Consider the following 144,179-nt stretch of genomic DNA (forward strand, 5'->3'; position numbering starts at 1 on the left):
AAAGACACCAACAGGCTGAAGGTAGTAAATACCAAATACAAGTTTCCCACTACGCAACTACTTCATAGAGCAGAATAAATTATACCATGAGAATGTACACATACATGCTGAACAAAAATGGAAGAAAACACAAGGAGAAAGAGTGAGCAGTTGAAGAGTTTAGGGGCTCACAATAGGGGCAGGGACATTGAGGGGACATAATACACTTTAGAATAGCCAAAAGATTATTAGTGTTTGTGTTAGCCAAGGTCTGCTCTACACTAGAAGCACTTTAGTTGGTTTACTCACTCATTTCTTCATTTTTCCATGTATACAAGTGGGAGCAAATTGATCATCCTTAGGTCAGTGCAGTTCTTGTAAGACATTTTCTTGATAAGTTAAGCCCAGAGGAGAAATTCTTCGAGTGTGGTTACCCTGGAAGCATGAAGGATAGCTGTGCTCCCCTCCAAACGTATTGGTTCAGCAGAATCTTGGTCCAGATCTGTCTTTCTGATGAGTCATCACTCATTTAGCGTGAAAAGACCCATCACTCATTTAGTATGAAAAGTCTCATCTCATCAAATTCTATTCACATATTTGTTTCAACAAGAATAATCTGAGCATTTTTCAACAAGGAGTCCATACTTCGTGGTTAAGAAATGTCAAAAAATATGTTTTGCAATTTTTGTGAATGAAATTCTGTATTGTTTCATAAAGACCTTAACAGGAACCAAAGATAATACACTCCTTCTAGTTGTAAATAATACATATCAATTAAAATCAAAGAAAGAGAAGCAGGTAACACACAAAAAATATACATTATAAGACAGATCCTTTGTTTCATCTACCACTGAACATCATCTTTGTTTTAGTATAAAACATACTCTTTATAAACAAACAATAAACAATCTGCTTGGTCTACTGTACAATTCCATTTATAAGCAACTAAATTGACTGTGTTGCAGTGTGAACTAATAGGGCTACACAAAGATTGAAAATTCACTATTTTTTAAAGAATTTTGTACATGTGGATGAATGCATGGGCTCTTAAATTGAAGGATAGCACGAATGTGATAAATGAAAAAAGTCAGAGAATCAAAAAGAAAAGGCATAGTACAACAGTACCATGGGAGACAGAAAGAAAGAAAGAATGAAAGAAAATAGAATTATATTGACCTGGCTGGTTCAATATTACACATACAAAACGGTTTGTGAGAGATGCTTAAGGTCTACCTTTTATTTGACTTTTTTTCACACTAAACTGAGATTTAACTTAGTGGTTTAAGGCAGAATTGAGGGGGTTGGGGACTTTGGTCTTCCTTCATAACTAATTAAATAAAATGCAGAATTTTCTCCTGTCCTCTTGCCTTTTCCCTGCAGGACGATAGCTAAGAACAGATTGGGCTGTGGGTGGTGGTGGTTTTGGGGTGCTGGTTGCAGTAAAAAGAGAGGCATGTGTCTACTAGATGAGGAAACTAATTCCCAGAGGAATGGCCCTGGCCAAGTTGGTATAGAATGTCAAGTGAAATATGAAAGCACAGGAGGTCAAATCATTCAGGAACACAGTAGCCTAGGGATCCAGGAAAGTGGAAAGAACATTGGCCACATACTTGCAACACACACACACACACACACACACACACACACACACACACACACACACACACACACACACACACTGCTAGCAAGCACTTCACATTAAGACTTCACATTCAAAGTGAGAGAGCAAGGAAATAATTCTACAGATGTATTTAGAGAGCAAAGAAATACAATAATCATACAACAACTATGGAAAAGATAACAATATCAATAGAAAAAAAACATTAGCAATTTTATCTCATTGGAATTCATAGACAACTATATACAACAAGGTGGGAATACAGTTGGAAGTGGCTCTCAAGAGCTCGGAATTCTTGCTGATCACAGCAGTCATCTAAGTGCCTGTGGCTGTTTTCTCTGTGCTCTCCATGAAGTGGGCAGAGGAGGAGAAGGAACAGCCTGCCAGTAGTGTGTCATGTGGCAATAACATCTCAGATGTGGACTTGCTCAAAAAGCAGGGACTGAGAGACTGAAGCACTGCCTCACACACACATGCACACACACATACACACGTGATGGAGGATTCGGACTGGTGCTGGATATAGCTGTGCATGGGGGAGTGTGTGTGTGACTCCAGAATCATGGTAGTGGTCAGTAAGCCTGTCCTGTCTCCACTTGCAGCAGCCCCAACACTGCGGAGTGATCGGCCAGCTTCATCCGCCTCTGAGTGGACAGACTCACATTCTTAGCCAGGTAGTCCACTGCACCTGCATATTGTAAACACACACACACACACACACACACACACACATTCACACAACAGTGTTGAGTAGGGAGTAGTGTCTCTGTTCTCAGTGTGCATGGAACAATTGTATAAAATACTACTAAATTTACTCTATGCACTGCTTTCATCAGTTTAACCATTTGTAGTGTGTTGCATTACATGAACAATTAAATATAAATCAATAAAACTGTGCATGTAGTTTTGTTCAGAGCTTGTTGCAAGGATGATCCTAGTGCAGAACAGAAAAGCAGGGTGTCATGAAATGTGTCTTTGTGTGTGTGTGTGTGTGTGTGTGTGTGTGTGTGTGTGTGTGTGTGTGTGTGCCACTCTTTATTACTCTTGGCATCTCAGATTTCATGCCTCACACACTCCTTACCCCCACCCCTCATTTTCCTCATCAAGCTCCTCTCATTCATCCTGCAGTCATTAAGCAGCCTGCGTCGCTCAATCTCTCTGATTATTAACCTGACACCCACACATGAGCTCAGCCACGTCAGGCCCTGCACCTTCATATTGATCCAACATTAACTCCTACACACACACACACACACATACACTGTTGTACACATAACTGAGGTAATGGATAAAAGTGCTGCAGTTTGCCCCATGACAACATCAGCCACTGATTATGCTAATTCAATCAATCAGTCCTTTCCTGCCCTGCAGTACACAGACCTGTGTGTGTGTGTGTGTGTGTGTGTGTGTGTGTGTGTCTTTGTGCTTTGTGTATGAGAGAGACAGACAGAGAGAGAGAGAGAGAGAGAGAGAGAGAGAAAGTGAGAAAGGTGGTTAAGAGGACAAGGGCACCCTTGGGGTGTGAGGGCTGGCTTTGAAGTGGCCCGGTGCCCATTTACCCAGTTCGGCATTGCTGGGTGTGACTAACCAGGAGGCCCTGGGCCATGGGCGAGCTCTTTATCATGAGCATGTGTCTACTTTGCAGGCCACAGGGGTCATGTCAGGAGGGGGGTCTTACACACAGCCACCGGTCACCCTAAACTCGTCACCTTTACTGTTGCTAAAGGAGGTGACTAGATCTGATGTTGGCCTAAACCTGCTATGGGCTTCACCAGGTGAAAGGGCACCAAATTAAAACCCTTTGCTGACTGATTCACCCAAAAAGAATAACCACATATGGAAGGAGATGCATCTGACAGGTAACCACAGAAATGTCCTCTGTCCGCTACCTTTAGAGTGTAATAAGAACTCATGATTTAGGAAATGGCTAATATCTATATTATTTGAGAATGTCTAAGTGTTTACTGCAAAGGTTACTAAGGCCACTTGTCAGAGTATAGGCTGCTTAAAAAAGATCTATCTACAAGCTAGATCTTTTGGCATCCAAGTCAGGTTACACTTCTAATCTCTATTTTGCCATCAAACCTGCGTTAATGGATTTCCCTTTAAATTAAAAAAAAGTACAAAGAGGAGCATGGCTAGAGCTAGACCTACTCTGGCCATACTGGCTGTACTGGTAACCAGCAGCAACAGGGTCCACGCTATAGCTGGTGGCGCTGTAGGTAGGGGGGCAGTAGGACTGGGATGAGGCCAGGCTATCAGCACTCTTGATGGGGTCAGATCGCTGGCTGCAGCTGGCCGAGATGGGGTTGGAGGTGTCGAGGCCGCCATGAAGTGGCGAGATGGAGAAGTCGTGCTGAGGCTGGGAGGGCACAGCGCTTGGGTTACTCAGTATGCTCATCACCTGCAGATGGGTGGAGAAAGAGAGAGGAGTAGGAGAGAGAGAAAGAGAGGAGGGGGAAGAGTGTGAGAGAGGCATAGAGAAATCGGAGGGATGAGAGAGAGGCAGAGAGAGGAGGATAAGGGAAGCAGGAGGGAGAATGAGGCATAGAGGGAGAGCGAGAAAAAGTGAGAGAAAGATAGTGAGAAAAAGAGTGAGAGCCACATGGAAAGAGAAAGTGAAACAGATAGAAGGGGAAGGAGAAAGAGAAAGAGCAAGAAAGAGATGGTTAGGGCATAACTCTCTATTGATTTGAGTGACCTGATCATATGGCATGTGCCAGAAATATACTGGACCTAACAACCGGGATTATTCTTCCTTTGTTTTCAGTGTCCTGTCGGTGTTCAGTGAGAGAGAGAGCCAAGTGAGAGGGAAAGAGAGAGAGTCCCAGGCAGAGAGCATGACTAGAGCAGTGTGGACCTCTGGACTGACTAAGAGGGCCTGAGGGAGGAGAGAAGGAGAGCAAATGAGAGAAAAAAAGAAGGTGTAGGCCAGGCCCCTCACACCCCATCAGTGGTTGTCAGATGGCCCCCTGTCCCAAGGGCTCCAGTAGAACACGCACTGAGGGAGACCCTAATCCCGCCTGTCAGGCCTCCCACAAGCCCTGCACTCATGAATAATAATCAGGCAGGAGTGCAAGCACAGGCCCAGACGTGTGTAACTGGTACATGCCTCTCCAGTCCCAACCTAGGCCAAAGCACTTTACATATCCCATCCCAATGCAAAACCTCCTCAGCTCAATTTCCCGTTTATCCTGGTTTGTTAGACGAATAATTTGAATGTGATGGGGACATGGATGTTTTGGATTATCTCCCTGAACTTCATTGACTTTACACAATCATTTATTTAAATATTTTTATCTAAGGAGCATGTCATACATCACTAATGGTGAAAGTGTATAAAAGAGGTTCCAATGCTAAAACTCTGAGGTTGTATGATGGAGGTGAGTACTAAGGTTGAATAATGCCAGATGAGAGGAAGTGCTGAAATGTGGGGAAAGTGTTTAGTGAGGCTGATAACACTGGAACTGTTCTATAAAAGACAATAAATCTTTAACCTGCATTAAACATCTGAGCATATTTCAATGTTTTACAGGACTGGCCTTTACAGCATCCTGGGACATGAGGTATAGTGAGGGTGAGAGAGAGATCAGTAAGGAAGGAAGAGGCCCAGGATGCAGAGACGCATCTCACATGATCCCCCCACCCGCGTTCTCTCTCCACATCAGGTTTACATCAGGTCTCTCGCTATGCTATGCTGACCTCACTGGCTGCTAAACTAGTTACTCCATCATGCTGCTGGTTAAACATACCCTCACAAAGACCCAACTCACTCCCCTCACTCAGCCGGTCCAAGTGAATTTAAGCACAAATCAGCACACTGACTATGCCATGCAAAATTGCCTGGAGGCATGAAGAAATACTACTAAATATACTCTATGCACTGCTTTCATCAGTTTATCCATTTGTAGTGTATTGCATTACATGAACAATTAAATATAAATCAATAAACTTGTGCGTGTACATGTTTGTTCAGAGCTTGTTTCAAGGATGATCCTAGTGCAGAACAGAAAAGAGAAGCTGCTCAAACTGCATTTGTGGTGGTGTATGCAGGCCACCATGAGAAACAGCAGGACTGCACCAGAGGAGCAGAATGAATCACATTAATATTTGACAAATGCTTCTCCCAGGAAATATGAAGCATCAGAGCTGGTTAGCCATTTCCTCATGTTAATTCTATCAGTATCGAGGCCCCCTCAGCTCCCTACTCACTCAGACACAGACACACACACACACACACACACAGACACACACACACACACATACACACACACACAAACAAACCCACACACATATAAGTTGGAGTTTCATAGCTCTCGTTTCAGTCAAACCACACATGATGTGCCCATATGGAAGAGAGATTCATACATTTCCTGTTTAAAGTCGTGGGGTGGAGGAGATAGTGAGGTTGGAGGAGGTGGCGAGGGAGGGGGAGGTGATGGGTTGGAGGAGATGATGAGGGTGGAGGAGGTGGTGAGGTTGGAGAGGTGGTGGGGGTGATTTTGGTGGCTTGTCGTAGGGCCAGGGGACAGCAGCTGGAGGGATGCGACAGATTTAGTCATCAGTTAATTGAAGCTTGATTACACTGCCTCCTTTTTTCATATGCACATGAAATTAAAAAGTGGCAGACAATCAGGAGCCCATGCCTCTATCAGCACTTCTAATTATAAAGCAAAGATTTGTCTCAGAGTTCCTCAACAGGAGGGAGAAAGAAATTGAGATCCTTTTGCAGCTTTGCTCAACCGGCTTTTGGTACACAGGTAGACAGAGCGTAACGTCATAATTTACATTTTGAAACCCCTTAGCAAGTCATCATTAATGATTTCTTATTCCAAATTATGTCGTTCTCATATAGCACGTAATAAATTACTTAAAGAATTTTAGCTTCTCAGTGAAAAGAAAGACAGAGAAAGCAACAACTCAAGTTCATTCTATGCCCAGAAAGTCAATACTTCTAATTCTTCAGTCCTTGAGACCTGAGTCCTTGAGGCAATGTGCACTTCAGATTTGGTGGTGAGGGTTTCAGCATTTAGGAGAGGAGGGGAGTTGGCTTAACCTTGGCATACCTTTGTCAAAAACACATAACGGCTGAACTCTTGCTGCAGGCAGGAGATTAGACCCTTAAACTGAGCCGAGATCCTATTACAAATCTGCCCACCTAACGGTACGCTAGTGTGGCTAAATGAACAAAAATCAATAGCGTTCCCACTCTTAATCTGATACGAGTGTTGAGCATAATCTGAGATATCTCCCAGCTGGAGTGGGAAAGCAAGTACCTCGGCCTGCCGGCAGCTACCACTACCCTGACACTGATAAAAGCTCGGCAGAGATGACAGATGAGCCCCACTCTGTGAGATAGTTCTCAGCAGGGCTGTACTGCTCCTGCCCATGTCAGAGCCCCCTCTGCGCTCCTCTCTCTCTTCTCGCTACCTCTCTTTATCCAGCTCCATCATCTTAAGAGTTCCTCATTTTGCTGCCTGACTCTGCATGGGCCGTGTGCAGCAGAGATAACCAGTGCCAGGACTCCAGTGTTGAAAGGACAGCACCTCAGGGCATTCCCTGCCTCTCGCCTGTCTCGCTCCCAATAGACTGCTCAATAAATAGTAATAATAATAATAAGAAAAAACCTAATTAATTCTCCCAACTTCTGAGACCGCCCAGCCTGCGGCTCCTCAAATGCAGAGCTGCAAATTGATACAATGTGCATCCTTTCAGATAAACAAACAGTTCATTCGTAGTGCGCAAAAAGGATTTCTTTCATACCCTCCTAATTTGCCTAACAGTCAAGTTGTATATGTTTTTGTGTGCTTCGATGTTTGACGAGGGGCTCAGGACCAGAAAACACCCTGATGGCTAACAGGCTAAAAAGGAATCTGTATAACATGGATGAGAAGGTTTCAAAAGGCAATTTTACCACAAGGCAAATGCTAAGCCTTTGTTACAAGTAGCTGCTAGGATACATTTTCTCAACTGAAGGTGAAGGAACATTGTTGGGTTGTGAAAATTATATGTACACTTAAGAACATATACTTTAAACCTCACAAAGTTTATAGTAAAACATTGTGAACATGCCAGAATTTGAAAAGAGCTATTAGTCACAATGCCTCAAATGTAACCATAAAGTGTATATAACCCCTAAACAATAGTGACAGAGATGAAAATTGGAACTCATATAACACATAAACACATAACATATGAAAAGGCTTTGTGAAATGTAAAATAAACAAGTGCAATATAATGTAACAAAAAATGTTAAGAGATGTGAAGTAGGGGGAGGGGAGGCAAGAGGAAGAGATGCAGTGAGTGGAGGCAATGTGCAGCTAGAGGGGGTACTGGCGTGGGTGGAGAGTACAAAGGCTTCTGCAGGACTGAGTTAGCCTAAGGGCCTGCCTGCCTGCAGAGAAGATAGCAGAGACCTTAGTTCCCAATACCAGCCTGTGTGCCAAAACAGACACACACACACACACACACACACACACACACACACACACACACACACACACACACACACACCCTTCTAATCTGGCCCACAGTGGATTATGGAGACCTTGTCACTGCTAGCTCCCCCATCTCACAGTGCCCTCCGGTGATACCTTCAAGTTTAGCGTTGGTCAGGGAGGCAAATGGCAGAGAATGTGCCCTCCAAGTGTATGTGAGCTGGAGAAGGTGTTTGTGTGTGTGAATGTGTGCATTTGTGTGTGAATTATTGAAGATGAGCAAAATAGCATCTCACACCCTCACTGATCTGCCAGACTGATTACCATCTTAGCTGGAAATTGCAAAAGAATGTTTTTCATAGTTGCTATCTCAGGCTATAGCGGGTTGATGTTAGAAAGTCCTGAGGGGCTGATTACAGCCAGGTGGGTGGGGGTTATTATGCTAATTTAATTCCATTAATTTACAAACCTGGATAACCAAAGCTCATCCTTCAGAGTTTAGCTTTTTGTTTAAACAATATTTGTTTCAGAACATATGACATATTTATATATACTTTGTAATTAACAACTAGATTTACAACATAATGGGATTGTAATAATAAGCCTGTCTGTTAAATATCACAAATATATCACAACATTCATACCACAATGACCTGGCACTGCCCTGACATTGTCCTTTTATCAACTGGTGATCAGGCATTTTGTAAGAAATCTGCCATGCAGAAGTCTCAACTCCCCCTCCACCCCCACGTGGGCTGGCTTTCCTAGCTCAGCCCCCCCATCTGAGGAGACAAAATGACTATTTAAAAATAACAGTAGTCGCATAAATTCAATTAGGGGGCTTTTGGTCACGGTGGAAGGCAAGTGCAGGGCAATTAGCCAGGCCGGGAGCACTGAGCCAAGCCGGCTGGTGGCAGGGAGCAGATGACGGGGGCCACGTCGGGTGTCACCATCTTAATTGGCCGCAGCACATTAATCAAAAGTGAAAAGAAGCTTCCGTCTAGGGAAGACAAATGGAAAGAGGTAGGATAGGTGGATAAAGGAATAGAGGTATGAGGGGAGGGAAGAAAGGGAGAGATGGAGAGGGAGAGAAGGGCAGGAAGATGAGCCAATAGTAGAGAGAGGGGATAGAAAGAACATGAAATAGAGAGAGCATGAGGGGGAGAGAGGTATGGAGAAATGAGGTAATGAAATAGAGACTGATCTGGAAGGTGCTGAAGGGATGAAGGGAAGGTGTGATAATTGTGTTCAATTAGGACTCTGATTGGCACTGACAGAATCTGGGCACTGACAAGTCCTGCACAGATGAGAACGATTATCAGGCACTGGAACAAGCTGTCACTCCTCACAGCCAGGTAACTGCATGAATCAGAGCACATATGGCTCCCCCTGAGCAGGGCTGTCTCTCTTTCTAGCCCTCTCTACCTTGCTCCCCCTACCACCCTCCCCTCGGCTCAATCAAACCAATCTCCTACACTAACAAAAGCTGAGAAACACAGGTAACCCAATCCCCATCATGCTGTCACCCTCAGTCATTTGTCTCCACATCATTTTGCTCCTAAATCTTTTAACTGTTGCCTACAGTAACATACAAGGTCAAAGGCTGTGTCCTGGAACTGACAAAGCCCTTGCTGGTTTGATCAAAGTGCACAAGTTCCTGTTTTCTTTTTTGGGGTCTTTGGGAATGCAGTGAACTGCACTAGCTGTGAACAGTAGCTGAGCTGCAGGAGTGCAAGAGATTAATGTGTCTGATATTGCAGTACCACCACAGAACGTGTGTGGGACAGAGTCCACTATTCTCTGCTAGGGATATGCTTGAATGACGAAGGGAAGGATTCAGCCACTAGAAAGAAGAGAAGCCTCTTGCCTCAAAGAAGCACACACACAGGCACACACACTCACACGTACAAGTGTGCATGCACGCACATGCGCATTTACACACACATATATCCACACAACCTTTACTTTGCACCAGTGCCTCAGCCAAATTAAATGGCACGTTTTATTATTTCAGAAGAGTGTGTAAGCAAGCAGGGGAGAGAGAGAGAATAGGGGTGAGATATATAAAGAGTGGGATATATCAAGAGAGCTGGGGTTGAGCTGGAGTCAGGGTTTTGTTTGCTAAAAACAGCAGGGGAGCATCTCAGTGAAAAATGTCAGGTCAAATTGTTCTTGACAGTGCTAATATCTGCACCTCATAGCAATAATTACATGTAAATAAATAGTGAAATAGCTCTCAGCTGGGGGGCGGAAAGCAGAGGGCTACTTCCAGGAACCAACCAGCTGGGTAACTAACAAACGCACACACACAGACACAGACACAGACACAGACACACACACACACACACACATGCATACATACATTTTTTTATATATAGAAGAGAAAGGAAGAGCAAGAGCAAACAAGGGAAAGTGGAAGAGAGAAGAGAACATAATATTGAGATTTGAACATTGAGATTTGATGATAAAATATGCAAGTTAAATAATCAAACGCAACTGGATAATCGTTATCTTGCACTTGGCCACTTATAATAGAAGTAGGTCTAATATTAATATCAGCCATTTATAAAATGGCCTGGTATCCTAATGTACCCTGCTAAATTTGTAAAGAGCATCTTTAGAGAGAGCTATTTACCAGAGTACATATTAAATATCACATAATGCTAGAATTTAAGATGTTGGTATATTGCTCAAATTGCGAATTCATCTCACTGCAGCAAAAGGGTGTAGGCCCTGTAGACTTCTAACAATAAGGCATCACTGTGTGTGTGTGTGTGTGTGTGTGTGTGTGTGTGTGTGTGTGTGTGTGTGTGTGTGTGCGTGTGAGAGAGAGAGAGAAGACAGAGAGAGAGCGAGAGAGAGAGAACTCATTGCAATATTAATCATGTCCATGCACCTGTCAGAGTGGCATGTGGAACTAACAGGAAGCACATTGAAGAGGGACGCTGTCCAAGCGGCTGAAGCTACCGGGGCAGGTTCATTCACGGGTGCTCCAACCCACGGCGACCCTGCGACCCGATGACCCTCTGAACCCACGACTCTGAGGGCAAGGCCGGACCTTCCGACCTTCACCTGCCGGAACTTCACCGGAACATTAGAGTTCCACCACAGGCAAATTATGTACAAACCCATATGATTATACCATTGAGTGGTAATGCTAATTCATGCTCCGATAGGCTAAATATGTCCGCTGAAGCTACAATCGCGAACAATACTGCAATTGTAAATGAATCGGCCTTCCCTGAAGAAATCATCACGTCATATTTGGTCCAAACTGAGACTCAGACCTGTAAATCTCACCAACATAACTTCTGCTGTATGTCACATAGCATTCATGATACGATCTACACTTTCCTGCAATTCTCTAGGCATTTCCAGTTGCGCAGGACACACACTGTATGAATTGGTCTCAACCGTTTCCTACTATAAATCCCCGTCTTCTAGGATTTGCTGAAATTTATATTGGCTGCTTCTGCAAGATAAATGTAAATCGCATTCCCTTATATTTGCTATTTATCAGAATGCAGCAGCTGACTTTCGGCGAGGGAAAATATCTCTCACCCGCATACAAACAGCCCTGCATTTAAATAGCATTTTTATTGTCCGCCATATCCTTTCATCCGAGCGGCGGGAAAAGCGCTTCCTCCTCTCCAGAGAGAGAGAGAGAGAGAGAGAGAGAGAGAGAGAGAGAGAGAGAGAGAGAGAGAGAGAGAGAGAGAGAGAGAGAGAGAGAGAGAGAGAGAGAGAGAGAGAGAGAGAGAGAGAGAGAGAGAGAGAGAGAGAGAGAGAGAGAGAGAGAGAGAGAGAGAACACCGAAAAAGCACACCAAAAATGGCAAAAAACTTTGGACTGAAAGGTAACTGCACTTGCCTGTAACTGTAGCCGCTTGGATCGGAAAGACTACGTTGCTCAACAAATAATGCGCTGGCATTTATAATACACACTGGTGGTTTAGTATTGTCCGGCGTGGCGCAGCTTGTGGCCTTCATATCAGTCAAAACATTTAGAGCTTTAGATTTTTTTATTGAGCTCTTAAACTACTAAAATCTTTGAATAATACTAGGTGAAACAGAAGAAATAGAACTTTCACCCTGTTTACACATTTATACTTACCAGGACCACAAAGAGAAATCAAGACTACAAATAGAAAAACCTAATGTCAAACATGCAGTATGTCTCGCTCATGGGTACGATTTTGGCTAACCAAATTTCGTGCCAACTATGCCCCACCTCTCCGCCAAAAGCCTCTTACGCCTCTTTTTTCTATTATAGCCAAATATAAACAATATCAGCTTTAATGTGCCTTCTAATTATTAAGTATCTATTCCCCCTCTCGCTTTGAAAGTGTACAGGGGGTTATAGATATGTACTGCGCGCTCATCCGCTTTGATTCGTTGTCAGTAGAGCTTGCCAGCTGACACCGTGCCCAGTCTACAGCTTAATGCACAAGTTTGTAATAATGCGGGGGACTACACGCGTCTCCCACACTCATTGATATTCACAAGAATAATGTCTCGTCAGAACTCAGTGAGGAAGACGGGAAAAAGCTAGTGCTCAAAATTGTTTGTTAGGTTCCCCTCCATTTTATGGCAACACCAGCACTGACTTCTTAAACGTAATTTATCCTGTTTTTTTAAAGAAGGGGTTGCTCGGCTAAAGGGAGTGGGGAGAACGGTTGGAGTCTCTACTCCCTTATCTCTGTCAGACAGTTGCGAAGAGTGGCTGGCAAGGGTTGGTGTTAGCGCGTAGCGCCACGCAGCGCGGCGCAGGAAGGCAGGCCCGGGGACAGGGATCAAAGAGAAGCACGGGGGAGCACCGCTTCTTCCTCTGATCCCCCCGGTGTCGGCCCAACCTCGCTCACGCAGCCCCACGCGCCCATCCAACCATCCCTTCATCCCTTACAGCGGTCCTTATTCCCCTGCACGCACGCAGGCACACGCGCACACTTTAACCAAATAGTTATGTTACTGCATTATACATATCACTGCCATGCTATTTTTTTCACGAAGAACTTCAATTTTTATTATTATTTATTTATTTATTTATTTTTTACATTTCTGAGTATTTAAAAAAAATGTAAACCCTTTCAGGAAATGGGTAATATTTCATATTCATATTTGAAGTTAAAAATGTGGGAATTGTCATGTCTGCTTTCATCCGGCCAATGATCTTTGCTTTGAGTGATCAAATACCAGCTAACGATAAAAACAGTAATTAAACTGCTTTCTTTACAAGAGTATACACACACACGAACGCGCGCGCGCACACACACACACACACACACACACACACACACACACACACACACACACACACACACACACTACATTGCCGCTTGTACACATTTGAATGAGAGCGCCATGAAGAGCGACGCTAAGCTGTTGTTTTTTCACTCTCCCCCAGAAGGTGTCCCCGTCATACAGTACAGAGGAATTCGCAGCAACTGCTTTGCCAAGCAACACAGCTCCCGTGAGTAGAGTTTTAAAATCCCATTTAAAGGGACTTAATGGTGAGCGAGGGTGCCCTATTACTTAACTCCTGTGCTGCGAAGCAAAGGAGGAGGGAAGTTTCCAGCATGGTTTTAGCACCATGGCTTTACTATGTTCTTAGCTGCTGGAACCCCACCTGTGCATATCTTCAGCTTCAATTACCGATTTTCTGCTTATACAGGATTTTGAACTATATTACGTCCATTGCAATGGATATCTGAAAGGTCTTGTATAGGAAAGGAACACTGTTGGATATCTTGCTCATAGAACTTTTATCCCCCAAGGAAAAATGCCAGCTACTACAAGGAAGGAACAAGAGAAAATAATGTTTTCCTTGTTATTTTTTCTGAAACATGCTTTCACTTTTGAGCACTAGCCCTACCTCCCATTCTCCCATCTAACACCTGCTGTGCTACAAAATGAAAAGGGGCTAAAAAAAGAGAGATAGAAAGAAATAGGGCCATACCTCTGACCCAGCCAAGCATGCCCTAATGGATGGCATTCTGACATCGCACCTCCTAGTCTGCCCCAAACACGCAACAACAACAACTGCCGGGCGTCAGACGTGGATGACTTTTCCACCAGAGTGTAATGAGAAAATGCGCAGTGTCTGGATGGGTTAGGGAAGGGGACAGCAAGAACCATCCTGGGATCAGCAGGGATCCATTACCACCAGCCACTGGGCCACCACAGCCCATTTGCTGGGAATCGTTGCATTTTGGTCAATCTTTACCGGCAACCACTAGCCCATCAAAAGCAGACACAAGCAGAAATGGCTCGTTTGCTTGCCTATCACCACTGAACAGATGTTGTCTGAAGAGGCTCAGTATAACAAGGATGATTTTTTTTTTTATCATGAAGAGTAGAGATGCACAACTTCTTTTTGAATTGGATTCTTTAGCTCAGGTTATAGGCTAGTGGAAGGGAGGGAGAGAGAGAAAGGGAGAGAGAGGCCAAGACCCACATCTGAAGACATCTCATATAGGCCAAAGCTTTTACTGAGTCACAGGGCAAATGCATGGGACTTTCTCTTGGAGCAAACTACCTTAATTGGCGAACAGGAATGCCAGGCATCTCTTAAGTTATTGTGCAGGCCAGGCATTGCAGTTCTTCACAGGTTGAGACCTCAGCATCAGTAGAAAGGAAGGATGCAAAGTTCAGTGGTAAGTGACTGCAGCAGATGCTCCTTTGCCCTGCGTGTGTGGTAGGGCACTGCGAAGCGAGCCCTGAGCCACACGTTTCATGTGAGTGCACTAGTAGGGAGTGGGACAGTCTGAGCTGGGACTGAACTATGGCTCTGCTGTCAGGAAGGACATATATCTCCAGCCCAATGCGAGTCTGATGGCTCCTCCACATGTCCAAGAGAGAGACAGGGGGAAGAAAGAGAGAGAGAAAATGGGAGAAAGGGAGAGAGAGAGAGAAGGAGAGAGAGGAAAACAGATTAACCCCTTACCCTCATCACCATTTCCCAGCATTCTTAATCTGAGATGTAAGAATGCGCACAAGGCTGAAAACCCATCCTCCATACCAAAGAGTACATTAGTATTTAATTTGGTTATAGCATTAGCCTTTAAAAATATTGATGTAATAAAACAAACAACACTGTTCCAATGTTATTAACCAATTTACTCCACAGTGATCTAAGATTCTCTGATTTTTTGACTTGATAGAATTTTTCTCTTTGATGTGAACCCCAAAGCCACAAAACCACAGTGTTAAAATCAGAAAAAAATAGGTGCTGTTGTTTTAAATATTACATACATGTTCCCAAAATTATTAACCAAAAAGTCTCGTCATAAGAATTACCATCACAATGAATATGAGAAATTAATTTCCGCTTTCTTCTCTATCCTAAAGGCTGATGTCTTTATCCTGTGTTTTTTAGATGTATTTTAAAATGGCAGTGAAAAACTTGTGCTTGTAGAGCTGGTATTAAAGAGGCACATTACCAGGGAAAAAAGCTCTTGGTGTTCCATGGCATTTACACAGGTTGAGCAGGAGAGCATTAGTGCTTAAAACCTCCGTGCCATGATTAACAATCACGCACACATGCACGCACACATACACGCACACACACACGCACACACACACACACACACACACACACACACACACACACACACACACACACACACACACACACACACACACACACACAATGCAAGGAGCCCATGTTATCCTTCTCACGCTGGAGCAATGAGAGGAAAAGCTCTTTTTGTTATCAAATCCTTAATTCTTTCTTCTCTGAGAAAAAAGAGGGGTAATACCAAGAATGTTTCCCAATCTGCTTTGAGAAACGGGAGAAAAGGAAAGAGAAAAAGAGAGATAGAGAGAAAAAGTCCCAATAAAACACATGTGAACGAGGGGGTAATTGTGGACAAATGCAGCATTGAAATTCATTTTCAACTCTTTACACACCATTTCAATCTTATTTTCTGCTTGTTAGCCACATCTTGTTGGTGAGGGTGGGCAAGACTGCCCAGTATAGATGGATAATTGTGTATAATTCACTCTTCACATGCGATTTGCATCAATATGCATCATTTTTCAAGACCCAGCATTTTAGAGAGAACCCACAGAGAGCCTCCATAAACCTTTAATAAGGCAGCCAAAGAAGATAAGATGGGAGAATTCACATCCAATCCAAAAGTGCCTCTTTTAGCAACACACATTATCCACGTGCAAACAGAAAAACAGATGACAAAGACAAACACACACAACAACCAAACAATCCACTTTTATACTGAATACATAAACACACACACACACACACACACACACACACACACACACAAATGCACAGTAAAAGGCTAATCTAATGTTGTCTATTGACTCAGACAGCAATTAGGACACTGAAGCACCAAATCACTTTCAGTAATTCGCTGCTGTGGTAAGTCCATTCATAGAGAAGGGTAGGTGATGACAAAGAAATGTAAAATAAAAGTACTGTACTTTCACACCCACAATTACCATCTTCAACACCGACGTATGCGATTTACCAAAATTAAAAGATATCTAAAAGATATCTTTCATTTCAGCAGTGTCAGTACTGGCTCTAGAATAAGATGCTCATCCTATCGGCTTTGTACAATATAAGACAACTATGCTGTGGTAGTCTGAAATGGGACATTTGTAGACTAACCACTAGTTAGACTTGTTTTATTTTTAACTGTTACAATAAATATCGTGAACAAGCTCAGAATTGTCATGGTTAATGAAGCATTGTGTACTGTGAATTAGAAATGAATTCAGATTCTTATACTGGTCCCACATTCAGACAGAAGGAAAAACCCTCACACTGGTACTATGGCAGTAGTACTAACCTGGGGGGAAAGGCCATTGCTGACTGCGTTCATGTGGTTGCTTGAAGCCGATGGGCTCATGAAAGTGTCTGAGTAGCTGGAGAAAGTGTGGCGATTGGATGAGAGGCCATAGGCGGAGCTACTGTCAGCTGAGAGTCCGCCCTGGTGCATTGAGGAGGGCGGGAGGGGCTGGGGCCGATGCAATGTGCTACTGCCATCTAAAACACAAGTGTTTATTATGTTAGAAGGACCCTAACTCTAACCCTACATGAGTAAAACCCATTTGAAAATGCAATCATAGAGACACTGTAGGTGATTGCCTCTCACCCTGAGAGAGGGAGGTGCCAGGGTAGGTGGTCTCTGGAAGTTGATAGGTTGGTAGAGTTGGCATTCCAGTGGGAGGAAAGCCTCCAGGTAACAAGTGGTTGAATGCTGCCAGTTGATTGGCTCCTGCCTGCTTGCGCCATCGGGCTCTTCGATTGCTAAACCACACCTAGGAGCAAAAAATAAATAAAGAACTGACACTGACAAACACTCAGAGAAAAAAAAGAATGGCTGGTTGAAGCAAAGAATAGGCAATACAAAAGGATTGCCCTCTTTGCCATTAACAATTCTGTTAAATAAACTAAAAAAACCAAAGAAATAGTCCACAATAACATTAGTGCCTGTAACAAATTGTTTGATATATAGCATTTCTAAAATCAATATAACAATGACATTTTTCCAGTGACTTTGATGTATACACAGTGTTTGCATGAGTGTGGGACTGAGGTGTGTCCCTGAGGGACAACAGTGTTTATGTGCACAGCCAGTACCCTGATGTCCTTGCTAAGTGGCTGAAGTTGACATCTGTATAAAAAAGCCGCCCCATGAGGTTGAGGTAGGCCGCATCTTTGCCCAGGACACGTCACTGCTGTTTATTAGTCTACCAGATAATCTCGACAGATAGAAGCAATATTCTTACACATGCACACACTTTTGCTCTCTCTCTCTCTCTCTCTCTCGCTCTCTCACACACACACACACACACACACACACACACACACACACACTAAATTCAGGCTTTTTAAAAATTATTTTTGGGTTGTACACTCCTATGAACATGAGTTCATAGTAAAAAAATACTGAATTAATTTTTGTGTTCCTAATTGATCAGTCATCACCAGCCAAATCCTCTTTCCTTCATCTTATTGTCGTCAAACTACAAAATAAGCTCCCACAGAAGCCCAGGTGACTCTAGATGCTCTTTTTCAGCTGGGCATAATTTACACATAGTAAAAAAAGCTTCTGTTTCTTCAAAACATGAATATAATTAGAGGTTATGAAAAGGCTTGGCTGGCTCAGACGGCAGCCTGCTCTGTTTCCCCAGGACACGGCCGGGGCCCTGTGTGCGCCAAAGGTTGTGCCACACTGATCTACGCCATGCACAGCCAATTCAGCCGCGCTTAATGCACTGTCAGCGCAGTTCATCTACTGTTGTGTTTCAAACGGGCCGGTCCATTGTGAGGCCAGATGAAAGGGGGGTGGGTGGAGTGGGGGCTGGGGGGCGGGACAAAGGCCTCTCAATACGGCAGACCGAACACTGGCCACAAAGAGTGGGTGTCCCTTTTTAAACAGGCCTTTAAGCGTTCCACTTTCATGGTATGAACACAAGGACGCGCTCTATTTGGAGGCAACGACACTGCAGACACACTCGACAAAACACACATGCACACAGATACTCACACACACACACCCTTGGCAAGCCCCCCCTTCACAAAGCGGTATTTATATTGTCTGTGTGCAAAACTGTCAGGCTGCTAGCAGCTAGCATCTCATTCAGAACAGCTTCAATGGATCTTTAACATTTGATGCGACTAAAGATGACTCTTACCCATCTGTCAAGTGTTGGGTTCAAACCCCTTTTTTCTTTACTTTCAGAAAGCAACAACCCCACCCCCACTCCCCCAATTTCAGTGCTTTTCCTAAAGCTTCTGAGGGGGGCTCATTCCCCCGAACCTGTTTCAAGCCTTAATCCAAGTGACTCTGGTGGGGAAAGGGGAGCAAAAGATTGTTTCACATCTCTGGGTGGCTCCATAAGGGCTCGTTGGAGCGGGTGGCTAAGCTTGAGTTGCCCTCCTGCTGGGGATGGACAAACAGTTTGCCCGGCCCCAAGGCTGGGAGGCCAGGATGCGCCACTTCCTTCCCCCATCGGCAGCCAACGTGGCTGTGCCACCTGATCTTTGACCCTAGAACCTTACTCTTGACCCTGCCAGCCTTTGATCTCCACAGCAATTGTCTTCCTCCTTCTACATCTGAGAAGGAGAGTCATCATGCTTCTGAACTGGCAGGCTCACATAAACCTTAATGCACCCTATAAAAGGTTTTGCTTTTCACTTTTTTCCCCTCTTCCTGCTATTTCTTCACTCTTTAGGCATTCTCAGTCTTTCTCACAAGTACTTACACTTCCTGCTTCTTGCAGATGTACACCCACACACAGGCAAAAACAACCCAGAGTAAGACCACACAATCTGTAACAGGCACAAGACACAGCAACCGTCGTCCATAATTCTATAAAGAGATTTGAAATCCTCTTCTCTCGCTCTCAGACGGGACACGTTATCCTTGCAGGCTGCGGGCTGAGACGACGTCTCTGGATCTTGTGCCCCGGCCATGAGCATAGCGTGGACAGCCCTCTCCCATAATCATAAGAGGAGCCTGGGAAGCCAATCCGTCTAAGTGAATTTGTTGTGAGCCCTTTGAATTGCAAGTGGTGTCACTGAGGTGCACAAGTTAGCCTGATCGCCAGCCACCCACCACTCTATCGAGTTAATGCTGCCAAACATTGATGCCTATGTACCCATATAAAAACCTCTCTGTTTATTGTGGATGGTGGGCGGGTGGTAAGCAAGGGGTGCATCACCAAATTCCTCTGTGTATGTATATGTGAGGATGCTGGCTGGGTAAAGACCACTTCAGCTGTTGTCTCTGAGCTGGATTTGGGGCTCTGCGTTGGATCCTGATCCCAATGTCACCTTGGATGGGCCCAGACTCCCCCGTCCCCCATTGCACACACTCTGCAATCCGGCCTAATTCTGCCACAGAGGCACATCTCATCCCTGCCCCCACAGAGGCTGTATGTGGAAGGGCTTCAGTGTTGCCACCTAGCCTCCCTCAGCACTCCCTGTCTACTGAGACTAGTGCACTGCCTCCATAGGAGGATACAAGCTTTGGTGAGAACCACACTGTCACAGGGATGTTACACTACTGTAGAGGCATCATGTACCAGCACCACCAATAATAGCTAATGGAAATGACTGCACTGTTACAACAGCTGAATCTCCACAGTAGAACAGACAATGAATTGGTGTTGATGATTCTTGTGCAGAGACTACACTAATCCTTGCTGTAATTTGAACAAAGAAGACAGATATGTCTTAGTTGCCCTTCAGGAGGAGCTAGCTTTGTGAGTAAAAGTAATTTTGCATGAATGTCTGTGTCTTTGTATGTGTATATTTGCATGTGAAAATCTGTGTGTGTGTGTGTGTGTGTGTGTGTGTGTGTGTGTGTACACATCACTACCTGGAGGAACCTGAACCTGTCCACCTCTGTCCGCTGAAGGCGTCTTTATGGAAATTTGTGTTTGCAGCATGCCTGAGTGACAGATAAATTGGATAATATTGCACCCACACACAACGCTTTTTCTATTCCATCTTTGATGTGCTGTTTACAGTAGTCTTGTATGTGGGAGGAGTGGTAGTTTGGTCCAGCAACTCTGCACATACATACACAGCTCAGTCTTTTCAGCAAACCTGGTTTCACTGTAAACAGGTCCCATGAAATTCAGAAGGGTTTTGAATCCCATTTTGTTTACTCAGATCCTGAGGCAGTGTGTTTACATTATAAATGAAGCAGGTTTCCTTTAACCAAAAGACATCAATTGTATTGTTTTTAAATGTAGAATTTAGCCATCAATCTAACTTGCAGTGTGCAAGGAGACTAAATCAAACAAACATTAATAATAATTCCTTCTCTATGTGTTCCTTCTCTCTCTCTCTCTCTCTCTCTCTCTCTCTCTTCCTGTGAGCCTGGCACTATGCTAATTAATGTAGCTGGGAGTGCAAATTGAAGAGAGGAGAGTAGGATTAGCTAGATAAGTATCAAAGAATACAGAGCGACTGAAAGAAAGTCATTTATATTCTAATAAAAAGAAACTGTTCGTACATTCAAACTGATGCATTGCAACAATTTTGCTCTCCTTCAATCTACATAAATCCTGATTATCCTTTTATAGTGCATAAGCCCAGACTCCCAGGAATGGTGCTTGCCTGTTGGGCTGGGTGGAATTCCTGTCATGATGCCTCCCTGCTCAAAGTTCAAGCAATCACAATACAATTCAGCATGTTTTTCATTAATCTGAACATTATTGAAACACTGCTTCTTAAGTGCTTTACTGGAAATAAACTTACCACTGGTGCTAGTACAAATTTTAAATAATTAGATCAAAAATCTCTTGAAGGAACATCAATATATTTCAATATGGTAGATCAATAATTTTTATCAACCTATTACTTAAATATAGCACAACAAGTTAATACATGCTGTCATGCAAAATTTGTTTTACAATGTTAATGATATAACTAAATACAGTGCATCCAGAAAGTATTCACAGCGCTTCACTTTTTCCACATTTTATGTTACAGCCTTATTCCAAAATGGAATAAATTCTTTTTTTCCCCCTCAAAATTCTACACACAATGCCCCATAATGACAAAGTGAATAAAGTTTGTTTGGAATTTTTGTTAATTTATTAAAAATAAAAAAAATCAAAAAAAATCACATGTACATAAGAATTCACAGCCTTTGCTCAATACTTTGTTGAAGTACCTTTGGAAGCAATTACAGCCTCAAGTCTTTTTGAGTATGATGCTACAAGCTTGGCACACCTATTTTTGGGCAGTTTCTCCCATTCTTCTTTGCAGAACCTCTCAAGCTCCATCAGGTTGGATGGGGAGCGTCGGGGCACAGCCATTTTCAGATCTGTCCAGAGATGTTCAATCTGGTTCAAGCCAGCTCTAGGAAGTGTCCTGGTGGTTCCAAACTTCTTCCATTTATGGATGATGGAGGCCACTGTGCTCATTGGGACCTTCAATGCTGCAGAAATGTTTCCGTACCCCGATACAATCCTGTCTCGGAGGACTACAAACAATTTCTTGGACTTCATGGCTTGGTTGTGCTCTGACATGTACTGTCAACTATGGGACCTTATACAGACAGGTCTGTGCCTTTCCAAATTATGTCTAATCAACTGGATTTAGCACAGGTGGACTCCAATCAAGTTGTCGAAACAACTGAAGGATGATCAGTGGAAACAAGACGCATCTGAGCTCAATTTTGAGTGTCATGGCAAAGGCTGTGAATACTTATGTATTTGATTTTTTGGGTTTTTTAGTTTTAATAAATTTGCAAAAATTCCAAATAAACTTTTTTCACTTTGTCATTATGGAGTATTGTGTGCAGAATTTTGAGGGACAAAACTAATTTAATCAATTTTGGAATAAGGCTGTAACATAAAATGTGGAAAAAGTGAAGCCCTGTGAATACTTTCTGGATCCACTGTATATGGGATGACAACAAGTGAACAAAGATAAGGTCCTCTCAACTCCTGTCTACTGCTAGCATAAAGATGCTAGCACAACTCCCAGATAAAGGAAGGCTACCTTTTGCCAATTCAATTTTTACGGTTCATAAAAGGTCATGTTTATAACTTAATGAGTTTCCTCTGTCTATAAGAGCTTAATTAAAATGTTCAGTGTACTGAATGGGGATCTATGTGGCAGATGCAGAGAACAAACTGGTTCAATGCCTCTCTGAGTGCTAACTCTGAGTGCTCACTCTGAAGTGGTTTGCCCAGTCTCCTAAATACTTCAGTCTAAATAAGTCTTATCAGTGTAATTCACTTTAAGTAGGTAAGGGACTAATTTACAGCAGTCACAAGTCTCCCCCTCTCCTTCAAAACACCTCACATTTTTTATGTTTAGCAGGCTAAGGTTTCAAAGAAAAGGCAACTTGCCTATGCCTTTTCTCTCCTATTTCTATTTCTCTCTCTCTCTCTCTCTCTCTCTCTCTCTCTCTCTCTCTCTCTCTCTCTCTCTCTTTTACTCATTCAGGGCACTTTCTTGGCTGTTGTAGCTTTGGTTCAGCTTGACTGTAGGAAGAATAGGCAAGGCCAGGCCGACATCTCTGACACCGTACTAGCGTTTCAGTCTCCCAGCTCCCCAGCACACAAGCCTAGAAATGACATGAATCTGATCTAGCAAATCACCAGCAGAGGCAATAAAGCTGCAGGTGCTCACAGGGAGGAGTTCTGGGGTCATGGTGGGGTCTTGATTAAGACAGATTGGAAGAGGACCAGAACCGACACTGAAGACAATGCTCCATAGTGAGCAAGGGCCTATAGAGTTATCAGAACAGTCATCTATGATTGCAGAGTGTCTCTATGGATATGGAGTACAGATATGGAGCTACATACCAATCTGGGGAATACACTAATCTTATATGTTGAGCTGAGATACAGTTACACACTGACCTTTGTTTAACATATAATTGATCCTTGATGTGTAATAAACTAATATGTTAAGAAAGCTGTGTATCTAAGTAGGAATCCCTACAGAAGTCTAAAAAAAATCTTAGTTTGGAACATGTACAAACTAACTTTATTACTCTACAGACCACCAAACACCATGAATGTCTGGAAAACAAAGCTACAAGCATGTTTTTGGAATGAGATTATGCCACAGTTGCCCACCCATGTGGCTGAGGATTCCCAATCTAATGCTGAGGGGGTACTGCAGGAGCCTTGCCCTGATATGCTCCGAGCCTGGAGCAAATGAACCAGGGGTAGAGAGGCCCCTCTCTTGACCTCTCCCTCACCCTGCTGCCTTCTCCTCCAGTCCCACAAAACTGACATCTGCAGGACAGGTCTGCACAGCTGTGGAGGAGCAGCTCTGCAGCCTGGCCAAGGTCTGTCCAAAAAGCCCGGCTGGGGAGAGCCGAATACGTAAGAAATACATAAGAAACACTCAAGCTTTGTGTTTTGAGCCAGATCAGCAAGATCCAGAAATCCTGCACTGCCTCTTGCTGTGCAAAGGCATGTATGAGAATATTCTCCTAACGGTTGAAGGACTTGTTATTTGGCTTGTGCAAGCCTTAGGAGACGTCTGTAATTCTTACAGCAATAATAAGCTACCCTTTTGAATTTAGCCCCAGGAAGCAATAAGACACTTAACCCAATACGGCGTGCAACAGCTTGAATGAAGTTAATGTGTCTCTCTGGTGATTCCTTCAGATGCTCAGATTCACAGAGGGAGTGAAACAAACCCAGTGAAGAAAAAGCGCTGATGACACGAGCAAGGAGTAAAAGGAGGGGACCTCCATAAAAGACTTCATGTTCCCTAGCCAGGCACTTTCACAATCCTCAGACCACTAATTCAGCAGTACTGCAAACTTATGGCCATTATTTATTTTAGCTAATTTTTAGAATGATGTTTTAGGAAAAACATCATTTTTTCAAAGTTTTTTCAAATTAAGAAATTTTCAAATTGTCCCTGAATTAGATTATGAGGAAATCTGCATTAACAAATTAGATCCATGAAAAGAATGCTTCAGTTTTTCACATGACATCTTTTAGCTTTTATCTTGTTATCCATAAGGAAAGGGAGGGGAAAGAACCTTGTCCTTTCAGCCCCTTGCCTTGTCCAGTCATTGCTTCATGTCCTGTCTTCTCTCATTTGTATCACTGGCCATAAACACACATACACAACCAACCCACATTCTTTTCATGCGGCACCTGAAATGCTTATCTGACCTACAAATTGCATATTTCTTATCAAACAAGTAGGAACAGAAGAGCAGCATGGCTTTCCACTAACCACTTGCCAGATCAGTAACAGTGTGTTTGATGGAACAAAAAAGCAAACCTGTACATGACAGTGTTAATAATGACATATGCTAAAGGATTTAGATTTATGCAGGATAGGGGAATGGCAGTCCTGGTGACAAGTCACACATAAACATTAAAATACTGTCTACATTTTCTCCCATAATTCAAAATCATGGTGGTAATTTAGTCCCCTTGAGCTTTTTTTCACATGCAGTGTTGCGCCCTGTCTACAACATACTGGTGACCATTTCTTGTAACAGATGCAGCAGATTAATTCAGGGCCAATGCACCCCTCATCCCTGTGTTCACATTTGTCTAGGAGGACATCCTAAAGTATAGAGTATTGTGAAAAATAAACAAAGGATAAATCTCTTTTCATCCTTCCATGACTGGGGGAATACAACTATTTAGACACATATGTCTTCTTTGCTGACTACTGGGAGACAAAGAGAGACATATGTGGAATCTGTTAGCCTGCCTGTGTGTCTATTTTGATGGGAACTGTGAGTACATGGAACAGGGTCTGCTCAGGGATGAGAGGAAGCGAGAGAGCAAGTGAGAGAGAGGGTGAGAGAATGAGAGTGAGCGAGAGAGAGAGTGAAAGACTACTTGGAGCGTACAGAGAACAGCACCCCTGACTACCCTTGTTATTTATTTATTTACTAATTTTTACAAACAATTGATTGAATAATGTTATTGTGGGGGTCTACCGTGAGCAAGAGAAATTGCTTTTACAAGCAGCAGATGGCTTTTAAGAACTAGAAAGAGATTCTGGCCAAATGGAGAAATGAGAAACCCATCAGGAATGCATTTTGTTTCTCTTTCTATTTACCTCTGTCCGTTTGCTCCCCTCACACCCCAACAGCCAACCCTCTCACAGAGAATAGCTGCTGCTATAACTCTACTGTATATGCCTCTCTCTGTCCCGTGGAATTAGAAAAGCTGTCAATAAACATTTCAGATGCTCAGGGTGTGAAAACGTTGGGCAAAACTTGCTCCCAGAGCAATATATGTGTTACAGAGGGCAATGTTTTCCTGTAGGTAACAGAACAGTCAAAACAACCAGTCTCATGCAGATCAACATGTAACATACACACACATAAGTGTGCAGTGTGATGAGAAAAATCAGAAAGCATGTCAAAAAGAAGGTATGAAAGTCAAATGTGTCTGTATAGACACATCTAAATGTTTGTACCCATTAATGCAAATACACTTGGGATATGGTAAGAACAACCTGACTGTTTCAGTTCAAGGAAAATAAGCAAGTAAAAACATTATACACCACTGAAGGCAGACTGAGCTACATAAAGTACAGATGAAGAAGGTTCAAGTCTATTTTTTAATTTGCTTCCTAATTATTAGACATTATTAGTGCAAATCTACTTAAAACTTTGCTATCATGGCAAAGTGGAAATGAAACCACACCATAAACTGCATTATGTTACAATAGTACAGAGTTTGATAAAGGCACCTTCACTTCTGATAATCAGGAAAAAAAGCACTGTATTGATAATGCTGAGTCAACATTGATAATGCTGAGTCAACAAAAACCCCCACATGGAATGAAAAATTTAATTTACTGGGAGTGTTTTCAGAGTGTTCAGTCTTTGTGTGACTGATGTACATATATTTGCTTCTAAACACCCACATGACAAAGAGCATTAACTTAATAAGGCAGTGAATTTTAATTCTACTGCTAGTTGGTTAAAGTGCACCTATGGATCTAACAGGCTTAAAAGCTTGTAATATAGATTTGCAGACTTGTGAGCCTCACTCTTGCAGTCTACTTGGTCTTTTAGAAAGAGGAAGAGTAGAAGTGTGAATAATTACCAGCTCAACAGCTGCACAAACCTGGGGACCTTTCCTAGGGGCCTTTCAGTTAAACACTAACTTGCTCTACACAGGCGCTGTTTGTGTTGTATGGAATACAACAGTGTGTATGGAACATCATTGTGGGTTTTGAAGCATGTCCAAATGGGCGCAGATAATTGTGTGTGTGTGTGTGTGTGTGTGTGTGTGTGTGTTTATAACTAACCTGCACACGGGCCTCAGTGAGCTTGGTCCTCTGGGCAAGTTCTTCTCTGGTGTAGATGTCTGGGTAGTGTGTCCTCTCGAAGGCTTTCTCCAGCTCCTCGAGCTGCTCGGCAGTGAACGTTGTTCGGCTACGTCGCTGTTTTCTCTTCAATGGCAGGTCCGGCTCTGACTCCACATCCGAGCCTTCGTCTGTACGGTGACCTGTCGTTTGGACAGAAACATCAGCAAAAACTACATGGCAATGTAAATGTTAAACACACATAAACACATATACTTGACATGGCACAGAATTTATACAAAAAAGCAAAAAATATAAACATTTTTAGTAAATAGCACATGAAAGTTATCTGATCACCAAAGTCAATCAACAATCAACACTGAGACACAAAGATTTTAGAAGGAAAATCAGGGACTGCTATCACAGCAGTATTAATACTCTGTTATCTTCAAATAGAGCCCAGGACTTGGTTTGTATGGTTCTTATTCACATGTGTGGGGCCTTCATGAGTCTAATCCCTCCACTGAGCTCTCGAAGCCTGGGGAAGTCACTGGGGGGTTAGGGTAATCTACACAGGACACCTTACCATTCTGCATCCCCACAATTCTCCCCACACTGGCCTGAGGCTAGCAGCTAAGAGGCACCCACTTGAAATAAGTAAGTATGATACTATATTACTCCTGGGCCATTGAATTCCCCACTCTTTGTGTTTGTAGCTATGGTTCAATACATATTACAACAAATTGTACATTGGGTCCCCCTTCCCCACTCCTCAAGGCACCCCCCCCCTCCCAAACACTCTGTCAAACATGAGTGCAGACTGCAGTTGGCGGTTTGCATGTTAGCCTAGGATGTATTTGACTGTGCAAAGCCAGGCTCCATTACAGTTCAGGCCAAGAGGAGCATTTGTGAGCAGAGATACGACATGTGCTTGGTTATACTACTGCAACATATTACCATGATAATTGAGTCTAAAATTGCATCATGCGGTACTTGGGAGCCATGTCTGTATACCTATTCATGGAGGCAACAAGGCTTTTTGAAAGGTCCTGTCATAAAAAATAACATAAAAATTGCACTTGCACATTTGCCTGCTGTAAACAGCGAAGTGTTGACAAGCAGCAGAACATTGAAGCATTGCTCCGAGCCCTGCAGTCTTGCATCATCCACAAGGAGTGAGAGAAAGGCAGAACGAAGAAAGAGAAGAGAGGAGAGAAAGTGAAAGAGAGAGAGGTAGAGAGAGGGAGAGAGAGAGATGGAGGGGCTCAGCGCATCTTTGCACCTTCCCCCGCAATGCCATAGCTGCCACGAAGATAGGAAATCTTCTTTGAGCTGGCGTGTGTACTCCCTACCCATTACTGTATGGCAGCTTCAAGCCTGGACCATGTCACAGCAATGTTTCAGTTTACCCAGTGCCCTCCAGCCAGAGCATGGAGCAGAACAGCTCACTGCCCCCCATACTCCCAGGCTACCAAGACCTCCAGGAGTACTGAAACAGCCACAGTCACAAATAAGACAAAGAAGGCCTATGTGTGTGCGTGTGTGTGTGTGTGTGTGTGTGTGTGTGTGTGTGTGTGTGTGTGTGTGTGGGTGTGGGTGTGTTTGTGTGTGTCAATCTGTCCATTAGTCTGTGCAAGCATGTTTTGAACATGTCCCAAAAATCACAGTAGGAAACCAAAGGAAAAAAAAACTAAACAAATGTTAATAAAAAGAACAACTGAACTGGCTTGGTCTCAATGCTGGCTCTGGAGTTTAATTAAACAAGGAATTAGGGGATTATATGGAGACTATCATTACAGGCCACTCGAGGAGTCTTCACAGACCGTCTTTTTTGTCTCCCTGAGCTCAGGCTCAATGATTCTCAACGGATTACATGCAGCCGCAGGACATGAGTCCGCATTCATTAAATCATTTCCTTCGTCTTCCGATCTTTTAATAAAGATTGATTTTTTTTCACCAGCAGCTCTTCAGCAAAAATATACCCTTGAACATACAAACTTGAATATGTACATATCTGGGAATATCCTTTTGTTGTTTTTCATGAGGATGCGGCACAGCAATTTGCCACTAACATGCCATGACCACACTTGAGACCAGTGCAGTGGTCTATACAGACCACTTTCCAAAGTCACCTCGGCCTCCTGAGGAGGAAGGGAACAGCAACCTCCCCTCCGCCCCACACTGCCCCAAGACACCAAACCCTGTTCTGTGTGACGCTAGATTCTGTTAGCTCAAGTGGTTAGCACATCAGTTTGTTTTCAGTCTTTTTCAGAAGCGTGTAAACTCATCTGGACCTTGTTTGTGTTAAACAATGAAGGTAACTACATCAAGTCCCACATTCCACTTTTTTTGCCTTCTACCTCCAGACCTATGGCAACATATTCATGTTCATCTATGGTTGAAAACTACACCAGATATATGGTGTGAGTTATGCTTATGGTGTTGCTCAGAAATTTGGACAATATGCCCAGGATGGAAGGTCAACATTCCCTGTCCTGCCCCAGCCATGACATTGACCAAAGGATTATGGTAATGAAACAGATGCTGGCAGTGTCAGAACAGAAGGAATAGAGTGATACAAGCCTCATCTCTGTCTCAACCAGATCCTATGATTGGGGTGCTGGGCTTTTATTCTGGTTATAGGAGTTCATGATAGTCTAGATTGGATTATGACACATGGGTAATATGGCTGAAGCCTTAGATCTAGCTAACATGTGAGTAGGACATTGGTCTGTATAGCTGCCCACTTTGTGAATAAATAACTAAAGATTTAACCTGGATTTGTATTAAGACTATTCATAATATTATAAGGTCGGCTTCTAGATCTGTTCGTGGGAACAGCAGGACAAGTACACCCACTGATGCAAATAGCTATCTAGGAATCTGCAGATCCTGATCCACTTCTTTGAAATCTAAAGTTTCTAAATAAACTGTATAAAACATGCTATTTTGGGGCAAATTGTTTGTGATTTATGTCTCCCCTGTATGATGACAGACATATCCCAATAAGACAAAATAGTGAATAATTATTACCTTCAGTGAAGCCAAATCCCTGTGGAAGCTGAGGTCAATTTGCAAACAGTTTGGCCTGTTTTTAAAACAATAAGGTACATCCTGATTAATCCTCCACATAATGACTGTGCTGTAATTCCATTTAAAGGTTCTGGGAATATTGATAAAGACCTCAAGCTGATGCCTGCTCACTTATCAGGCAATTAAAGCCTAATTATGTTCCTTTCAGTCTGTGGTATAGTCAGAATATGTTTTCCTTCAGGGTCCAAGTGTAATCTTTAACTAAATATTGACATTGGGCAAAATTTAATTGGGGATAAATCAGGTGCAAAGCAGATGTTCTGTCGAGATCACGCCTCATTGGAAACAAACCCTTATGGACCAATAAGAGGTGGTGATAGATAAACTTGTGCCAAAAACAAAGAACTGTTCTATTGAATTGGATCATTTCATTAATTAACAGCAGGCCATTGGCTCCCCTGTGGGAATGTTTAGGCTGCTAACGATGCATGAATCATGTAAAATGAATCCGTTTCAATTAGAGCAAAACTATGAGAAAATACTGCTGACAAAAAGAAAGAAATAATCATGTGCCCTTTTAAAGGGAACAGTCTTTTAAAAGGAAATCTAATAAATGTCTAAGATTTGTCCTTCTGTGTATACCTATTTTAATTCTAGATAGAATCCTTTCACACAATTTCTGATGGGAAGTCACCAAGGATTCCTTCACCTTGTTAGTAGGTTCCACTAAATCATAACAACTGTGTCAGAACTTATATAATTGTACATTAAAACTATAATATAACAGAATGTTATGAATTTCAGAAACTTGTGAGTCTCTGATGTATAAGTTTTTTTAACATAAAAGACAAAACTCATGAAAATTATGCAGGACTATCAAATTAGCACACTGAACATGTTTTATTCATTTATTACCAGGATTGTAGCAGTCATCTAAGAGCATACACTATTTATAGTTGTATTTATGGATATCTAGCTCCAAGAGTTCAGAAGCAATATGAACCTCACCATCATTGCTTTGTGTCCATTATTGAGGATCCTTTGCTCAGAAATGACAGTCAGAGATCTTGGCAACTGAAAGCATCTCCTTAGCTAAAGAAAAAACAACATTCAGTCCTATTTAAGTCTGTTAAATTAGTCTAATAACTTGGTTAGCCAATGGTACTCATGTGCATATGTTCTGCACTGACATCAGACAGATGGGATATCCATCACACCTTGAGCACTGCTCCTCTCTCTGGTCCACCCCTCCCCATTGTCTTTTTGTGCTCCTTCTCTCACTCCTTCGCTCCCATCCTGTGTCTCTGGGGGCTTTTCAACAGAGGCCCTGAGCAAAGCATGAAGCAATATGGCCTTGACTGACTCCACCTTGCAGCCGGGCAGTTCATAAAAAGACCTGCCAGCAGTGTAGTTTGCCTCCATGGATGTTTTTATGTACTTTGGCTATCTTGCAAAGAGCAAGCGCTGGTGCTTCGGTCATCATGAGCCTAGTGCACATTATCAGTACAGAAGATAATGCTGTGGTTGCTGAGGTTACTTACACATAAAAAAAGGAAGCAGAGGCGAAAACTCTTGTAAAACAAAGATCAACCTCATCTGCAGAGGTCTAATTCACATAGCTTCTTGGAGAATGGGATTAATATAAAATTGTAGCCACCACATACCAAAAAAGGGGCGTTAATGATCTATCTCTAAAGAGAGACAATTGAATAGAACATGGGAACTGGAACTAAAAGTGAGATATTTTGACATCACCCAGAATCCTCTATATTACTCAGGGATAAAGGATGACAAAAAGCTTCCATGGCATGGTGAGAGGGAAGTAAGAGCGGTCTGAACCTTGTCAGCTACGACTGCCTTTGAATCAGCATTAGCTCAAAATTACGGTAAGATTCCATGGAGCCTTTTTTAATACCGTGACCAATGGTCTCGATATCAGCTGTACCTTGCAAACTACCCAAGACAGAGGGACAAAAACAGTCGGGGCTTTCGCACTGCAGCATTAGCTCATAATGGCTCATTTTGAAAAGCATATTAGTTCCAGCATAATTACAATCAGGCCCTCACGCTCGCTATTTTACAACCATTCAAAAGGACCAGTCTTGGAGGAGCAAATGACACCAGTTGAGCATTAATGGCAAAAGCCCCCACCCCCCAGCCCCCACATCTTATATACTTATATAAGACAAAAATAACAGCACATCTCTTCCCATCTTTATTTTTATTCACGTTTACTTTATGTGTGCCTTTTGTCTGAGTTGCTATAATTACTTATTTTGTCAGTCAGAGTGGAACAAGGGGTGGGGGTGGGTATAGGCCATCATTATACAAACAGTCCCCAAACCAAGGTGCAGTCTTGCCAAATGATCTAAATGATAGCGCTGAGGATATCACTGACATCAATCTGCCTCTCGCAGCAATCTCCCTCGCTCGCGGCCTGAATACAAAAACCTATTGCTCTTTCGATCTCTGCAGGTTTGTTTGGGGGATTGAATCTCGGATACTGGTGTTCCTACGGAGGAAGAGGAAGGAGGAGGAAGGTCTGGGGGGATACTGCAGTGAGATCAACTAACTGAGAGGGAAAGAATTTGCACTTTTTGTTAGATTGCTCTCAAATCCAGTACCTAAAGTGTTTGTGCTAAAACTCATGAGATACTGTCTCTTAAAGTCTTCTGCAAAAAATGTCTATATAGTTTACAAAGAAGAAATTTACATCCTATAAGCCAAAATCATGCTTTGGCAATGTAATTTTCTTTCAAAAGAAAGAAAGAACGCTAACCTCCTTATTACAGAAGACTTCTACAGTATGGAAGAGGACAGTTCAAATGCATCCAGGTGCTGGCACTTTCCATGGTTACATACTTGATACCCCAACACAACCCTTTTCAACCCCATGCTTATTCATCCATTCAACAGCTTTACTGCCGTTCAGTTGACCAGATGCTCACACACTCAACGGCTCAATGGACAAATCCTATGTTCTTCTTTGAATGCTAGCACTTCGTATTGATTCAGTAGTAGTTTAGGGAGTACTGCCTTCAAACAAGTGCTTTGGAGAAGACATGCTTTGGAGCAGGTACTAAAGTAAACAGGTTATTTGGAAAACTGAAAATGGTTATTTGGAAATGGTTATTTGGAAAACTAATGTTTATTGCAATTAAACTATTCCATAAAAGGTTTCTGCTGGCCACAAACAAAATAAGTGTACCTCTGCCCTCCTCAGGACAGCTGCCTCAAACTCTTCCTATGAGTGGCATTGTCAAAATCACTCCAACCCTCATCTGCCTCCATTCCTGAAGGAAATTCCTACACTTTTTTCTGCACTATTGATCCTTATTTTGAACCTTATTACAAGTGAGATCAGAGAGTCCTGAGGAAAAATAAACAGAAAAAAAGAGCAAAAGAGGAGAAAAAGGGCAAAAAGATGGGAGGGTCTATAACGTTTGGCTCCCACAACAAACAATTAGACCTTTTTTTTCAGTGAAGAAAAAATGGTTTCTAAGGGGGGAGAAAGAGAAACAGAGAGGGAGAGAGAGGGTGAGAGGAAGAGAGGGAGATTGAACAGTGGAGGCGATAGCCTTTCATGGCTCCTGTCATGTGCATGGGGGCACGGCGTCACTGTGGGAGCACACGCCTCGCCTTCAACAGTGGAGCGGGGCCCAGGGCCTCCCAGCTCCCTGAGCCCCTCATAGATGCTGCACCTCAGGGGGCCATTAGGACCTGAATGGGGCTGTGACAGGGCCGCGCAGCTCGGCGGGGTATCGATAAACTCTGACATATTGCCTCCCCATGCCCAAGCACCAGGGGGACAGGCATGTGTGAATATGACAGCGTGAAGGGCTCAGAGGGCAAGATTATCCTCTGTCTGCAGTCTCCAACAGTCCAACATCACGTTTCTGAAGGAGAAATTAAGGAGTTTTATTTGTTGTGAAAACTGGACTTTAAAGAGTGAAAATATCTATAATAACTAAAGCTTGAGTATTTTGGGCCATGTTAAGCTACGTTCCAGTCAGACAAAACAAGACTTCCATTCCAGTATAACGATACACCAGGCCTCCAACTTCGGTTAAAAAAATTTTTTTTGAAGGGTATGGGCCTATGCTAATTAAGGTCGTGGGTAAACCAACAAAGTGAAGTGGCCTGAAGAGAGAAGCAGCTCAGGAAATCAAACACCAACACCAAGGCTCTGACTCAGTGCCACAAGGTGGCCAGTTTATTTTTGCCTCAAGAATGCGCAGGACAGAGTTTACCAAGGAAGAGGAATGCACTGACAAAAGGCACCTGTATAAGTACCTGAAGAACATTTCTCCTTCTGCAGAGTGCAAGAAAGGAAGCATTATCATAATGAAACAGATGTATGGTGTCAATGAAATTATCCTAAATATGTAGAGGTGTAGAGGTGGATATGATCAATTTTAAAACCAAAAGTTGACGTTTTATAACATAAAGGCTTGTACTCCGTATAATAACACGTATATTCCTAATTTATTGTTAATGAAAAGAGTCTATTTTAATCAGAAAAAACATCTGCATCATTATGAATAAACGGTGTTACATTCTTTGTTGCTGCACAACAGTGGAATAAACTTTTTGGAGCGTCAGCTGAAATAAGTGTTCAAAGAAATTCGTAGCCGTAATTTCGTTGCGTCTTAATGGCAATTTGGTGCAAGCGGGCTACGTTTGGTAGCCTACTTGAACTTCTCCAGCCATTCCTCGTGACTCATGGAAAGCTCATTTAAATGTCTGGCTTTCAGGGTTACAGTAACCCGTCCTAGTGCTTGATATTAGTGTCAGAGATCAATGTTGTACATTGTAGCTTTAAAATGTAAGTGGAAAATGAAATGTATTTCAGAATAAGAGCGCGCATTCCCCGAGGAGAGAGCGACAGACGATGCATAAATAAGCCCATTAGTTAAATAAGGGAGGCGAGCACTTTTCCGTTTGAAGTTACAGGACTCGCGCTAGCTGCTTTGGCCTCTAACGCTCGCGGTCTCTAAGCACACTGCCCACCGCCTGTGCATTTTTTTTTTAACTTGGTGGAAAGGAAAAAAAAAAACACATTTCTGATTAGTAACACTTTAGGAACATGTTTATTGTCTTGGGGGTCGCCCCCTAAAAATGGCCACTTGTTAAATGAAAATAATGAAGATTCCACTTGTGAAGGAGATCAAAAGCATAAAATGGGCGATGTTATGGCCCTAAGTAGCATGCGCTAATGGTGATTTTAAAGCAGCCGAGCATGGTGTGAATGACTCGCGCACGGCTCCAAACTTAATTAGTGTTGCACATTATGTGGGGCATTTTCTCCATTGTAATGAAATTAGGGAGAAATGCCTGTTGTCTTTTCCAGTGCGCCTTGGTGGTAACGAGCGGGGCGCAATAATCCGGTACAGTGTCGCCATCCGTGCCAGCTGTCAAAACGTTGACATCTTTGGCAGGCAGCGAAAATCGAAGGCGACAAAGTTTTAAATGATTTACAGGACTTTACAAGCACATTGCGAGCTATTACGAATGAGTACTTTGTTAAGACCGTTAATAAGAGAAATAACGCATGCATCAGAATTTACTGAAAGACACTGCAAAGCGAAGAAAAGAGCATAAAAGCTGATCTGTTAAATATTTTTTATCTCTACCACATACACAATTTGCATAATTGAAACTACGACTCTAAGACAACAGTGCCGTTTAAAACGGCATTTTCATTGTCTTCTGTATTTGATATGTCCATTTTATTCTTTATATTACTAACTTTATGATTTAAATTCCACAATCCATGCATATGAATTTGTGTATTGGGGAAGAAATATACAAAAATCTGGTCAGAAATATAGTCTACCCAGATATAAAGTAAAATAAATAAATCCCACAAAACAAGCAAAAATGTCTATTTTAAAACAGTTTTATTTTGATATTCTTTCGGATATAATTATCAAAATTATCGACAGCATGAGATAGCATTTCTGGCTAAAACTAGTTGTGTTTTTTTCTATTTTGGGGTATGTATCTATATGGAGAGTCTGCACGGAATAACAGAACAGGGAAAAAAAAAGTGTATTTATCAGTTTTGTGGGAAATGTATGCAGATGGATTCCTAACTGACAAACCCATCATGAGACTAGGCAGATTTGTGCTTATGAAATTAGAGACATGGGTATTATACATATTACCTTTAACTGCCGTAGTTTATATTTGTAATAAACGAAAAAGGGCAGGAAAGCAAAAAATCAAGAAATTACAACACAAATATTTCAGCTTCAGCAAATGTATTTCCATGTAGGAGCAAGCCCATGTAAAGGATAATTACTACAAACGTAAGCATCAACAAAAAAGCAGTTTTCTCAGATTTCTCTGTACTCTTTTCAGCACAGAAGAGGAATGGGGGGACACTTCATTAAGGGACACTTTTCCAAGCCTGGAAAAACAAGTGTCCCTTAAAGAAGGTGTATTGAAAATTGGGTTTTTGTCATAATTTCTTGAAAATCCACACAGTGAAATCACATGAGATCATTTCTTATATCATGACTATGGGTATTTGCAACAACAGACTAGTAAGTATAATCTATTTGAATGTAAAGCAAAAAAAGTATCAATATTTTTGATTTATGGTGGCAGTACTGACAAGCCTTTACCCTGAAAATGTAACAAACACATCTGTCATGAGCATGCAATACAATAAAAACACTCATTTTATGAGATGTGCTTCACACAAGAAAAGAGCCAAAGGGCCCTTTACTTTCTGTTTGTTTTCTAAGAGATATTTTGAGTGGGTGACAAGAAAGCAGCTCTAAAACATCCAATTAAATCAGAATTGCCTTCCACTCTAGCAACAAATACAGCTTGGAGTTAAAACCCCTTAGGGACCTAATCGGCATCATTGACAACCCTTGTCCTGTCCGAAAGCATGGTCCAGAATTATCAAGAGAGATGGCTAGACAGAGAAATGGCCTTTGGAGACATTGTTTTCTCTTGTCAGGACAAACACCTACTTGAAAATGACAAAAGCCAGCAACCCCAATGTCATTTCATCCCCTTCCTATCCCCCCCCCCCCCCCCCAAAACACACACACACACTCTTCAGTGAAAGATCTGTCTAATGAAAGCAAAGACCTGTAATCCCATGAACATATTGACCTAGCCCCTATCCAGCATTGCACTGTCCCCCGAGAGTTTGGTCCCATCACAAAGTTTTAAAAGCACAGATCTGAAGTCTTTAGTCGACAAGTCCCATAATCTGTAGGCAGCTTGTTGAGCTGACCTTATTGTACACAAATCATCAGCCGAATATCGGACCATGCCTGCAATGACTCCAGCATAAATTGGATCACCAATACCAACAAGACCAGAAGAAACACCTCACAATATTAAAGAAGAAAACAACAATAAATAAGAAAAATACAGCTCAGAAGGCCACAGCCATCAGAGCTCTGTTTCATCAAGTAACACATTATTGATCTTTTCATCATCTTGTCTTTTTTTATTCTATTTGTTTGTGTAGAAGAGCCTCATCCCTGCTAATCGGGTGTATGCCACCCGAGTCTACACCCCCCCCCACACACACCTTTTTTTCACTACACCACAGTTGAAGTTAATCAAGGCGCTAATGCTAAGACTCTAGGAGCCAATTGTGTTGCTAATGTTGACACCTGCCAGATTGAGGCAGGGGTTGTTCATGGCTCACCATGGCCAGCAACAGATCACCTCTCCACTGGGGTCCCTCTTTAGGGAGATTAAGAGTGGGTTAGCAGGGTCACAAATCAAATACCTCCCTCTGATGGTTAGAGGCAGAGAGCCAGACCGAGGAAGAAACAGAGAGGATATGGATGAGTGTAGCTTTTATATCCAAGAACACATTTTGCATTTAATGCTAAGGTGAAATTCCAGTTTGAGTGTTATGGTAGTGTTTATGTTATTAGGCTTAAATCTTGTCAGTAACCGGGTAAAATTCATCAACAGCAATTGTACTAATAATACATATCACCCTCATGAACAGAAAAAAAAATAGTAGAATCTAGAATTTTCTCTAATTTGCCAAAACAATAAATTCATTAATGCAGACAGACAGAAATATGCCAGTGGTTATTTCATACACCTTTTGGCTAAACCTTTTTACAGACTATACAGGTTTTTAAAGTCTATTACAACCAGTTCACAAAGGCAAGTGTTACGTTGCCATTGTCAAAATGCTATAATAGATATTCATGTACAAAGGATGTACAAAACAATATACATATATGCAAAAGGATATGCAAAACTCAGCCCAACCCCAACAGCAAGAATAAATGGCCATGATGACAAATACACTGTCTAAACCAGATTGGTTAGTTCTAACTGTGTAGATTTGACATGTTTGCATTGTTTCTTGTACCGAAGTAATGATGCTGAAAGTTTGGATTCACCACTGGTCTCTGGCCATGTACACTAAGGCAAATAACACTGACACACTCTGCACTCTCTCGCCTCTCTCTGCCTCTATTTTCAACTATCTCTCTCCTTTTAACATGTTGCTGTCCAGCCTGATCGTGTCAATTTGAAGCCCCCATTCACAAGTATTCATGCATCTGCCTCTGATGGACAATGGACGCTAGTTTATAAACTGTCTGCTCGCTAGCCCAGAGGCTTTAGTCCTCATTGTCTTCCTAGCCTTAATAAACTTTTTGAAGGAGTTCATCAACTCCCCTGAATAGCCTGTGCGCAGAATCTCAAGACACAAAATAACAGAGGGTCCTTTTTTCTCCCTCCTCTCTTCTTTCATTCTCTTTTCTCTTTTTTCAGAAGCAGTTTGTCTGACAATGGAGAGAGGAGCCTGTCAGACTTCAGAGGGGTCTTAGGACCAATACAAGAAAAAGAAGGCAGCATTCAATTAAAGAACAAAATGCTTTTCATAAAAAAGAAGACAATTGAATTTTCTCTCCATTCAAGCACTATGGAGGATGGTTCAAGCAGTCCCCGATATCTTATTCAAAGAGGCAAAAACACACATTTAGACCCACACAAAGTGCAAAAAAAGGAGAGTGCAAATAATGAAATACACACAATGTCCATCCAAAGCACAGTCTTCCTTAAATATTCACAACAGTGTATGCTGTTAAAAAAAGAACCTAGTGATTTGTTATAGGAGAGAATGATATAAAATTATTTATAGCAATGCACTATATAAAATCATGATGTATTTACTTTTTTATGTTTATTTTAAGATGCCTGCTAGAGAGGCAGTATTACAAATTTTAAGCATCAATGAATTTTAATATTGACTATAAGCCACTAATCTACCGTTAGACCTTTAAATGTGTGAAAAAAGCTGAGGTCTTAAAGGGACGCCTACCCTAATTAATTTCATACCCAATTAGAAGGGATCGACACATGATGGTTTCTGCTTTTTGCCCTATAACCGCCACCAATTTCTGAACAAACCTTCCCCAGTCATAAACTCAACACTGCAATTCTTTTTAAGTCCCTCAACACTACGACCGGGAGGATGCGGGGGGAAGACAAAATCGAACGCCTTGCCGTCGCTTTCCAACGCCTACTGTTTCTGAAGGGTGCATTTATGCGTTTAACCGCCCTAATTAGATCTGACAGGTTCAATGCGTTCGTTTCAGCAAAAAGAAGGCTGGTCAAGTTATGAGTTCCGAGTCGCTGGATGAAACTCTCTGGATGGCGAATCCGTGTCACCTTCAAATTCTCCGCCTAATTGAGCGTTTAGTGAGCTACATGCCACAAAGACCGACTGATGAACTCAGATGAAAGCAGTCTGAATTACTCTTTTGAAAGTAATGCGCTTCGTTAATAACAAATATTCATATCAACAGCAAATTAGTTATCTTTTGCTGTTTAGTTAAGTGTGCTAAAGTGTCACAAATGTGTAATTAAATTTTTTTGGGCTCACTGTTAAATGTAGGCTAGGACCTGATTTTGTTATATGTTGTTATATATAGTTTGTTATATTTTCAAGGGTTAAGATTCTTACTAACTACTTTAGCTACTTGATGCTAAAATAACTTTTTCACCGAAGATATGAGCTTCTTAGGGGTTGGTGGAGCGAGATGATCTGTTCAAGTGAGAGTCATTTTGGACTTCTTTTGGCAATTCTGCCGCTACTCGGGATATACTATTGTTCTTTAATAGCCACTTGAACTAATCTTTCACTGGTGGCCAACGGGACTAAAATGATATCCACTCGCCTGAAGCAGGCCTATGGGAAATAATTCTGAAGAGAAAAATAATGATAATTGAAGGCGCGTGCGCGTTTTCTGTGCAAATAGCCGACATGATCGCGCAAAACAAATAAAAACGTTTCTACAAAGTATTGACTCAGTAGCGATGAATTTGTATGCTCATAGCTCAAATATGAATCTTCTAATACATAGAGAAAATACAGATAATATTTTAGGCTGCGATCAGACTGACAAGATAGGTTCATTCTGCATGTGTTAAATCTTCCAGTTCATCTTTAAACGCAGATGTTCTGAATTTTGTAAATATCATTTGTATACATTATACATATTAATTCAGACTGACTGCGTTTAATTAGTTTGATAAAGTATAACATACACGCTGGCTAATAAAGTTTATCTATCTATCTATCTATCTATCTATCTATCTATCTATCTATCTATCTATCTATCTATCTATCTATCTATCTATCTATCTATCTATCTATCTATCTATCTATCTATCTATCTATCTATCTATCTATCTATCAGTGCTATCACTCACTGAATTCATATCAAAGTGCAGGCCTATTCAAATTGTGTTTTACTCCGGTCATACCAGCATGCACCCCCATCCCCACCCCCCACAACACACACACACACACACACACACACACACACACACACACACACACACACACACACACACACACACACGCCGATTAACGAGGCCAGAGCCAACGGCGTCGCTGCTTTTCGGTGTCAAGTGTGACCCACCCTCATAAATCAAATAGATAGAAGAGGAGAGAGGCTAAAGCGGAAATCTATGCATGTCAAAATCAATTGTGTACACTGGCCTTCTGGAGCCATTAACAAAATATGAACGGGCTAAACATATTGGCAATACCCTACTTGTTCATAAAGGAATTACGTTATTTTACTCTAAAACATCTCAAGCAAAATGTATCACGATATGTGACATTTTAAAGGACGTTAAGTCTGATACATTATTAACATATATTTATACAATTTTCAGATAAACTGGAAATTAGAATACAATCCAAGAGAGGATTATCAACTCGCTTCTGTGCGTGAAAAATATTTCCAAATCAGTGAACAATTCCTATTAACGGGTGGAATTATTTATTTTCTAAAATAGAAATCATTGAACGATTCTCTTTAACATTTCTGCGCAGGTACAGGCTGTGTTTGTCTGTTACAGTAAGTCGCGATTAATTCATTGACAGCCTTGAAAATATTATTGTAATTCTGTAATACAAAGAACTTCCATCGTATTTTTGCCATTACAAATGGATCTGATAAGATCAAAGACTATGAGTGTCCCTATTTACTTTAACTGCCCTTACAACCTCACCTCCCCTGTATTTTACTGCTTATTCATTAAGTACTCTGAAACGACACAAAAATCATCGTCTTGTCAATTTAACCAGCCTTTATTCTCAAAGTATTCAATGGCAAAGACTTTGATTCGAAATTTAATTTCGATTTATGTTATTATGGCTATATAGACTACATGCAAGTGTAGTAATAATGTAAATGTTTTATATTTCAATATTTTATATTCACATTTCAATAACAAGACATAATTCGAAAGCTGGTTAGTACGTCACTTATTTTCTTTCAGATCCTAGACAAGTCATGTAAAAATGTAGTCAACTGACTGAAATCTTCAAATTCATGAGCTTTTCAAATATGTTTCTTATCAAAGAAAAAAAAATACGACAAAGATTTGCACAATTAGAATCTAGGCTGCAACCTACAGATGTGAAGCTTGTGCTTAAAGCTCTTATTTAAACATTTTATTATCTTAAACAATTGTTTTATACTACCCTTCCAGTTTGAAAAAAGCAATTGCTTAGTAAATTGATTTGTTTGATTGATACCTGGAATGACAACCATCTTTATACCGGCTAAAAATGGATACTTTTCCTATTTACCACAATTGATTCTAATGTAGTTTTACTGTGCTCGTATATCTGTCCGACTTATTCAAACCTCCTGTAAAAATCTTTAAGATAGTATTAAGTGGGCCTTGGCACCTTGTTCACGAGCATTTAGGTAGTTCAGACTTAACAACAACAACAACAACAACAACAACAACAATAACGCTTAAAATAACATAGTTTATAGGCTTATTTTGTATACGCTCGTAAATAAACACTGCGATATAAATTCCAGCGAAGAGTGGTGAGAGACGGTGATGGGAAAGGGGAGGTTAATCCGAGTTTAATGCAGTGATGCACAGTGCAGGGTCCAGGCTGTGATGGTTGTGTTATCTCTACCCAACATTTGGGTCTTCTTCAATTTCAACCCTGCCAAATAGCTGCGAGAAAGTGCAGATGAAGTGACTCTGTGCCTGGGGAAAATTATATTAATAGCTAAATAACTTCCTTATACTTTCACTAAATCTCTCTCTCTCGTTCGCACATACTATTTTAGATGGATTTGTTTGAAGTTTTCTGCCGCTTCACTCCCCTGTCCTTCTCTTTCGGAGAGGCTTTCGAAGTAGGATAACCATTTTATTTTAATATAAACGTGGACCAAGAAGGACGGTATACCTTAAGGTATTGGCGAAGATGGCTATTTTTTACTTACAATCGCAATTTTGCATTTTTTAGAAAACAATGGCAAGCGTTTTTTGTTATGCTTAAAATATAACCGAGTGCCAAGGCAGTCTATCCTTGTTCTCCATGACAGTGATGTCTGATTATTCAAACAGTCTTTTGTCTCCTTTTTGTTCGAAATATCTTTAGGTTTCACCGCGACACCCTCTGTTTAATTGAATATGCACGTTGAAACCGAGCCTGAAGCGTCTGACTGCCTGACACCGCACCATCTCTCCCCTGGCCTTCTATTATTACCCACTCACAACACGACTAAATCCCGTCTGGCCGCTGTTTGATTAGATTGAGAACCTCAGGTAATCCTCCGATTTGCTGAAGTGTCCATCGCCTTTCTCCATGACACGTCCTCACATACACTGGTTTGCCTGTGTAGCCGGTGCAGATGGTTCCCGATAAACGGACGGACACATCGGATCCCCCCCACCACACACACACGCACGCACGCACGCACGCACAAAACGCCTCCTTCGATAGGTTCTCACAAACAAAAGGAGGACCAGGTGAGCTGTCAGACCGAGCTACCCGCCTCGGCATAACCTATTAGATACTAATTAGGCTTGACAGATTTTAGCAAACTCCCGACGCTCATAATTTGTGGGCTTCCGTAACGATGACATCAGGTGAAGCCCACCGGGTGACTGAATTGTAATGGCCCTGTGACCATAAAATGTAAATATTTACAAATTTCTTAATGTATAAATGAAGTGTACATTTTCAGAGACTGCATAAGATTATGCCCATATTTATAACCCTTGTTTTTCTTCAAATGTTAAATAGAAAATATAAGAGTTTGTGTAGAACGTAAATAAATAAATAAATAAATGCATACATACATACATACATACATACATACATACATACATACATGCATGCATAAAAATAAATAAATAAATAATATGTTCTATAAAATAAACTAACACCTCATGAATGTATGCCCCGGGCAAGCAACAGTACGTCGTTTAGAGATGAAAGTGAAAAGAAAAGGCTCAGTTTAATCGGGCTTAAAACCTTTCAACATTTTAGGTTTGTGCCCGAAACCCGATCGAGTCAGGCATGATTGAGGATAAATGCGTTTCCTACCGTACCCGCGAGCTATTACACCATTCTCAAACACAGCAGCCCATTCAACAGAAAGTGTTTTCGCCACCAACTCTAATAGGTCTTAACATTGTTAAGCGCTATCCGGATGGGAAACTTAAGCGGGGGAATATGAACCTTCTCGAGAATTTTACAGCACATTTAATGATGCGCTGTAGACACGATGCTATTAAGACGGTTATGAGGGAATCGTTAACACGTTTAACCTGCAATATTCGCCTCTGACGCCAAAGCACAGAACACAATCGAACAGCCAAGTAGATGATACGTTGTCTATTTGCACGATGATATGATAACTTAAAATAATTTTCCCATAAAAACCTACCATAATTAATACACACCAACATCTCAATTATACCGCAGTTTATCCTTCATATTAACTGTATAATTGTATCTCAGTCTTAACACCAGCCAGAACAACTACGTTCTACTTTCATAGTCACAATAATCGGTTGAGTTGCCTTTTGATATATTATTTACTTGAAGTAAGTAGAATATGATAGTAATCAAATGTTTTAAAATATCCTTGCAGTTGCACATGATTTGCAATGTATTAGTTAGGAATACTTATGAATACAAAATACCATGCAATACAGGCTGAAGTACAAAAAAGCGATTGCCCACAAATGTCTTATTCATAACAGTACAGTTTTCAAGGGAAAAAAACGGTCATAAAATGATTTCCCCATATATTTTGTCTCGGTGTCCGAAGTACATTACCACAAACCATAAAAACACTGTACAGACCCAGTCACGTTTCACTGCCCTGCTTTCGAAGATTTTGCTATTGTATCTCGTTGTCCTGCAAAATCTTAAACGAAGATCGTGTTTTTATGCTGAAGTGCAGGAGACGGCGTAATGAAGTTTTGGGTGGACTGCTATTTCCACTTCACTTATTTCAGTTGTACGGGAAATACTACAAATGCTCTAACGGCCTCTCTGTTTAAGGACTAAATTAGATGATTAAATGATAAAGCTAGGCTACTATAGGCTACAACAATAATAATAATAACAACAGCAACAACAATAATAATATTGTCAACTAATTACAAACTGTCATTAGTATTAAACCCTTACTGTACAACACTCGTTAAATCAACAGAAAATTATACTAACTGATCTATATTATTATTATTATTATTATTATTATTATTATTATTATTATTATGTAGAAAATTGTTTAATTAATTTGCCTATATTCAATTACAAACTTTTCGTAAATTAAAGTGATAGCCTTGCTGGTATATTCTACAATACATCTGCTGGATGCTAGGACGAACTAGCATATGATAAATTTCAGGGGTTAAATGTTTTGCACATGCCCACGCCCATGATTTTAAATGTTAAAATGATAGGCTTGCTGATATAAATTATTTGTTAACTGACAGCTGTCGAGATTAGCTGTTAAATATACGATAAGGAATAATGTGCTACCAAATTAATTTACGGCGTCTAAACACCTTATGTCACATAAATAATTTAATAAGGACTGAATAGCTAAGAGCATGAATAATCAGTGCTATTTTCTTTAAAGTCATTATACTTTTACCGAGGGGGTACACGAATTCCCATGAAGAGAACTGTAACTTAGAAACTATATTATGCGAAATACAATTCACTTCTTTCAATAACCAGCGGAATAGTAAAAACAACAAAGACTCCAAGCCTGGTAGACAAGCAACCTGTTATTCTTTCGCGTTCGTCTTTTGTTAAAGCAAGCACTATGATAGATGCTGATTATTGTTTTAATTTCAGCACATTTCACCACATCAAATTTTCGGCGTATCGACTTACCTTTATCCCCAAGAATTCCGTCAATGCTGTGTTTCGTTTTCTTCTCCCCATCTTCATCTTTCTTGTCACATTCGTCATCGTCATCCTTCTTGCCAAAACGTGCTCTCAAAACCCGGCTAATGGAACTCACTGAGATATATATATATATATATATATATATATATATATATATAAAAAATATTTATATATATATATAAGTTTTCAAACATATTTGCAAGTTTTCAACAGCTGTTAAATATCTTTCCCTATAATATCCACATATTTACTATGAACAAACGCAAAAGCAAAAGCAAAGCAAGATTTAAACTCGGAATCGGGTGAAGTTAAATTTGCTGCATTCTGCAGTGTGCAGTCTCAGTAGAAAGGAAAGGGTGCTTACCGGATGAGGCCTCACCTGAAGGAACCGTGCTTCTGTCGCACACTCCGTCCTTCAGCAGTTTGTCCCGAATCTCCCAACTGAACATTCCTGGATTCTCGCGTTTGTATTCCTCAATTCTCTTTTCAACGTCAGGCGTTGCTACCTGCTTTAGTTTTAAACCATTATTTTCAACGCCCCCCCCCCCCCCCAAAAAAAATGAAAACATGACAAAGAAGAGGAAAATACATTTTAATTTTAGTTCGACTTTTTTGTATATATATGTCAGCAATATAACTATGCTACAATGGTTCTGTTGTACGTTACACATATACGGCTACGTCGTATATGATAAGTGTCAGAGTTTAAAAGTTTGCACAGGCCCAAGTCTGTGTTTTAAGTGTTTCAAGATTATTCAATACTCACCCTGGGTTTACTTCCGCCTATCGCTCCAGGACGAATCGAACCCGTCTCCTGGTACCGACAAAGAATTTTAGACACGCAACCGTGGGAAACTCGCAGCTGTCGCGAGATTACGCAGGGTCGGATGCCGTGGTGTGCCATCTCGACTATCTTGTGTCGAATATGATTCGGAAGAGGCCTTCCATTGATGAACACTCCACCGAGCTGGTTGACTCGACCTTGGCCCAGGGGGGTTGATACTGTTCCATGACAAACATATTCAGGCCGATCCCAATTATAAAGTTGTAATTACATGAAACAAAAGTGGTCTGTACATTTGCGCTGGAATTGCCAAAAACATCTGCACCTTATTAACACAGATTTTGTCACAGAATAAGTTACTGTCAATTTGACTAGACCTATATATCACTTATCAAATATTTTTTATACCATACCCTACCATAATTAACGACAATAATAACATTTAATGCAATAGTCAGGATTTGGAACTGTACAAAGACAAATACTACCCTTTGACAAGAAGAGCATTTTCCCCAACTAGAGTCTTGTTAGACTCTCTCTATTTGTCCTGTAACGTGTACAACACTTCAGTGCTCTGTTTGTTATTCAAGAGCCTCTGAGGATGTTACATTGTACACCTCGATTATTCCTAGTCACGCAGGACAAATATTGGCGTGATCCGTTGAGCCATCTCTTAGCTGTGTGTTTTAGTTCCATTTGCTGCAGTAAGACACTTGAGTAAATCTCACATCTTGCGTATAGTTGAAAGATTCATGAGTTTGAACACTTTCGTCAACGGCCCTTAAGCACGAATCTTCTCGGTCTGGAAAGAGATCCCATTCTGTGTTCTAGCTGAGCAAACAAGTGTAAATGTATACTTTTGCGTGTGAATTTTTAAGAATTCTTTTGCATGTATTTGCAAAAGAAATAGCTCTCGAAAGGGATATTTTTACAAGTGATTTAAATGAATAACACTTTAATGTGATTAGGTTAAAATGTTATCTCGCACCAAAGTTTTTATACGCTAGTAAATGTTTGCACATTCAGTCGAAATCTATTTTTTTTGGTTAAAATGTGCATCTGTCATTGTACTAGTTAGTATCCAGTTTTATCCACTGACAATTTGAGGCTGTTACATTTTGGGTTATTTTCAGTTATTACATTTCATCCAGTGTCGGCGTCTTGTTATTTCAATATTTGCTACCATCTCCTACGCTTGGCATTTTATTTATTTTTAGTTTTTGTGGTCTTTAAAATAGTTGAATTAATTCAAAAGATTCCTGGAACTACAGACTGACGTAGAGGGGCTTCGTTTGGTAGGCTACATCCACCCCCCCCCCCCCCCCCAACCCTCAAAAAATGTCATGAAAATCTTTGCAAAAACAGTCATAAAAGTAGCATACCTTCCAAAGGAAATCCAGTGCGGGGATAGTTCTGGCCTGGTGCTGGCCGAACCATTCGAGGAACTGTTCCTGGTAAAGTAGCCATTCCAGCTACTCAAAATAATAATAATAATAATAATAATAATAATAAATAAATAAATAAAATAAACAGAACCTACTCAATCAAAGATACCAGTCACACAAATAGGTCCAGTCTTGCCTTCGCCGAGGAAACTACAACAGGTCCAGTGTTTTAACAAGCCATGCAGAATACGAGCAGAAAACGAAATTCCAACAATACACCAATGGATATTATGCCCATAAAACTGAAGAAATAGTCAGACAGCTATACGTTCAGTTGCCTAGTGCTTTGGGATTAAAAAGTCAAGAAAGCAGAATGCAAGTTCTTTAAAACGAAGTGTGCGAAATGAAAGGGATTGTAGCACTCATTAATCGAAGGTAAATTATGTTTGTTTGCTTTGAATCAGTCAGAGGTCTGCTAGTTTTGATAAAATCCTCTGCTGGAGACTGAGAGTAGTTTAAGTGGCCAACTTTGGCGCACGTTATGGGAGGGGGCAGGCGCGCGCAACGATAGGCTCTCCGGCCTTTCTTTTATTCCTGTTGGGAAGACGAGGTAAAGTCTAGGACCTGCCGACCAATAGGAGTGAACAGTGAAGACCGCAGACAGACATTTTGCTTTGAGCCTATATAACCGCTACCCTCCCTCCCTATTATAAGTCAAGACACAGGAAATGTTAAATGGAATTTTCATTCATCACTGATTTGAGATGTATGCTAAACGTTCGTTCTAATCAAGTGTTCTGTGAGCGCTCTCTCTGCTTTGCGCTCTCTCTCTCTCTCTCTCTCTCTCTCTCTCTCTCTCTCTCTCTCTCTCTCTCTCTCTCTCTCTCTCGGACACAGTGCAATAATTCATCATTTTTCTCTCCGTATTGATACCACGCTTCCTTTTTTTCTGTAGTTGTGAAATGTATATGGACGTCATGAACATGAACGTTGTTAGCGAATAGCATTTAATTAGGCGATGTAAAGATATGAAAGTTTTGTCCTACAGCTGCTTAGAAAAACTACTACTGCTTTAAAGATATTTAGCAATAATTGCTTGAATATGATCAAACGCCATATTGTCTATATTTTTTGTATTATTAGGATATCTAACTTGTTGGTTAAGCTGTCTCAGAAAACATTGGCACCAATGTCACGGTGCACTTTTGATCTATTTTTACCCACCGCACCAGCACATATAAACCTAAACATCAGAACATGCATGTAAGTATAGAAATATCTGTAGTAATATATATATATATATATATATATATATATATATATATATATATATATATATATATATATATATATATATATATATATATATATATATATGAGACACATTTGAGGACGCTCACGTCGTCCTGCAGCGGAATACTCTTACCCGGGAATCGTCGCGCATAAGCCCAGAAATCTATCACATGCTATGCACACGAATGACTGACTAGTCATGGAATTTCTAATTCATGTTATGAACGGACAGTACAAATGTTCCAACAATAAAGCATAACATTTAATGCGCAAGCTCTGATCCACAGTTAATTGAATAGGCCTGTTAAACTGATCCTGTCATTGGTGGTCCGGGACAAGCATTATTAATACAGCATATTTTAAAGAAACACCGTGTGGACAAGACGGTTATCAGCATTATTTTGCCCGAAATGTAAGATTTAGAATTTCAGTATATCAGTTTAGCACTTTTTCTATAGACGCCAAAGTCCAATAATACTCCCGTTTGGGAGGCTACTTGGAAGCATTGACTATATAAAAAATATTCAATGTTACAAGATACCTTTCATTTGTCGTTAATAACATATAATATCAAATAAAACGAAACCAAACAATATAAAATAAAATAAATCCTTGTTCTTGAAATTGGAAGGAGCAAATATGTTGAATGGCCTGGCCGCGTGTGTCAACTCTGTGGGACCGCCGTGCATAGAAAATTACGTGACAATTGCCGTGGAGAACACTCCTGGTGGAAAGCAATTTCACAAATAATTTTTACAACAATTAGGGAGTGTGCAAGGGTGAAATGGCGATTTCACATGCAGATGCGCCGGTGGGGAAGACCTGGTATCCAACCGCAAAGCTCTGACCCTCACTCTCCCGCTTTGGTTAGCTTCGCGTGGGTTAGAGAAACACAAAGAGGCAGCTTCACCCTCCTGGGAAGATTCGCCAAGCTATGGATTAAGTCAAGCATCAATCAAGTGAAACCCTACTAGAGTAGACTACTGCGGCTTTGATGGGAACCGTGCCTTTTTCTGCCGGTTTATGAAACTCTCCAAAGGAATCTCTCTCTCTCTCTCTCTCTCTCTCTCTCTCTCTCTCTCTCTCTCTCTCTCTCTCTCTCTCTCTCTCTCTCTCTCTCTCTAACCATTTTCGTTAAAAGATTCATGCGGGCAAATAACGTGTTGAATTAACGCTGGAAATCTCAAAAGCAGCCAGCTACGTATTTTGAAAAGCGCAGATCATAATTCAGACTATTGTTACTGCTAGCACCTAACTTTCTCTTAGCAACAACAGAAACATTATTACATTATTATTATCAGCATTATTTGTATTATTATTATAATGGTCACAATTGTCATAACAAAACAAACAAACAAACAAACAACAACAATAATGTCTCTGCAATCAGTGAGCTGCGGTTGTTATTTAGCTAGAACTGTGGATGATAATGTTATTGGATTACAATATCGACACAAGAAACAAACTGTATAGTAACACAAAATGTTTCATTATTTTCAACTTATTAGAACCGGGGTACAATATCATCACGTACGTCCACGCTCTCGGCTTCATGTTCATGTTTTAAAAAGGAGAATATGTGTAGGCCTTCTATGACGACACGACAACTATTTTCTAAGGACGATGAAAAAGTGTATGTGGAAAGAATTCTGTCCCAGCGCATAGGCTATATTATTATGATGACCCATAGAGGGCGTTTGTGTAACTGTGTTGCTTTGTTTTTGTTTGTTAATATTGTCCTAGCCCACAAAGACACTTTTCTTAAATAAATTTGTGTTTTTTTTTTATCGTTGAATAGAATAGAAAATCGAATTGCTGTATATTTCTTAGTGACACTTAGACAACAAGTTATCATAGCCACATTGCAGCGATCACTACATGCATAAAAGAAATGGGAAGTCCTGAGATCGCATAAACGTAAGATCACCTTCCCTAGAGTATAAAATCTAGTTATACTTATGAACTACAGTGTCGAGACATCTCTGCAGGAGCTCGGTAGGTCTGACTCGCAACATCACTGTGTCCTGAGACAAGAGGGCTCTTCATGGATTCTCAGTTGAACTGCTGGCAAGTCTCCACAGCTGAGTACAACCGTCATCGGCGTGAATCGCTATAGCGACCGCTGTTCCCGGTGGACTCTAGTTAGCTTGCGGAGGCACGCTTACATCTGCTGAGAATTATGTCGATGTGTTATTGCTTCCTCACTAGAATGATTTGATTCTGACGACCAGCGTGGGACTGTATATCATGTAGCCTATAACAGAACCTCGCTGCTTGTTAGGATTGGTGGTTTCATTAGTAGCAGAGAATGGGACAGCGCGAATTGGGCAACAATGACAATGTTATCAAAGTGAGGCTTGTCTTGGAATTGGCTATAAGTACGAAGAGCAGAGAGGTTATTCGGGAATAAAAGGACTAAACAGTGCATCGGGCAGTTCTGTGCAGTGAGAAAGTTAAGCTTTTAACCTAAACAGATTCCAACATGTGAAGTCACACTGCAAAAAATCTCTTGTTTTATGTTGTTGCAGTGATCTTGTAACTGCTACATGAGCAAATGTATGAAGGATTTTGATGGCGTGAACAAATCAAACAGAGTTTCAAACATTTATGGTCTATCTGGATGGGGTAGTTGGTCTTATGACAGCATAACTTCAAAAATGATTTGAGACCATCTCAATAATGGTGGTGGTTTTGATAGCCCACTTGTTTAATATAATTTAATATTATCTGACAGGTCATGGCAGAGGAACATAATGAATATCCTCAAAGTTGTAGTCCGAAGACCAAGAACTTTAATAATGTAAAGGCAATCCAAAACGTAGTCAGAAAACAGGCAGGGTAAATATCCAATGACAATCCAGTATGATTGCATAATTTTGCACATCATCTTTTTTTGTTTGTTTAAAACCTTCATGCCCTGTTTAATGAGGTCACTATGGATAAGGACAAGTCTCCAGTACAATATATATATATATATAAATATAAAGATTCTAGGTGAGTAACTGCAATATACTGTGGTAAGAGATGTATGATGGTAAGAGATATTGATATTGATAGAGACAGAGATATTGTAGATGTAGAGAAGCACTTTGCTCACACAGCTAATAAAGGACCTCTGTCCAAAACGTTGTTTCTCTGGAAACTGTGTACTTTACTACAATTTTGAATATATCTCTCTCAGAGCACTAGGGCTGTGACCCCCAAACTGGGAGATTGGCTTAAGCAGATCCCAGCTAAGATACTACACAGAATCCTCAAGCTCCTAGGCCTCTGGTAGACCTAGTCTTGAAGGAGAAAGGACCACCCAGAGGAAAATTGGGGAATTTTTAAAATATATTATATATTTGAGGTGTAAATATATGTGTAATATATGCATTCTTCAAAATGAAAATGTTAAGAATTCTGCTTTTCAATATTACATCTTTTTACTTATTTATGATATTGCATTATGATTGCTATTGTAAAGTGAAAAAACAAGATAATTAATATAATAAAAATGTATTACATATATATAGTTTATATACATAATATATAGTGTCCAAAAAACATCTAATATCTAATAAAATAACCAAAAATATAACAAACATACATACATGTCATGGTAAACAAAACCAATGTAAAATAGTTCCTCACTGAAATATGATGAAAATTCAAGCCAGATAAAACCCAAGCCTGCACTATGAAGCAGACAATTTCCCTGAAAATAAGTAATTTCTCTGACCAGTATTGCATGGAAATTAAACTAGTTTCAAGATCCATTGACCCGCATTAAAGCCCTGCTGGGTTCCTGATTACCCCTTTTGAAGTCCTTGCAGGGGGTTTAAATGGTCATTTTCACAGAAATGAACCAATTCTTCAAACTCCCCCAATCAGATAAGAACTGTTTTTCCTCACTAAATTATATCACACAATCTGAAAATGCTGATATTCCTTTATAATGGATATAAGGCCAGCCCATGGTTACCTCAATTACAGAGTCCTAAGCCATATGAATATACATTATAACACATCCTTTTGTCTTCTGTAGTTCTACCTATTGTTCTAATGGTCATGTGTCTTTAGAAGCAAATAATAGTAGCACTACTATGCACAGTCATTTCAACAAAAGGTGTTCTCTGGACAACCATCAAACACACTGCAGCCCCCTTCCCTGGTGTACATGCTGGTTGTGGGCCACTTGCCCTTTCCGCCTGATCTTCTGACCCCCTCCTCCATGCACAAGGCTCAGACACTGCTGGGCACAAGCAGGTCATGACCTGGTGAGAAGGTTACACTGAGTTAGGTGTCCACCTCACAAACAGGGGCTGAAGGCTCTTAACTCTAATTGAGTATGACTATCCTCTGCTGCTGATGTGTAGCCTGGGTGTCCTGGCAGCTCAAGGCATAGGTCTCAGAAGAAAGCATTTAGATCTCATCCAATCTGGCCAGTTCAAAAAGGCCTTTTATGTGCAGACGCTTTTTAAAGTGAACAAGGGTGATTTGTCCCATGCACCTCCGGGGCACGTCTACATACATAAGCCTTGGACTTGATCTGGGCTTCTTTGGGGCAAAAATGGCTCTGCTTTTTGATTGAGGCCAGGTGCATATGGAGTAAAGTGACAAGGTTATGGGGCATGTTAAACAATTTAGGACATGTTAAAGAACACAGGCTAGAAATTACTACATGTCTTGGACTTATGCACCGAGTGAATAACTGCATCTTAATCAATAGGGGTTAATAAAAGTATTCATCAAAATTTAAATCAGAATGGATCATTTTGTCCTGTCAGAGCTTGTTTGTAGTCATATTCTATGCAATTCAGTAGCAACATTTAAAAGAGAAAATTCTTGTTTTTCCATTATCTTCTATTAAAATGCAATGACATTTGCTTGCCTTTACCACCCAAGTTCCCTGTGTCACTCAGAAATATGTAATGTTATGGAAAGAAAAAGCATTATAATTTCTGTGGTAGAGGGGTAAGGCCCAGTTTCATCTGTGGGGCACAGAGGCAGTTCAGGTGAACCAGCGGGTAATTAAAATGGATTTATCCCTGTGTATAGTTAATAACAGTGCACTTATAATCCAATTTCTTATTCAGTAGGTTGTTGAAGACTGTACGAAAAAAGTTTGCCATGGAGCACAGAGCCCCTGAAGCAACACTGAAAAGCAAAAGTGTTTTTTTTCCTTTGTTTGATTAATTAAACAAAGCCCTGCATTCTAGCCCTGCTTTCCACATTCTGTTTCTGTGTCCACACCAGGAATATACCACAGTATCCTTTCACTGTCTTTAAAATTACCCTATGAAAACTGTAATAACCGAATCTGCTGTCGTAATATAAATGTTTATAATGGCATGCCAAAGACGTGCTAAGGCCGTAAACAGACCAATAACCTACAATGTGCACTTTGCCACATTTGAGTGGGTTTATTTTTTGATTAAAAAACAAACAAACAAAAAAAGTTTTAATACTGCACAGGAAGTCAAAGAATCAGATCGCTTGATTCTTGCCATGTGAGAGGTCTATGTATGAGAATAATTCCAGATATTCAAAATCTGGTTTTCTCCTGAGTTTAGATAAACCACATTTCCTGACTTAAAGCCTGCTTTGCCCAACTGGTTCAAATCTTCATGCAGATATTCAATAGATCCATGGGAAGTTTAGTCACCCTTCAAATGCTGCACCATTTTCCCACCCAAACAATGGACACCTGCTGGACCCCCTGTGGTTTTCCTACTGGGCAAACAGGACAGCACTACATCTTGCAACACTTTGATTGCCATATGCAAGCATCCTGTTTTTGTACTTCAGCTTGTTGTTCAACATCATCACTCCAGAAATTCTCTCCTCCAAACTGTCCCAGCCCACTGTGTCCCCTACCATCTTTCAGTGGATCATTAGCTTCCTGACAAGTAGGAAACAGCACGTAAGGCTGGGGGAAGTCACTTCTGGTAAACAGTATGCTTTTAAGTAAATATATTTGTTCAACACTGGCATTCCCTAGGGATGTATCCACTCCCTACTGCTCTTCTCCCTCTACACTAATGACTAAACCTCCAAGGAACCAGCTGTTAAACTCCTGAAGTTTGCAGACAATCATTAGAGTCATCCAAAATGGCAATGCAGGATTTTGAATAGCTGGTTCTCTGGTGCAGTCAGAACATACTGGAGCTGAACACACTCAAGACTGTGAAGATGACAGTGGGCTTTGGAAGACACTTCTCAGCACTGCTCCCCCTCACAATATCCACCTTCTCTGTGTCAACGACAGCGACCTTCAAGTTTCTGGGAAACCAACATCAATTCCATCCTCAAAAAAAAAGTAAAATACGTCTCTGCCAATAAACATGACGATAGATCGCTTCAGTAGAATTCAACAGTCTCATGTAGTTAGCGAACTAGCTACTTGGTCAGTTAACCTTCCGTAAAATAGCCGGACTGCATGAGCTTCTGATTCATGCACCAGCATCATGCTGTGCGAACCTCTTCTGTCTCTGCGGTTACAACACAAGCATGATGGCACAGACTGCTCGACGTCTGGCTTGGGCTGCTTTTAAGTAAACATATTTGTCTATAGTTTTCACGAGAACACACTCGACCTTACTGTTTTGAAGATACTGGATTCTGGGAGCTTATTGATAGCTTCTCCCTTGCTAGCTAAGTATTCAAGATAATACGTAAAAATACTTCAAAATGTTACTTTTGGTTTCTTCATATTATTTTCCCGCCCTTCTATGGTAGAAGTAATATTATATCAACTAGCTTTAACATTGTCGAGGTATGCTCCCATGTTTATTTTTAGCAGGCTTAGTATTTAGCTACTGAGCTGGTTTTGATGGATGTTATGTACATATTTCGAGCAAGGCAGGATGGGTCGTAGGAATACCGCTGATATAGTTACGTGGATTAAAGAAGCTTCGAAGCTTTCATGAGAGCGTCAGGCACAAGCGGAGTCAGTGGTAGAGTAAAAGTGGGCAATGGCTTTCAGTGGATCTTCCTCACGCAATTCATCATGATGCATTTGGTTTTCTAATTCTAATCATTCTTAGTGTACTGGAATTCTTAAGATAAAATAAAGAATTATATTTTAATATAAAGAAAGAAAGAAAGAAAGAAAGAAAGAAAGAAAGAAAGAAAGAAGTAAGCACAATTTAACTTTAGTGTAATAGTGGACCTTGAAAAGATAATGCACCATCTCCACCTAGTGGACAATGTTTAGAACTACAATCTAGCTGATGTTTCTAACTTGAATTTCCGGTCCAAAGAAAAATGGCTGCGCCCTTGTAAATGTCACATTGTTGATGTCTGTGGTATTTCTCTGATACCAGAGAAAATCCCTCACCTTTTATGATTTTTTTATTGCATGCAGTGTCCAGATTTCTGAGGTATGTTTATTGAGAGATTGAATTTAGTGAAAAATAGCTAGCTACTGCCAGTTCATATGAAGTGTGCAAGATTTGTCGATAGTAACGCTATGCTTATAGCTAATATCCTTTAGGATATTGTCTATATCTTACGTATAACATATTGTATACTTGTCACTCTCAAAAACTTTCTAAAATAATTTCTTTCTTCTTTTTTCCTCAGATAAAACAGACTATGGTGCATCTATGTGAGTAGCTATTTAGAGTTCGATTTCCTCGAGAGAAAGCATATTAGCTTGCTCGTTACTAGATATGTTTAGTAGCTTGTGACCTGTTCATAACTAAGTTACAGCCAACTCAGCTACGTGAGGGGAGGTAAAGTGGCTACGTTTGATAGCTAGGTAGCTCTTCCAACACTTTTTTTGTCCCTGGACCAGACAAACAGTCGTATTTCATTGTAGCTTTACTCGGTTTTAGTAATTTTATCTGACTTTATTTTTTAATATTGTAACACTGAAATTGTGTGTGCTTGTATATGTATGTGTACTCATGCATGCTTTTCTGAATCCAACAGCATCATTACTTAAGAAGTACCACGGAGGTCATGTTGTTATCCGTATGGCACTCGGTGGCGCCACTAACAGGCCATTTTACCGCATAGTGGCGGCTTACAATAAACGGTCACGGGATGGCAAATGCATTGAGCAGCTGGGATCGTATGACCCTCTCCCAAACATCTACAACGAGAAACTTGTCGGTTTCAACTACGACCGAATCAAGTACTGGATGGGTTGTGGGGCTCATCCAACAAAGCCTGTGGCCAAACTCTTAGGTCTTAAACTCTTAACTCTTAAAATACAAATGTATTTTCAAATAACTATTTGTTTTATAGGGTCTTGGTGAGCATTCATATGCATGAGTGTATGGTTTATCCATTTAAGATAGTTGCTGTATTTCTTTTCCAAGTGTGAATCAGGAGTATGTTTGTGTGTTTCTGAACATTATAAATTCCAGGCCTGGCTGGATTCTTCCCCCTGCATCCCATGACAGTAACGGAGGCAGAGCGCCGAAGAAAAGCAGCATTGACAGAATCAAAAGCAGAGAGTGAAGACCAAGAAGAACAAGGAGCAGAGTAGTAAACTATTAACTGGCACTGTCTGAGCACCATATTTTCTTTTGGTTGTCAGTTCAAACAAACTCCTTACACCAAATTCATGTAAGCTTATGATTTGCATTGTCTTTCTGAATTTCCATACATTTTCGGTTGTCCATGTGCTTTATTTAGTAGCGGTCAGAAGATCTATGCATTTCGTGCTGTTTTTTGTATAAGAGAATAAAATTGTCACCAGTAATCTTTAGCATTTCAGGTTATTTTTTAATCATTAAACAATACATAAACATAAAAAACCTCATTTTTTCAGGGCAAGTTTTATTTTTAGTCACATCAAGCAGCTAGCTGCATCCGTAGTTCCACTGGGCACATGTTTTATGTCACATGTGGTTTATAAATATATTGTACAAATACATGCAGAATTTGTGTTTGCTTTTGTTGTACCTGAAACAGTGTTGCATCCCCCCACTGTCTTTCACAACACAGTCACACTTCTCTCCATTCACACTGCCTGGCTCGCCTCATGCTACTGGTTGTTATATATTTAAAGCTGGGTTTCCTAGTGTCCTGGACTAAAAGTGCAAATGTTGAAATAGGAGGAGGAATGTGGTCATTGGGGATTTATTGTCAAAAAAATAAATGACTAATGTCTTCTGATACTGTTTTAGCAGTTATTCAGACATGAAAGCTTAAAGGTTTGGCTAGAGATGTGTGTGTTTTCTGTCTCAATATCCGGTCACATTCACTTGTGTTTAGATAAGACGTTTTTAAATTGTAAAATGTCACATTCCCATGGTAATGAAAGGTCATAAATCCAAATCATAATTTTTAAAATATATTTTTGTCATTCTCATTAAACTAAAACCTTCAACAAATGTATTAGTAATTTAAAGGAGTTTACTGCACCCTGGAAGTCTAGAGATCAGGATGAGGTTAAAGACTCATATCTGTCAATAGAGAGCCCTGACCTTTAGACATCAAAGGCTGATGTTTAAGAAATGTTGACATTTTATAATATGATAGGAAAGGAGTAGTAGTTTCACCCCAGTTGTTCCCATCCATTTCCTCACTTTCTACACACCTTGATGACATCTATCACTTTTCTTATGAGTAAAACAGTAAGATTTTATACTCTTGATAGTATTTTAAGGAAGCGTGTTTACTCATGCAGATTCTCTCTAAGGTAACTACAATACACTTGATATTTGTGGTGTCTTTTCACTGGTAGCATCTTGTGCCTGTAAAGTGCAACATTTTATTGTGAACTGCACTGCCTGGTCAAAAATGGTTTGATTCAGGAAAACACTTCTGTTGCATCTGTCTTTAAAATGTTTTTCTCCTCTCACATATATACATTTTTTAATATGATTTGGATTGTTAACAGAATATTTGAGTTGCCTCTCTTTGTAAATGGTATCTGTTTTCTTCCAGCAAAACTTTATATTCAGTGTCTTTTTAAAAAAAGGAATACAGTATTATTAAAGTTCAATTCAAGGAAACGGTGAGCTCAGTTTAGCAGAGAAAATTGCTATAATGTTCATCACTGTATTCATCACTGGACAAATTTCAAGTTTCAAGTTCAAGTTTGGTTTATTCGTCACATACATAGTCATACACAGTATAACTCGCAGTGAAATGGTGGAGAGTGCTCTGTCCAAACTGAGGAAAAGAAAACAGGGGTGCATAGAAATTTGCTTGAGACTTGCCTAAGTAAAAGTAAAAGAAGTCAAATTGAAAGTACAAATTATGAAGAAGGAATATATACTAGTTAAAAATGATCAGTAGAAGTGCTCTAGGCACAGCATTGTTGCTGGGCATTTTACAGTGTCACTGCTGGGTTGAGAGTGGACTGCCACCCAATAAATAAATGTACAAACAATTCAGCCAACAATGGTTTCTGTGGTCAGAAGCTGATCAATAGGCAGCAGGGGACTGCAGAATCTAACTACACAAGGTGCATTTACAAATTACTGGTTATGACAAAACAAGTGTACTCCCACTAGAGCTTGCATTGAACAGGACCCAAGGAAGATGTATCCCAGGGGGCTCCACCAGTGATGCATGACTTCTGAGCATGTCATGGTGTTGAGCATGGATGGTGATCTTTATCAAGTCCATGCCACTTTGATTTTCAAAGCATATTTCAGAAGCAAACCATTGTGTTTACATAATATATTGTTGGGCAAGCCTGCATCTTTTGGAATGACCAGAAACACTCCTTAAGGCCTATCTAATCAAGGGAGTAAAATATATAAATTGATCTCACAATCTGGCTAGTGTCTAGGCTTCAGTTTCATATAATTAAAATGAAGCAAACGGATCCAGAAGGGTCAAAGCAAGTCAGCCCAAAGGTGTCCTGCAGCTTTGAGTATTGATTCAGAAGAGCTGGCTGAATGAGATTTGTTAACCAAATGAAGAGCTATTATTAATGGTGACTATTTTTAGGAATCTGTGAACATGTGGACACTATTTCCTCGAGAGAAAGCATATTAGCTTGCTCGTTACTAGATATGTTTAGTAGCTTGTGACCTGTTCATAACTAAGTTACAGCCAACTCAGCTACGTGAGGGGAGGTAAAGTGGCTACGTTTGATAGCTAGGTAGCTCTTCCAACACTTTTTTTGTCCCTGGACCAGACAAACAGTCGTATTTCATTGTAGCTTTACTCGGTTTTAGTAATTTTATCTGACTTTATTTTTTAATATTGTAACACTGAAATTGTGTGTGCTTGTATATGTATGTGTACTCATGCATGCTTTTCTGAATCCAACAGCATCATTACTTAAGAAGTACCACGGAGGTCATGTTGTTATCCGTATGGCACTCGGTGGCGCCACTAACAGGCCATTTTACCGCATAGTGGCGGCTTACAATAAACGGTCACGGGATGGCAAATGCATTGAGCAGCTGGGATCGTATGACCCTCTCCCAAACATCTACAACGAGAAACTTGTCGGTTTCAACTACGACCGAATCAAGTACTGGATGGGTTGTGGGGCTCATCCAACAAAGCCTGTGGCCAAACTCTTAGGTCTTAAACTCTTAACTCTTAAAATACAAATGTATTTTCAAATAACTATTTGTTTTATAGGGTCTTGGTGAGCATTCATATGCATGAGTGTATGGTTTATCCATTTAAGATAGTTGCTGTATTTCTTTTCCAAGTGTGAATCAGGAGTATGTTTGTGTGTTTCTGAACATTATAAATTCCAGGCCTGGCTGGATTCTTCCCCCTGCATCCCATGACAGTAACGGAGGCAGAGCGCCGAAGAAAAGCAGCATTGACAGAATCAAAAGCAGAGAGTGAAGACCAAGAAGAACAAGGAGCAGAGTAGTAAACTATTAACTGGCACTGTCTGAGCACCATATTTTCTTTTGGTTGTCAGTTCAAACAAACTCCTTACACCAAATTCATGTAAGCTTATGATTTGCATTGTCTTTCTGAATTTCCATACATTTTCGGTTGTCCATGTGCTTTATTTAGTAGCGGTCAGAAGATCTATGCATTTCGTGCTGTTTTTTGTATAAGAGAATAAAATTGTCACCAGTAATCTTTAGCATTTCAGGTTATTTTTTAATCATTAAACAATACATAAACATAAAAAACCTCATTTTTTCAGGGCAAGTTTTATTTTTAGTCACATCAAGCAGCTAGCTGCATCCGTAGTTCCACTGGGCACATGTTTTATGTCACATGTGGTTTATAAATATATTGTACAAATACATGCAGAATTTGTGTTTGCTTTTGTTGTACCTGAAACAGTGTTGCATCCCCCCACTGTCTTTCACAACACAGTCACACTTCTCTCCATTCACACTGCCTGGCTCGCCTCATGCTACTGGTTGTTATATATTTAAAGCTGGGTTTCCTAGTGTCCTGGACTAAAAGTGCAAATGTTGAAATAGGAGGAGGAATGTGGTCATTGGGGATTTATTGTCAAAAAAATAAATGACTAATGTCTTCTGATACTGTTTTAGCAGTTATTCAGACATGAAAGCTTAAAGGTTTGGCTAGAGATGTGTGTGTTTTCTGTCTCAATATCCGGTCACATTCACTTGTGTTTAGATAAGACGTTTTTAAATTGTAAAATGTCACATTCCCATGGTAATGAAAGGTCATAAATCCAAATCATAATTTTTAAAATATATTTTTGTCATTCTCATTAAACTAAAACCTTCAACAAATGTATTAGTAATTTAAAGGAGTTTACTGCACCCTGGAAGTCTAGAGATCAGGATGAGGTTAAAGACTCATATCTGTCAATAGAGAGCCCTGACCTTTAGACATCAAAGGCTGATGTTTAAGAAATGTTGACATTTTATAATATGATAGGAAAGGAGTAGTAGTTTCACCCCAGTTGTTCCCATCCATTTCCTCACTTTCTACACACCTTGATGACATCTATCACTTTTCTTATGAGTAAAACAGTAAGATTTTATACTCTTGATAGTATTTTAAGGAAGCGTGTTTACTCATGCAGATTCTCTCTAAGGTAACTACAATACACTTGATATTTGTGGTGTCTTTTCACTGGTAGCATCTTGTGCCTGTAAAGTGCAACATTTTATTGTGAACTGCACTGCCTGGTCAAAAATGGTTTGATTCAGGAAAACACTTCTGTTGCATCTGTCTTTAAAATGTTTTTCTCCTCTCACATATATACATTTTTTAATATGATTTGGATTGTTAACAGAATATTTGAGTTGCCTCTCTTTGTAAATGGTATCTGTTTTCTTCCAGCAAAACTTTATATTCAGTGTCTTTTTAAAAAAAGGAATACAGTATTATTAAAGTTCAATTCAAGGAAACGGTGAGCTCAGTTTAGCAGAGAAAATTGCTATAATGTTCATCACTGTATTCATCACTGGACAAATTTCAAGTTTCAAGTTCAAGTTTGGTTTATTCGTCACATACATAGTCATACACAGTATAACTCGCAGTGAAATGGTGGAGAGTGCTCTGTCCAAACTGAGGAAAAGAAAACAGGGGTGCATAGAAATTTGCTTGAGACTTGCCTAAGTAAAAGTAAAAGAAGTCAAATTGAAAGTACAAATTATGAAGAAGGAATATATACTAGTTAAAAATGATCAGTAGAAGTGCTCTAGGCACAGCATTGTTGCTGGGCATTTTACAGTGTCACTGCTGGGTTGAGAGTGGACTGCCACCCAATAAATAAATGTACAAACAATTCAGCCAACAATGGTTTCTGTGGTCAGAAGCTGATCAATAGGCAGCAGGGGACTGCAGAATCTAACTACACAAGGTGCATTTACAAATTACTGGTTATGACAAAACAAGTGTACTCCCACTAGAGCTTGCATTGAACAGGACCCAAGGAAGATGTATCCCAGGGGGCTCCACCAGTGATGCATGACTTCTGAGCATGTCATGGTGTTGAGCATGGATGGTGATCTTTATCAAGTCCATGCCACTTTGATTTTCAAAGCATATTTCAGAAGCAAACCATTGTGTTTACATAATATATTGTTGGGCAAGCCTGCATCTTTTGGAATGACCAGAAACACTCCTTAAGGCCTATCTAATCAAGGGAGTAAAATATATAAATTGATCTCACAATCTGGCTAGTGTCTAGGCTTCAGTTTCATATAATTAAAATGAAGCAAACGGATCCAGAAGGGTCAAAGCAAGTCAGCCCAAAGGTGTCCTGCAGCTTTGAGTATTGATTCAGAAGAGCTGGCTGAATGAGATTTGTTAACCAAATGAAGAGCTATTATTAATGGTGACTATTTTTAGGAATCTGTGAACATGTGGACACTATTTCCTCGAGAGAAAGCATATTAGCTTGCTCGTTACTAGATATGTTTAGTAGCTTGTGACCTGTTCATAACTAAGTTACAGCCAACTCAGCTACGTGAGGGGAGGTAAAGTGGCTACGTTTGATAGCTAGGTAGCTCTTCCAACACTTTTTTTGTCCCTGGACCAGACAAACAGTCGTATTTCATTGTAGCTTTACTCGGTTTTAGTAATTTTATCTGACTTTATTTTTTAATATTGTAACACTGAAATTGTGTGTGCTTGTATATGTATGTGTACTCATGCATGCTTTTCTGAATCCAACAGCATCATTATTACTTAAGAAGTACCACGGAGGTCATGTTGTTATCCGTATGGCACTCGGTGGCGCCACTAACAGGCCATTTTACCGCATAGTGGCGGCTTACAATAAACGGTCACGGGATGGCAAATGCATTGAGCAGCTGGGATCGTATGACCCTCTCCCAAACATCTACAACGAGAAACTTGTCGGTTTCAACTACGACCGAATCAAGTACTGGATGGGTTGTGGGGCTCATCCAACAAAGCCTGTGGCCAAACTCTTAGGTCTTAAACTCTTAACTCTTAAAATACAAATGTATTTTCAAATAACTATTTGTTTTATAGGGTCTTGGTGAGCATTCATATGCATGAGTGTATGGTTTATCCATTTAAGATAGTTGCTGTATTTCTTTTCCAAGTGTGAATCAGGAGTATGTTTGTGTGTTTCTGAACATTATAAATTCCAGGCCTGGCTGGATTCTTCCCCCTGCATCCCATGACAGTAACGGAGGCAGAGCGCCGAAGAAAAGCAGCATTGACAGAATCAAAAGCAGAGAGTGAAGACCAAGAAGAACAAGGAGCAGAGTAGTAAACTATTAACTGGCACTGTCTGAGCACCATATTTTCTTTTGGTTGTCAGTTCAAACAAACTCCTTACACCAAATTCATGTAAGCTTATGATTTGCATTGTCTTTCTGAATTTCCATACATTTTCGGTTGTCCATGTGCTTTATTTAGTAGCGGTCAGAAGATCTATGCATTTCGTGCTGTTTTTTGTATAAGAGAATAAAATTGTCACCAGTAATCTTTAGCATTTCAGGTTATTTTTTAATCATTAAACAATACATAAACATAAAAAACCTCATTTTTTCAGGGCAAGTTTTATTTTTAGTCACATCAAGCAGCTAGCTGCATCCGTAGTTCCACTGGGCACATGTTTTATGTCACATGTGGTTTATAAATATATTGTACAAATACATGCAGAATTTGTGTTTGCTTTTGTTGTACCTGAAACAGTGTTGCATCCCCCCACTGTCTTTCACAACACAGTCACACTTCTCTCCATTCACACTGCCTGGCTCGCCTCATGCTACTGGTTGTTATATATTTAAAGCTGGGTTTCCTAGTGTCCTGGACTAAAAGTGCAAATGTTGAAATAGGAGGAGGAATGTGGTCATTGGGGATTTATTGTCAAAAAAATAAATGACTAATGTCTTCTGATACTGTTTTAGCAGTTATTCAGACATGAAAGCTTAAAGGTTTGGCTAGAGATGTGTGTGTTTTCTGTCTCAATATCCGGTCACATTCACTTGTGTTTAGATAAGACGTTTTTAAATTGTAAAATGTCACATTCCCATGGTAATGAAAGGTCATAAATCCAAATCATAATTTTTAAAATATATTTTTGTCATTCTCATTAAACTAAAACCTTCAACAAATGTATTAGTAATTTAAAGGAGTTTACTGCACCCTGGAAGTCTAGAGATCAGGATGAGGTTAAAGACTCATATCTGTCAATAGAGAGCCCTGACCTTTAGACATCAAAGGCTGATGTTTAAGAAATGTTGACATTTTATAATATGATAGGAAAGGAGTAGTAGTTTCACCCCAGTTGTTCCCATCCATTTCCTCACTTTCTACACACCTTGATGACATCTATCACTTTTCTTATGAGTAAAACAGTAAGATTTTATACTCTTGATAGTATTTTAAGGAAGCGTGTTTACTCATGCAGATTCTCTCTAAGGTAACTACAATACACTTGATATTTGTGGTGTCTTTTCACTGGTAGCATCTTGTGCCTGTAAAGTGCAACATTTTATTGTGAACTGCACTGCCTGGTCAAAAATGGTTTGATTCAGGAAAACACTTCTGTTGCATCTGTCTTTAAAATGTTTTTCTCCTCTCACATATATACATTTTTTAATATGATTTGGATTGTTAACAGAATATTTGAGTTGCCTCTCTTTGTAAATGGTATCTGTTTTCTTCCAGCAAAACTTTATATTCAGTGTCTTTTTAAAAAAAGGAATACAGTATTATTAAAGTTCAATTCAAGGAAACGGTGAGCTCAGTTTAGCAGAGAAAATTGCTATAATGTTCATCACTGTATTCATCACTGGACAAATTTCAAGTTTCAAGTTCAAGTTTGGTTTATTCGTCACATACATAGTCATACACAGTATAACTCGCAGTGAAATGGTGGAGAGTGCTCTGTCCAAACTGAGGAAAAGAAAACAGGGGTGCATAGAAATTTGCTTGAGACTTGCCTAAGTAAAAGTAAAAGAAGTCAAATTGAAAGTACAAATTATGAAGAAGGAATATATACTAGTTAAAAATGATCAGTAGAAGTGCTCTAGGCACAGCATTGTTGCTGGGCATTTTACAGTGTCACTGCTGGGTTGAGAGTGGACTGCCACCCAATAAATAAATGTACAAACAATTCAGCCAACAATGGTTTCTGTGGTCAGAAGCTGATCAATAGGCAGCAGGGGACTGCAGAATCTAACTACACAAGGTGCATTTACAAATTACTGGTTATGACAAAACAAGTGTACTCCCACTAGAGCTTGCATTGAACAGGACCCAAGGAAGATGTATCCCAGGGGGCTCCACCAGTGATGCATGACTTCTGAGCATGTCATGGTGTTGAGCATGGATGGTGATCTTTATCAAGTCCATGCCACTTTGATTTTCAAAGCATATTTCAGAAGCAAACCATTGTGTTTACATAATATATTGTTGGGCAAGCCTGCATCTTTTGGAATGACCAGAAACACTCCTTAAGGCCTATCTAATCAAGGGAGTAAAATATATAAATTGATCTCACAATCTGGCTAGTGTCTAGGCTTCAGTTTCATATAATTAAAATGAAGCAAACGGATCCAGAAGGGTCAAAGCAAGTCAGCCCAAAGGTGTCCTGCAGCTTTGAGTATTGATTCAGAAGAGCTGGCTGAATGAGATTTGTTAACCAAATGAAGAGCTATTATTAATGGTGACTATTTTTAGGAATCTGTGAACATGTGGACACTATTTCCTCGAGAGAAAGCATATTAGCTTGCTCGTTACTAGATATGTTTAGTAGCTTGTGACCTGTTCATAACTAAGTTACAGCCAACTCAGCTACGTGAGGGGAGGTAAAGTGGCTACGTTTGATAGCTAGGTAGCTCTTCCAACACTTTTTTTGTCCCTGGACCAGACAAACAGTCGTATTTCATTGTAGCTTTACTCGGTTTTAGTAATTTTATCTGACTTTATTTTTTAATATTGTAACACTGAAATTGTGTGTGCTTGTATATGTATGTGTACTCATGCATGCTTTTCTGAATCCAACAGCATCATTATTACTTAAGAAGTACCACGGAGGTCATGTTGTTATCCGTATGGCACTCGGTGGCGCCACTAACAGGCCATTTTACCGCATAGTGGCGGCTTACAATAAACGGTCACGGGATGGCAAATGCATTGAGCAGCTGGGATCGTATGACCCTCTCCCAAACATCTACAACGAGAAACTTGTCGGTTTCAACTACGACCGAATCAAGTACTGGATGGGTTGTGGGGCTCATCCAACAAAGCCTGTGGCCAAACTCTTAGGTCTTAAACTCTTAACTCTTAAAATACAAATGTATTTTCAAATAACTATTTGTTTTATAGGGTCTTGGTGAGCATTCATATGCATGAGTGTATGGTTTATCCATTTAAGATAGTTGCTGTATTTCTTTTCCAAGTGTGAATCAGGAGTATGTTTGTGTGTTTCTGAACATTATAAATTCCAGGCCTGGCTGGATTCTTCCCCCTGCATCCCATGACAGTAACGGAGGCAGAGCGCCGAAGAAAAGCAGCATTGACAGAATCAAAAGCAGAGAGTGAAGACCAAGAAGAACAAGGAGCAGAGTAGTAAACTATTAACTGGCACTGTCTGAGCACCATATTTTCTTTTGGTTGTCAGTTCAAACAAACTCCTTACACCAAATTCATGTAAGCTTATGATTTGCATTGTCTTTCTGAATTTCCATACATTTTCGGTTGTCCATGTGCTTTATTTAGTAGCGGTCAGAAGATCTATGCATTTCGTGCTGTTTTTTGTATAAGAGAATAAAATTGTCACCAGTAATCTTTAGCATTTCAGGTTATTTTTTAATCATTAAACAATACATAAACATAAAAAACCTCATTTTTTCAGGGCAAGTTTTATTTTTAGTCACATCAAGCAGCTAGCTGCATCCGTAGTTCCACTGGGCACATGTTTTATGTCACATGTGGTTTATAAATATATTGTACAAATACATGCAGAATTTGTGTTTGCTTTTGTTGTACCTGAAACAGTGTTGCATCCCCCCACTGTCTTTCACAACAGTCACACTTCTCTCCATTCACACTGCCTGGCTCGCCTCATGCTACTGGTTGTTATATATTTAAAGCTGGGTTTCCTAGTATCCTGGACTAAAAGTGCAAATGTTGAAATAGGAGGAGGAATGTGGTCATTGGGGATTTATTGTCAAAAAAATAAATGACTAATGTCTTCTGATACTGTTTTAGCAGTTATTCAGACATGAAAGCTTAAAGGTTTGGCTAGAGATGTGAGAAAAATGGCTGCGCCCTTGTAAATGTCACATTGTTGATGTCTGGTATTTCTCTGATACCAGAGAAAATCCCTCACCTTTTATGATTTTTTTTATTGCATGCAGTGTCCAGATTTCTGAGGTATGTTTATTGAGAGATTGAATTTAGTGAAAAATAGCTAGCTACTGCCAGTTCATATGAAGTGTGCAAGATTTGTCGATAGTAACGCTATGCTTATAGCTAATATCCTTTAGGATATTGTCTATATCTTACGTATAACATATTGTATACTTGTCACTCTCAGAAACTTTCTAAAATAATTTCTTTCTTCTTTTTTTCCTCAGATAAAACAGACTATGGTGCATCTATGTGAGTAGCTATTTAGAGTTCGATTTCCTCGAGAGAAAGCATATTAGCTTGCTCGTTACTAGATATGTTTAGTAGCTTGTGACCTGTTCATAACTAAGTTACAGCCAACTCAGCTACGTGAGGGGAGGTAAAGTGGCTACGTTTGATAGCTAGGTAGCGCTTCCAACACTTTTTTTGTCCCTGGACCAGACAAACAGTCATATTTCATTGTAGCTTTACTCGGTTTTAGTAATTTTATCTGACTTTATTTTTTAATATTGTAACACTGAAATTGTGTGTGCTTGTATATGTATGTGTACTCATGCATGCTTTTCTGAATCCAACAGCATCATTATTACTTAAGAAGTACCACGGAGGTCATGTTGTTATCCGTATGGCACTCGGTGACTCGGTAATGGTGACTATTTTTAGGAATCTGTGAACATGTGGACACTATTTTAAATTCATTATTTTTGAAATTCAATTTTGCAGTATACAGCACTGTTTACTAAATATTTAAATGTTTTTAAATATTTAGGGGAACTTATATAATATGAAACACTGTCAGTTAAGGAAAGTATGGTTTTCTATGGCTGTATTCAGACTTTAACTGGTGCTGTGTGTTTTACTTGCCAGAGAATTCCAACATAGAATTTAATTTGATATTCAAAGTTCATTATAGCAATTTAAATGTAGATTGGATTTTTGAAACCCTTTTTGTTCATACCACTGCTGTGATAAAGTATACCAATGGAAAACTCATAAAGTATTGCTAAGTAAATTACCAGAGGAATTCCTGCATTATGGTTCATGACTCAAGCAATTAATTTGCTTAGTGTTTTTTAGTAGGCATGCAAGTTTTTACATGTTACAGTCAAGGATATGGTAGTTAATAAATCGATGATCTAACAAAGGCTTTGAGAGAGTCACGAAGAACGTCAACATTGCAAGTCAACAAGTTAGCAGCAAAAACAAAGCCCATCCTTCCTCATTGCATAAAAGTATGGCACTCAGATTACATGAGGCTTTTACCAGTCTATACAGAAAATATACTATTAATACAGTATATCACTGCCTTATGTATACAATATGAATTCAAACAATTTTAAACTGGGGGGAGGGGGGGGAGATCCAATTTAACTACTGATTCACTAAACTATTTCAGTAAAGTGTTACCTTTTTGCATTTTTGTTAATATTAAAATCATTCTGGCTTCAAGGTGCAATAAATTGAAATGTTGACTTAAGTATTGAAGAATATTTCAAGGCATGCTGCCATGAATTGTTCAACATACACAGATTTGTTTATTTAGATTTTTATTGAGAAGTACAAATGATAGTCAGTGTGGAATGTTTTCAGAAGCGGCTTTGTTTTTGTCACCTGGCAAATAGCCCAGATTTGTTTGTGATTGTGTGTGAGTGGGGTTCTTTTGTGGATTAATATCAGATGCAGCTGTGAGTCTGTGAGAACAGACAACGCCTTCAATAGTGACTGGAACTGAGATGACTGTGTGACTGTGAGAACATTGGTTTTGAGTTTTCGGTGAACTCTGTAGTTGGAAGAAGCTGTTTCCACGTTTGCCTGTGCTCTGATGATTCCATTTTGGGAATAGAAAATGCAAATTATTCCATACACCCCTGTTGCTTTCTCCTGCCTCAGAATAATGATATCATGTCAAATACTATGACAAGCATAACCAATCTCAGATGTAGACTTTAAACCAGAGTATCTGTTTTAGCAGGTTAGTGGGAACTGTAGGAATTGTGGTTCAGTCCTGATAACATATGTTGGTGTTCTATAGATATATGATAAGATTCCCATTTCATGTATACATATGTAATTTGTTCATGAAAAGATTCTTAATGACTCAAAAGACTTTGGGTATACTAAAGCTGTTTCAGATAACATAAAATATTTAAATGTTTTGTTTTTACCATGGTTCATGGGAGATGAGTCCTAATCAATGCCTATCATTCTTTTTCATATTTGTCACTGTTAAATATTTGGAAGATGTTTCTAACTTAGGAGGTCTGGATGCACCCACTTTGTGACCCTCAGGCACCTGGCGAGAAATTCTGAGCAACACAGAAGACACATAGTCAGTATGGGTCAGAAGTGCTCTTGTTTATTGTGAAGTAACATTTATAGACAGTGTATATGTGACAAAAGGGGGAAGTATAGAGGTGTCAAGAAGGGACAGAAACTGTGAAAGCAAAATATTATTGGAATCTAGTCAATATTTTCATATTCTCAGAAGCTACAGGAATGGCAGAAGGCAGATGTGAGTGCATCTGCATGCACAGTGAGGTGAAGGCATGGTGTCAAGAAGGGCAGCAAAGAAGCAATTTCTCTCCAAGAAAAACATCAAGGGCAGACTAACATTCTGACAAGTATAGGGATTGAACTAAAGAGGACTGGGTTAAAGTTATTTTCTCTGATGAAACCCCCTTTAGACTGTTTGGGACTTCTGGACAAATTATTGTGTGGAGCAGAAAAGTGCTGCCATCAGTCCAGTGTCATGCCAGCAGTGAGGTAGCCTGAGACCATTCATGTGTGGGGATGCTTCTCATCCAAGGGAGGGGGTTTGCTCAAAATTTTGCCTAAGAACACTGCCATAAATAATCAATGGTATCAAAACATCCTCCAAGAGCAACTTGTCCCAACAATCCAGGCTCAATTTGATGATGAACAATGCTTTTTTTCCAGCATGAGCACCATGTCACAAGGGAAAAGTGATAACTAAGTGGCTCAGTGAACAAAAGATGAAACTTTTGGGTCCATGGCCAGGAAATTCCCCAGATCTCAATCCCATTAAGAAAATGTGGTCAATCCTCAAAAAGAGGGTGGACAAACAAAAACACAGAAACAGTGATTAACTCCAAGCACTGATTAGGCAAGAATGGGTTGCCATTCAAGATTTTGTCAAGAAGCAGGGTAAGTTCAATACCATATTTTTAAATATCAGAAGATGAAGTTTGAGGATGGAGATATCAATATTAGATACTGTAATTTTTCCCTTTTATATGATTTATTGCATTCCATGTTCAGTTATAACACAAGGTATAGATATGGGGAAATGAATGGCCAAATGCAAATAGAATGGCATGCTAAATGCTGAAAGAAGGAACAATATAAGATGTATCCTCCTATATTAAATAAACATAGTTACTGCATTGTGTTGTAATGGAATAGTAGGTAATGGAGGTAGGCTACGCATTCTGAATACAAAAATGAAGTGGATTCCATGTTATTCCATGTAAGTGGATTCCATGTTAAAAAGGTTTTTCTTCAAATCAGGTAACTGTAAAATGACTATTTTAAACCAAAATACTGACAGCCATCTATCAGTCACACTAAATGATCACAAGATCATATTCAAGGCATACAATTGCTAACATTTGCATACAATCTTTAGCACACAATGGCTAACATTTTTAAAATCCCCAGAAAGTTTAATTAATATTCACTGATGTGAATAGAACTCAGGTTTCCTTTTGTCTGTGTAAAGGAGGAACAAGTCACCCACTCTAGTCTAGTCTAATGCAAGTGACAGTAAAAAAAAAAAATCAATCAGAAATAACATTACTGGTGACGTACTGGCAAATTATTAAGACTCCATTTGTTAACTTATTAACTAATTAACTAATTACTAATGGTGGTAAATAATTAAGTGGTAAATAATTAAGTCATAAGGAATAAGGAGACATTAACTATGGCAGTAAAAATCTTGACCACTTATATATAAAGTAAAAAAAATCCCTTCTCAACTTTCCATTGAGTGGTTATGCAAAATATGAAAGAGCCCTGTTAGTGGGAGTATAAGGGTGAGACTTCAGAGTGAGAAATTTCAAGTGAGACAAGTCACTAATCAGCAATATCTACTCACATAAAATAATCTACCCATGTTCCAAAGGGGAAATTCAGCAGGACAGCAGTAGAGACAACTGAATGTCTAGACCAAATTATTCTGATAATTTTACCACAAATTCAATTGAAACAAACCAATGAGTAGACATATGGTCATTGAACAAGAATGAAAGTAACATTATCATACTTCACAGCTCATATTTCCGTCAGGTCTCAGGTACTGTCAGCTGATTATCAATATTCCTGTCACCAGCACATAAAGTCAAGTCAGATTTATTTATAAAGTGCTTTTTACAATTCAAGTTGTCACAAAACAGATAGGGTCCAGATGCCTAACGAGCAAGCCAGGGGTGACACTGGCAAGGAACAACTAAATAAGTAAGTCTTCAGCCTAGATTTAAAAACTGTGAGTGTGTCTGAGTCTCAGATTGATGCTGGAAGGCTGTTCCATAACTGAGGTGCTTTATAGGAGAAGGCTCTAACCCTGGCTGTATTCTTACTAATTTTAGGAGAAACCCTGCATTTTGAAAGCACAGTAGGAAAGGTGGGTTACAGTATGCAATTATTTCACTACAATACTGTGCGGACAGACCATTTACTGCTTTATATGTCAACAGAAGAATTTTAAAATAAAAAATCTGAGCCAGTGCAGAGCTGAAAGAATTTTCTAGTCCATGTTAGGACTATGATTGCTGCATTCTGCATGAGCTTGGAATTTAATTAATACATTTTAAGAGCATTAAAATTAGAAGACCAATTAGAAGACCAAAACAGTAGTCCAATCTAAATGAGAAAAAAGTGTGGTCCAATTTCTCTGCATCTGATAAGGAAAGTAAATGTCTCAGTTTAACAATATTACATAAATGCAAAAAGGTAGTTTTAGTAACATTACATATGTGTCAAATGAAAGGTCAGAGTCCATAGAATTACTTAAGGTTTATACAACAGATTTGGGTGTTAATTTCATCATAACAGCAGTGAAAACCACAGCAACAAGGAAGCCAGGCCAAACGATTCTGACAATTTCAACAACAGAAGAGTCCACACTGACCACTCTGATCTCTTCAACAAAAGAAGGGTATTTGACATCAACCAACATGTCACCATCAACAAGCTTGACACATCCTGCATTTTTCATATTTCCTTCTTAACTGAACAGCGGCCTTCAACATCATCTTCAAACTTGGCATTTACTTCAGTAACACCTCAATCAATCTTCAATCAATACTGAATCTTTTTCTAGCAGCACATCAGAATTCACACCAACTGGCATGACTTCACAATCCTCAGAATTAACAGAATCTACACATCTGACTATATTAACAACAGATGAGTCCACACTGACCACTCTGCTCTCTTCAATCAAAGAAGGTCATTTGATATCAACCACCCTGTCACCATCAACAAGCTTGAGGCATCCTACATCATTTGGTCCTGAATCTCACATGCCTGGCTGTTTAGGCACAACAGAATAAATATCCACAGAAGTAAACAGGTAATCTCCTGAAACTTTACAACCATCAAGTGCAGCAACTCGTCAATCACCAATTTCACCTGCCACACATGAAATTACTTCATTGACCAAGACTGCAATTGCATCAACACCAGTGCTAACAAAGGATACGAGACAGACAACTGAAAGCAATCAAATCAACATTCTTTCAGAGGCATCTACTCTGACAAGTATTTTCTTCTCAACTGAACAGCGGCCTTCCATATCATCTTCAAACTTGGTATTTACTTCAGTAACACTTCTTAGTTCAATCAATACTGTATCTTATTTTTCTACCCAAAAGAATTCTGGCACATCAAAAAGCTTGACACATCTTATGTCCACACAGTCCACTATGCTCTCTTCAAGTCAATTTCCACCCAGTCATTATCTGAATTTACAGTCTTTTCCAATTAAGACAAATCACAAATAACCAGTTATGTACAGCACAGGTGAAATAGTTAGTACAACTAAATCACAATTTGCCTCATGCATCTACAACAATCTCTGTTTTACCTTAAACTAATGATAGAATTCCACCATTTTCACATATTTCAAGTGAGACCATGTCACCTTTTTCAACAGTTAATGACCAAAACGTCACAATAATAATGACAATGTTTACAGATTGTAAGTTAATAATTCAGTCACTTTAGGACCTTCACAAGCTATTTTTTCCTCTACCACCAAAGAGTTCCATTCAACCCATCCACTTCATACCACCATCTCACTTACCTTCCACTTCATCATTTTAATCTGTCATTGCCAATATTTAGCATCTTCTACAAAAGAAAATTTACCTTCAACATATTTTGCCTTCCAGACATCTACCATCAATATAATATCATTTTCAAGATCTACTGCTGCAATGCTGACATCTACTCAGAATACAAATACCAATACAACCTCTTCATTAACAAATCAGCCATCTTTTCAACTTACTAGTGAGACTTCAATATCTCCTACTTCTTTTACCACATTATATTTTTAGGGGTTGTGTGCTAGTCTTGTAGTACTCCATATGCAAATGGTGGAACTGAGCATGCATAAATCTTTTCAGTGGTTCTGGGAACTGCCTTAGTCACCAGGGATGGCAGTGTGGCTTTATGCTTATAAGCTTGGCTTAAAAGCAAGCTTGGAGGAGGGTGAGGCTGGGATGCTGGGATGCTTTTTGGAGGTGTTGTTGGCTTATCCAGAGCCCCCTGTGGCGTGCTAATGGATTATTTTAGGATATTTTTACATTTTATCCTGTGTATAAATACATATACAAATTAAACCTTGACTCGATAAACATTGTTTTCTTCTCAAGACGAAAGGTCCACAATATGCTTTTCTACTAATTCTCATACCTCTGTACCATCAACTGAACTTCCTCTATAAACAGATATCACTTCTGTCACAGTCCACAGTTGTATGGGTACTGAATGCCAATGCAATGGATCAAAATGTTTTTTTAAATGTAACTATGGTGTAAGTATATCAAAAATGTAACAGTTAACAGAAAATTGAGCATTAATATGCATTATACATAAATAAAATGCACCTAAACTTAAAAAAATGTACTATAGCTGAAGGCAGGCCCAATAGGAAGGCAAATATTTCTCTGAGAATCATGAAAGTTTATATTTCTGACTTTCAAAATGTAACTCTCAGGCATCCAACTACTTGATTGCCATCTTAACCCATAAGGTATGTAAGTTTGCTTCTATTCCATCTATAAATTTTTAAGCTTGTTAACTATTAACTGTTTTATAACCATCTTTATGTCTTGGTTATGCTTTTTGCAACTTTCATTAGTAAAGGAGCAGATCCACAACACTGACGAGATGTGAATATCATGAATTTAGTGTAAATTATGCTTTTTAAAATTAGTTATAATTGAACTTATACTGTAAGGATGTATGTTTACTACTTCATTAATATGATATTCTTCCCATAAATGGAACCATCATTGTCAAAAGCACTGCAAGATACACCTACCCAAACAATTAATCACAAATTGATTTTCTCAACAATGATTTGGAACCCTTATTAAAAACAATTTTTAATAATACTGATTTGCTTAAGAATCTCATTGAAGCACTTGAAATGTTTCCATTCAGGATATTGAAGTTATAATGCAAAAAACTGAAATAGTAAGTAAGTATTAGTTCACATGGTAAATTGCCAATTTTATAATATTTCCCCCGAAAAATTATACTTATTCCACCATGGTCAACAATACATTTAACAGTGCGACTTTTAGAAATTCTTATAAGACTTGTATAGCTGTCACGGTACAGCCCCTCCTCCCAGACTCATGCGTCTTCATTTTTATGGCCACGCCCTCCCCATGCCTCACACCTGTTCCTAGTTTTCCGTCGTTAATGTGCATGTATTTAAGGTCTCGTCTAAGCGTTAGTGTTTGACTTTGTGTTAGACTGTGTGCCCCTGCCCGCCACGTTAGCGTTTGTTTTGTGTCAATAAATGTCACTTTGTCGTACAAGGCACGTTCCTGGGTCCTGCCTAGTCTCCAATATAGCTGTTTGAGAGCAGAACATTAATTAGGCCTCTTTTTTTTCTCCTCAAAATATGTTTCAGACTTAAAACCATTCTTAAACTGCAGTTTGGATTTTGCCAACTTTACACTGAAACTTGAAGATGCCTGGGTATGTGAAGGGCCATTTAAAAGTAATCTATTGCAATCTAAACACCACGGACTTCTCCAAGTCCCACTGGTCACGTGGTACGGCCCGCCGCGTGCAGTGAGGCTTCACTTCGTCTGATTTGTAACGAACCTCCCTTGTTTACACAAACTTGCACATGCTTTAATGTGATTGTATGAATTTAAACTGGTGTGTGCATCTTTGTCGGTCATTGCCTTTGTTCATGTCTTGTACCGTGTGTTTACATCGTTGATGTTAAACGTGTCAGTGCCCGCGTTTGTGTTTCTCGTTGACGTCAAGCTCCTTAAACTGTTACATTTAGTCGTTATATATTTGATCAATTAGGTATTACTAACTAAGCAATAAACATTTTTTTCTTGCGTGTACTTAATAAAAGGTCATTTTGGAACATATATTCAACATCAACATTCATATGTGGCAAAGGAGGCATCTACTGACAATTTCAGACCATATTTCAAGACTCAATATTAAACGTGCGTAAACACCATAGATAAGTCACATCGGTCTCCTATCCACCTTTGACATATCCATTTGTGTTAAGAGATGACGGTGACATGCTCCATGTGGAAATAAAAAGATGAGCTCCAGCCTTCACTGGTGGTTTTATGCTAATAAAATAAGACTATTAAAAATAGTTACATTTGGTGTTTAAAAAGGCTAATTATTTTTAAAATTATTATATGAAAAGACTGCTATTCTACTTTCTTTTCTCAATTTTTTTTTGGTATAATTTTTTTTTTTTTTGGGGGGGGGTCTGTGAGCAGCACTGTATATCTATCACTTCCTCTCTGTTGAATACTGAAACCTATTTTTTTCCAGGTATAGTCATTCCGGAATCAGATTTGCACCTTCATGTGTGGTTGTTTCATATAATTTATTTTTGTTTTAATGTGTAAACAGTTGTGTAACTGTCTGTCATATGGAGCTGTCACTGATTTAGAGCTGTTGGTTATGTCAAGGCACAGCCACCTCCTCCTAGATGCCTGTGTGCGTGCGTGCGTGTTCATATGCATGGCCACATCCCTCCCGTGTATCACACCTGTTCCTTGTTTTATGTTGTTTCCATGTATATATAAAGTCCTGTTTAGTCATTGGTCTTTGTCAGTGTTTGACCCATGTATGATGTGACTCAGCTAACCATAGTCACTTGCTTTGTTTTTGTGGCTCAAGTTCAGTGTTTATCTTCCGTCTTGTGTGTTAATAAACGATTAGCATGTCCCGTCTCGTCTCGGTATCCTGCCTGCCCTGCCTTGTAGCACTGCTCCAAACCAACCTATAAAAGAAAAGTCTCCATACTGTTGGGCACACTCCCTGCCATCACATCAGGGGAGAGTGTCCCTGGAGGATTTGGAGGGGGGCATGGTGGTATTCTAGGGTCAGACTCTGCAGAGTCCTATCTACCGTCGCTGGGCTACTGGTCCCAGTACAGTCATGAATAGCAGTATCCAGGGTTGGACTCAGCAGGGTCCTACCTGCTGTCTTCAGCCTCAGGTTGGGCACAGAAGCCAACAGCTTTGGGGATCCACCACTGGAAATAGAGCAGCCCCTCCGAGAGGATCCTCCCTCGGGTTCAGAGACCGGGACAGCGGACTCAGAAAGTGACGAGCCTCCGGCGCCTAAAGCTCCGCCCAAGGCCTGCTATTCTAGAGCCAGCAAGCTGCCCCATGTTACCTTCATAGAGACTTCATCATCATTGGATGCTCCCTCACCTAAGGCACAGAGCCCTAAAGCCCATGTGCCTACACGTGTGTCTCGACAAGGCTAAAAGGAAGCATCACCAGTACCTACTACAGAGACAGGCAAATCATCTGGTGCTCTTCCTGGCTTATCCACCCAAGAAACGGAGGAGTTATCACCACCCAAGTTGGTGTAGGCTGCTCCCACCTGGACTCGTTGGATTTCTATTCAGTCGATGACAGGGGAACTCGCTGGGGCTCCTTTCAACCTCCCCAGACTCTTTCCCCCTCTAAATTGTGCTTTGTCTCATGTACTTGTGCCCGTCACTGTTCATGTTCCCATTACTGTTACCATGCCAGTCCCTTCCTCTCCCTTTATGTCTGTTTGCCTTCCTGTTAGTGTGTTTGTCCCTGTGTCTGTCATTGTCATGGTCCCTGTCTTCCTCCCCTTTGTCCTGCTTGCGCTGGCCTGTGTCTGTTCGCTCAGTCCTCCAGCCTCACCATTTGGTGTTGGTCTGGGGGCCGTAGCTTGCTAGGCTGGCGTGCCGGGAGTCATGCCATTGGGGTGGGGGGGTGGGATGTGCGACTCCTAGACACTTGCTCCTAGATGCCTCCTCTGTTATATAACTCAGTATTACATCTAACTTATTTCTTAGACAGCTTGTTTAGATACTAAATGCAGACTTTAAGATCATAATTAATTTGCAACACATCCAGATACTCAAAGAGTAGCTGACAAATGGCTACATGAGATTACAAATGTATTTGTTTGAATAACAGTCATCTTGTTAGTATTCTGTAAAATGGATTAGATTTACTGTAGTCAACACAACCCCTTCTTCGTGTATTTTTTTGTACCTGTTCCTACTGAAATTGGACTTTATAAACATTTTGAAGTAAGCGACATTGATACTCCTTTGTCACTAGAGGGCACTACAAGCGCATGGGTTTATTTTTAATATACCCACATAATGAAAAGTGTAACATTTTTGAAAATCAAATGCACGCATTAATAAGGCTTAACATTTTAATAACATTTACACTTATATTGATAATTTGCTGCTAGGTTTTATCTTATGTCTTCTCTGTGTTCATGGATTATGTAGACACCACTGCATGTGCTGGTCGTACATTACAAAATATCTCTATTAATTTTTGAAATAAACATCTTCTGTTAATTCGTGCATCATCAATTTTAATTCAGTATCACCGGGCCCTATGTATTTTTGTTTACTATCTAAGTCGGTCCTCCCTGAGATGCTCCTTTGCTTTCAAGTTTAACAGCAGAGATCAAGCATCAGAGTCCATTATTCAAGCAGTTTAAATGATGGTTATCAATGACGTTATACCCACCCAGGCAGCATTAATTAAATGGGCCTAAGGCAAGATGCAGTATGAATTAGTGTGACTGTGGCTGTCATTCACAGGGATTACTGAACTGCAGCAGTAGCAAAGCCCGGAAGCTGGGTGGGACTGATTTGTCACCTTGACAACCATACCACACACACCACATGGCAGAACTCCATACTAGATTTCATAACCTCAAACAAAATAGAAATGTAGAAGTGTACATCATGGTTTAAAGATTCATATTTGTGTGTTTAAGAATATAGTTGCCTGTGTATTTTTTAAAATGCATTTCATAGGGGAATTTTACTATACAACACTGCTTTCAATCATGTTGTGATTAAGATAGACATATATTTGTTAAGTACTGAATACATCACCAGTCAGTTTACGTATGAGATTAGTGCAACATTGACTGTCAGTGTCCAGGGAAATGCTTTGTACTGTGAATGAAGGAAGCAGTCATCATATGTGAAGTTCTCTGCGCATAATGCACTTTAGAATTTAAATTATTCAATCAAAATCAGCATTTACATAAATAAAGGGTGTCTCAAAAGTAAGGAAACACCCACATACTCTATGAAGATAGGGAATGTTGTTCATATTATAGACAGAATTGTTGGTTATGCTGGAGTTCAGCCAGATATTTTGGCTAAAGTTCATCAGGAATGGGAGAAAAGTATAGCCTTAACTATACTATGTTTATTTATGTCCAAGACACCCTGTCTATATACAGAGATATTAAAATATTTATAATTCCCCCACATGTCCTCGTCTCTTTTTCCTTTGAGCCCAGGTCTTTTACCAGAAGCCTTGGGAGCTTGAGGGTCCTATGTAGAATCTGTTTCCAGGACTGCAGTTTTATGGATGGAGATCTCAGATGTTGTTCCTGGGATCTATTTGAACCATTCTCTCTTTGGTGGTCACAAAACAAGTGTTCTGATTACTACTGGAAACAATGTTGTCTTCATCTTCCACATATTTTCCAGCTCTTCTTTCAACCCTTGGTATTTATCGAGATTTTTTTTGTGTTCTTTGTTTCTGATGTTATCGCTTCGGATGCTACATCTCTTCTGCTGTTTATTATTTATTGATTTAATTATGAGGGAAGGTTAACAGTAAGGATGTCCCAGGGTGGTAGGGGCATTTGAGTGGTTCTAACAGATCCCTAGAAAAACATCATCAGTCTCAGTCTAGAAGAGTGTAATCCTAGGAACAGCAAAAATACTGTGCCACACCCTCAAACCTCCAAGCCTGTTAGACACCATACACATTTTGGCCAATTCACATTTTGGGTAAGTGGAAACTAGGTAAGTTAGGTTTTTTGCTCAATCCTTTAACATCAGCTCTTTATCAGACAACAGGAAGAAGTGTTCACTCTGTAAGATATCAAACCCGATGAGATGCCAGGTAACTGATTGGAAATCAGAAGCAGCATAAACATATCAGTTTAAAATGCTTAAAGTTAGTACACTAATGAGAAACAAAGATGTCTGTACTAAACATTATTAGTATTATTGTTGTTGTTATTAATGTGTTTGCCATGGTAACAACCAGTGTTTCCATTCAAATAGATCATCTTTTGGAACCACAGGTCTGCTGCCATCGCCATCAATGAAAAACTCCAGAACAGAGAGTCTTTATACTCTAAAGGTTAATGACTATTAAATCACAAAACAATTAACAATTAAAATATCCTTGAGACTGCTAAAACTATGCACATTTTAAAAGGGGGCTTGCATGACCTGGGAAATATAGTTATACAGGTTGGTCTCACTGGCTTGAATAGTCCACACTAAGGTCATGCATAAAAAAATAAACACCCAAAGAAAACCAGATCAGACCAGATTGTCCCTTTCACCCGCCAGCTAATCAAGAGGGCAAAATGTCATAATGAAAAACAGGAAACAGAGGCGTTAATGTACCTGTCGAAGTGTGTGATTCATGCTTTTAGCATGGTTGCTCAGTAAAACTGATCCAAGTCTAACAACCCTATCTAAAAATCAAGCTCAAGCCATTATGTGAGAAACTAGAAAACTGACCTGAGATCAGAAGAAAAGCCACACCACAAAATCACCTTCCTCCTGTCTGGAGTGAGGCCAACAGAAATGAAGCAGAGCATGAGGGCGTGGGCGGGATAAAACAGGCAAAACAGCAATATCTTTGTGTTCCGGGGAGATAGGCCATTTTTTACACAATGAAATAGAACAGGACATCAGACTAAGACCAAACTCAATTCATAAATAAGTCTGTTTATTTCTTTCCTTTAAAGGCTATACTACACATTGCACTATTATGTGTAGTTAGGAGGACTATGTTAAATACTTTTACACATCACAATATACTGTTCTCTCAGTGCATTTAGCTTTTACTATACCACAGCAGAGAATGTCTTATTTCTTCTTGAACTTGCCTTCATTTTTTTTCAGATAATACACAGGAAACAGGTCAAAGATTAAATAATACAACGCACAATGTAAACATTTTCTGATAAATGAAGTTGTAAAAGGATAAAAGAACCATACAAAACAAAAACAAAGTGGCATCAGTGTTGTTTGTATCCCATTGCCCATGTGAACTCAAAAAACATAAACTCTCAAGTTTGACAACATATTGACCTTTGAGCTCAGCAAGTTCATTCATTTTTTTTTCTTTTTTATTATCAGGGTTACTTTGATGCACTTGCTACATTTACTGAGTAATCATAGTGTTGGAACAATCTATAACAATAAAACATCTCATTTACCCGCTGCCAGCAGCCAAAGTCTTCAGGGGCCCACACCCACAGCAATCACGTCTGACAGGTCTCCATGTACAGGAACAGGAAAGTCTGTTTGAGTTAGGTCAGCCAAATGTACTACACATGGACAAACTACATATTCATGTCTAAAACTTTAAGGGGGTTGGAAAACACATTCTTTGCTGGAGCAAAGGTTTATATCTAGCCAAGCAGAAAGAAAAACAATGTAATCAAAAATGGAGATTAGAGTTAATGGTTTTCTTGGTCTGAAGTACATTAGAGGGAAACTGGCATCAGACAGTAAATGCTTTGTCCGCTTAGTCCATACACAAATCATTATCCTTCTGGGATATTTGAAGAATTTTTCATTCCTGTCATGGGAGGTAGTTCTGGGGACAGTTCTTTTCACAACTTTGACTCACAGCTTGGTTATCAATATTCAAAGACAATGGCTAAAGAGCAAGACCAGCGCACTTTCACAGGTTTCAAACCAGTTGACTTTTGCGCAATAAACTCTATAGGTTACACTTTGGAAAGCAGCTAAAATTGGGGTACTCTTCATTTCCCTTTCAACATGGAAAATGAGAGTAAGAAAAATGCTGTTATGATGGCTGCAAGCTATGCTTTTGTACATGATCTTGTAGCATCTAGCAAACAGATTTTTGACTGTTACCATTAACTCTGATATTAACTTAAAATTCACTAACATTCCACTTTTGAAATCTCAAAAATCATGTTGGAGGTAGTCAAACAGTCTGACAGAGCACAAACAGGAACACAGTGTAGGAGTACCTGTTTATGCAAGCCAGGTTTGAGTACTATCACTGTATTTGTTATTATAATTCATCATTGTTTACAAATTTTATCAAGCTTTTAGCATCTTAGAAAACCTCTGCTTTAACAGAAGCTAAGTTTCATAAGTTTAGAATGTATCTGATTAGCAACTTCCAGCTTGTATTACACGGTTTCCTGACTAAATCTATTGTTGTACATTTCTCCACTTGTATCCTGTATGTAAAGCTTTGCAGCATCTCAAATATTATCCATGTATAACAATGAACATAAAAGCTACATTTAGATCATTCCTATGTAACAAGCACATTTTCATCAGAACTTCTGATTGCAGTTTTTCACAATCAAAATCACAAATATACAACACAGATGGGTCTCTCACACATGCACGCACACACACGTACACACAACACCTCTAGACAGCCACCAAGAGCATTAGTAATCCAGGAGGATAAACAGCATATATTTCCAACTTTGTGCCTATTTATTCACAATGGAATATTCAGATTTAGATCCTATCCTTCACTTGCAATATGGCCACAATGCAATTTGGCCTTTTCATACTTCATATTTAGTGTGCAACACAAACAGGTGCAGATACTGACTCACCGTCCCTCAGCTCACACACATAGCTCTGCAGCACTCGCTTAGCCACAGAAGCAGCAATCCTCAAAGCAATACAAAGCATGACTACTATAAGACAAAAAAAGAAAAAGGAACTGAACAATGGTGAGGTACCAGACCAGCTCATACCTAATAACTGCACCACAATGGTATCATTTAAAACACTTACATTTCACATAATGAGCAATGAGTTAACAAAGCATATAAAACATTATTCGGAGACAACATCCGTCGTTGTCCATAGTGCTTTTTAAGCAGCACTTTCAGGAGCTGTGTTTCCATTTTGAGAAAACAAAAATCTCAGTATCTGCTACTGGTTTGTAACTTACCCTACTTTTTCAAAAACTAGGATAAAACTAACAATAAAAACTGCTTGACAGCAGTACAAGAGTCCTCGAGATGCACAGACAGCAATTGCCAGGATAATGATTCTCTCGAAAAATGGAAGTGAAGCTCTGTCCATATCATACAAATGTAACCCTATACAAAGTCTGAGTGTATTTTCTTCTTGCTTTGGCCAGCCAAATCTAGGCCGGAGCTTGTGGCATCAGTGCTTCGAATTGTGTCGTCCAGAAAATACTTCTCGTGCTTGTCTAGGTATGCAGGTCGTTGTGGCAACAAGAAATAGTGTGTGGTGCTGGCCTTCCTGCCATTCTCCATGACAGGTAAAATGCATGGGGAGCCCTCACTGTTTTGCCGTTGTAGACCTCGGCTCACATATTTAGGGTCCGGGGCGAAGCTCTGTGTTGGTGGCATGATCCCGTTGAGGTAAATGGGGAGGCTCTTGGGGCTAGGTGTCCGGGGCACACTGCTGGACAAAGGTTCTCTCGGGGGTACTTTGGGGGGTCTGTCTTCATCACTGTAAGGCCCAGAAGACACCTCTGCTGACCAGCGACGGCAGTCTGGGGTCTTAGCTGGCCGCGGTGGAATAGGGATTCTGGGAGGGACTTCAGGTTTGTCTAGGCCATGGGTGTTCCGCTGCTGACAGCACAGGCGAAGGGCGGAGGGTTTATTAAAGGAGCCTGCAGGGCCGGAATGGGAGCGACGCAGCTTGCGCTGGGCACGATCCTGCTGCCGGAGGCATGCAACCTGCAGCATGTGCTGCTGTTCATGAAGCTCCTGTTCATGCTGCTGGGGAAAAATGCTTCCCTGGACCTCGTGATCCTGCTTTTTCTTGGACTGCTGCTGTTGCTTCTTTTGCTGGGATACCGGCCCCTCCAAATAGGCATAGTTGATCTGGCCACCATCCCTAAAACTCCTTCGACTGTGCATGCTATAGCGGAAGGGAGATGGTTTCGGACAAGGGTCAGGAACCAGACAGCGGCTGTCATCCCCAGTAAAGAATTCCACCTCGATGTCTGTTGCTTGGTCAGCTGATAGCTCTGCTGAGCCGGGGATTGGGGGAAGAGGCTTGGCTACACGACTAGGTGTCTGAGGTGGGGAGGCACGCTCAGAAACACATAGACGCTGGAATCCAGGGACCACCTGGTCGTCCTCAATGGGGCTAGGGTTAAAGGGATCAACCGTGGATGATAATGAAAGCTGTGTGGGTCGCGACTTTTTAGGAGGCAATGGCTGGGTCCCAGTACAGTTTTGGGAATGGGAATGGAATCTCTGTTCTGTGCAAAGGAGAAAGAAGAAAAAAATACACCTGAACCTTTCATTATTCTGCTAAACAAAATATAGCTGGCTAGGTCACCAAAAGCTTTTTCCTGGCAGCTACATCATGAAAAAATGAAAATAAATCATTAGAAAATTTCCCATCAAATGTACATAGGAAAGGAAAATGTTTTGGATCTCTTTATTGACAGTTATATGAATACTTCTGTTATGCAGTAGAAATAGAAATTTGACTTACTGACTTCAGCTAAGAATGATGGCTCATGCTTATGGGGTTGAAGGTTACAACTCACAGCTGGATCAATGCTTAGGTACAAGCTAAAGGAGAAAAAAAAAAAAAAGAAGAATCTCTCACTTTCATATGAGCTACAGCATCCAGAAACTGTTCATGAAGCATTTTGGACAAGCATACCCCTTGTTTTGTCAGAGGTCTTCAGAGAAGATTCACAGTCTCATAAAACTAATCCATCTTCACTGCTCACCTTACCATAACATGTCAACAGGTCATGGTATCAGTACTGAGGAACTCACTTCTCGCAATCATGGTTGTATTTCCAGGAAGGCTTGGTTCCATCCATGCTAGGGCAACAGCTGCCCCGCAGGAAGAGGCTTTGTGTGGGTAGACAAATCTCCTGGGCCGTCAAGCCTGCAGTGGACATGCTCCAGATGCAATCGTATCACATTCAAGCCAGAAAACAATCTGTTCCTGAACCTGTCAAATGCTGCGCTGTACCTGCAACACAGCCACAGGGGAAAGAACATGACTAATTTGCATTAAGAAAAATAAATTAAGTTTGAAGGTATCAGCAATGCATTGTATCCTTTTGCATGTTTTATTTTAATGGTTATAGTCCTTTTTACACTGCTCTGTGAGAGTCTTTCTGAATGCTACTGTGCCTGTAGTATAGCGCAATAGAGTGTTTTATACCATCTATGGCGAGAATTGCAGCATTCTCTCTGCAGGATTTAAGACTGATCAGTCTGGGGCCTTCAGCAAGGATGCCAGAGCTGCACCCCACAACCCCCCTTATACCCCATTCTTTTACTTTTTGCAATGCAGCCTGCATTCTCTGACACTAATGAGACACTATTATTGTCTTGTGTAGCAGACCCTTTTTGAGATCTTTTCAGAAGAGAACACTGTGCAACATTCTCCTCGACCACACCATCAGAGGTTTGACAAATGATAGGTTTGATGGGACTCTGAGACAACTACATCTCCATGAGCCCTGAGGACATGTAGCATCCAAACTAATTTGCTAACTGCTGTTAGACACACAATAGCATGTTTTAAACACTGAACAACCACCTGTTACTTTTACTGCATGTCAGCAAAGATTCATTATCAATGATGTTTGCACTGTAGTATCAGATGAGACATTTTCTGAATGATGCTTTTAATTTTTTCATTCTTTAATCCACTGCTGCATGCCTCCAGCATGATGGAATGAGGTTCTGAAGAAGTCTGATGGACTTCCCATAAGACCAAATACAATTTCCATTGAGCACAGCAGCTTACAGCTTTAGGAAATTTAATGAAAACCAGTTTTTCCACTAATTCGTCTGTGCATAGACCTACCTTTATGGATGACTACAAGAGAGATTATAGATCCTAAAACAACAGACATCTGATCGTACCCTGAACTCCATTCTACGGCAGCCATGGCCAAATTAAGATATGCCATTTCAATTTTAATTGCTTTCAAACAATGGGAAAAAATTTAAACCTAGGAAACCAAATTATTTAACACATGGGGTGTATTCCAGTCTATTTAAAACAACAACAAAAAAAAAGCACTGTCAAGCCTTCTAAAGTATTTCTTGAGACATTTATGCAAATAACTTGCATAAGCCTTTTCTGCCAAATGGACAGTGTTTTGCAGCACAGTTTGTTTTAAAAAAAGAATCAAGTACATGCTCCAAGGCAATCTATAGGGGAACCATAGCTAATACACCCTTCACGCTATGCCAGACAGGTTTTGAACTTGCAACACAATTAACTGGAAAACCTGAAATGCCTACATTATGTTTTTGCATGTGCTCTACAAAGACTATCATTAGAAGGGCACTGCAGACATGTCATATTCAAGAAGCATTTATGAAGCACAAAAACTGCATGCGACTCCGATGCTTTGGGACTGCCATTTTGAGATATAAGGGCTCAGGAAGGGCACTTCCGCTGAATACCCAGCTCTGGTGGTCCTATATTGCAGAATTATTACCAAAGCTTGCGTGAGTAGCACACTGCCCATTAAATGACACTGAATCTGAACTCCAGCTGAACTTGAAGTGCTGAGAGACAAGAGAGCCAACTACAAAGATAACAGAACATGTCAGCTGTTCTAAAATGACAGCACAGCATGCAAGTGGGCTGTCATTTTGATCTGGAAAAAAAGACATGGGGAAAGAAAAGAAAAACACAACCAGATCTCCCCTGCATCCTGCATGCTATGAGCTTCGGATAGAGTCACTCTGCACAGCGCAACCTGATCCATGATAATGAAGGCAAGCGCTTCCTCTCAGAACAGGTGCAAGGCATACAGTGCTAGCAGTGGTCAGTAAAGACATTTCTCTGCAGTATTTATGGTTGCCGGAAGCAAATGCTAACAGGTTCTACTGTTATGAGACAAAGAGGCTGTGGTCTGATAACGATTACATTGACAGAGGTTTGGAAAGCAGACAGCTACCCTAAAAGCTTAATGTGGCACCTAAACTCCAAATAATCAACTAGTTTAACTGGAATCTGATAACCATATTTTCAAACTATACTAAAATGTCAGGCTGTACTTCCTTGTAGGTATACGCTGCTAAACATAATAATCAGGGCTAATAATGCAGTAGTCTGAAGTGTTTCAAACACTTCAAAATAAGTAAGCTATCTCTCTACAGTGTTAAGTGTAGTAACATGAAAATGTAGAACTGTACCATGGAGATCTCCCAAATCATAGAGGGCTTTAGTTCATATATTACATTTGACTAATGAATATCGTATGGTATAGAGTACCTATAACATAAATTAAATTAGCAATTTCAATGACGAAATATCTGACAAACTTCTGTTCTGTTAAAGGAAAGACACCAGTTCACACCCCACTCTGTACACCTTTGCCGCGGTAACCGAGCAACCATACCCGCTCTGCTTGCGCGGCAAGGCAGCGATCTATGCGCACGCCCCCCTCGCCAGTCCGCCGGCTAGAACTCTTACGTGTGCGTAATGGCTTCCGCCAAACGTCCAGATGACTCATCTGAGGAGTGCATTCTTGTAATTTGACTGGATGTTGCCTGATGAAATAACGTTTCTTAAGCATGGATTGGCTGCTGTTTAAACAGTAGTATTACAACGAGATGTCAGATTGGCACCGGTCTGACATGCATTTCCAAAATTCGTTAGTCTGTCAAATACTAAATTCATTTATTCACCATTGTTAAATCACTTTTCTAACAGCAATAAAAATAATACAAAATTAAGCCAGGCTATCCTGTTGTCTTAGGTTACATAGAGTATTATTATATTTAGTCTGTCACCACGATAAACATTTTGCAATTGCTGTGATACGTGGGTAAAATCTGATTTTATAGTCCAGTCAATGCGTAGGACGCGAATTAAAGTCTAACTTAAATTTTGTTTAGTAACACGCTTGTTCTTTCCACATGTCTTGTCAAACAATCATTACATGCGTTTGTCATTAGCACACAAATATGCGCATCAAAAATAAGAGAGAAAAACATGTCAATGATGCATTTAAAACTCACCTTAACCTCCGATTAGTCTGTATCCGCACTCACTATTCCAAAATTACGTACAAACAGTTAAGTGCATATTGTCATAAAGATCCAGTTTTGTGAGTATGTAAACTTAAGTTAACTCGCTTACAATACTATAGATAAGTGTGTGCATTCGCTATTTTTGTTATAGCGCTTACAATGAATCCTTAACAACGATTCTTCTGTGTGCGATGTTCTTTTAAGCGTTATCAGTGCTAGGACATTCTGACTCCGCCTTAGCCAGTTCTTAAAGCCGCAGTACACAATTTACTGCACGCACATGCCCTGGTTAAGTTCATCAACAAGAGTGCGCATTACTCAGAGCTTCAGTTTTCAGAATGGGAAATCTATAGTTCTTCTAGAACTGAGTAGTGGAATTATTTGACCCAACCGCCTAGCAAAATATTAACCCTTTTTTTGAAAAAGATGAAAGGCTACTGTATAATTCTCTTTCTCTGTGCATTCTGCAAAAAGATGGCTTTAAAAAAATAATAAAATAATAAAATCCACAAAAATCTGCATCTACAGCATACTCCTCTGCATCTGGATGAAGTATGATTAAAACAAATACTTGGAGTTCCTTCTAATTAAATATTACCCTCCCTTCCATTAGATTGTCTTTAATAACCCTGTGTTCAGAGCAACATGTGGTGCCAGAGTGACTAACCACACCAAGCTTTGGTTAGAACAGGCATCCTGAACAGAGGAAAGGATCTGTCTGAACACCCTGTATAAAAACTCCTGTGCATGCAAAATGTTGGGAGGGGGATGACACAGACACAGAGAGAGAAGTTGTTTGAAGCTATAATGATGTTCCAGGGCTTTAGCTACATCTATACAAAAAGAGGACCTGTCTGAAGAGCCTGAGGAAAAGAGAATAGAGACTGGGAGTGGGAGGCAGACATGGAGATGGCTCCAGGACTGATAAGAGAATGTAAACATGCAGGGACACAGTATCATCAGTCTGTTGGCTGGAGCCCATATAAGATGGTAACTTCTTGTCAGATATACACAGGTGATGTAACTTAAGCAGTGTTTTTGTACATAAGGCATACTTTGAATGTAATGTGTAACATCTCTCTCAGGCCTGGGACTCAGATCTTTTTCAAGACATAATAATCAATTAGCATAGTGATAACAAGAAAATTCAAACAAGATAAATGTTCAAACAAGAGATAATTCTACCAGAGGATACATTAAGGTTCAATCCTCAACAAAATACTGTAAAAGGTCTGTCCTGTTTTGTTCACAAATTAAATTAAATAAAATTGCTTTTATTGTCACATCACTTTAAGACAGGTGTGAAGGTGAGAGAAAAGCTTGGGGGCGTAGTCCCTCGCCCCAGTGCGATGGCTGACAACTTACAGAGTCAAAACATTTTTAAAAAGCAGGTACATGAGGTGACTTCCAAACAAGGATACAGTCACAATGGCCCACATAAAAGCTATTAAGTGCTAAAGCAAACAGGGACCAAGAAAGCGAAAACAGGGATAACAAAATGTAGTTGGGTTGCAGTGTTGCAAATCCTTGCCTTGGCCCCTCAGACCTAACAGGCTTTATCATGAGATATTTGGATGCGGATGGGACAGGCCTCTTTCTAATCCCCTTTTATAATTTTCAGGCACATTTTTCACATTCCATCAGGCTAGTTGTGGTCAGCAGGAGAATAGAGTGCCTGTCATGGCGCTGGCTGTTGTGTTTGTGGAGCTGGGGAGGTTGAGGTGAACTCATACATATGTTTAAGAACTTTTTTTCAAGGGACTGTGCATATAAACAAGTGAGGTATGCAAGTATGTTCAGGGCATGTATGGTTGTGCATGTGCTTGTGTTTCCAAGCATGCATGAATCTGTTTTCATGTGAGCAGGCACTCATGCATGTATTTGTAGGTTTTATCTTGAGAATGTCTTTGCATGGAATCTTTTAACTATATTTTAAAAATACACTCCAATATCATTCCAAGACATCAATCAACTTTTGATAGTTTCCACATGTAGAATTCAAATTATCTTTATCTGCTTTTCTTATAAAAGTTAGCAAAGACGCCTTTAGTTTGCACCACTCTCAATACTCTAGAATCGGGTGTAGAAAAAAATATGAGTGCTGCTGCTACCACAGATTGCCTCTTGTTGATAGAAACCCGGTCACGAACTTTCCTCCCATGCTAGATCCCTCCCTCCCTGGCCTCCAGCCTCTCATACACACACACACACACACACACACACATACACACACACACACACACACACACACACACACACACACACACACACACACACACACACACCTACACACCTACACCCCCACCGTGGGTGATGTGATGTCATTCCCTAAACACACAGGCACGCAGAAGGAAGTGCCTTATAAAGTCAAACAGGCTAAACAGAACACACATATGGTTGTGAGGAAGGCAGCAGGGCACACTGCTCCCAAAGCTGCCTGCCAGAATGGGGAGAGCCCCATACCCGCAGCAAAGCCTGCCTTTCCAATCATACCACAAAACTTTACAGTGCAACTAAAGCTTTTGGCATGAGCAGCAGAAATGCTGTCTTTTCTTTTTTCTTTCTTTTTTTTTTTGGACCATATAAATCAGGCTGCTGCAGAGCTAACTGACTGTTCCCCATGACCCATTTCTTCTAGATAATTATTGTTCATTAATATTGGTGCTTAAATACAAATCTAAATACAAAATCTTTGTTATAAAACCTTGAGCTGGACTTAATTTTCCCCCCACATCTGTTTCACAGTCTTTCATAACAGAGGTACAGGGGGGAAAGAATCCAAATGTAATCTAGTTTCTGCTGATTTTCTCTCCTATTTGATCAACCCAGCCAAAGCAGAACCTGCCTAAGCATGCATATACTTGGGCTTCACCTTCCACTATACAAGAATTCACTACTGCTGATTTCTAGAACTCTGAACCCAAGGGAATTTCTCAACCCCAGGGGCACACTTCACAAAACGGCAAGACACATGTGTGACTCACTGGCACAAGGCGTCCAGATTCCAGGAGGACGGGCGTGCCCACAGTGACGAAACGGAGTGAATCACCAGTGGAGGTCAACAGGTCAGCAACCTCCACCTGCTGATGTAATCTGGCTGTAGCCGTTACTAAGGAAGCTCAAGGTTCCTGCCTTAAGATAACGCCAGCACGTATCAGAAGTGTTTCCTCATCCAAAGGATGAAAAAACACTGTCTAGCATCAAAGTGGAGGAAGACAAAGCTTCTGGTCAGACCTTTACAAAATAGACCATAATTTCCCTCGCTCACGTGTTCATTGATGAAACACTACAGGACAATCTCTGGAACAGGCATCTACTTACAAAAAAACAACAACAACAGCCTGATCACAGTTAGGGCACACATTTGGGATGCGGAATGTATAAAGCATCCTGTATAAAACTTGCATTGCATAAACTTAGCCAATATGTTTACATTTGCCTCTATATTTATTTAGTCTGGTGTACTAAATCTGTTCTTAATGCTATATGGCCAGAACTAACAGCTGTGGAAAGAATGATGACAAATCAGGTCAACAAGCCAAGCATGTTCATATTCCTGTGTTTAGTCAATACTGTGGGGGGACTGAGAATGTCTGAGAGCCAGCCATATGGTTTGAGGCAAAACACACACACACACACACACACACACACACACACACACACACACACACACACACACACACACACACACTCTCTCTCTCTCTCTCTCTCTGCCTCTCTCTCTCTTTCTCAGCCAGAGACATGACTCAAATCCAAGAGCCACAGGCTGTCATTGCTCATGAAAATATAAATATTACCTTATTACAACATTTGGAATGATTACACAACCTTTACTCAGCCTCCTCTTTCATCCCCCTCTATTATTATTCATTTCCTCAGTTGCTATTATGATGGTTGATTTCCTGGAAATCACTGGAAATTAAATAGATACCTGAACCCTGAACCTTAGTTACTAATGACAGAGCATAAGAGATGAAGTGGCACAAGTGCCAGCCAATAAACCATGATAATGAGATCCTGATTAACAACATATTTGGTAAATTCAACACAGAACAAGGACTAGGACCTCTAGAGACCTACATTATATTTTTTTTTATGTCACCGTTATGTCTCCTAAATAGAGCTGTCACTCATGTAATTATAGAAATCTTGTTGCATTCTCCCTTTCTTTCTCACAGCCTCTCCAATCCTTCAGTTGTCTTGTAGGATTCATAATTTTATGTGCAAAGTACATAAAACAATATGCCAACCTAATCACGCAGCACGTTTAGAATCCTGGACAAAAGGAAAAATTGAGAAATAGGTAAAGGTGGTTGGATATCCTTCCAACTAGTTTTGCCCCAGAAGAGAAAAGTCACTGGAGGCAAACATATGCATGTGGCCAACCTACTCACTGAGAAACATCAAAAAAAAAAAAAAAAAAAAAAGTACAGATCTGGCAGTTTTTCAATCCATCTTAATAACCTAAAATAAATGTGAACTCTTTTTTTTCTCAGCATGAGGTTGGTTTAGAAACAGTTAATGTCCGGCATTATGGCATGTCTGTGATGACTATTCCAGGTTTTTCTGCATTTTCATGTTTTCAAGGCAAGGTCAAGGATTTTTCTGTGTAGCAATCAATTTGTCTGACATGTCAGTTGATAGCTGAGGGACATGCTGCTTTCCTGGTTTCCTGCACCAGTGTTCCTTGGGGAATGACTACAGAAACACTCCCCATACCCACTGTTAAAGATTTCATCTGTGTTGTTGAGAGGATTTTGCTATATAGCAGTAGCCAGAAGTGGATATATAAAAACTGTTTATTGCTACCATTAACCAATTTCACTGTATCAAATATTGTCAGCAAGTTTAAAGTAAGGTTTAATTAAATCACATTTTAAGTTGCACTTGAATGTGGCATGATCATTGAAGTGTGATGTCATTCTGGGATGAATCTAGATCCCTGAGATGCTAAACCACTTCAACTTTAGGTATTCTAATATAATAGCAGTGTGTATGCACAATATATCCAGATCTCTGGCACTCCTAGGGTGTGTGAGTACATAAACTCATGCTTGTAACGTAAAGTCCATGTCCGATTCACTGGAGTGATAACTGCATACTTTATCAAAGGGTACCGTTTTCTTTTCTGGACTTCCAGTTAAAATGGCCATACATTAATCCACAGAGGTTACTGCCTCTATGTTTAAACCACAGCCAGACAATTACATTAATTCTAGACAACGCTTGCCGCATTGTAGGAACTTAATGCACCCTAGCAACTGGTATAAGACCATGCCAAACTCACTTTTTCCATCCTTTACAAGTGGACAACCCATGTAGATGCATTCATCTGAAGGTTAAATGATATGCTCAATAGTGTTTTATTGAAGTGTGTGTGAATGCACAGTCTTAAAGTGCCCCTTATCACAAGGACAGGCTGAACTGAAAACCAGGTCTGAATGCATTACTGAATAGGCTGCAGCTACAATGGTTCTTGTGTTTCGGCACATATTTCCATAGCATGTATGACCAAATCTGTGTTGGGGCACTCACAGCCACCACAGAACTATTCAATATTTTCACTGTTCCTAGGATTGTGTTCTTCTGGACTGAGAGCCATTCAATGTAATTTAAATGCTATATAATAACTGTGATTGGTTATGTTGACAGGCTGTGCAATGTTATTTTAAGTTTGTTTTTTTTTTGAATGTGTATGTATGTAAATGTGTATGTGTATGTGCATGTGAATGTCAATAAATAAATATATATATATATATATATATATATATATATATGATTGAAATGTTTGTACACTCATATATTATCACTACTGTAGCTATGCTGGTTCCACACATATCACACACACACACAAACACACTTGTGCATTTTTACTACCTCAACAACTTATACTAAATTACACTGCAGTTACTGTCTGGAATCTTCTTACAAATTATATAATTTTATATACAGCTGTATTTTGGCTGTCTCTAGGATTGTGCTCTTCTGAAATAAAATTGATGTTGTCATTCCTGGGATCTGTTGGCATCCCTCCTCCATCTTAATGGTCACAGCTCCATTGCCCCTATCATCACTGGGATAATCTTGGTGTTAACTTTCCAAATTGTCATTCTCTTTCAGTCCCTGGTATTTTTCCAACTTTTCTTATTCCTGATGTTTCCATCACTTTTGACTGCTGCATCTATTAAAGCTGCAGTTGGTAAGATTCAGATGAGAATGGACCTGAAAAAATTACCAGGCCCCTCCCACTCCCCCTCCCCTGCCCTCCAGCCCCAGCTCCAAAGCCCCTCCCTGCAGCAAAGGCTGGTATGCATATTGTAAAATATCAACATTGCTGGCCAACAAACAAGCAGAATTAAGTCTTTTAGATATGAAAAGTAATCTACTGCAATATCTGTTCATGATGATATATATTGTTGTGAATAGTGCTAAATAAGCAGTACACCACATATAAGAACATTTAGCTGTGAGAGCACAAGCACACATAAATATCAGGAGGAACACCAAACTGATACAACGGACAATGCTATTTTCAGCAACATACAAATACAATGCTTTTTCTTTAGCACTGGAAACAAATGTATGTTAGCCCATCTGCTACATCACAGTAAAATGAGAAATTTTACTACAGAGTTTTACTGTAATCATTACTATCTTAGCTTTTATTTATTTGGGGGGTGGGGGGGGTGGAAAGTAACACAAGAATAAATCAAGTACAGGCAATTTACAAGTAGAAATGTAACTAAATCAGCATAGATTTTGTATCCTTTCAGGTCCTGTAGGTAGCTAGCTCTTTCCAACTCTGAAAAGCCACTCCAGTGTTTATCCTTGTTTTATCTCGGGCTCTGTCTAATTATTTATTTTTAGCTTGCTTTTATTCATTAGACAACTGACCCTTCACTAAGCCCCTCCCTAGAACAACCACTATCCAATCGCATGTTAGCAACTAGGTGTGACTAGGTGTGGGTGACCTGTCAAGCTTTCAGAAAAGAGAAAATACTGAAATGATGTGCATATAGAAACAACAAGTCTGATAGTAGATATTGTCAAAGTTTAGAGAATGTTTTGTTTTTATGAATCAAAAAAGAGATGTTGGATGTGGTAGACCTCACTGAGAGCTAAACCCAGTGAAGATAAAAAAAACTGTTATGATAAGATGTTAACTTTGCAAGCTTAGCACACAGTTGTTAGCAAACAAAAATTGTTGAATATACAAGTTAGTTACTTATGTTTTAACATTAATTTAGGTAGCTAGCTAGTTGTGTACCATTTGAGGTTGGTTTATACCACATAAAAGAAACACTAATAGAATGACAGACACATTCTAACATATGATATCTTTAAGCTTTTTGTGAATAAGTGGCTTATTCCCAAGCTTCCCAGTCCCGTAGCTGCTCTCCCTGTCCAAAGGAGGATACATCATTGCAGCTACAGAAAACCTCCAACAAAATGGTTGGCATATAAATCACAACATAGTGGTTCCATAATTAACTAACTAAATTCATACAAATCACAGTAACATTATTCAGTTTGAATGGAGCATTCCTATCATTCCTAGCACTATCAGCAGTACTAACTACCATACAGACCAGTGAGCTTTTCTCTCAATTCCAATGTCCTTTTCATTTACATCTAATTGTACACTGATTGAAACATGTAAATTACCATAATGTGAATTTAGCAGATGCTCTTATCTAGAGAAACTTACAAAAGTGTGTGTGTGCAATGGATACATTTCTGTTGACCTCTCTTTGTCATGTAACTTGTTGTTGGCAAAGGAGGGGCATACAGTTTTTCACTGATAGTTCCAAAACCACTGTTCTCGTGAAGTTCCTGAAGAAGCTCATTAATTGCGCTTGAATGAGTGAAAGTATGCATGTACACTAACAGTAACTGACACTCTATCAGATAGTCCTCTTGGCTCTGAATGGTTGTTCTTATTCATTCTGGACCATGGATCTTATTCTTTGTAGGATCCTACGCCCTCCTTCCGACTGGCATGATCTTGGTTGGAGTGCTCCATGCGTTGTGAAGTCTTTTCTGGTCTTGATGTTGGCAGGCTTCCAGTTCTTTTCTTAGTCAGTTTATTGTGTCTGCAGGGTATTTGATGACTTCCAGGGAATATGTATTTATGGCTTTGATGTTCAACTGGGTCTTGAGGACCTGCCTTAACCGTGATAATGCTTCTTGTTTCTTCCTTATGATTCTTGTTTGATTGGAGAATCCCCAGGTATTTGTAGCTGTCCTCCAGGTCTGTTATATAGCCTTATAAAAGTTATATTCCTTCTGCCCTGATCACTTTTCATCTTTTTACTATTCCTTACTTGACCACACTTCTCCAGCCTGAATGACATACAAGGTGTTTTCACACTTCTACCAAATACTAATGTTTGCACCCAGGACCGATTCTGGGCTGGTTTGATGAAAGGGCTCATTATCAATTGGTTAGCTTTCATATACGACAACTCTATCCAAACCATAGATCAATTGAACATTTCCATATGTCACTTTGCTCTATGTAGGATCACAAAACAGAAGGAAGAGTTTTCATCCATTTGCTGTTTTATTATTTTGCTTGTTTACAAATACTCAGGTGGCGAGGAACAGAACTTTTTGGATGCATGGAATTTCACCATTACAAAATTCACTACAAAATGAACCAATCACACAGCCCTACACATGGTGCTTGGAGCAGATAGCGTCCACACCTGCTGCGGCCCACTCCAGAATTTGCTTGGCGTGAACCCCAGACCACTGATTTCAGAAAGACCAGAGATTGGTAGTCTGGACAAGCCCTGAGTTCAAAAACAGCTTTCACACTTGACCATACGTACCAAACTTGCAGAGCAAGCAGACCCGGGCCCAGTAAAAAAAATCGGGTGTGAAAAACTCCATAAGAGCCTTCATCAAGTATTCAATGGGGTTGTGGAAGATAACCCTAGAGGCCAATTTCAGACCAATTGCATGAATCATCATCACCAACAAGAGTTACACTGACTTGGATGTCACCCGGGTCAAAAATGTTCCAATGCTGGGGGACCAGGGTAAACATGAATAGTGGGCTACTGGAACAAATACAAGATGCTCATGGGCAAATGTGGAGAATAGAGAATGGTTGCTACTACACAAGCAACCCCTGTGTGAGAGGGTATATGCAGAAGATATGGGAACTATGGATGCTTCGAAAACCAACAGCTAGTCTTGCACCTAAAGGACTAGTAACTCAGCGTTCCAACATCTGCAAGCCGCAACTGCTATCACAATTCAAGATAGACCAGGTGAAACATGAATGCTATAGCAAGGGGGAGCCAGAACAACAGGTCATAAACCCCACACCATTCCCAACATTGTGATCCAAGACCCAATGGACCCATGGACTAAGCTCAACACCAGAGTTACTGACCTGAGATTGAAGATCATGGCTAAGATGAGTACCAGCTGTAGTAGACTACCATGAGCAAGTGAAGCACCTGAAGAAGTACTGGAAGATGTGAATGCAGCACTATGAACAATCAATACTGTGACCATCACTGAGACCAACCATGTGATATATGCCATAGCAACAGTGAAACTTGAGATGCATTACTACAAGATGAACAGCATCAAGGAGCAGTATCCTCCATGGAGAATGAGGTTGGAAGCCAAGATAAGGGCAACACGAAGAGAAGTTAGCTAGCTATCAGAACTGCAGAAAGACATGATGAAAATGATGAATATACCTGAGAAGTACGACAAGCTGTCCATACCTGAGGCCTTGGAGACTGCCAAGCAAGAGCCTGAAGAGGTACACAAGAGAAGAAGCCAGGAGAATAAACAGGTTGCTCTCCCATGAGCCATCCAAAGTGTACTCTGCCACCGAGAGTGAATGAACCGGCTGCTAATCAATGGAACCCACCCTGAATGGTTAACTGAAGATCAAACAGTCCTGATCCTGAAGGACCCCTGAAAGGGCAGCTTCATTCAATTAGTGGCCGAAAACATGCCTCTGCACAACATGGAATGCTTTAGGCTGTATAACATCACCAAAACTCTTAATAGCCTTCATCAAGAGGTCAAGTGGGACTGTGGAAGATGACCCTAGAGGCTGACTTCATCAAGTGCAAGATTTACCACTGCTGTTCTGCATAGGCCTGAACCCTCTCAGTGAAATCATCTCCAAGAGTGGCTAGTTACCGGCTGCAAAATGGAGCAACCATCAGCCACCTCCTCTACATGGATGACATCAAGCTGTATGCCAGAAGTTAACAATACAATGACTCACTAATCCATCTCACCAGGATAGAGTGTTGCCTTAGAATTTCATTCGGACTGGAAAAATGTGGTCAGAGTTGAGGACACTGTACTACCTGAAGACAACATAGCAGATGTTGCACAGCTACAAGAACTTTGGAATCCTACAGGCAAATGGGAAGTCACAAGGAAGTCAGCCACAGCCAAATATCAACAAAGAGTAAGGCAAGGTCCTGAGGAGTCAGCTGAATGGGCACAAGAAGATCTGGGCTATCAACACCTATGCTCTACCAGTCATCAGATTGCATAATCTGGCATAATTAGATGGCAAAATGTGGAAATAGAAACCACTGACATCAAGACAAGGAAAAGCCTCAAAATGCATGGATGGTTTCCTTCTGAATCCAGCACTTTGAGACTACGTTCTAAGCAGAAGGAGGGGGGCGAGGATTAGGAAGCATCAATGCCACTATCCAGGATAAAACATCAAAGACCCAGGAGTATGTCAGGAAGATGGCCACAAGTGATGTGCTTAGTGAGTACCCCAGACAACTGAAACCTGAGGAGGATGGGAATGAGGAGAAGTGAGAATCATCATAGGAGGATAAACCCCTGCACCAGCAAAGAGTGGAAATGGCTGATATGGGGAAACCTTACCATTGGCTGGAAAAGCCTGGATTGAAAGACAGCACAGAGGCATTTACATTTCTAGCATTTAGCTGACACTTTTATCCAAAGCTTACAATTATGACTGAGTACAATTTGAGCAATTGAGGGTTAAGGGCCTTGCTCAGGGGCCCAACAGTGGCAACTTGGCAGTGGTGTGGCTTGCACTGGCAACCTTCCAATTACAAGTCAAGTACCTTAACCACTGAGCTATCACTGCCTCTAATCACTAATCATGGCAGCACAGGAACAAGTTCTGAATAAAACATGAATAGAGGCTGTAATCTAGCACACCAGGCAGGACCTCAGATGCAGGCTGTGCAAAGATGCCCCTGAGACAATCGAGCACATAACAGTAGGAAAGCAAGATGCTAACAGACAGAGCATACATGGAGTGTCACAATCAAGTGGCTGGCATAGTATACAGAAACATCTGTGCCGAGTACGTACTGGAAGTTCACACCCCCAAAAGTGGTGTAGAATAACCGAGCTAAGATCTTATGTGACTTCCAGATCCAGACTGACAAAATGGTAATGGCTAACCAACCGGACAGAGTAGTGATGGTCCAAGAGCAAAAGAGGGCTGTCATGATAGATGTAGCAATCCCAAGTGATTGTGACACCGGGACCAAGGAACATGAACAGCTCAAACAATTCCAAGGGAGATGAGCTGGAAAAGATGCGGAAAGTGAAGGCAACAGTGAATCCTGTGATAATCGGAGCACTAGTGATAAGTGCTAGGCCAAAGCACTCAAACTGAGAGAGTGGCTTCCGCAAATCCAAGGAACAAAATACGAGATCTCCATCCAGAACAGTCCAGGGAGCAGCTAAGATTTTAAACAGGACCCTCAGGTTCTCAGGTTCTCAGCAAAACAACTTCTATAGGCTACAATGGCAAGTATTTAGTATATCTTCACCTTACACTTGAGCAATAGCAGGAACCTGGCTCTCTTAAACCTGAACGGAACCTGAATGGACTTGTACCAGATGATTACTTAAAATTGAAAGAAGTCACATTACTGAGTCAAGAAGAAAAAAATATCTGCTAAAATATAGTTTCCTTCTGTTGCTGTGAGTCACCCGGAAAAGCATGAAATATTAATTAAGTCTGACCTGTCAAGTCAGATTTGGCAGGAGTTTTTTGGACCATGTCAGATGTCTTTAAGTATAAAGATCACCTACATACTTAGAAAACATTTCCATCACCAAGTTCAACTGATTGAGTTGTCTTTGAATATTCCTTCAATGCCAATGCAGTCATCACACAAATCTGCTCGCGGACATGGAATGCAGGTCAACCAATTTTACAAATGTTCTCCCACATATTTCAAGCAATTCCCTAAACTTATATAGTGCAGCTTTTCTCTGTAGTAAGGTTTAGTCTTGTTCTGTAGCTTTAAAAAACCCATGAAAATGTTTAAAAAATCACCTTATCACTATAGATGTTTCATCATAGGATTAGTGCTCATTCTAAAGTGTTACTTGTTCTCTCTGAATTCAAAACCAACACAGTCATTGCTTTACCAGCACCAAGATACTTAAACTGAAAGCTAAGATAACACTGGCTGCATATTCTGTGCTCTAGGTTAGGAGCGAAAACAGGGTGCAGTTACCCGCCACAGAGTGCTGGTATTATGTAACACCAGCTTCATTGCGAGCTGTTATAGAACCGGCCCTGCAACACAGCTAGGCACATTCAGACTTTCATGCATAGGAGTCCAAGCACAGACATCATAAATGCCTCAAGATGTGCAATGATTATTAAATGTATCTTGTCCTACCTATTAAAAATGAAGGTGAACATCTACATTAAAAATAAAAACCATGCAACAACTGTCCTAATAACCTATGTTAACTAAAAATCAGTGTACAGTTCAGCCTGGATTTTGTGAAACTATGACCTGGTTTTCTAAAAACAAATTATGTCATTGAATCTCATCTAATGCACAGAGACAACTTCAAAAGACATTTGTGTGTAGGTAGGTGTGAACTAGAGACATCTGGGCTTTTCTTTCAGTGAAGGTGGACATCTGCATTCTCAGTGGACAAGGAGCGAAAAATTGATGTGGGTTTAAGGGCCCATAAATTCCACCCAGGCTGAGTTTATTTAAGCTTGCTTTCCAGGCTCCTGCAAACCAGGGATGCATTAACCATACAACATGCCTAGCAGCGTGCAGCAGGATGTGTGGCTGGTGGGGGAGGGATGCACCCTGACTTGAGTCTTTACTGTAAATACAGGGTTGTCTGAAGGTGTGGGTATGGGGGAGGTTTTAAGTTCACAATGAATAGAGATCACCAACCCTTAGCTTAAAGCCAAATAGCAAACACAGACAAGGAAGAAAAAAAAATGTTAACAGACATGTCATGGTATAGCCACTAGCTTTGTTTTTTTTCCTTTTAAGTTACTGATATTTCTGTCCATTTTTATATGTCAGCGTTATTTAAACTCAAAGCTCATTTTCTGAAGTGTCACTGTCTTTATTTTGTACCACAAATGTGTGTAGAATTTAGGAATGCTCCAATAAAAGTTTAAATGTAGTACTGTTCTATTAGAATAATAAAAATGTCATCATGTAAGTCAAAATATTAACTGGCAAATAACCCTTGATGGGCCTCACAACCAGCAGGCCGAGGAAAAGCTCTTGGCTGTTCACAGGACAGAAACAGGAGGTGGTGAGGACTCCTGACCTCAAACTGTCGTTTTTTTTGGCTCATCAAATGTCAGCAACTGCAGTGGTGGTTGATGAGATAATTGCATTTACACATGACTCAATTCCTAAATTACCAACCCTTACACTCATCACTCACTCACACACACACACACACACACACACACACACACACACACACACACACACACATACTGGGGTGCCTTAAAACTCACATAGGTAAAACTACTAAATCCACATATGAATACATGATGCATAATGACTTGTTCACCTGAGGCATATTTCAGTTTGGCTTCACAATTCTTTTTTAAAAACTCTTCTAGTTCTTCTAGAAAGTTTTAAAAATTTGCCTTTCTTCTGATGTTGCTTTTTTCTTTTTTTTATTTTAGCTATTTTTCTCTCTCAGGAGCTCAAACACACCAGACTTCAAGAAAAATTTATAAAGCGTACTTGTTTAAAATGCTCTTGTCCACAACAAACACTGCATACTAATTAACTCCCTTAACCTTATAATTAAACCCTAAGATCTGTTTTCACTATACTGCCACTACCTGATTCAGAACATAGATCTATCGTAGTATAGGTTTCAAACAGAGACACCTAATAATATGGATGTTTAACGCAGTCATGTTTTAGTGGTTGTGTATCACACCTATATGCATGTGTATTCAAGGGTATATTCAACAGTATAGGAGATGGAATGTGGGAGAATCTAAGTGCATTAATGTCTCCAACACACCAAATAAGTGACAAGCAGAGTGGAAGTTACTGGTGCAGAAGGAAGGTAATCCTGATAGGTCTAAAGGTCAAACACAAGTATTCACATGCCTGACACCTCAGCGGTTCGAATAACAGGGAAGGGAGTGAGCAGAGAGCAGCTTGGAGCAGCATGGGCCACTTCCTAGCTGGCTTTCCCAGTTAGGCTTCCTCAAAGGCCCATAGGCTTCACTCAGGTATGCACAAACTTCAAACATCTGCTTATCACCAAAAGGAGAGTCATTACGAGCTCAGAGATGGCTGTGCTTTACATTTGGAGTGGAGTTCCAGCAAAAGTGATGGAAAAAAAATTTGTTTGCTGCATTAAACACGCCAGGCCAGAAAGTTAAAATGTTTACAGAAAAAAAAAATTGTGCCTATGTTTGAGGGCAATTTTAGAGAAGCATCTTCACTTGAGTGAACCTTTGAAAACTGTACTTCCAATTATGTTCTTATATTCTTATATTTTAGAATCTCAACCTTTTAATCCATAATTATGCTCTTTCTAATGTTTTTATGCTTGGTGTGAAAACCAAGCCATATCTAGCATAAAGACTTATGTGAGCACAAAACTTGCTGTAATGACTAAATAAGCATTTGCTGCTTCAGTTTTTGTAGTGCATTCCTACAGACCTCTGATGACATTATGCTTAAGCATTGCACAAACGTTGGGGCCAGCCTATTTGCCTATTACAGAAAATACCTCTGGAATCATCAGTACATAATACATTTGGAGATTACATTAATTAGCAACTGAAGGCCCCAAGCACTGTCAATGAACTGTTCCAAGAATGATTAAGATCTACATTGCTATTTGACTTGAAAGACATGCTGTACAAACTAAACCATGCTATTTTATGAGCATGTTTACTTCTACCATTTAGTACATATTTTCATACTTTAGATTAAATAATGAAAGGATAACTTTTATTTATGATTTTAATTATATGTTAAAGAGTATTTGTTGTATTTCCTAGGAATGACTTTGTAACAAACGTTACATAAAAAAACATGCACCTTGCCCTATGTATTAGTAACTTGTTACCTGATAGGGGAGAATTCAAATTTGTGCAAAATGTACTGCTGTCAGATCCTGCCCATCTCCACTTGTGTACCTGTAAATACACAAAAACTATCCTGTGGGGTGCTGTGAACACACAACATGTTTCTTTTGGAGCAACTGGGCAACAGATCATGATAAAACCATCTGTGTCATATCTCACTAAGCAAGGACAATTGCACTTATCAACCAGGCAGCAAGTCTGGACAGACAGAGGATGTGGTGAGTGTTTACATCTGCTCTGCTAGTGAGATAAAGTTCCAATTTCCCATGGGGAAGAAATACAGGAGGTTCTTCATGGCCTAATAGCTTGCTGCATAAGACAGCTCTTGAGTCATCAGGATGTGCCAGGATCATTTTAATTTACAGATACAGTGTAGAATTACCAACAGTATATTTTGCTGTCTTTTATATTTATTTAAATTAGAAAGCAGATTTATCCCATTTAATAACACCCTACAGCATACAAAGAGAAGTAGAAAACTACCTCATGCTATTTTATAACATATTATAGCTTGCCCAGACTGCACAGTATATCACTGAAAGAGGATTTGAAAGTGGCAGAAAGGGTCTTTCTCACTTTTTTTTTTCTATTTTTATCAGTGGTTAGTCTGAAGCAGACAAACCTGGCTAAGGACAATATGTGTGGGAAGACATTACACATTCATAAAAGAGTGGCTCATCCCAGTGACTTTGTCTAGACGTTATTAGGCTGCTGAATGAAGATCGTTCTAAAAGTAGAATCCAAAAAGAATAATTAAGCTGTCTAAAGTCCTACGCAGTCTTTCCCTCATACACTCTGTTCTTCTCATTCGCAAGTGTACAATTAAGAGTATATTCTTTATTTGGTTCTCCCTCTTTTGTTGAAACATGTTTAACATTTGAGGTGTCTTGGTTTTCACTGATTGTTTCATTCCAAATTTTATTTTACATGGTTTAACAAACTGTACAAAAAATAAATAAATTCCTGCTGCTTTGCTTAGGCTCATGACAAATAACCTTAATGAGTGACAAGAAGTGAACACAATGCCAATGCAATAAGACAGTATGCTGTTGGCATGTACCATTTTGCGTGCAGGGAAGGGCACACAGCTCTAATCCCATTTCACACTTTCTGCTGATGCCTGAGCAAACGCATACTAAACTCTGATCAGCTAAGATAGAGACCCAGGCACAGTGTGGAGCACTCCATGGAGGGCTATCTGCATCTGGTTGTATCAGCACAGGAAGCACCCAGACAGCATTGTAAAAAAGTGTCAATTCCCTTCCATCTGCTCCCTGAAGCCTGGATGGTCGTGACAGAAATCAGAAGAGCTTGCAGGTGCATCTACTTTGTGATTGGTCAATGTGTGTGTGAAGCAAGAAAATGGATGCCAGATTAATTAGTTGGGCAGTCCCAACAATATAACAAACCCAGTCTAGGATACCTGTTATTACCCTAAGTAATTGGACAATTTATTATTATTAATAATAATAATAATAATAATAATAATAATAATAATAATAATAGTGGTTGCTAATACAAAAAAATATGAACAACAAATGTCACCTTCTGTCTTCATTTTCAGGAAGTATTGTATCTAAGGGCATAATTTCCTATACAACAATGGTAAACAGTGTTATGTTGTTATTCTGCCCTTAAAATTTGCAGACAGATCAAATTAATGTTTACTTTGCCTATGTAGTGGCGCCTGCATCCACAGTGACTCACCGGGCAGCCTTGTGTGACCAGGCTTCAGGGTTTCTGTGGACATTGTGGGTGAAAAAGATTGCAATGCTTCTGATGAGTCACAGAACAAAAGCAATAAACAGGAAGATGATCCCACATACTGTCAAGGACTATTGTTGGTCAGGGTCAGTCAGCCTCTCTGAACAGAGGAAATTGCTAAATTGCACTGGCTAAAGAGAAGAAAAGCTGAATCATCAAATTTGGCCAATTTACAGTCGTTTTTGTCAATCGAATATACCACAGTAGTATCTGATGTACCCGATGTACCTACAGTCTTTTTGTATAAATGTTATTGTTTCTCTTGTCTTTTAAATATTTTTCTCTTGTCTCTTAAATCTGCTCATATTTTTGGATTACTCTTTTACCCTGCCTGTTTCTTGGACTAGGTTTTGGATTGCCCTTTATTATTAAATATCTCAGTATTCCTGCACTCAACTCTATGTTCTCCAAACATTACAATTCCATTTAATGTATTCATATATTAGTCATATTATTTCCAGTAAGTATATATAAAATTACTAAGTCCTCAAACTCACCTAAAAGGTTGACCTCCAATTTGTTCATTTCAGTTGTAGACTGATTCCAAAAGTCCCATTTGCAACTTGCAGTCAACAGTCTGAACCCCATCACGTCCATTACAACAGACAATATGTGCGTTTGCCATTCTAAGACCTATTTCAGCTTTCATAACATGTAAACTCAAGCACTTGTGTGGAAATATAATTACATTCACAGTTACTTTTTATAAACAGTAAATTATTAGAAATACCTTGTAGATGTGAAGTTATTTATTATAAATAATACCTTGTATATGTATAGCTCACAGAGCTTTAACTCTAGATTTTGAACCCAATTTTATAATTCATTTTATTTTAACTTCTTTGGTAGATAAATTGTAATATCTTGTAGTTTACTGAATAGTTAACGTTCATACAGTTTTTTATTTATAATTTAACACTGCCTGCTTTGTTGTCACATCTGACTCTCATCTTAAGGAATAGTGAAAAATGTACAATACCTGTAACTAGAGGGCTGGGATTTAAACACTCAGCACCATTTCTCTACTCATATAGAGTACTCCATATAGAGGCACAAAATTATAAACATGAAATATGTCAGCACGTGAGAGATGGAATTAACTACCATTGACTATGAAATTCAGGACCAAATTTTGGATTCAAGTTCCTGAGTTCAAGACCTCTGCTTTATCACCTCTGTTACCATGGACCATTTGACTTAATCACATCATGCTCCATCTCAAATCTTTTCATCAATATGAAGATTATGGCCACATGACCTTTACTGACAGGAAACTGTATACTGATATAATGTCTCAATCCAGCAGTAATGGGATGTGTCTAAAAAGTCCAGCAGCTCTGCTGAGCCTGTGAACACATAATACCCATTATCATGCTACCACCTTGTCAGTGTCCATCCACTACCATGCCACCACCATGTTAATGTCAATGCTGTGTTGAAATTGTTCTGTACTTATAAATAATATACTCAACAGTGGTTAGAAATTGACCTGTAATGAATACAGGGTGACTACTAATATAGAGGCAATATATAGGTTATAGTGAATAATTGTACACCTATAAAATGCACCTATTAGGTAGGAATCCCTAATAAAGTGGCTAGTGAATATAAATGCAAAGTACAGGTCTTTAATAGACTGTTCGTGTATATGGAAATGCCAAGTTCCAAATGATTGTAAAGTAAGGAAAATAACTTGCATAGATAAATGGTAACAATTCTGATTACAGTTTCCAAGTGATGATCAGCAAATTATCACAATCACTTTGAAATTATTTTCCCAAACTGTGAGTGATTGTGTTTATTTTACATGGATCTTTCAGTCTCTATGTCTGCACCCAGCAGCCTTTTAGAGAGTTATTTGCTAAATTCTGGTGGTTTGACCAGAGTACTGTACTTACAGTTGAGCAGGACTGGGAAAATGTGAATATTATGGACAGAGTGATGTTCTTGCTGTGTATTATGTCCTGAGTCCTGTTTTTGTGTGTATTATGTATGTATTATGACTGGAATGCTGTTCTTGTATCTATTATGGGTGTGTTATGACCAGAGTGCTGTTCTTGTGTGTATTATGTGTGTATCATTACCAGAGTACTGTTCTTGTGTGTATTATGTGTATATTGTGACCTGAATGCTGTTTGTGTGTGTATTACAACAGCAGCAACATGAGCACAGTGAACTTATTAGACTTAGGTCCTCCTGTGCCTTCAGGCACATGAGCCAGCAAGCCGATGCCATCTTTCCATATTGACTGCAACTCCTTTGGTGTCTTGGTGATGTTAATTTACTTCTGAGCATCACAGAACGTTCTGTGCCATATGAGCTTTGGCTTTCCTAGTTTCAGCGGGAACCATGTCTTCAAGTGACAATGTTCAGTGAGACATAGGATGTGGATAGTCAACCTGATATGCTGTTCCATAGCAATCTCAGACATTGGACATGTCTTTAGACCTCTTCTTCAGACCTCTTCCTTCGTAATGCCAGCTTATCTTCAAGGTCTGTCTCAGATATCTTTTGTAGAACACATTTAGCTTATTATCAGTTCTACCTGTTCTCTTACATGTTTTGCTGACATAGACATCTGTTGGTAAAACACTGCTGTTTTAGACCTGAAACTTCATGTCAGTGTTGATGGTGGTAGCAGATCAATTGGAGCTCATTCATTGAAAAACCATTGCTGCTTTGCTGCATCCGCTTCATTATGACCATCATTGCCAACTGTGCTGCCTATGTAAGTCAAATCAAATCAAATAAAATGTAATTATATAGCGCTTTTTACAACAGATGTTGTCACAAAGCAGCTTTAAGTCCAAGCCCTCAGTGAGCAAGCCAAGGGTGACAGTGGCAAGGAAAAACTCCCTAGAGCATGAGGAAGAAACCTTGAGAGGAATTAAGATTCAAAGGGAGGCCCATCCTCCTCTGGCAGACAGTGGTTATCACAATAATAACAATTTTAAGAGAAAAATAAATAAATAAACAATTAACGTCTAGTCCGGTTTTCTAGAAGTCCTAATCTGGTCCCAATGGTGTGCGCATGTCTGAAACCCATCCTGCACAAGAAAATCCATCAAGGGCAATGGAGAAGTAGTTGACTGAGGTGGAGGTGTTGTGGACTACAACAGAGACATCGGGGGGTGGTGGGAGTAGACATAGCAGCTGAGACCATTTGAGGCTCAGTAACATCATGACATTAGGGGTAGGTGTACCTCGGCAGAAAAAGAAAATAGATTATTAGCCGTGTCCACGTATAGGGCGTGTAAATTAGGGAACTATAATATGCAAAGATGGACTCCGACAGATCTAGCTATGGCAGCATAGCTAAAAGTATAGAGCCAGAAGGATCCACAGGTGTCACGTCCACAGACCTGCACGTTCCCCGTTGTCATGGCAACCGAGTCACTTCTGCGTTTTCATCCGTCTCCATGGTTCCCTGTCTCCTTCCCTTTCACGCCAGCTGATTATCATTTAGTCTAGATTAGTGTGTTCACTTAAACCCTGTCTCTTTTGCTTCTTGTTGGTCGGTCCTTTTTGGTCTCTCATTGTTTTTGGTTAGTTCTCGTTTGTCCTCACTCCTTGTGTTTCTGATGCATTCTTACTGCCCTCTCCGTCTCCTTTGCCATCCCAGTATATGTTCATCTAGCTTAGTCTGCTCTCCTGTACACTGTTTTCTCAGTGCATTAGTTTTAATTTGCTTTCATTTTCCTTTATCGCCAGTCTTCGTTTTAGTTTTATGCTTCATTACAAGACTGGGATCCATAATAACTTCCTAATAAGTTCCTCAACATCCAGTGTGTGATGTCCTTTATGCATTCGTTCAATAAAACTAAGCTGATATGTTCTCTGGTTTGGCTGAGACAAAGGATGGTTTGGCTGGTAGCAACCGACTTGGTAAGATTTAAGCCAGGAAAGGGCTATTTCCATAATCCAAACATCATTTTTCAGTCTATCTAGTAAAATGTTGTGATCTATGGTGTCAAATACTGAACTCACATCAAGCAATATAAAAAGACATAACCCTGGTCAGACACCAACAACCAGTCATCAGTGCTATCTCCGTACTATAATGAGGCCTAAACCCTCACTGAAAGACTTTATGTATCTGCTTCTGATTCAGGTATGAGCTGAGCTGAGCTGAGCTGAGCTACAGCTTTTTTTCTAGGATCTTGGAAATAAATGTAAGGTTTGAGATCAGCCTGTAGTTTGACAACTGACATGGGTTCAGGTTAGATTTTTTGATAAGTTGTCTGATTACTGCTAATTTGAATGAATGTAGCCAATGTTCAAAGATGAGTTTATTAAATTTAGTAAAGGCTTAATTACCTTTGGTAGGATTTCCTTAATAAAGTGTGTGGGCAGTAAATCTAGTGAGCAAGTAGAAGATTTTGAGTGGGATCAGAGATGTAAGTTCTGGCTCTTGGATAGGTGTAAAGGATTCTAGAGTCCTTTTGGGATTGGTTGATCTGATCTCTAAGTAGCTGCCCGATGTCACGTTAGTACTCAATGTTATAGCTAATGTACTTAATTATCTCACTGAAGAAATTTATGAACTCATTACTACTATGTGATGTAATTTGAGCATTGGTGTCAGTTTTATTCCTAATTAGATGTGCAATTGTACTAAATAAATATCTTGGATTATTTTTGTTATTTTCTATTAGTCGAGAGATACGCTATTTGAGCAGTAATAAGTGCCATTCTATACATGAGAAGGCTCTCCTTCCATGCAAGCTGGAAGGCTACATGTTTAGTGTGGCACCATTTCACATTTTATTTTTAGAGTGTTTTGTTATAAATCACGAATATGATCATTATATCAAGGAACTACTTTTGTCTCTAGATTTCTATCACTACCTTCATGAAATCCACTGGTCTTCCAGGTCATTTCCTGCTTCCTGTAATTGGTGGAAACTGTTAAACATAATTATCTAATACTGCTGTGTCATGACTGGGTCCTTCAATTTATCAGTTGCATAAGGTTTGATGAATTGCTGTTTAGTGAGCTTTTTTCCAATGCAGCTTCACTTTGGCTCATAAAAGAAGGTGGTCTGAGCCCACATTTACGCCTCTGCACACTCTGATATCAACTAGTGCTGATCTCCAATGCTGGTTAATGCAGATGTAGCAAATCTCAATGTGTGATCTCCAGGTCTTTTTTTGGATATCTTTGTGCCAGAAATAAGTGTTGCCAGTGACGGGCTGCATTTTATTAACATGTTAATGCGTTCTTCCTCCAGGCTAAGGACTGGCAGCGGAGTTAGTGCACTGTACTGCACTATTCATATTATATAATGCAGTCTGTTCCCTTCCTGCGGGAGCTACTCAAAAAGCGCGCGCGCGTGTGTGTGTGTGTGTTAGTTAGTTAGAGAGAGCTTTGTAGCAATCAAAACACTGACATGTGTTCTGATTACACTCTCACCTCCAGATGATTCCAATGCACATTAAATACAAGAATAAAATGAATGTTATGGGTCTGTTGGTATGCATGCATGCATGTGCACACACACAGGGTAAGCTGCTTGACTGAACTAACAGACAAATAACACAACATGAATAAGAACTGTTTGTTTTCAGTAATATATATAGATGGATTTTTTTTTTCCCCATATTTTGATATCTATTTAAATTAGGAGACAGTTTAAATCAGGCGCTGTTTAAATTAGGAGAGATGTTTTGGGTCAGACATGGTGGCTGATCTATACTGCAGTAAAATTATGGTTGGTGGCCCTCTAAGGAAACAAAACAACATTTTAATTAATTGTATATGTAGATGTAAAGTCATGAAAACTACTAATCATCAAAACTTAAAAAAAATAGAAACTGGAATATGTATTCAAAGTCTTTTTAAATTAATAGTTGAACATGCATATATACATACGAAAATTCAAATACAATATGTTTGTTTTTCACTTGCAGAGATCCAGACCTAAATTACAGGGAGCTAAACAATGAAAGCATGGCTCTATAGTCTTACAAATGTCCACTATCCGTCAGAGAAATGTTTGAATAATGTGGCAGCCTGGGCTCTATTTACAGAATGTAGCATTTGGTAAACAATAAAAAGCCTTTTGTGTGGAATCCAAACAGTCATTACCAAGCCATCATACCAATATGCTCATGAGAGATTAGTGGATTTGTTTTGGAGTGTGTTGACTATTCTTAAAAGAGCTACTATTCCAACAACTGAACAGTGTTTTGATTGATAAAGTGTTGTGGTTCTACTTTATCATTCGCCAAGCATCGCATTGTTTGTTTTAGTCGTTGCTAAGGTGAACATGTAGAAACGCTATGGTGAGCTATGTCAGAACATCATCACTATTAAAGGAGGAAAGACACACATGTGTGTGTGCCAGCAAAAGAAAATACCACTCAATGAAATAAAAACGTAATGAGATAAAAAATAAATAATAACTACCACCTCTTTAGAAAAATTAAGACTACATATTAATGTCCTGTTTATTTTACTCCCTTTATATACAATATGACCATTTTGGAGTCTGTGGGACATCCTGAAGGTCTCATGATTACCTTCACATTCAATCAGGTGTCAGATGAGAGCACCTTAGATTTTTTGGCAGAGAATGCACATGGTGTACTAGATCAAGACTGGTAGAGGTTCACTGAGGTAGAGTGTCGGAAGCTGAGTGTAATCACAGACTTGTCCTTGCTGACTTGCAGAACGAGCTCTGTGGGTTGTCAGTATCCTTTCTCCTGTAACTGTGGGTGAGGTCTGACTCAAGTCTTGACTATTGTTGCAAAAATGATTTATACTGTAGATACAGTAGGTGTTTATATCACCATGTGCAATACAATAGAAATAACATCCTTTATGAAAACAAAAGGCTCTCTTTGAAAATCTAGGTAAATTTGCAAGTATATTGGAAACAAACTTTGGTCAGTTATTTTGCATATACATAATCATTGCAACATTTAGGTAAATTAAACAAATACCTCAGATTTGATTCTAAGCTTTTATTAAACACTTTTACTGTGCTTAATCTTTTGCTGGACATTTATGTTTTACAACAAATGTTTCTGCGAGCACCTACTCCAGAGGTATGTAGCACCAAGCAGGCCAACTTATTGGGTAACATTGGCATTGTGCTAACCCATGTCTGTCTGAGTGCGTGTGGGATGGGGGCTGTGTGTGTGTGTGTGTGTAAGCACGTTTGTGTCTATCACATAAATAATGTATTCTATTTTCCACTACCACATGTGTATGTTTGGAAGGGCTTATACCCTCGTTCCCCAATTTTTGTACATGAGGTCATTCTTAAGCCTATGCATCTTCAATACACTACATGTGTTCATGTATTGAAAAAAAAAAAAAGAAAGAAACGAAAAAAGGTAAAACTGGAAAGTCAGGCTTTATGAAAACAGAAAGAATGCATTACTGCAAGGATCTGATGAGAGATGTTCAAGACATACCCTTCCTGTGCGCTGAGTAATTGGTATGATCATTTTACAATTTGTTATGCCAATCCTTTACTATTGGTAGAAATGTCTTTTTTTTTTTTTTCTGTTCGCATTAGTTTACTCTTTCACTATGTTAAATGCATAAAGACTTATATATCATACATCTGTCTCAGAAATAATTAATTGTGGTGAAAGAGATTCTAGTTTCAGTGAGTAAATGTAAGAAAACTCTGATTCCAGCAAGTAATTGGCAATGGGCTATTAAGTGAAGGTTTGTCAGTTGCATTAGCCATCATAGACACAATGCAAAACTACAAAACTGAAGTGAATATGTTGAAGCCCACAACACTTTGGGGAAATGGATACTCATGTGAATTATATGAATGTAGCAACAGCAGGCAGCAGCAGCAGTGCATGTGGAGCATTGTACCAGGGTGATTCATAGCTCTTACATTTGAGTTAAAAAGTACAACTTTTCAAGGTCAACTTTTATTCAAGAATATTCCTTTGTCTTATTCTTACTTTCCATCTCCTTTAAGCTTATGCAGGGCATGCCTGTGTTTTATCAGTCAGCCAGTGTCTGAGAGTCTTGGTTTTCAAACAGAGCCCGTCAGCTGGTTATGTGCACCAGGTCTGTTCCAGCCTCCTTCCTCTTCCTCCCACTCTGCATTCAGTGTTCATGCATCTAAGGTCAGGAGGTCACATTCCAGAAACCCCTCAGTTGTGCACCACAGGGTTTGCAAGTGAGTGTGTGTGTGTGTGTGTGTGTGTGTACGTCTGTGTGAAACTCTTTTTGCATCTGTGACAGTGCTTTTGTGCCTGTGTGTGTTTTGTTGCCTTTGTGTATGCGTGTGTGTGTGAGAGAGGTAGGTTCTGCGTAGGTGACAGTTTGTGTGTAAGAATGTCTGTCTGTTTTTGCATGTGTTGGTGAGCAAGTGCATTTATGCAGAATGCAGCTTTCCTCCACACATGCAGGACACTAACAAATTAAGGCAGCTGCATTGCCCCCCCACCCCTCCCGCTCATCCAAATAGGCAAGAGAGCAGCAGAACTGAGTGCACAGCCATAACTCATGCTTAATGAGCATGTCTCCTTATTTCATGGCTGTACTATAAGGGTTATATGCACACCTGTTGAACTATGTTGAACTGGGAGAGAGGTTAGTCATTTTAAAAACCTCAAAACAGTGTATAAAGCTGTCAGCGTTATCACAATTATTACATGTTAATAGTGTTAAAATTGAATTTGGATTAAGACGTGTGGGTAATTCTATTTGTATACTAAAAGCATAGTATAAATTCTACTCTAACTAAATTCCGTTAATATTACAACATACAAAGACATCATTTATCCTTTATCCATAAATTATGTATTTGACAGAGTTACAAATTCCCATACAACACCATCATTCTTTCCACCTGATATAGCGATCCATCAAATTGAAATGCCACATAGTCACACTAATTCATTGCTGAGGCTACCAGCATACTGATTCTGATGGGCAGTCCTGGGTTTCCCCAGGTGATGATGAGCAGATCCATTTCAAACCCAGTGCGAGATCATCCAAAGACGCAGGTACACAGGTCCCTCGTGTTATGGGGTTGGTTGTTGTGACAGCAGGCAGAGAAGCCAAAGGTAAGCCCAAGTAATATAGCCTCAGTAAACACGGCTGAACAAACAACATACACAGGACATGGGTGAGGTCTGATAAAGACACTGAGGCTCTCTGTCTCATTGTCTCACTCTCTCTGGCTGTCTTTGTCTCTCTTTCTCTCTCTCTCTTTCTCTCTCTCTCTTTCTTTCTCTGTACAAAAGCTATTGTTACACTGGTAATGTCAACCTTTAGGCCCAACAGAAGAACTAATGTAGTAACAAGAAATTAGATTTTTTTTTTAAATCAACAGAGGGAGGATAATGGTTAGTCTGAAAAAGACTATTGCACATGTGCTAGGTTGTATGCTGCCAGTGGGGTGAAAATCCAAGGGTTAATGTCCCCAAAACCAAGGCCAGTTCAAAAGAATTTAGAGAACCCCAGTTCCACGAATTCCAGAAACTTTACCGGAAATCCGACATGAGGCAACAGGCAACCCTCCAAAAGAAAGAGAGAGAGAGTGTGTGTGTGTGTGTGTGATTGAGTACTTGGAGTGAGCAAGGCCACCACACACACTGACAGACACATTGAGTCAGCAGCCACATTCCACTGGAGTCAAGCACTAGCTTTACACACATACGCACCCCCCCCCCCCCCCTCCGCAACACACACACACATACACACAACAACCTAGATGCCTCTTATGTATGAGCACAGTTCATATATCATGAATGAATTCATTATCTGCGAGCACTGATTGAGCAATGGAGCAGGCCATTAATCCAGAATCTGCACTCATTTAGTTTTCTTGACTGACAACGTCATTAACCATTGCCACTCCACCTCCTGGTGGATCATTTTACAAATGTAAATGCTGACATTTGGCATGACTCACAAATCTGTTCTCCTAGACACAGAAAGATAGACACTAAGAAACCAGTCACAAATGGAATATATAAAGTTCCATTTCACTCTGTCTTGGACAATGTTTGCTTTTCATAGCAACAGACAAATGGAGAAAATTCCAGAATTTCTGTAGTCCCACACCTACATCAGTCCGTTTAATTTTAATAATCCCAGTGTCAACTGCCTAATCTGTTATATAATCTCATCTATGATATTGTAAGTGAGAAAAATGCCAATTACTCTTAGTGCTCAGAATAATTGCTGGGAAAGACCACATTTTGTAATCACAAATCACAATATTGTCTAATCAACAGTAAACTTGTCTTTTCGGGAACCAGTGGCTGGGCTTTAGGGTGTGAACCTTATGATTCACACCAGTGCATGCCAGTAGTAGAGCAAGTAGGAAATGACAGAGAAAACCACAGTTATACTAATGTATAAGGAGGGAGATGAGAGCAAATAGTGCCAGATATGACAAAGGGCTCCCTGCAAGTTTTTCCACACATCATAGATGGAAGGATACATGCCAAAGTGGCCCCCTCGCCAGGGTGGTAATATCAAACATATGCACTTGGAAAAACATCTTGGCCAGTCCCAAGTGTGTGTTTAGGTGTATGTGTTTGGATGTGTGTTTGTGTGTATGCTTGTCTTTTTGGGAACATGTGTGTATAAGCTTTTTTGCATTGGTCCTCATGTCTATATCTTTTTCTGTTTGTGTAAGGATGTATACGTGTGTATCTTTTTTTGTGTTTCTGTGTATATTTGTGTGTGTGTGTGTGTGTGTGTGTGTGTGTGTTTGCCTGTGATTCTCTGTGTTGCAGAGTGCAGTATATTTTTGTGCTCATACAACTATGAACAGCAAAGGCAGACTTCTGATGCAGGTATTTTGAAAATGGACGATGCACTTGAACCATATCCTCCTGCTTGTTTTAGCTGCATGGCTACAGCCAACCTGCCTCTTCACACACAATCCCACACGCTCCCCCAACTGCCAAACCTGATGTCTAGTGATGGTGAGAAATGGGCAAACCAGTCCAGAGGTAGCCATTTGGTCCCTTTAGGGTGCAAACAGTGGCCACATGCCACATAGGTCTTTTCAGCACTGATGTTACTGCCTCTCAGTGCCCTGCCACCTTGTTGTCATTACGGGAGATGCCATGCACAGCCCCTGCCATCCCAAGATGAGTCGTGCAATGTGGAATTTCCTGTCAGATGGCCACTGTGACGTAAAGAGCCTTAAGTGTCAAGAGGCTGCTTGAGTCATCTTTCAGTCAAAAGGAGGTGTATTGGAGCTAAAGACAGCTATTGTCCCAGAAGCATGCCCCACTGGTTTGTTCTGAAAGCTTATTAATATCACTTTCCCAGGGAATCACATTTATAATTTATGGGTATTTCAGATACCCATAACTGTCTATTAAAGCTTCTCTAATAAAGTTGTGGCCAGAATAAAAAATATATAAATCAAACAATCTTTATGTGGAATTCCCCAAAACATCTCCCATCTAAGCTCCACGCCACATTAAAATCTGTATACTATAAATCTCTCCTATGGCTCTCAAAGCTAATTCTCTACCTTTCAGAAAGGTAGATCTTGTGTCATCCATCTGCATCACTCTTCTCATTTCTCTTTCTTCCATTTCTTTTTCTCTGTTGCGTTCGTGTTTCTTTGTCCATTCTCTTTCATTTTCCGTACCCTCGCCCACGCACCTGCCCCTGGGCCAACTGCACTGCAAATAATAGAAAGAAGTGAAGTCTGCTGTTGTTTCATTAATGAACAGCTTGGTGCAGAATAGAGAAGGCTGAGTTCTTTAGGCAGGTGGGAAGACAGAGAGAATGTGCTTGAGAATATATCCTTTGGTCGCTGCTTGAGAGACAGCCATATACTATCAGACCATCAAGAGTGTATCTTAATTCATTTGAAAAGTGCAATCAAGATCATTGATATATGACTCCTAATTAGCCATGCCAACAAAGAAAAGAAGAGCTCTGATTCATTGGACGTGCCTAAATCACCCGCAGATATCGTAACAATTCCTGTATTGTCTGATAGGCAGTCGGTCCTGTGGAATCACGCCCACAGTAGTGGTACCACTTTTTTTTTTCCAGTCACATGAGGACAGCGCACTTCCATTCAGTGTCCACAGTGCATATTGCCGTCTGGACAGAAGACAGGCAGGTCTAGGTTCATCCACTTGGTTCATCTAGGTTTATCTGCTAATGTGTTTGGGTGCATTTTTCAACATTGTCTGATTTATGTTGAAAAGTGGTGAGATTTGCAAAATGTGATGAACATGCTTTACAACTGTAAAGAGTTTTACATTTGGTAGAAAAGCACATTTCATATACCAAACCTGAAGCTGAAGTGTATAAAGTGTATAATCCAAACTTGAAGCTGATATCTTTGGTGAAACAGGGTCAGGTCATGTGCCTGAAGGATGTGCATGTGCCAGTGACAAACTTCACACCTGGAAGTGTGACATCACTCCAAACTCATTATTCCTTGAGGGCAACTCAGGGGTTGGGAGATGCTTGCATCAGACTCCCCAGAGTGAATGGTGTGCGGTAGGATAACCTGAATCTGTCCTGCACCGGGCAGCCCGAGGCCAAGACCGTTCCAGCTTCAAAAAACAGACCCACACACACCTCTTATACTCCCCTACACACATGTGCGCACATGCAATCTCTGGATTCAGTGAAAGCTATTAAACAAGCCCTAGTTAAGTGAGTCAAAGAATGAAGTGGGGGGAAAAAAAAGAAGCTCTCCCTGGTGCTGCAACATCTGAGCTACTGAAAGGCTAGAGGTTTAAATTTTGTTTCACAGAATTTGCACAGTGAGGGATGGAGACAGTGCAGAAAGGGAAGAGAATGATTCTGCAAATAGCAGGGTAGGTGAGTATGGAGGGAGAAGCCAGGCAGACTGTCACAGGAAATCAAAAAGCAAACAAACAAATGAGAGTGACTGGCTGATAAAGAGCCAATGAAATGGGCATTGACAGTGGAAAGAGCATACTGGCCCTTCGATTTAAACCAGATGCTTCAGGCCTGGAGAGCTTTGACAATGTGAATCCAGCATGCAGGGCACAGAACGAGCTTGCATGCTTGCCCCAGCCCACTCATTCTCTCATGAAAGCCAGACCTGGTAAAATTCGACCACACACACACACACACACACACACACACACACACACACACACACACACACACACACACACACACACACACACACACACACACACACACACACACACACACACACACTCCCTACATCCCCTGGCTTCACCCTGTGGCGACAACAATTTGGTACTGTTCACAAGCATACGCCCACTCTATGGATGTTTGTCCAGCTGCTCAACCATAGGCTACACCAGTATACATGAGCTCTAATAACAGGGGGTGGGTTAACTGTCTGTGTGTGTGTGTGTGTGTAGCCATGTGTGTTACAAGTTAAAGATGACCACCTGCTGAGGTTAATGACATAGCATAAACTGTTACCCCAAAAACAAGGAGGGTCACTCTCATTGTTCTTTCACCATTTTTTGGCTGCAGAGTTTGGGTTGGATTTGGAGGACACTCAAAACACTGCTTTGATGATAAATTTGATGAGTTTGCATCTCACAGCAATTCTCTGCAGATATTCTTTTATGATCCTTTTTATGAGGCAGAGGACAAGGTTTCAAGCATGTCTCTCAAAGAGACATAGGCTCACAGCATAGATTTAGGGTGATAAACACAAATAAGTCATATCAGACTGGAATGCTGAGTGAAAGCAGTGCCATTTGGGACCAAACAGTATAGCCAACTGGATTATACAATGTATGTGCTCCAATAAAGGCTATAAGTAATACATCCACTGATCAGTCAGTCAATAGAGACCAAGACTTATACTCTTCTTCTGAGTGTGCTGTGTGAATAATGCTGTGTAATTGCGTAATTACCATGTGTTGACGGGGCATGCAAGTACATGCATGCATTTGTTGGCAGAGCCTATTCTTGTTACACAGTAGGGCCCCTATCCTCTTTCTCAAATGGCCACATCTATATTTGTAGGTGACAACTGACTGGTCCGTCTTGGGCTCCCCTGGACCTGTGGATTATATCATTTGCATCCTTAAATCATCTCTCGTTTATCCTATATTTGCAAGGCATCTTACAAAAGCACCAGAAACACCTATAAAGGGTCAAAGCAGAATACTTCACATTGACTGAAAAGTCTGAAAAGGCCCGTTCATGATGAACTATCCCATACCATGTACACTGCAGGTAGCGGTATTGTTAAAGGACTGGGTGTTTTCCTAGTTTAAAAGTAGGATGCCAACTCTATAAAACTCAATTCTATGTGCAGCCATGCTCTTAAAAACCGTAATGCCAACTCTGAAGTTAAAGGGTACATACAGTCCAGCCTCTATTTCCAGAATGACTGAAATGGCCAGTATATCCGGTCCAGTTCTACTGCTCTGGCCTGTCTTTGACCTGAGGGTCACTCACTCTGTAGTTCAAATACAATTTGTTCCAGCTCACTGGCTTTTATTACACATACACATATGCTACAGGGTCAGTGGTTCTAGGTATTTGTTAATTTTTTATTCTGGGTGTTCTCATTCTCTCTCTCCCCTCCCAGTGCTTCTGGCTGTCTTCTGTCATTCTGTGTTACAGCACCAGGTAAATTACAGAGGTCATATTTTAGGAGTGGATGACAGCTCAGGTTGATGTCTGATTGAGAAAAAAGAGTAATCCTCAGCCAAGAACATTTCCTAGACTAACCTAGTGTGTGTGTGTGTGTGTGTGTGTGTGTGTGTGTGTGTGTGTGTGTGTGTGTGTGTGTGTGTGTGTAATTGTACAAGACACACGCAAACTGCATACACCCATGGTTACACACAGTCCTTGTCAAGCAGAAGAACAGGTTGGGCAGCTGGAGATAAAGGCGGTGAGCAGGAAGTGAGGATGTGTCGTGTGTTTAACCTTGTGAGGCATGGCTAAACCAATACACACAGCCATCAATAACACTCCCAACCCTTGCCTCATATGCACGCATGCACGCATGCACACGCGCACACACACACACACACACACACCATACACGTGAGTGTGTGCTTGCCAAACAACATTGTATACAACCCAGAGAAAAGCTTTGTCATGACATTACAGTTTAAAACTGCATTGTATAAGAGATACAGCAACAACACATTATATATGTCCAAAGTGATACATGCTCTGAATGCTGTGACTTGCACTATGACAGACTGTGGTCTTGCAGAACACCCACTTTCCCATATTTGGTCCACATCGCAGGGTTGTAAAGATGAAGAGATGGTGATATGTGACAAGAAAGATTTGGAAAGATTGAGAGAGAGAGAGAGAGAGAGAGAGAGAGAGAGAGAGAGAGAGCGAGCGAATAAGAGGGAGGGAGGCTGGTTAACCATTTTCAGTGCCTGTGGTTGATCTGGCCAGCATGCTGACAAGGGTCCCAGTGTTCATGAAGGCTGCTGATGGAGGTTACAGGAGGGCTGATCCAACCATTCTCAGGCCACAGCGAACAACATCGGGGTCTGGGAGGAGGGGCAAAAGGTTCAGGAACAGTGCAGAATAATATAAGACCTTCGCTAAAAAGCACCACAGTATGAGAGACTGCTAGACTTCGTATGGTCTGCAAGGAAGCAAGCCACAGTAACACACTGGCAGGTTCAGAACCAACTTTCGATATGACAGACACACACACACACACACACACTGACATTTGCATTCTCCACTCTGAATTTAGAAGAAAATGTGACCGTGCGACTTGCACTCAATCTTGTATTGTGATACCACTGCTTAATAAGTAATGCAAAAGATGAACCCCTAAAACCTAAAACATTTTTTAAAAAATTACCCCAAATAAGCTTTGGACCTGCCCCATGGATGTAGTTTTAGAAGTCACCATCATACAAAGAGTAAGCCAAACACTGCTCATATTGACAGAGCACTTAGGCCTGTCTGCTTATGAAAAAAGCAGACACAGGATTGCTCCCTGAAATCAGGTATGTTAATCTGCTTTAAAATCTGTCCAAACATGCTCCAGCTACTGACAGCGAGGTCGCCAGTGGCCACCCACATGTGAGCCTTCTGTGGCCAAGCAGTTCTGGCTCTCGCTCTCTGCTGATAGTGTCATCATAGCTCACTCCCCGCAATACCACAGCCGTCTCTTGTAGCACCAGCCCGGCATCCACGTACACTTCTTCTCTTTTCCTTTTTTTTTTTTTTTAAAGAGGCTAAATCATTAAGCTGGAGGTAGAGGCTGTGGTTAGGCATTCCTTCTGTGAGCCAGGATAAAGAGCATGGGGCAAAGTGAGGCGCGTTCCGAGACAGATCCTTGCCCCAGCGTATGGGTGAGTATTTCTCAGAATAAACATCTGCCACCTAGTGGTCATATGCTGAGGATTGACTCAGGTGAAAATCCTTCAAATTAGCTGAACCAAGGCAACTGGTCATTAAAGTAGACTCAATAGACAGTTAGATTCCTCAGAAAAAAGTGGGGCTGTCCTACAATATGAAAACATTTTGAGTCCTCATGAGATCATTTCTATGTTCTCCGCCAGACAGAAAACACCTTATAGTTAAAGTAGACACATGCTGTAGGTGTAGAGAAATGTGAACGCACACTGTCTAGGAATTCCTCATGTAGTAGCTTATTTTATGGAAGCTTTCCACCAGGTAAGAGTTACTTAGCAAACTTTAATTTTGTAAATAAGGCAAAAAAGATCATAATTTGAAAAGTGTAGGTGTATGTTGCAATGTCATTTTCAGAGAAAATGCGAACTTGCGTTTGCTCTAGCCTATGCCCACCCACTCCTCCTACTCATGCTATGCTTGGAAGCACTGAGGAACGCATGCAAAAAACATGTATTTCATTGAATATAAACTGAGTAATATTAAAACCTACAGTGATACATCACACGCCTATGCCCACATCAGAACAGCAAGCCACAACACTGTATCAGCATATTCAACAAGACTAGGGGACGTTTGATGTTGCAGTGAAGGAGAAGCAGGAAATTGAGCAGAAAGAAATAGGAAACTTCAACACACCAAAACTTGTGGCAACACTAAATTCTAGATATGTTCCTGTTTGTGTGCACTGATGATTCAAGGTTTTCTTCTGTTAATTTGACCAGATAATCCCATGAAAGTTTTACATATTAAAAGAACTGTACACTTATAGTACATAGTGTTAAATAAAAACAGACAAATAAGTTTTGAAAATGTAGCCAACTTTGCAGCTGCAGCACACCATCATTTACCACTAGTATGATGGTCAACTTTTAACGAATATACAAATTAACTTCTAGAACCAGAAACTTCCAGAAATTAGTTCTACATTTTTCTCAGTTACCTTTTATTAAAATGGTAATGTTTTTAATATTTTTTGGAAAATGACTAGGGTGAAAGGGGATAAGGAAAGTGCTAATTTCATGCAAAAACTACATGAGAATGAAACATTGTTTTTAAGATCATCCAAAAACTCTACTTTCATATACCAGTAAAATTCAAGCATTGAAAGTTTCAGGTATTACAAACATGCCTCCAAAAAAAACTGGACTAACTTTTAATGACTGCCTGCTTTTTCTTATTACAATGTAGACTGAAAATAGTCTGTAATAATACATCCTTCAGGGTGCCCAAAATGACAATACGACATTAAAACCACACAATTTCAGTGATGCTTTAAGCATTTATAAAACATTTTTACTTCTTTGTGTCTGACAGCAAATCAATCAATAATGAGAGATGGAAAAGTAGGAATAATTGAGCAGAATTATTGTGTTGTGTGAAGCAAATAAAAAATGTCCTCTCCAGATCTGAGGAAAATAAGAAGCAGAGTGGGTCTCTACTTGCTTACACCAAAGATCCCTGTGGAGATTAGAAAGAATGAGAAGCTATGCTTTCTCCCCCTCTCTCTTGAACAGCACTGTTACGAATACACATGGTCAATGTGGTGGAAACCTCTGACCCAAAGAACATTTTTTATTGACTCCTTGTATTGTTTAAATAATGTTAACTAATTGTAATAATAGTAAGTATACAATTGTGGGGCTGCAACAAAGGCTCACAGAATTAGTACATAAATGATGAAAGGACCAGCCCAGATATTTTAACATTTGTATGCAGACAGTTTATAATTCATAGTAATTTTACAATCTCTATCAAGCTCCAGACACTGTTAGCTCTGCTTCAGTAAATCCACACAACATGTCTATCATGTACTCAAAGAAGAATTAAATAAAGAGCACTGTAAACATTTGTGAGTGAACAGCTTTCAGATTTCTGATACAATCAAATGGAATGTGCATTTTATGACATAGTTACATATTTTGTTCTAACACACAACAGTAGGAATGTGCAGAATGAGGCTTTTGAAGCAAGGCTTTTGAAGCAGTAACACCATATTTTGGTTTTCCAAAACAACATGGGGGCGGTGGGGAGTGACTAAGTAAATTTGCTTTCTTACAGGGTTAAGGTTAGGGTTAGAGTTAGAGTTTGCTTTCCTAATGATCAAACCATCACTATCTGCTCTGTGTTTGGGCATTTTAGGCCTTGTTAAGACACCATACAAACAAATCATGTAGAAGGCACACTTCATGCAACCTCTTAGGCCATACAACTTTGAAGCAGCAAAACACTGAGAAAGCAGTCTGACCAATGATTGTGTGCAGGGCGTGTACATGATCAACCAACTGTGGCGGGCAAGAAGTTGGGACCTATAGATTGGACAAAACAATGCAAAAACAGATGCACAGTGTATGACGGCTGCAGAAAAAAAAGCATTTGAAACCCAGCTCCACTTCGCCATCTGTTGTGCAAATAAAAATACTACACCATTATTGCTTGAGTCATTGCATCAGTGAAACCTCTCATATACATGTTAAGAGAATATCAAGATACAAATGTACTCTCACTTGTGATCTAGATTTTTCTTGTGTTTTCCATATTATCCAAACTCATATTACTAATCAAAGTACACTTATTAACACCTTATTTTCGAACCAAATATGCTGTGAATATATTTTATTACCTTCTTAAAAGAAAGTTAACCAAATACATACATATTTATTTATTTATATTATATTTAAGCAAACATGTTAAATTCTATATTCAACGCATTGGTCTACAGTAGGACAGGCTATTTGAAACCTGAGTGCTGTTTCTAAACATTGTGATAAACACAATACTGACTACAATACTGAAGGAAATGGTCAAAATAAAAGTCATAACATTTTTTGAAAGTACATTTTAAAACAGAAAACAGTTAAACAAAACAAACAACAAGAAGAAAAAACCTCAAACCTGTGGCTGGAAAATACAGTTTTGCACTGGCACATTATTGATACCATCATAGTCTGGACACACTTTAAGAAAGATGCCATTTTGAAGTAAAATATAGGTCTTTGGAAAAACAACATGGAACAAATCTTGTACTTGTAAGTTAAAAACTGGATTTCTATCATTTGGGTGCACAGACTGTGGTCAAACTAGTGTGGCTATATATCCAACATACAAAGTATTCTGAGAATCTTGAAGAATAAATCATCAGGGAACAACCAAAACAAGTAGGAAACACTACTGACATGTTAAGCAGGAACAGGCTTAATTAAGTCTGTAATGGAGGGTTAGGGAGCATCATTGCAAAGCAATGGAGGTTGAAATAGGGCAAAAGAAACAAGGCACAGGTGAAGGGACTAACTAATAAAAGGGTGGGACCAGGGTTGTGAATGTGTGTCATGGTAAGGCTGGCTGAGTACCAGCTTGGCCATGATTTTAAATAAATAAATATATATAGGACCTCTGTCTGAAACATTGTTTCTCTGAAAACTGTATACTTTACTACAATGACAAAAATGTTAATTAAAACACTTTCTACAGTACTGGAAGAGATTAAAACAATGTCAAACATCATATAATAACATAAAAAATGAGATCATTGGTCTACCTCACCATGCACACCCTGTAGAATGAAATTCACCTAAGAAACCTGACCTGAAAGATAGCTCAGTACAACAGAGTTTTTATCTCTGAAATCTCTAAATCAACCCATACCCCAAAATAAAAGGCTCAGAAATTTTGACCTTTTATAGTACAACATATCATCCAGTAATTGTATATTATAACCATTCATAGCCCCAGCCAGTCAGCATTTCTGTTCTCTTCCACCCTTAGACATAACAGAGCCAGGCAGTCAAGACTTGTGAAATCACAAATACCTGGTTTACATGTGTTGAGAGCACAAAAAGAACTGGAATGGTATATGGCAGGGGTCTAGTCTGAATAATATTGAGCCAAACAGACTAAAGGTAAAGCTGTTTTGTTTTCCAAAAGTCCAAAATCATATTTGTTCTTGTGGATTTAAAAATAAATTATTAACCACATACAATGCTTTTTAGGGGAAAAGGCAACCATATAAACCACAACTGCATGCTCAGTATTAAGGGTAACAGTTGCAAATTGTCCTTTATAAGCAAAATACTAAGCTGTTACATGAAGTGTGTAAGAAACCTTTCTAATAGTCTTTCTAAATCCCTGTCATACATTTTTAAAATTAAATCCATATACTGAGCCTGTACAAATATTGTGCCATTTGTATTTAGACCGCAGTTCAAGTAGAAAATGATTAACAACCAGGGAACTGAATAGAGATACAGCAATAATGACAGCTAAGTAATTCCACCAGTTGCATTTATTATTGGATGTTCTTGGAAGCCTCTTTTGTGATTGGAAGATTAGTTTTGTTTTCCTAATTAGTAGTGACATATACTAGTCAATAATCAGTAAGGAATTAAATACTCTCCAAACTACTGAGATTAATTTGATCATTTCCTGGTGTGCTGTTTCATAAAACTATCGAATGGAAAATAATTTCAAAAGTGCTACTGTATGAACGTGTATGTAAAATTTCAACGATTTAATTATTTTGTACATTAACACTCTCTACAAGGCCATCACCCCATGAAGGAGAGAGGGTGATGTTATGGGGATTGTCACTTCAGACAGGTGAAACAGGTGCACCAGCTGCTACAGCAAGGCTCTTGGCCTGGTGGTCAGAGTTCAAGACCTGGGTGGGGTTGCTGTCTTCAACCAGTGTTTCAGTTTCAAGTCTTTTGGCCACTTTAAAGACAAAAAAATGTTATGTACAAATTCCAAAAGGAATATGTCTACATAACAATGTCTGGATTGTGTATTTTGTCTGCTGCTCAAGCTGTTCATTCCTTTCCCTATAATAAAAAGGTCAAATATGTTACCCTTTGTTATATCTGTGCCTCTCACAGAAAAATCCTCTCTAGGGCACACTGACATAATGAAGTTGGTGTTGTGAGAAGTTAGGTGCATTTCAGTACATGTATGTGCCCCTGGTGCAGTACTATTAGGGGGTAACATTTTGATAGCTACAGTATGCACCTTGTTCCCCTTCCTGCTCTGATCACATTCCTCTTTGCTGTAAAACAAGGTTTTGTATAGTCTGTTAATGACACACTTGACAGTTTATGAGATGGAAATAATGTTAGATTTTATATTTAATGTAGTATGTCCAAGCATATAGATCATGCAGTTACACTGTTTCATACGTTGTGCTCGAGCAGTAGAGTTGGGAGCAAGATGCATGTCTCCCTGGGATTGAACAATGATCCGCGACCTCTAGCGGCAACAAGTTATAGTGGTAACAGATTTCATCATTGTCGCAATGGTGATTTTTCATGCTGGGTAGGAGCCAGAAAGGAATGTCTATATCCACGAAGGGCGAATTATATTTCATACACATTATATGAATCCTCTGAATGATATTTTAGTCAAATATGTACTAATTGATCTTGAGACAAGGCTGTATATTTAGGTCCATTATACATTAAGCCACTATAGATACCCAAAGATGATGTTTAGTACTGGATTATTGCCACTGTAAACAGTGTTAATTTTGATAAGAAATGTAACTTTCTAGAAATCTGTAATTAGCCTGGTTCCTATTCAGAAAATGACAAGTACAGTAGTAAGAAGGCAAAAAAGGCTAATTTAGGGAGGCATGATGTGAAGTTTAAGTGGAAATGATGGCGTCAAGAACACCAAAATTCCCATCAATAGGTAAGTTACATCACTGTCAGTAAATAAATTGTAGTCTAAATATTCAGAATTTGGGCCAACTAGCAGTACTTTTGTTTAGTCTAAAATAGCTAGATTTCGTTTAGATACAGATCATTTTCAATATAAACTCATGTAATGTCTATTTGCATGTATTGCAACATTTTGTGACTCAAGAGAGAATGTAAACAAGTGTGGTCAAAAAACATCCATACCTTTTCTTTTCACTGTAAAAAATATTAGCCATGTCCCTATTTTTTCTTAAACAATAGACATTGTCAAAGTACCTTGACAAAAATCTAGATCCAGTTCCATAAATAATCCCATTTTATAAGAACCAGAGCCCATTCTCACACAAGCAGCACTAGAAAGTGTAGCATTCTCCAACAAGCCAAAACTGTACATTAGGAATTATTCTGGTCAGTAGCTTGTCACTTTACAATACGACAAGTACAAGTCTGGGTTGTTACATACCTTACCTGATATTAGTAGGTATGTATATTTCTCTTATTGGACTCGGTATGGATTTCCTGCTGGTTAAATAGACAGAGCAACTGCTGAGATTCTATTAAGGGCTTGTGTTATAAGCCTTTATTACACTACAGAAATACTTATTGTTAGATGACCAGTCATAAATTATAAACAGGATATAAGATCAGTATATGGTAATAAGAAACACTAGGGAAATTTGCACAGCTTGCTGATATAACATGAAATACAAAATGCGAAGAAACTAGCATTTTCAATGCCTTATTAGCCATGTGACCTGCTGAAAATGCAGTGCTCTTTAAGGGTGTTACATTAGTTACACTTCAAACATTGTACTATTTTTGGCAAAATGAAAAGGCCTGGATACATTAAGTATACATAAATCTTCGTCTCATAACGCAAGACACACAAATAATTAATAATCAGAATAAAAATTAGATCAGAATGTCACTACAGATTATTTTTATAACATGTTTAAAATTATTTCTCCTCCAGTCACAAATATTTTCTAAACAAATTTAAATATGAATATTTATATACACAACTCATGCGAACCAAATAAGCAATCTGAAGCCATTTATTTTCTTTAGTCCATAGGATGTTCATTAATAAAATACAACCTGACCAGTAGTACATTTTTCAATGGTAGTGATAAATGCTTGAGTACTGAACTTTACATTGGCATGTACAGCAGCTACAATAATAAAACTTAAATGTGACAACAAATAAAATAAAGCACTTCACATCACTGCATTTTTTGAGGGGCAGGGGATATCAAACAATGCAGGTGGAGTCGCACTACAAATCCAAGGAAACAAGCATGAATTGGGTAAGAAAGTATTTACGCAGTATCATTAGTATCAAATCAAATCTTTAACGATATATACAATTAAAGAATACTTATACTGCACTTAGCCTGTTTATCATTTTTGCTATGAAAAGTACAGTATCACTGGGACACGATTGCAAGTCAGAGAATATGAGGAAAAGAATGAATACATTTATGAATTTAGGAAGAGATCTGTCTGGTTCAAACACACTGTTCTTCTAAATGAAGTCAAAGATGCAGGGGCCCTCAAAGCATTATACCAAAATCACATCTCTCAACTTCACTACATAACCTAAAGGCAGTAATTTTCAAACAAAATTAAGACACCAGATACTATAACAAAGTAGAAAATCAGCATAATCAAATTCATAATTAAGCTGTTAAGATGAATGCATCAGAAGAATTTCTGATGCAAACACAGAACACAGATTTAATTTTTCCCACCCTATGAGCCTACTTCTTCTCTTTCTTCTTGTCCTAGAATAAAAATCAGAACATAGGATTACAAAAATTAATAAGTGAAAACTAATATCTAAATAAAATACTTCAAAGCATCATCAGGAATATATTTTAAAAATGGTCAAATGGATAGTGTGATTAACTGTATCATGTAACTGCATGAAAGTCTATGTAATAAAAAGGTACACCACAAATTTACCTTCTCATTCATAGCAAGAATAACCATGAGCTTTCTGAAGATGGTCACAAAATCCAGGAACAGATCCACACAATGCCTTGATAGAAAAAGTTGAGCAACATATTTATACGCTGTCAGGTAATTTGCAATTATTATTTTAACTGTTTGAGGCATTCAAATTCTTAACATTTAAGACACTGCTTATACTTAATTACTTCCAAGATAAACAGAATTAAGCAAATCTGTGAACTCTTGGCTACGCCACACAATTAAGGAACCAGTTAGATTCTAAACTGTCATGAAAGTGAAAATTGCTTTCAATAATAAATCAGTCATTTAAAGCATTAGTTTGACTAAATTTGGACAACTCCCTTCATCTCATATCCCATCAAACTTCAGAGCAATTTAATCAGGTAAGTAAGAAGTATTCTTTTCTGAAGTACAAAATTTATGTTCAATTTCCCTTTCCATCAGTCAAGACTTGATGTTTTCTTACCAAATGTAATCCTTGTCTCCCATTTCTGCCTTCTCAACAATGAGTTGAGTGTCAAACAACACAAATCCACACATAACAGCCAGACCAATATAGACATGAGCCTGAATGAGAAGGGAAAAAGAGGGGATATGACAACAATTAGACAGTTAACCAGTAATGGGCAACTAGCTTACTTACTAACCTCTTTCAAAGGTGTGTATACAACTATATGGCAAAAAACATTCTAAATTTGACTTTGTTGTTACAGCAAATTTGAATTCTACAACAGCAAAACTCACAATAAATGATTAATCAAATGTTTTACTTTCATTTTTAAGCCCTTTTCACTTCAAAGGGGAGAACTCTCTATTTTGGACAGATCCACATTTACGGCATTTAGCTGACGCTTTTATCCAAAAAAAAGTTGTTGCGGTAACATCATTATTCTACATTCTATATTATTCTACTGTGTTTCAAATGACCTGCTGACAATTGACTTGATGTCTGCTCAAATCAAGCCATAGCTCACAGATTAGGTACACCTGCATAGTGAGCCACATATATGGTGACGCATGATGCATTGCTGTTTGCACTGAGGAAAGCCCAACATGTATAAACAATTGTACTTCATTTTATGCACTTTTTTTCAGTGTCTGTACAGCTCTAATGTAACAAATGGATGTAAAATCCAGACTTGTATGAACTTCAGTTTTGTTCAGTGTGCAAGTCTTTTTTGTTGCACTGGAACTTTTTGCTTGATTACCACACAAGAGAAGAAAGGACAGAGAACAGTTTTGTAAGGCGTGAACTATTAAGATCAAAGCCTAAACACTTTTGCCCTACCAGTCATCAGATGCTCAGCAGACACAATAAGCTTTCCAAAAGTACTGCTAAAAGCTGTCAACACCAAAACCAGAATATATTTCAGAGTGCATGGAGCACACCAAGATCCAACATTTAAAGGCAGTATGCCAGCTGGAAGGGGGATGTGTGTGTGCAAGGGTCCTAAAAAGTAATGAGATCCATGTATAAGCAATAGGTCAATGGGAACATACTAGACAAGACCCAAGATCCAAACTCTATAAAGTATAAAGAAGCTGGAAGACGTATTAATACACAGTATTTAACATTATTAAGTTGTCACACTCTGTACATGGTAGAAAAAATGCAACAGCAGGACAAACACCTGGTATTTAGTATTTAGTCTATATTTGCATGTGGTATGTTACAGGTATATCCAACAGGCTGCCATACTTTAAATTACCCATACTAAAGTTATGATAACTATTTTGGCACTAATGTTGTATTCATAAATAAGCTGTCCATAAGATGATAAAATGTATGACCACTGGGAGGACAGCTGTCTCCTCAGTCTACCTTTGGTAACATGGACCTTGGTTGGGGGTAAACACAACTGTTTGAGTTTGGGGCAATTATGTGCCAACCAGAGGGCAACGATCTGTCCTTAAATTATTTTTTTTTTCCATTAATTTAAAATAATATTTAGTATTTTAGTAAATGGCAAAAGAATAACGAATTATATTTGTGTAATAAAAGTTTATCAATACCATGAACATTACTAAAATGTTAATTTCTTACTCCAATGTTAACCTTAAGTGTTACTGATCAATACACAAAATACCCAGCTAATAACTACTCAGCAAGTCAGACACAGGGTGCTCTTGAAAAAGGCCAAAGCAAAGACCACACAATACAAGACACCCTAACATTCAACAAAAGTACAAAATGGTGGTACAATTGCCTGTACAAGGAATGACAGCCCATTAAGTGTGTGTGTTAGGTAGGGTACCCTTCTTTGTGTCACTTATTGTTGTCAATGCAATGTTATGACACTGATGGGTAGTTATTTAATTCAATCTATCAGTCTGTACTAGGCAATTTTCTTAAATGCATCTGAAAATTGTGTCAGTAACCTTTTTTATTAAACACTTGAGTATAGCTTGTTAAGCAAAAATGCTCATTGTTCCTAGCTGAACAGTCAAATGAAAAAGTTATACCTTAAAGAGCAGGACCGACCCTACAAACATGTTGATTAAAGAAACCAGCATCAGAATAGACAGTCCAGACATCAGAGTGCCTTAAAGGGAGAGAGAAAGAGAAGAAAATAAACTGGTGGTAAATTACTGCTTATACTATTCACAAGAGACAAGCAGAACACTTTTTTTTTAATGTTTGAAAGCAAATGCAAGTTAAATAAAACATCTGGAGCAATCAAAGATAAGTTTTCTTACCTCCGAGGAAAAGGTAACTCCTACGCTGGGCAAAGAGGGCACTCAGAGTGAAACAGGTGAAGATGACTGATGTGCCCAATAAAGCCATTATGATGATGCTGCATGCACATAAAGATCCAGAAATAATTGCAATGTACCTAATTTCCCTGTTTCTCTGATTGAAAGTAGGTAATAGTTCTCAACAAGTGTAGCATAGTAACTAACTTTAGTATGCCAACTTTACATACTTTTATATCCGTTTGTTTTTGTTTTTTTGGTTTTTTTTTGTGAGAAAGACAAACAACTGAACAATAGAAAGTCCCTGAAAACATTTTATGATCAAAAGATGTTGCATCTACATTTATGTACAATCTGACACACAATTTTGGTATGTAATTAAAAGTAAAAAATATCAGAGATTTCTGACTCAAAAAAATCATCAATATGTATGCTCATGTTCACAGATCAATAAATAAGGCTACACATTATACATTATCATAAGACAGCATTTAGATTCTAACAGAATCTTTGTGCTCCCTCCTCTATAACCTGTAAAACAACTGTTCCATTGGCCACAATTGGGTCTTTGGAAACCCTGACTTAATAAAGCACATTGAGTGAGCATCACAAAATGTACTTATTTGTTTCCTGTGGTTTCCTGATGGATGTGCATGCAATTTCTTTTTGTCTTCTTTCATAGTGACAGATCAGCAAATGGCTACTTGTCAGAGGCCAGTGCCCCACTGGCAGTGGTAACAAAGCTTTAAGGCAGTGGTAACAAAGCTTGCTACTGGAAATCTACTTTCCTTCTCAGTTCCAGTCTGTATTGAGCACCTGATTCAGTCAATCGGGGCTTTGAAAGGCCCTATTTAGCACATACGGCGTGTTAAATGAGGGTTGAAACTAGGGTTGAAACTAAATGTTGGAGAGCACTACTTTAAAGGAAAAGCCCTGCAATCTGTTTTGGAATTACCTTGGGTTGATGGTAATGACATAGTCCATTGCAGGTCCAAGTCCAACACCTGTATGAGAGATTGGATATTAAAATGTGTGCGAAATGCACTTCTATATACTCACTGGGTAAATAATTGTATGTTTGGAAGATATAGGCATATACCAGAAAGTCAATTTCACACACAAGCTTGTCCCTTGAAAATGGTTTTTGAAAACAATGGGCCTCATTCACCAACCATTCTTAAAACATTTTTCAAAAAGATTCTGACATTCAACATTGTGACCTTGGGATTTGTAATTATCTAAGAACAGAATTTGTGCACATGCTAAAAAATCCAGAATTGTTATGGGAATAAAAATCATCTTTGTTGGCACAACATAAAATATGAAAATAGTTGGCCTAAAACAAAAACAAATATGCTGCATCACTAAATATTTTGTGTCCTTTAACAACGCATAAATTTGTGTCCAAAAAGCATAAATTATGTGTCCAGAACAAAAAGCATGAGTTTTGCTCAGCCAGTCAAGCTGGATTGCTGAAATTATTAAGCATGCGAAAAGGAAGTAGGAAGAATGTCTTCGTGACACATTTTCTAGATTTCTACAGCCAAGTTGCAAAGCCTAGGCTGCAGCTGAGGTTGGGTGGGTCCTTGGTAGGATTGTCCTATGAAGAAACCTTTTATTGGTCACACAAATGGAAGTCTAACAAGGCTGTGTGGTGTCATCACCAGAAAGGTTGCCATTCAGTTTGCATCCTCTTAAACATTCCAACTTCAACCTAAAGTGTTTACTAGGATTAAAAATAAACTACGCTACCACACTAAGTATAATGTATGCTAGCTTGGTTAGCATTTGCTATGGCAGCTAGTTAATATGCCAAGAAGTATGATAAACTACACATATATAGACCTATAGCTATATACTCCTGATTAAAATACAATATAACAACAAATGCTTTAATTAAATCAATCATCTTACATTTTACAAATTAATGTATAATAATTCAAGTATGTTACCTCAGCTGCAGCATAGGCTTTGGAATGCAGCTGATACTTCACAATAAAAGAGACTTCAAACAAAGGGTGACTCTCACATTCAGAGAATTATGTTCTACTCAGCCAGCTAGAAAATCCCAGCTGCACCTCAAATTACCGATATGTACTGCGTTAGCTGGCTAGCAGTTCATATCTGAAAGTTGCATTTGAACAGATTTCATTTTAACAGCTTAAACATTACTGTACAGACTAACACTAGCAAGACTAATGTTTGTTAGCTAGTTTGCCTTTTACTGGCTAGCCAGCTAACAAGCCAACTGTTAACTAACATTAAATAAACTCTGCAAGTGTCATTGTCACATTTTACTGTTTGCCTTTTGTCAACAAACCATCTAGCTCATATTACCTAATGTTAGTTACCTAAACTGTGTAATGTCACTTATGTTACGGTTTAGTGTTTTCTAGCCATCTAGCTAATATTTGCTAGGTAGCTAAATTTGTGTAAAAGTATCCTACTTTATTTATTCATTGATGGATTGCTGTTTATGTGCAAATTACTTTACACTTGAATTTTACTGCAATACAAAGTGACCAGAAAATTCTGTCCAACATTTGAATTCTTCTGAACTTTGAGTCCATACCATGTTTATGGATGAGACTAGAGGGCTATTTTTAGAGTAGCTATTTTGTGTGAAAACTGCTAATTAGTAATATGTTTTGTACAACTATATAAAAATTTAAGTAATACATTTCAAAGCAATTTTAGTTGTCAAGTCTAACTTTAAATTTAGAGTTACTTTGATATATCAAGTTCTACCAACGTGATATATTAGGTTTTGATTACAGATCTGAAAGAAATTCAAGTTGAGGTGACTTAGCAATTTAAGTTTAGCTAACCTTTTAACACTTGTGCCAACTTAAATTTGTAATTTGGGGGAGCATATCAACCTTAAAGTTGTACTAATTTAAAAAAGGCAATCAGTTAATTATTTTAATTTGGGGTTGCTTAAGTTTTTTACAGTGCACTCAAAAAGATTCTTAAGCACATTTGAGTACTGATATGCATGTGCAGAATAATTGTTCATTGCGTTAAGTTCTACACAGTGGTGTACTATGGGACTTACATGACACCATTTTTAACATTTATAATATTTTATAATAGTTTTTTATTTTAGAAAGTATTATGGTCTTGTAAAATAAACAACACTTCAAATCTCATCAACTACATTACTTGGGAACCATGCCATCCAGTAATCAGCATAATAATAATAATAATAATAATAATAATAATAATAATAATAATAATGTATTATTCCGGGTCCAAGCACGGTCTCACAAGTCTGACATGAAGCAACGTGGATACAGAAACCACCCACCATGGATACAACGTTCTTACCTTGTCCACTCTTTCCTGAAGATGCTGTGAAGGTGGTTGAGGTTACTTGACAATTAAATAAACGTGTTTTAATGAATTGGAATTTTGATTGAGGTACTTGCTAAATTAAGAAAAATGTATGGACATAGACATATATAGACTAGGATATTCCCTGCCCCCTCATCCAGTCATTAAAGGGTTTAAAACGTATACAATAGCAGTCACAATAGCATATAATGTGAAAAGCTGGTGAGCAAGTTTTTGATGATGGTCTAAAATTGAATTGTTCAGTGTTGCTCTATTGTTTGTTGCACCACACTGCAATTAGTGGATGCCTTAGATCTAGTGTTAATGTATTGAATTAACTTCTAGTAACTGTTACAACTGGTTAGTGAGTGAAAGGCTATATGTATGCATACATGACATTTGTGAATGTTTAGTGAAAACATCGTGTCTCGGCAAAATTTTAAAGACAAGTCAAGGTGTTTACAATGCACTAATATATATATATAGACAGATATATATAGAGAGAGAGAGAGAGAGAGAGAGAGAAAGAGAGAGAGAGAGAGGAGACTGAATATAGTTATGTTATATAGACTCTGTGACCACACACATTGGCAAGATGAGAAATACATAAGAAGTTAAATGTCAGTTTGTGTGTGAGTGAGTGGGTGAGAGACAGATAGCGTTTAGGAAAGCCACAGAGGTGTGTGGGGGGCGGGGGGCAGTGTTTCGGGGAACCATAGAGGTAGGTAGGTGGGTGTGGGTGTGTGTGTGTGTGAGATAGAGACAGACAGAGAAAGACAGCGTTTCGGTAAGCCACAGAAGGGTCCGTGGGTGTGCACGAGTGTGGGCAGAGGGGCAGTGTTTAGGTAAAGTTAGGGTTTGTGAGTGTGTGTGTGTGTCTGTGTGTGTGTGTGCTTAGTTTGAGAGTATTTGGTGAGGTAAAAAGATAAGAACAGTACTGTGCTACACTAATGGCCTGCACTGATTATATGATACTATGAAATAGGTAATTGTGCACTGTGGAGCCTCCCGATGTCATACGTGGCTCAAAACTTTGCAGGCAACATCAGACTATCATTAGTCTGATGTATGTCTGTAAATTGTATGTATGTCTAAATTTCTGTGCTGATGTGAACTACATTTCCTGACATTTTTGTTAATTTAGGGATTTAAATAGAAGGTGCACAAGTAAATAATTGTGAACTGTAGAGCCTCCCGATGTCATAAGCAGCTCAACCTTGGCAGCCAACATCAGACAATCTAAAGCTGTTCCTAAATTCTGCCTATTTAGGTATGAAAACACCAGGCTTACGATTATAAGCAAAATAGAAATACTCCACTGTAGAGCCTTCCTGGCAATTTGCCTCAAACTTTGCAGTTTTCCTCAGAATGGAATTGTGAATATACATTTCCATTCTGGTCAATATCAGATAAACTATGATAGGATTTTAGTGAACTCACTCAGAAGTGATACTGATACCCTGTAAACAATGTATTGCGGCCACATACAGTCAAAAATTAAACATTTTTGATAATTATTTAGTTTCAGACTCTAAGGATTATTTCAAGAGCTGATTTGTGATGTAGGATTTTCATTCAGACTAGTTCAAAAAGTGTAAATTATATACTGAATGTGACAAAAATAAACATTTTTGAAAAGCACTTGCAATTGCAAAGTTGTTTGGACTCATTTGGAGTCCAAGTTGGTGTCCAGGTGAAACTATGTAGGAGATGTACTGGATTTTCTTGTATAGTACCCTGGAGTGGTCAATTGCCTAGAAACTTGAGTATGTCTTAGAGAATGCATATACATGTTGTGTACAAAGTTTCACATTAATTGGACAATCTGGGTGTGTGAGTTTCTTGCCCGTTATAGTGCCCCCTGATAAAGCAGGTGCGCCAAGATGGTTGACTTGCCCCATACCCACTTGGGGTACATGTCTAAAGTTTGGGGTCATTGCATTAAAGCAATCATGAGTTGGAGCGGTTTATGTTCAGTTTTTGCAGTGGAACCTCTGCTCCTTGATTTAACTGACATGTGAAAACTACACAGTGTAGAAATCTTCAGATGTTTTTGATGATTATTAAACCTCAGACACTTGTGAATGTCTGTATGCCAGATTTGTGTAGGTTTGGTGAAAATCCTAGGACTAGTTTGTGCTCAAAAATGTGTGTAATTTTGCATATTATGCAAATTATCTCAAAATCTAAGTGGGCGGGGCTTATGGTTCTTGAGGCTTTTTTGTATACTGGAAGACAATGACTGGAAACAAATTTTTTCTGTATGACAGTGTAGGAATTATGGACTGGAATGCATTTGAGTGCGTTGTAGTGCCACCTATAGTCCAATCTGGCTGGCGTTTTGCGCTAGAGTAGCACAAGGGACTACTACCTACTGATCAAGTTTCATGTCTGTAGGACTTGCAGTTTGGTCTGCACAATTTGTTTTACAGAGAAAAATAAGAAGAAAAATCCTACCAAAAACAAAAGGGTTCTAAAATCAATCCAAAAATATTGATATATTTGTCTCCATTGAAAAAGATCTGTTTCCATTGTGCAGTAAAAACGGTGAGAAATTTGGAATTGTGAGAAATAAAATCAGATTCAGGGCCATTATTAGGAGTGTGGGTTTAAGCCCCAAATATTTTGATGCCAGCCCTGAATGATTTTTTCCATCTAAGGTTTATTAAAACTCCGTAGTTAAAACTATGGGCACTTTAAACGTTATGCTACTGTATCCACCAGGCCACTTTCTTAAACCCCATCCTCACCAAGCATTAAAGCAAAAGACAGACAAAAACATACATACTTTCTTCTGAAAGCAAGATAAAGAGGAGGGTGCGACAGATTTTACACATTTACGATTACTGAAGGACAAGCAAAACAACTAATTTATAGATAGGTAACTCAGCTAATGACTTTTTAGTCTTGGTGAATGTAAACACGTGCTCCAATACAGTTATGTCTGCTCACAGCCTTACATAACTGTAATATCATGGTAGCTCTCTTCACTCTACTGTTCCCTTTAGATAACAATATTGAAAAATGTTTTTCAGGCAAACTCAAAGACAAAAGTTATCTTTTTAAACCAGTGTTGTGATTAATTACCACAAATACGTTTTGTGGCTAGGGGATCAAATCACTGGGGTCTGGAGTACCAATTATATAAAGGTCCTAGCAATTAATTATATTACTAAATCACAGTAAAATTTATGAATTATTTAAACCCTAATTCAAGTGTCCATAATCCCTATGGTTTTTCTACTAACTATAGTGCTTGTAGATTTTGAAACATTTTTCTTCCATCACGTTCATCACATGTAAAGTCCCATGGGGCAGGTCTTCCTCATATCACCAGATGGAAATACCAACGAGGCCTCATGCTTCTAGAACATCTTTTTGAACTACTAGTCATAAAATATCATGAAAAAAGAGAATACTAAGACACAGACTTGTGACCATTCAGAGTTGACTTGCATGTGCACGCACAGAGCGAGAGAGGAGGGGAGAGAGAAGGTCAGAAAGGGCTAGAAGAGAGAAAGAGAAACTGGGTGCCCTTTCTATGCAATAAAAAGAAAAACACCTATTCCTAACAACAGAAAGCTGGGACCTGAACATGAATCATTTTACTATTTAAATGTTTACTTTCCTGTCTTGAGTTTATTAAAGAATTATATGCCATTACATAGACCATATGATATGCAATTCATTTTTGGCTCAAACATAAATCATATTTGAAACAACAAAACATAAAACCATTAAACAACTAAGTAAACAAATGCTAAGATAATGTTCAGATATCCAGATGGAATAACCATACCTTTCCCCAACCTCCTACTGCACCCGAGCCTTCTAACTAGATCTGGCATACGCAAATAAATCAATTGATAGCATCGAATATTCTTAAAATACAATCTATCTATCCACACAACCCCACGCTGAATACACCATGGGGTTTTCTTTTGGTTAATTTTCACAACAATCATGCCTGTCCTTTTAAATGGCTCTTTAAAACATGTTTCCAGTATAAGACAACTTCAGATTGTCATAGAAAATTCAATTACCATCAGAGCAACTGCGTTACATGTTTAAACAGTATATTAAATAGCACTGAATGTTCTTTATTTGCTTGCTCACATCTTTGTACAAAAGCAGTATTTTCCCCAGCATAACTTTTTAGCCTAATAGCAATGGAGCTAATATTGTTTAGCCTTTGACATATTAGGTATATTGAAATTGTCGAAGTTGTGCATTTTGTTTTTTCAACATTTTTTCTGTATTCTGTCTCAAATAGAACCTAAGTGATGGAAAAAAGCTTGAATGTAAATGAATGCCTTAGCCCAAGTGTCTACTTCAATTTGAATCCTTAATGATCATTGTGCTTTATGCACAATTCCAGATAACTAGCATTAAACTGAACAAGTACAAATCATTCAAAAATTAGTTTAAACTGGAGGTGCATGGAACAGATAAAGCACATCTTTCTACTTGGCACATAGTTTGGCACTGCTTTTAATGGCTGAAGATAGATGGCTTTTCCATGAGATGTGCCCATATTTAATCGCTGTCTACCCTTCATTACGTCAGTTATTCTGTCACCGTAATATTCTTTATGTCACTGATTGCTGTCACTGTAATGTTCTTTACTGACCTATGAGGAAAGCAAAACCAGCTAGGATGGCGAGTCTCTTCTTCTCAGTCTGAGGGCTGTGAGGTGTCATGGCAAGCCAAGTCATCATAGCCAGCGATCCTAGCATGGACAGCAGACCACCCTGAAAGTTAAATAGAATTTAAATGTATAATAAAACAAGCAAATCAAGCAATGAATACACACTTTAAGGTTAAAAAATGCAGAGGTTGTAAATCTTACATACTTATGTATTTATGAACTTATGCCCATACATGAATGAATACAAATTAGCAAAAGTCACTGTTCTGACTGGTTTATGAAATGTCCTATGATAGTTACACCATGCAATCTATGACTATATAAAATATTAAGCTTTATAAATCTTGATGTCAGTGTAACATATTGGTAGTTGTAACAAGTGAACATATTTATTAAAATTATTATTATTTATTAAAATGTGTTAAAATTATTACTTAAACTGTTACTTGGGATCATGTTTTAGTATTATGAATAAACTGCATGTTCCTGGGTTTATATTTTGTTGTTCTGGCTAAAAATTGTATGAATGTTTATTAGCATGGAAAATACTGCACATCTTAATATTCTTTTTAAAATACCTAAGCAGAATTCACCACACAACAAAACACTGAGTAATCTAACAGAAGTAAAAGACCTATGCTACAAATCAGAGCCATGTTATAAGCCTAGCCAGCAACTTGTAAAGCCAAGTTATGTTAAATGCCAAAAGACATGAGGAGATTAAATTAGTAACTCTTTACCTGAAACAGCCTTGTAACAACATGGACATAGGCACCTGCTGCTGACACAAACATGCACACAGCCAGACTGGCGTAGACATTCTTCAGATGTTGCTGAGTTGAGCGGGAACTGTAGACAAAGCAACCCAATAAAGAGAGACAAATGAAAACAGAGAGGCAGCTTGTCAGACACACAGGTGTTAAAAAAATAATTTGCAACTGCCTTGGTGCTTGTTGTGCCATGTGCACACTAGACAGTTTTAGCCCAGATTTTGCTGCTGCAGACCAATTTTGGGCTCGGCAACAAAAACACCCCCCTGCTCAGAGACAAATTTCTCTGCACATCACCCAAGAAACTCATGTAGTGTAAGCATCTTAAACTTGTGCATAATTGATGAAATGCTCAAACAACAGCTGGCTTTAAAACAATTAAGGCTTTAAAATTGTAAATCTTGTTTTTGTAAATACCATTTGGGAAAGTAAATGTGAGAAACAATATTCATTATTTGACTTTGGGGACATTACTTTTTTTTAGTCTCAGCCATACCTTGGCTCCATAGGTGTCACTTTTTAAGATCAATTCTCAGCAGTTAAATGATCTGAATAAACAGGCTTAGATATGCAGAAAATATTAAGTTTTAGAATAGAATAGTTTTATTTTCCTCTATAAAACTCTCAAACTTATGGTTCTGTTCCATGCATATTAAGCAAGTTAGTACAATTTATTTATTTAGTGACCACCTTTATGCAAGGCTAAAAGCATGACAGGCTGCAATCAATTTTAATAAACATCTCACAAACAGAACAATAAGTTTTAAAGATCGTAAAATAAAATGTTAAAATGCTAATGTAAAAGAATAGGTTTAAGTCTAAACTTAAAAACAAACAAATAAAGCAGTCTTAATGTTTATTGGTAGGCTGCTCCATAGCCTCTGTGCTGAAACTGCAAAAGCATGCCCTTCTGCTCCAACCAAGACTGGGGATAAGCCAAAAGTAGCTGATCTGATGACCTCAAAAACCTAGAGGCAGTGTAAGGGTGTAGCAAATCTAGAGTTATGGCCAAAGGTTTTGAGACTGACAAATTTTAGTTTCACAAAGTATACTGTCTGCCTGTGTTTTTTATATCCTTTTGTCAGATATTTATATGGTAAAGTGAAGTACAATTATGAACATTTCATAAGTTTTTTTTTTAAACTTTTTATTGCTAAATACATCCAGTTTAAGCAAAGACTTAATATTTACAGTTTTGACCCTTCTTTTTAAGACTTCTGCAATTCGCCTCGACATGCTGGATATCAGCTTCTGGGCCAACTCTTGACTGATGGCAACCCATTCTTGCCTAATCAGTGCTTGGAGTTGACAACAGTTTTTGTGTTTTTGTTTGGCCACCCTCTTTTTGAGAATTGACAACAGGTTTTCAATGCAATTGAGACCTGGGGAGTTTCCTGGCCATGGACCCAAAATTTAAATGTTTTGTTCACCGAGCCACTTGGTTATCACTTTTGCCTTGTGACATGGTGCTGTCATGCTGGAAAAATCACTGTTCACCACCAAACTGCTCCTGGATGATTGGGAGAAGTTGCTCTTTGAGGATGTTTTGATACCATTCCTTATTCATGTCAGTTTTCTTAAGGCAAACTTTTGAGCAAACCCACTCCCTTGGATGAGAAGCCACCCCACAGATGAATGGTTTCAGGATGCCTCACCGTCCCCCGCAGTCCAATCTCTATACTACCTGTAGAATGTCAGTCTGTCCTTGATGTTCTTCTTGGAGAGAAGTGGCTTCTTTGCTGCCCTTCTTGACACCAAGCCATCTTCCAAAAGCCTTCGCCTCACTGTGCATAGAGATGTACTCACACCTGCCTTCTGCCATTCCTGAGCAAGCTCTGCACCAAACCCGTAGCTGGATCCTCTTTAGGAGACAGCCCTGGCACTTGCTTGACTTTCTTCACTGCAATTGAACCTCTCTCCTTGAAGTTCTTGATGATTTGATAAATGGTTGATTTAGGTGCTCTCTTATAAGCAGCAATGTCCTTGCCTGTGAAGCCCCTTTGACGCAATGCTAATGATGCAATGCTAATGATGCAATGCTAATGATGACTGCACATGTTTCCTTGGAGATAACCATGGCCATTTTGTGGCAGGGCTGAAATGCAGTGGCTGGAATGCAGTAATTTTTGTGATCCAAGTTAATTTTCATGGCAAGGAATGATTTTGCAATTAATTGCAATTCATCTGATCACGCGTCACAATCCAGAGTTAATGCAAGTTGCCACCATAAAAACTGAAGCAGCAAACTTTGTTAAAACCAAAATTTGTGCTAGTCTCAAAACCTTTGGCCACAACTGTACTATGTATGAAGGAGGTAGTCCATTGATAGCTTTAAAAACTACAAGAGAACTGTAAAATGAACCCTGACTGGACTGGAAGCCAGTGAAGGGATGCTAAAATTGGTGTAATGTGGTTCCTTTTTTGGTGCCTGTGAGCAGCCTTGTGGCTGAACTAACTGCAAACAAGCTAATTCAGTTTTATTTTAGATCCAAATACAGCAAGTTGCAGTAATCCAAGCATGACAACAAAAATGCATGAGTATGACATCATGCCTGGGAGATGAGAGAAAGGAGAAATGGTTCTATTTTAGCTGTTTTGAGT

The 144,179-nt window shown here is 39.4% G+C and overlaps 7 protein-coding genes and 1 long non-coding RNA gene across 9 annotated transcripts in view; 5 read left to right on the forward strand and 3 right to left on the reverse strand.

Moving 5' to 3' along the window:
* Positions 1 to 1,686: 1,686 nt before the first annotated feature.
* pax7a (paired box 7a) lies at positions 1,687 to 47,765 on the reverse strand. Of its 2 annotated transcripts, none has more exons than XM_027002005.2 (9): positions 47,681 to 47,765; positions 46,281 to 46,516; positions 45,894 to 46,023; positions 45,500 to 45,628; positions 26,782 to 26,981; positions 17,153 to 17,318; positions 16,847 to 17,043; positions 3,752 to 4,001; positions 1,687 to 2,285 (listed from the first exon to the last, which is right to left on the reverse strand). In XM_027002005.2, the coding sequence occupies exons 1-9, from the start codon at positions 47,763 to 47,765 to the stop codon at positions 2,170 to 2,172; spliced, it is 1,509 nt and encodes a 502-aa protein (XP_026857806.1). In that variant the 3' UTR covers positions 1,687 to 2,169. The 2 variants fall into 2 exon arrangements, with proteins under 2 accessions (XP_026857806.1, XP_026857805.1); XM_027002004.2 differs by having other exon boundaries at positions 45,879 to 46,023.
* Positions 47,766 to 56,278: 8,513 nt separating this feature from the next.
* LOC113572408 (28S ribosomal protein S16, mitochondrial) lies at positions 56,279 to 58,089 on the forward strand. The gene is made up of 4 exons (XM_027001930.2): positions 56,279 to 56,340; positions 56,543 to 56,567; positions 56,894 to 57,151; positions 57,334 to 58,089. The coding sequence occupies exons 2-4, from the start codon at positions 56,555 to 56,557 to the stop codon at positions 57,453 to 57,455; spliced, it is 393 nt and encodes a 130-aa protein (XP_026857731.2). The 5' UTR covers positions 56,279 to 56,340; positions 56,543 to 56,554; the 3' UTR covers positions 57,456 to 58,089.
* Positions 56,280 to 64,710, forward strand: LOC118240365 (28S ribosomal protein S16, mitochondrial-like). Its single transcript, XM_035520436.1, has 4 exons — positions 56,280 to 56,340; positions 56,543 to 56,567; positions 63,512 to 63,772; positions 63,955 to 64,710. Exons 2-4 carry the CDS (start codon positions 56,555 to 56,557, stop codon positions 64,074 to 64,076), a joined length of 396 nt encoding a protein of 131 aa, XP_035376329.1. The 5' UTR covers positions 56,280 to 56,340; positions 56,543 to 56,554; the 3' UTR covers positions 64,077 to 64,710.
* Positions 59,918 to 61,398, forward strand: LOC118240364 (28S ribosomal protein S16, mitochondrial-like). The gene is made up of 2 exons (XM_035520435.1): positions 59,918 to 60,460; positions 60,643 to 61,398. The coding sequence occupies exons 1-2, from the start codon at positions 60,178 to 60,180 to the stop codon at positions 60,762 to 60,764; spliced, it is 405 nt and encodes a 134-aa protein (XP_035376328.1). The 5' UTR covers positions 59,918 to 60,177; the 3' UTR covers positions 60,765 to 61,398.
* Positions 64,711 to 66,535: 1,825 nt separating the features above from the next.
* Positions 66,536 to 67,778, forward strand: LOC118240366 (28S ribosomal protein S16, mitochondrial-like). Its single transcript, XM_035520440.1, has 2 exons — positions 66,536 to 67,084; positions 67,267 to 67,778. Exons 1-2 carry the CDS (start codon positions 66,799 to 66,801, stop codon positions 67,386 to 67,388), a joined length of 408 nt encoding a protein of 135 aa, XP_035376333.1. The 5' UTR covers positions 66,536 to 66,798; the 3' UTR covers positions 67,389 to 67,778.
* Positions 67,779 to 68,116: 338 nt separating this feature from the next.
* On the forward strand, positions 68,117 to 68,807 carry LOC118240390. The gene is made up of 3 exons (XR_004775391.1): positions 68,117 to 68,194; positions 68,398 to 68,422; positions 68,749 to 68,807. It is a non-coding gene; the product is annotated as an uncharacterized LOC118240390 (long non-coding RNA).
* A 12,874-nt stretch (positions 68,808 to 81,681) lies between these two features.
* Positions 81,682 to 89,192, reverse strand: errfi1a (ERBB receptor feedback inhibitor 1a). The gene is made up of 4 exons (XM_027001927.2): positions 88,979 to 89,192; positions 85,757 to 85,958; positions 85,464 to 85,543; positions 81,682 to 85,224 (listed from the first exon to the last, which is right to left on the reverse strand). Exons 2-4 carry the CDS (start codon positions 85,882 to 85,884, stop codon positions 84,086 to 84,088), a joined length of 1,347 nt encoding a protein of 448 aa, XP_026857728.2. The 5' UTR covers positions 85,885 to 85,958; positions 88,979 to 89,192; the 3' UTR covers positions 81,682 to 84,085.
* Positions 89,193 to 129,196: 40,004 nt separating this feature from the next.
* The window catches only part of tegt (testis enhanced gene transcript (BAX inhibitor 1)), a 19,369-nt gene continuing 4,386 nt past the window's right edge, over positions 129,197 to 144,179 (reverse strand). Inside the window, exons 3-10 of the mRNA XM_027001962.2 lie at positions 141,549 to 141,657; positions 140,791 to 140,911; positions 133,783 to 133,831; positions 132,831 to 132,928; positions 132,597 to 132,676; positions 130,600 to 130,700; positions 130,125 to 130,200; positions 129,197 to 129,943 (exon numbers count right to left, since the gene is read on the reverse strand). Of these exons, the coding sequence (XP_026857763.2) occupies positions 129,920 to 129,943; positions 130,125 to 130,200; positions 130,600 to 130,700; positions 132,597 to 132,676; positions 132,831 to 132,928; positions 133,783 to 133,831; positions 140,791 to 140,911; positions 141,549 to 141,657 (658 nt within the window). The 3' untranslated portion in view covers positions 129,197 to 129,919. The remainder of the gene's footprint in view (positions 129,944 to 130,124; positions 130,201 to 130,599; positions 130,701 to 132,596; positions 132,677 to 132,830; positions 132,929 to 133,782; positions 133,832 to 140,790; positions 140,912 to 141,548; positions 141,658 to 144,179) is intronic.

Source organism: Electrophorus electricus, chromosome 20, assembly GCF_013358815.1.
Source record: "Electrophorus electricus isolate fEleEle1 chromosome 20, fEleEle1.pri, whole genome shotgun sequence".
Classification (NCBI taxonomy): Eukaryota; Metazoa; Chordata; class Actinopteri; order Gymnotiformes; family Gymnotidae; genus Electrophorus; species Electrophorus electricus.

Coding starts and splice junctions, on each gene's coding strand:
- pax7a (XM_027002004.2), bottom strand. CDS start 47,765: ATGGCTACTTTACCAGGAACAGTTCCTCGAATGGTTCGGCCAGCACCA. Junction 4,002..16,846: donor GCAATGGCCTTTCCCCCCAG/GTTAGTACTACT, acceptor ACCCATCTGCAG/GTGATGAGCATACTGAGTAA. Junction 2,286..3,751: donor GTACAGCCAGTATGGCCAGA/GTAGGTCTAGCT, acceptor TACAATATGCAG/GTGCAGTGGACTACCTGGCT.
- errfi1a (XM_027001927.2), bottom strand. CDS start 85,884: ATGTCCACTGCAGGCTTGACGGCCCAGGAGATTTGTCTACCCACACAA. Junction 85,544..85,756: donor TACAACCATGATTGCGAGAA/GTGAGTTCCTCA, acceptor TTTCTCCTTTAG/CTTGTACCTAAGCATTGATC. Junction 85,225..85,463: donor ATCATTCTTAGCTGAAGTCA/GTAAGTCAAATT, acceptor TCCTTTGCACAG/AACAGAGATTCCATTCCCAT.
- LOC118240365 (XM_035520436.1), top strand. Junction 63,773..63,954: donor GCCTGTGGCCAAACTCTTAG/GTCTTAAACTCT, acceptor TATAAATTCCAG/GCCTGGCTGGATTCTTCCCC.
- LOC113572408 (XM_027001930.2), top strand. Junction 57,152..57,333: donor GCCTGTGGCCAAACTCTTAG/GTCTTAAACTCT, acceptor TATAAATTCCAG/GCCTGGCTGGATTCTTCCCC.
- LOC118240364 (XM_035520435.1), top strand. CDS start 60,178: ATGCATGCTTTTCTGAATCCAACAGCATCATTACTTAAGAAGTACCAC. Junction 60,461..60,642: donor GCCTGTGGCCAAACTCTTAG/GTCTTAAACTCT, acceptor TATAAATTCCAG/GCCTGGCTGGATTCTTCCCC.
- LOC118240366 (XM_035520440.1), top strand. CDS start 66,799: ATGCATGCTTTTCTGAATCCAACAGCATCATTATTACTTAAGAAGTAC. Junction 67,085..67,266: donor GCCTGTGGCCAAACTCTTAG/GTCTTAAACTCT, acceptor TATAAATTCCAG/GCCTGGCTGGATTCTTCCCC.